Below are 125339 nucleotides of genomic sequence, written 5' to 3' on the forward strand. Positions count from 1 at the left end.
CAGAGGGGGATTTACCTAAGATGAGGACTTCTGTTTTGTCTGAATTCAGTTTCAGACGGCTTTGTTTCATCCATTCGGCGACTTCTTTCATTCCTTCGTGTAGGTTAGTTTTGGCGGTGCTGGGGTCCCTGGTGAGAGATAGGATCAGTTGAGTGTCATCCGCGTAAGAGATGATGTTGAGGTTGTGTTGGCGGGCGATGGCCGCGAGGGGGCTCATGTATACGTTGAAGAGGGTGGGACTGAGTGAGGATCCTTGTGGTACGCCGCAGATGATTTCAGAGGCCTCGGACTTGAATGGTGGGAGGCGGACTCTCTGGGTTCTTCCGGTGAGGAACGAGGTGATCCATTCCAGTGCCTTTCCTTGGATTCCGATGTTTCTGAGGCGTTGTAAAAGGGTGCTGTGGCAGACTGTGTCGAAAGCAGCCGAGAGGTCGAGGAGGATGAGGGCGACTGTGTCTCCATTGTCCAGTAGAGTTCGAATGTCGTCAGTTGCTGCGATGAGGGCGGTCTCAGTGCTGTGTTTGGCTCGGAAGCCAGATTGTGAGGGGTCGAGTGATTTGTTGGCTTCGAGGAAGGCGGCGAGCTGGTTGTTGACAGCTTTCTCGATGACTTTGGCCAGGAATGGAAGAAGCGAGATGGGGCGGTAATTTTTGAGTTCGGTGGGGTCTGCTGTTGGTTTCTTCAGAAGGGCGGTGAGTTCAGCGTGTTTCCAGTCTTCTGGGAAGGTAGCGGAGTTGAAGGAGCAGTTGATGACGTCTCGGAGGTGCGGTGCTATGATGGAGTCTGCTTTGTTGAAGATGTGGTGAGGGCATGGGTCTGTGGGGGATCCAGAGTGGATGGAATTCATCAGGCGGATGGTGTCCTCAGTGGAGATTGGGTTCCAGGCGTTAAGGGTGTTAACGAGGGGAAGATGGTCAGCTGATGGTAGGGTGGGTTGGCTTCCGGGTTGGTTGTCAAAGCTGTTGTGGATGTCAGCAATCTTGTTGTGGAAAAAAGAGGCTAGGGAATCGCAGAGGGTTTGAGAGGGGGTGATGTCGTTGGAGTTGGCCGAGGGGTTGGAAAATTCCTTGACGATGTTGAAAAGTTCCTTGCTGTTGTGGGCGTTGTTGTCAAGTCGATCCTTGAATGCTGTTTTCTTGGCTTTTCGGATCAGTTGGTGGTGAGTGCGGGTGGCACTTTTGAAGGCGTCCTTGTTGCTGGTGGATTGGTCTTTTTTCCAGGCCTTTTCAAGGGAGCGGCATAGTTTCTTGGACTTCTTGAGATCATCGTTGAACCATGAGGCCTTCTTGTTGTCAAGTTTGTGTTGACGTTTTTTCAGTGGAGCTAAGGAGTCGGCGGTGTTGGATAACCAAAGGGTGAGGTTGGAGGCGGCTTCGTTGGCGTTAGAAGAGAGGGCTGGGGAGGTTCGACGGAGCGATGCGGAGATCTGATCCGTGGTGATTTTGTTCCAGTTTCTTTGTAGAGTTGGTTGGAGGTGGATGATGGGTTTCGGCTTGTTGTAGGTGAAGTGAACGCAGCTGTGGTCAGTCCAGAGGAGATTCGTAGTGTGGCTGAAGGAGACATGGTTGCTGGAGGTGAAGATGGGGTCGAGTGTGTGACCTGCGATGTGGGTGGGGGAAGTGACCAGTTGTTTAAGTCCGAGGTTGGCGAGGTTGTCCAAGAGGGTGGCAGTGTTGCGGTCGTTGATCTTTTCAAGGTGGAAGTTGAGGTCTCCCAGAAGGATGTAGTCTTTGGAGGGGAGCGCGTGAGGGGTGATGAAGTCCGTGATGTCTTCACTGAATTTTGCGCGGGGTCCTGGTGGTCTGTAGAGGAGAGTGCCTCGGAGTGTGGTTTTGGGGTCGATGTGGATCTGGAAGTGAAGGTGTTCGGAGTTAGCGAGGTTGGCGTCAGAGCTGGTTGAGATGCGGATTGATTTCTTATGGACGATAGCGATTCCTCCTCCTGTATGGTCTGTGCGGTCCTTGCGTGTGATCTTATAGTCATCAGGGATAGCGATGGCGATGTCATACTGACTGTGAGTGCGTGTATAAGCGTCTACGTGTCTACATGAGATGCGAGGGGGCATGGGCCTACCATGGTAACAGGAGCTATGAATTACTTGCACGGAGACAGTGAGGCCGGGCCCTTTGCTCTGCAGCTGGAAGGATGTTTACTTGAACTACTAGACAGGAATGTATTTCTCGAGGAGCGGAGCAGATAACTTGAAGGCTGAATACAGTCTTGGCAGGCAACAGGCTGAACCAAGCACCGTTAGCCACGCAGGGAGTAAGGCAGAGGTCACGGGTACAGATGCAGGCCCAGGCTGAGGCATTCAGAGTCAGAAGGCAGGAAAAGGCTCGATGGCAGAATTCAGGGCCTACTTCGCCAGAGCTGAAAAACGTGTAAAGTACACCACATAAAGACGTTGGCAAGGCATACTTAGGAACGGAATATTCGACCCATTCATGGTGGATCTGAAAGAGGACATGTTAACGTTGGACGCAAATGTATTTGCGTCTTCATAGCTGGAAGTGGAGGGAACATACATGTACTTGTTGCGCGTACACGGAGTCGTTGGGGTCTAAGATAGGGGACACAATTGGTCATAAAAATTCATATTTCCTCATTCCCTCCTTGTCCCCTACGGACCCTTCATGATATATCGATCCTCATGAATCGATCAATCTGTTCACGTAAAATCATTTGCTCTTCTTTCTTCTTATGGCGTTTTGACTGAGAACTTGAATGTGGAATACATGATGTGGCACACAGGCCGCAAATCGCTGGCCCACATTGCAGACATAGGCAGCAACTGAATACTATGAGAAGGGCAATGCCTAGGAAGGATAGGATCTTCCATCCCCAGGCGGTCAACGTTGTCCAGAACCAACCGGACCAAGTCCAGGTGCCTGGATTCTGATGTATCAAACTTGCAATCTTATGAAGACGTGTTATAGCTTTATATACTGTTGGCGCGTTTTCTGGAATGAAAACACAGCAGCTCGACCCGATGACCTTACAGGCTCCACCCCTATCTGCTAGGATGACGTCAATGACAAGACGATTTTGAAGAACAACAACCCGCATAGCAGACTGCTCCTCTGTTAAGTTGCCTAGGGCGGAAGTAGTTTCATTCACTACTGCTTCGAGGGTTCTAGTTAATTTGCGTATCAGTTTACTATTAAAGACAGCACCTAAGTAGGGAAAGAAACCTTTATTGAAGTCTGTGTATTGCTCCCATGCCGTTTCAGTGTAATCGACAATCGGGAGATCTCTTCGGAGTCTATTGTTTACTAGATTGGTATTTCTGTGATAATCAGGAGGGGCTAGGAAAACAGGTGGCAGAAGGAATGCAATGTAACAGGTACCATCCCAATCTAAAGGTAAGCGTATGTATGCGGTATGACCACAAACGAAGTAGGAATGACGAGTAGCTCGGAATGTAGACTTGCCTTGATCACTGAATTCGACCACAGTAGTACATTTACTATGACCTAAGTGTACTGAACCATTCTTTCCGACACATAATTCACCTGTGACTGGTAATACTGACATAGCAGGCAAGACTGGTGCAGCTTCGGATTCAACTGTCAAAATCATGAGGTTAATTGTATAATTACCTAATCCATATACTTCATTTTCTAGATCAGTTCCTGTCCTAGTGGGAAGTCCCTTCTTGTCAGGGTAACAGGCTTTAAGCAGAACTAAGTTCAGGTTTCCCCAAACCCAATTTCCTTCGTAAACAACAGTGTCAGAATCTAAAGAATTAATCAATCTAAACCATGCACCACATGAGTCATTGTGAGTGAACGGGTACGGAAAGAGGGGCAGAACTCCCTTGTATTTCTGGTAGGGAGGGAGTCGGCCACATATCCAACAATTTGTAGCGTTGTTAGTCTGATGGGAGTGATGTAACATACTAATGAATGTGTTGTTGCGCAGCGCAAGTCTGTAAGACAATTCATGCGGAGGTAATTCGCTAAAAGAATGTTCGGCAGTGACGTTGTAAGCAGAATGTGCACGCTTGAAAATAGGGTAATAGATATGCAGTAATATACTGGCAGCAATAATCAGAAGACTTAGAAAAAACATAATCAATAATGTCACTATACAGTGACTACGAAGTGATTTACAATATGCACGTTTCTTGAGTTGTCTCTGTCTATCTCTCTCTCTATCTCGGTCTAGGGGATACATGTCAGAAACTAATTTAACCGATTCACCTAGGGGAGGACTTAAACAATTAAACTGTCTGACTTGCTAGACCGTAGTTTCAGTCTATATTCCTCGGAGGCGGTTTTCTCAACCAGGGGGAGTTTTGAATCAGTCTGTGGAGGAGGGCAGGGCTTAGAGTCCAAGTCCGAAGGGAGTCCGTGAAACTTCTTAACGTGGCTCGAGTGCAGCCACCCTTTCCTGCCCTCAACCTTCACAGCGGTCCTCGTCGTCAGAAGAACCAATTTCGGGGTTTGCCAGCGGGGTTCCAGCGGACTTCTCCGATCAAAATTGCGAACAAAAACAAAATCCCCGGGAACCACTTCGTGGGGCTTCACCTCGGTGTTGTCGGGAAAGGCTGCAGCTACCTGTGAACGACAAGATTGTAGTGCAGACATCAAGGAGGCAAGGTAATCTGTCAGCATAATACAGTCAACATCTGTGATTTTACGAGGTATAGGCGTCCCCCACATATTTGGTGGCCTACCAAAGACCACCTCATACGGAGATAGCCCGGTTCAAGAATGCGCTACCATCCTCATATAGAAAAGGGCAACTGGCAAAGCTACTATCCAGTCAACGCCTTTCTCTCTGCAGATTTTCGAAAGTCGGATTTTCAGAGTCTGATTATGGCGCTCCACGAGACCTGCTGCCTCGGGATGCCGGACACAGTGGAATTTCCACTGATAGCCTAACAGGAGTGTAATGTGTTTCACAAGCTCGGATGAGAATGGCTGACCGTTATCTGAGTACACGATACGGGGCAAACCATACCGCGGGAAGAATTCACGAACCAGCTGCTTGGCAGTGGTCGGAGCAGTGTAATCTGGGACTGGATATGCTTCTGTCCATCGGGAAAGTGCACATACGACTACGAGGACATATTTGAAACCTCGACAACGTTCCATCTGGATATAATCCATCTGGAGGACTTCAAAAGGGTGATCGGGAGGCTGAAATCCACCTTGCTCTACGGGAATGCTTTTACCTGGATTGAACTGACAACAAATCATGCAAGTACGCACTTTTTGTTTGGCTGCTGCTCGTAAGTTTTTATTGAACCATATGTGTTGAATACTGTCTAGCATGGCTTTTTCTCCTAGGTGTGCTGGACTATGTATCGTGTTAATGATGACTTGAACCATAGAGTCGGGGAGAAACCATGTAGATTTTCCCTTCGTCATCCATCCCTGATCTGTTTGGATCCCTCCTAGTTCAGTCCACTTCTTGATTTCATCTGGTGTAGCATGTGTCTGTATGTCAATTACATCATGTGCGGGATCCCTGACTGTCATGCAGTGTGTCGGTGTCGGAACTATTGTCTTTGTCAAGTCAGTTACATGAGTTTGGTTCTGGGCAGTTTGCTTAGCTGTTCGGTCTGCCAGGTCGTTACCCTGGGAGATAGTATCGGTGACTTTTGTATGTGCCTTACACTTCATGATAGATATTGCAGTAGGTAGATGTATTGCATCTAACAGAGCTTGAATGAGGGGACCTTGTTGAATGTTGGCACCGTGAGAAGTTAAGTAACCCCTCTCTCGCCAGAGGACTCCGAAGTCGTGAACAACTCCGAATGCATAACGTGAATCTGTGTATATGTTAACTTTCTTATTTTTGGCTTGAATGCAGGCTTGTGTCAGAGCGATGAGCTCTGCTGCTTGAGCTGACAATGTATTGATACAATTTGTTTCAATAACTTCGGTGTCTGTCGTGACTGCGTAAGCGGCCACTAATTCTCCTGTACTTGTTCTCATGCATGAACCATCCACATAAAGTGTCAGGTCTGGATCTGGTAATGGAACGTCTGTCAAGTCTTGTCTGGGTTTCGTCGTAATAGTAATGACTTCAATACAATCATGTGCCAATGGGTCTACTCCATTTAATGGCAAAAGTGTGGCAGGATTCAATGTACTACAACGTCTGATTTCTATGTGTGGCTGGAACAATGTCAATTCATAACCTGTCAATCTTGCTATAGTCAAGTGTTGGGTCTGTGTACGATTTAAAAGAACTTCCACGGAATGTGGAACTTGCACTGTCAATTGATGTCCTAATACTATGGAATAACTTTGTCTGATTGCTAAAGCTGTCGCTGCAACTGATTTCAAGCACGCAGGCAGAGCCTGGGCTACTGGATCTAATGTGCTAGAAAAGTAAGCACACGGTTTGTGTGAACCTGCTTGTTTCTGAGTGAGTACTGACAAGGCAGTACCTGCACGTTCTGTGACAAAAAGTGTAAAAGGCTTACTGTAACATGGTGTTGCTAAAACAGGTGCTTGGCATAAGGCTTTCTTTAAGTCTTCAAAAGCTTGTGTATGTTCCTGAGTCCAAGGGAGGACAGTCGATGTCGCTGCCTCCTGAGTTGTCAACTGAATGAGTGGTTTTGCTAGAAATGCATATTGGGGAATCCATTGTCTGCAGTACGAAGTGAGGCCTATAAAAGCCTGCACCTCCTTTTGTGTCTTGGGTGGTGACATGTTTACAATCAACTGGATGCGATCAGGAGTGAGCTGTCTCCCCACTTTGGACAGCAAGTGACCCAGGTACACAACTTGCTGAACACAGAATTGCAGCTTCGAAGGGGATACCTTGTGCCCCTTGTCAGCCAGAAAATTTAAAACCGTCAGTGATGCTTTTTCACATTCGGGTTCGCTTCGGGCGGTGATCAGCAGATCATCGACATACTGAAGTAGGGTGGTGTTAACTGGCATGTGGATACTGTCAAGTTGTCTTTTCAATGCTTGGCTATAGATGCTGGGGCTTTCTGTGAATCCTTGAGGTGCGCGTGCAAATTTGAAACTTTGTCCATTTAAACAGAATCCGAACAAGTATTGGCTTTCCGGATCGATTGGGACGCTAAAGAAGGCGTTCTTGAGGTCAATTACAGTAAAGAACGTCGCTTCTGAATCAATAGCTGTCAGTAATGAAGAGATATCTGGAACCACGGGATACTGTGGTACAATGCATTTGTTCAATTCGCGCAGATCAATAACTAATCGATAAACAGGTGGTGCTTTTGGATCAGTACGTTTAAGAACTGGAATGATAGGAGAATTACATACATTGGAGTCGGTTTCCACGACCTCTCCTTGTGCAATCAGCTCGTCAATGATTTTCAGTAAAGCCACTACAGCATCTGGGGGTAACTTGTATTGTCGAATTCGTGGTAATACCACTCCTGCTTTGAGTGTGACTCGATATGGTGTAATGTGCATACAACCTACATCAGTGGGGCCTTGTGCCCACAAATGTGCAGGGACATTCTGTAATCGGTGATCCATGTCTCTCAATACATAGTGACCTTTAAAATCTCGCAAGAATAATCGTACTCCTTCCGCAGAACAGCATATTATAGCTCCTAGAGCTTTCAGTGTCTTTATACCTAGCAAGTTTTCTGGGCATGATTTTGTAAGCAATAAATCTGTAGTCCGTGTCAAAGGACCGACTGCAAGAGGAAGAGGTTGCGATACTTCGTTTATAATAGGCTTTCCTGAAAATCCAAGGGAAACATTCTGTGAGCCTGAGAGGGGTGCCCCTGGAACCTCATCGTGACTAATCGTTGTTCTGCTTGCCCCTGTATCAATTAAAAACTTTCTGTCTTTCCCTAATACTTGACTGTGTACATAAGGACCCTCTTGATCTACAGGAACCTCAATAAGAGGCAAGCCAACCTCCCTCTCTAGGCTGTTTCATGTGTATCGCTGGTAATCTGGGTAGTCATTTTGTGCATACTGGTACATCTGTTGTGTCGTGTTTTGTGTTGCGGTAATAGGCTGTGACTGTGGTACTGCTACGGTCTGTGGTGAAGCTGGCATAGGCGGAATATGTTGTATATTCTGGGGTACTTGTTGTTGGGCCTGATCTTGTCTAGGTGGACGCGGTCTCTCCTTGGTTTTACCCGTGGAGATATTGTGTTTCAGAACTGCACAATCGTTTATATAATGACCTGGCTGTTTACAATAGTTACATACTCCTTTAACAGGAGCCGTCGAATTACTGGGCTGGGTCGCACCCTTTTTATGACCGTCAGCAGGAACTGACTGAGCAACTAACATTTTCATTTTCGTGTCTTTCATACGTCTTTGTTCGTGTTCTTGTTCTTCTCTAATTCTATTCTGGTGGTACTGTAACATTTGCAACATTTGTGACGGAGTATTAGCTTGCCAAGTGCTTTCGACTTTCAGTACTCTGTTCTTAACCTGGGGCAGTGAATTCTCGACTAATTTTGTTACAAAAAGGTGTGGATATGAGTCACTACTTGCTTTCAGGCCGCTATTAATACCAAAACATTTTTCAAATCGGGAATAAAAATCACTAGTGTCTTCATCGGGTTTCTGTTTGCAGGCTGAGATTGCACCCCAATCTTCCTTTTTCGTACTTAATAAACGTGGCAATACTTGTACTAACAGTCCTGGTAACGCTTTAACTTTGTCTCCAAGCCCTAGGCCTGGGACTCGAGTATTTTCTTCGTTTTCTAATGCAGTCCAATCAATCTTTGCTTTTCCCACCTCCCATTCTTTTTCTTTGAGTTTCTCGTAAATACCAGCAGGCAGTAATACTTTCAATATTTTCATAAGGTCTGGATAGGTGTAATCGCCCATGAGTAGCATATCTTTTATTTCACGGTGAAAACCTGCGGGATCTTTGTCATGGCTGGGTACTAATTTTTTCATTTCCAATAATTCTATTTTAGTTATGGGCGTGTACACAAACACGCGTCTAAGCGTACTATCTGCATTCTGAACTGGGTGCACTTCTCGTAACGGATTCTGTCTGTCTATGTAATACATTTTTCTTTCCATGGAGTGTGCTGAATCAGATTGTGGACACAGGAAGGCACTATATCTGTGCCGATGTTCTAGAATTACTTTAATTAGATCGGTACCTAGACCTCTCCATTTATTCATGAGCAGTTCTGCCAATATATCAGGCAGGGGACCTGGATCGGAATGTTGGCTTCTATACAATAGGAGTAAGTGTTGTATCATGTATGTACCAGCTAAACGCTGTTCGCTTGGTGTCATATTCAAAAATGTGTGTGCTAACGCATCATCACTATATTTCTCAGGATTGTCAGCCCATTGTACTGCTGACCTAGCTAATTCTTGTTCGTCCATAGAATCGAGTACATGGTACCCCATTCGTTCTCGAAGTCTGTTGTCAGTGGCTTGGAATAAGTGTTCAGGAGTTCTCGGATTACACATGGCTTCCTGAAAAATTCTTTTACTTTCTGGACGTACTGGACGCATTGAATTATTATAGGGTCTTCCTTTACCTACATAAGCTATCATTTCTCTAACTGGTAACTGCGATTGTCCTGCTGCTTCTTCTGGTTCGTCCTCCTCCCCTGAAGATTCAAGTTTGTCCGAATCTATTTCTGGTAGTGGCTGTCTTCTTTCATGCATCTTTATTACTGCATTTCTGATCCTTCGGTACATATTTTCTATACAAGCCTGTTTATCATGATTCCCATCTGCTATATTCTGACCCCATCTATGAAGTGCTTTTATGTCGTCCGGGTTTACACCCGGCCTATCTACTTCTCTTATTAGACAGTTTATAAGAAACCGTAATATCTTGCCTTGAGTATCAACCTTTTGGTAGGCCAATGCCTCGCTAATACTTTCAGGGCCTACCCCTGTTTGAACAAAATGATATATTTTATCTAGATGATCTACCATTCCAGGTAGTGTCAATAAAAAGTTTGTGACTCGTCGCAATCGTACTGATGCGAGCATCATTCTGTCGTCATTCTTTTTACCAGGTACTGGATCATATCTACAATCTGCAAGACGTTCTTTATATATGTCAAAATCGGCTGCTTGAGGTGTACGTTGTTGTGCTAGATCCCTATAAGTCCACCGCTGCGTTGGTGGTGGGGTCTGGAAACCTGTCTGGATACCTGGGGTTTGGAAACCTGTCGCCCCTCCGGACACGCCTCCTGAGGCGCCGGATCCGAAGGGATTGTTTGGGTGCAAAGCAGGAGGAATAGGTGCAGGAAGAGGTGGAAGAACGGCTGGAAGACCAGGAGGAACAGTCGGAAGGGTTGGAACGGGAGGAACAGGAGGAACAGGAGGAGGAGTAGCTTGTCGCGGAGGTGGGGGCTGACTATCTCGGGGTCGATCGCCGCCAGTAGGAGGTGTGCGTGGCGGTGCGGCATTAACATATTCGGGGGCTACATCGTCTAGATAGGAAGAAAGGAAAATGTCCTTTGCGGTTTTCTGATGCATTTTAGTCGGGAGCAATGGAGGTGGCAGATCTTTTGGTACTTCCGGGGTGGCCTTAGGTAAACCCTCGGTCAGGAGAGGATACATACCATTCATAAGGGTGTTTCGTTGTCTATCTACTTGTTCTATTTTTACTCGGATACCTTCCTCAACTAATACGTTTTCTCGGGCCTTTTCTGAATCCTCTCTACTTTTCTCTTCTTTTCTGTGTGCTTTTTCTGTACGCCTATGCGATTCTTTGCGCCATAATTCAATGGCATCTTTCTGTGACTGTCTGGCTTTCTTTTTCCATAATGCTTCTTCTACTCTCATGATGCAATCTGCATCCCATGTCCCAGCAGCGGGCCATCTCTGATTCTCTGCTAGATCCTTCGTGTAGTCCACCCATAAATCGAGATATAAAACGGCATCTAGGCCATGTTTGTGGTACATAAAGTACCCTGGAGTGTCCCTAGGTGGAATGGGAACAGCTTCCTCGAGTATCCCTTTTCTAGTTTTTATCTGTCTTAATTTGGAGAATAACGGCATCTTAAAAATCAGGCTACTTGGTCCTTACTTAGATATGAACACAATGAACACAATAATCACAATAATGAAAATCGAACAATCACTCATACCACGACATTAAAACATTTTAAAACGAACAACAATGATTAGAATAAAACTAGCTAACTTCATGATACTGGATGTACTGCTAAACAGTACAGATACACCGCTAAACAGTGCAGACAGGATATACTGCTAAACAGTACAGATACACTGCTAAACAGTGCAGACCAGGCCTGTGTACCCAAACCCGTCTTGACCGGCACAAATTAATGCGCACGTCTAGATGCGTCCCCAGCAATGGTACTCACCGGGAAGCACGGAAACGGAAGGCCTCGGAAACTCTGGACTGGACTGGACCGGACTGGATTCGACTCGACTCAAGACGCAGATACTTCGGAACTTCGGAACCTGGTGGGCCTCCGTATACCTCGGATCTTGCTCTCTCAGCTAGGCTCTGGTCGGTATCCTCCGCACTCCTCACCGCCTCGTCTGGGTGTTGATCGCAGCCTCAGTCACCTCCGTTGGCCTGAGGGAGATACAGGAAATCCTGCGGGTACGCGTAGTTGTCCGTCCGGCTGTGGCAGGGGGCCAGGCCTGCAACGCACCTCCGGCGCGTGAGGTGGGGGAGGGGTCCCTATTCGGGCGCCAAATTCTGTGGTAAATTTTAATTACCCATGCTTAATTTATGCGGTAAAGTTCAATAAGAATAACTCAGAAAAAATAAGAGGCAAAATCCGTGATATTTGAGGTTTTCAAAAGGGGTTTTATTCCTTAAAAAGGAATGGGTATTTGGCTCGAGCCAAAGGTGGCATACCATTCCGTCACCACGTAGGTTCGGGAAGGGACTGACAGACAGTACTTTATTGACAATCATTCATATATATAGTCAATGCATTACAGTAAAGGCAGATGCAGAAGGCGTAACAGCTGAGAGGAGAGATAAGAATACACATTCGTAATGAAAAGGCGTTACAATAGGCGTGCATGAAGGCGTGTACTAGAAACGTCATTAACATGATGTCACAAGTAGGTGGATCCATAAGTGAATCCTGCAGTGTCAGCAGAAATACATGGCAGAGATGCGCGCGCAGGCAGCATGACGTTTGATTGACGTGTAACTGGAGGGTGAAGGGGACTTGACATTTAGCCCTACATGTGGAGACAGAAGTCTGGGATGTCAGATCAACCTAATCCCAAATCGTATCTAATATCTCGTGTTTAAGGAACTGTATTATCTGGAAGGAAAGGTCTCTCGGACAGAGGCTATTCTATACTGACTGTGAGTGCGTGTATAAGCGTCTACGTGTCTACATGAGATGCGAGGGGGCATGGGCCTACCATGGTAACAGGAGCTATGAATTACTTGCACGGAGACAGTGAGGCCGGGCCCTTTGCTCTGCAGCTGGAAGGATGTTTACTTGAACTACTAGACAGGAATGTATTTCTCGAGGAGCGGAGCAGATAGCTTGAAGGCTGAATACAGTCTTGGCAGGCAACAGGCTGAACCAAGCACCGTTAGCCGCGCAGGGAGTAAGGCAGAGGTCACGGGTACAGATGCAGGCCCAGGCTGAGGCATTCAGAGTCAGAAGGCAGGAAAAGGCTCGATGGCAGAATTCAGGGCCTACTTCGCCAGAGCTGAAAAACGTGTAAAGTACACCACATAAAGACGTTGGCAAGGCATACTTAAGAACGGAATATTCGACCCATTCATGGTGGATCTGAAAGAGGACATGTTAACGTTGGACGCAAATGTATTTGCGTCTTCATAGCTGGAAGTGGAGGGAACATACATGTACTTGTAGCGCGTACACGGAGTCGTTGGGGTCTAAGATAGGGGACACAATTGGTCATAAAAATTCATATTTCCTCATCTCGATAACTTCTATTTACTCGAATTCACCCATTCCGGTTTATTTTGCCTTTCTATAATGGCGCCCGTTTTGGTGAGTGAAGTCCTGCACACTCTGTAGCCCGCATCACGTGACGGGGGGATCCGCTGATCACGTGACTGTGGTGCGCGACGCGGGATTACCTGGCTGGGACGTTTAAATGGTGTACTCCGGCTCCCGTTAGGTGTTCCTGGGATGATACAACGCCCATGTTCCTCGTTTGTACGGTAAGGAGAGGGCTCTGGGTCACTGGCGCCACTGCCAGCCCGAGGCATGCGTATCGTTTTCATGCATCAAGGAGGTAACTTAAGATTGGCATGACGATCTTGGCTTATCTCACACAACTGTTTTCCGTTTGGCAAGGATGCCATTGACACGCTGTGAGCTAGTCTTTTAGGCGGGTTGCTAGTTTATCACATCCCCCCCACAGGTTATGAATGTATACACTTTGATCTGTATGACCGCCCTAGTAATAGCAATGTGGTTGCCATGCATGTATTGATACTGGGCCATAAAAAATAAGAAATATGTATGATGTGCAAACGCTCAACGTTTTTACCCTATGCAAACACAATAACATTTTTCAATAAAGCACAGGTAGTCGGTCATCTCTTGCATAGACACCAATGAATGCCATCATTTAGCCAGACAGCATTGACATGGCAGAATAGAGAGGTTTTCCGTCATTCTCTGTGGATGCTCTTGTTGGGGTGTGTATATATATGTATGCATCGGGGTGACATGATTGCTCTAATGGGGTGGCAGCCCATGCATAGAATGGCAATTTTAAGAGCTGGCCATTATATACTCATGATACTGATTACATACAAATACCTTACAGGTTGATGTGACAACCGACTGTTCGGCGGAGTACCCCTTTTTTCAGCTGGTACGAGGGAGCATAGCTGAATAAGGGTAAATGATTTTGGAAATGTAAACTAACACTGAATATTCTTTGCTATGAAAAGCACAAACATTAGGTTGGTCTAGATTATGAACTGGTCGTGATTTTAGTTTTTTCTTTTTTCTTTTGTTTATTTTTTCCACTCGGCAGCTTCCTGTCTAAAAGATGTTGGAAGGGGGTGCAGTAACAGAGTATTGACCCTGATGAATCTGCCATAAAGGTTTCTGGGCAGTGAAACATGTTGGTCACAGGTAGTGGTATGCAACTTTAAGCTACCCTACTTTTTATTTCAACTTCGCACACCCGATTCATAAATAAAAGTAGTACGAGTGGTGTGGTTGTTGATTTTATTCTTCACTCTGTTTTGTTTGTCCAAGGAGTCACGCTCTAAATCTCCTTGATATGCCCCTTCTCTCTTTTCTTTTCTATCACTTATTCACCAAAATTCTGGAATAGGAACGGCCGCCTATGATGAGAAAGGGGCCAAGTCTCTGGTAAATATCTGACCAGATTGCCCCGAGGGTGTTCGCCCGTGAGGTGCCTTCCTCTCCGCCAAACATTTTCTCACTTATTATTTTGGTACATGTGTGGTTCTGTGTATGGTCCTTGTAGGAGAGTAGGGTCTGCTATCCTATGGTCACCCCAATTTTTGCTTTTTGCTTCACTGGTTCTCGACTTACTGAGGCTGTGGGCCTGCTAATCAGACCCCCAGCCTGCTGTTCTCTCTCTAAATTCATAATACATGTGCTATAGGTACATACCACAATTGGAAATGGACTCCTTGTCAGCCCCTGTACCATGCACTATAGGTGCCCAGGGCATAGGTGCCACCAAGGCCTACCAGGGGCTGAAGCATAGCTTTTGCCACCCCTGGGTGGTTCTTAAATTGACACAACTGGCTGATCACTCAGCTGGGGCAAGTGGGTGTAATCACCCCTTGCTTAGATATAGTATACCTATATCTAAACCTATATCTGGACACATATATAGCCTGTAAGCCACTCCTATGGAAGGCCTCATCAATCCTGGAGGCAGAGTGCGTGGTTTTATGTGAGATGGTGCTCTGGCATGAGCTGAGCCTGTCTGCAGCTGTCGGGAACAACTCCCTAAGCTGATCCGGGATAATGCCATACCATATACTCTTAAGCGCATTATAATCCTCGCGGTTATATGGCAACTTTGGTTTGGCTTTATCAAAACATGTCGTGTAAGGTGTCATACGAATTGGAATACTATCCCCTCGCCAGTTCTGGCGACGGGGATAGCATTCCACCCTTCTAGAGGGAGAAGACATGTTACTTTACTGAAACGCGGTTGATTTAAAATGAGCCTCAGATCCACAAAATGGATGCCCCTGCCACAGACACGGGTCTGACCTCCTGCTGCTGACCGAAACCCGGCAGAGGAGGCCTGGACAAAGAGTTTCCTGTCACAGGGCGGTGTCAAACCGCCCCAGACAGGAGATAGTGGATTGGAGTAGGGAGGTTTCAATGAAACCAGACACTGCCTGGGGAGCACAAGGCTGCCCCTTGCAGGATCCGGCCAAACCGGTTCTGGGGCCTCCCAGCCCCTGTCCCAGCGCGGCCAGGATCAAAGGAGAGGGGTGTAACCACCCCCTTCCTGGGTCCCACCCATAGGAGGGGACCTAGCAGGATGTCCAACCCCCTAGATTCGAATAAGAGGGGGAGCAGTCCCAACGGACCTCAGATCATCCTGAAGAAACATAAGAAACGAAATCTGGACCCTTCGACTTTCTACACGACGTGAGAAGACTGAAGAATCTCCCTTGTGGTCAAGGAGTGACCACCCTGTGCAAACAGGCACCATCCAGCCCTCGACCCTTGCTTTGTTGCAGTTCCCGCCGGAACTCGAGCGACAGAGATCGACGAGATCAAGCTTGCCTGCCTTCTACCTGCCCGATCCACAGTCCCTGCAGAGCTGAGACCCGTGGAGGCGACCGGAAGCGTGGGGCACGCCATCTTGAAAAGGCCACGAGACGCTGACCGTGCGGCCCACGAGTGACCCTCGAAGCTGTACACCGGGGTTTGAGAAGCCCCAGCCCCGAGCTCCACTTGCACCAAAGCTCACCCCTCCACACTCGCTGAGTGCTGCGTGGGGCCCTTCTGCTTGTGTGCGCTCGACGCGTTGGCCCGGTCACTTGCCAGCTGGCTTGTGGCCCCTGTGCCGACGAACTTTGAAATCCGACTTGCTTTTCTGGTTGCTCCAGATCTGCACCAGCTCCTGTGAAAAGGAGCACCCACTCTGACCCTCCTGGTTCGAGTGATAAGCAATCTCCCGGTTCCGCGTGGATTGCTTTTGCCAAGTGCTGTTTGCTACAATCTTCAAGCCGACGGTGCTGACGGCGAGAGCCTACGTGGGACAGATCGTGACCTGCTCCTGGACGTCGCAGATGCCCCAGAGCCCACGTGACAGCGGAGAGAAGCCTATCGACAACCGCCTGATTGTGCCCGACATTGCCTGGTTCCGTCCTGGTTCCACCCTGGTCACTGCTGAGTGACCCAGACTCTGTCCCCTCTGCTTTCAGGTACTTTTCTACATCGATCCACCCTTGGATCGCACCGGACACTTCTGCTTCACAGCGCCTGCAGCTGCAACAGCTCCAAGCACCCAGAACCTGCGTGACAGAACCCGACGCCACTTCGACCCTGTGCACCCACGGCCTGTGGGTGAGGTAACTTTGCAACGCCGGTGTCTTTACACTGGTACACACCTCTAGGGTCTGTGTCTAAAGTTTTGTGTTCCTAGGTTCAGCGGAAGTATCTTTTTATTCACTTTAACTGACTTTTACGCACCATTGACAGTGCATTGGTGCGCGCCGCACTTTCCGTGCTGCACCCGTCTCCTGTGGGCTACTCCCGACTTCTTCATTGCTTGTCCTGACTGCTCCCAGCGAATCTCTAGGCCCTAGGCCTAACCATTGTTCGATAAGTGTTACTTATACCACTTTTTTAGTATATGGTCTGAGTGGCCACCCGCCCTCATCCATAATTGTGCAACTTTATATGTGTAACAGTGCTTTTGATTTAACGCTTGTGCCCCTTTCCTCATAAAGAGTACTGGGGAGTAATTTAGAAATAAATACATATATTTTTATAATATATACTTGTGTGGTGTCCTTTCATTTGATTACAGGATTGTATGTGGTAAAACAGCTCGCTTAACACGACCTCTTAAGTTAAGCCTTTAAGGCTGCTTAGTCCATGCTACCACTAGGATAGCTTGTCTACAAGGTTGACTTACAACCTGACATCTTTGGGGTTTGTTTGGACTGATAACCAGTGGTTCCAGAATTGGAAACACTACCTATCAGGCCAACTTCTCACATTGGTGTGCAGCGGTGCGGATTTGAGCTTGCTGTTTGTTTTACCATTGCAATCTTTATCAAATTGAAAGATCACATCAAGTACCTCTAGGTACATATAAATCAAAAGCTTAGCATATTAAGTTCTACTGAACTTAGTAGTTGTAGATTAAAGGGATTAGCACACCCTGACTACAACTCACTAGCAAGGTACAGTAGGAAACCACTTAGTGTAGGTAAGTGCACCACTTACACCTCACTAGCAGTCATGTCTGATACAGGTAGAGCCTCAGGCTCTGCTCCTGTAGAAGTTGATCCTATAGGGACAACATCCAGATATGACAACCTTAGCCACAAAGACCTGAGTGCCTTGTGCACAGCCAGGGGGCTAAAAAAGGGCAGAGGCCCTACCATTCCTTCCCTAATAGCTCTCCTAGAAAAGGATGATCTAGATAAGGTGAGTCAGGCTCCCTTAGATACAGGTGAAGGGATAAACTCCCCTGGGAATGAGAATCTTCCAGAAGAAGAAGAGGAGGAAGAGGAAGAGGAAGAGGAAGGCTCTGATGTAGATGAGCCTGAAGATCAGGATCAGCAGGGAAACCAGGTACAGGTTGCCAGGCTTAACCAGGCCAACTTGGACCTACATGGGAATGGAGAGGGCCAGCACCACTCCAGATCTCATAACCAAATTCTCCCAGGTAATAGAAGGGAGAGATCTCTGTCAAGGGACTCTCACCTTTCTAGTGCCTCAAGAGAATCTCAAAGAGGAATGACTTCCTCCCAGAGAAAAGAGCATAGGGCCAGGATGAGGGCTGTCCAACTCCAGATAGAGAGGGAGGAGGTAGCTCTGGCTCAAGCTAAACTGACCTTAGCTCAAGCTAAACTTACCTTGGCTAGGGAACAGAAAATAAGTGGCTTAGATGCCACTGGTGGCAGCAAAGTTCCTAAAGAAAAAGACAGGGCCTATGACAATAGAAACCTGACAAAAATTGTGCCCCCCTACAAGGAAGGGGATGATATCCACAAATGGATGACTGCTCTTGAGAGGGCCTGCATGGTACAGCAGGTCCCTGAGGATCAGTGGGCAGCAATTTTATGGTACTCCTTTTCTGAGAAAGGGAGGGACAGGCTCCTCACTGTTAGACCTGAGGATGCCAAAAACTACTCTGTTCTGAAGAGTGCTCTTATTGAAGGGTTTGGCCTAACCACTGAGCAATACAGGTTGTTGTTCAGAGACACCCAAAAAGCACAGACTCAGGACTGGACTGATTTTGTAGATTGTGCCACTAAGGCTCTGGAGGGTTGGCTGCAGGGAAGTAAAGTTTCAGACTATACAGGATTGTACAATCTTATGATGAGAGAACAGATCCTTAATAACTGTCAGAACCAGCTGTTGCATCAATACCTTGTTGACTCTGATTTGACCTCTCCCCAAGAATTGGGAAAGAAGGCAGACAAATGGGTCAGAACAAGGATTAAGCAGAAAAACCAGAACCAAGGTGACCAGAAGAAAACAGACCAGAAGGGTGGGAATCAGAAAGATAAAGAAAAGGACCAGAAGTCTTCAGGCCCCCAAACTAGCAATAAGGAGGGGGGTTCCCAAAATGGAAACAAGAAAAAGAAGAATGATGGCCCAAAGAAACCTTGGTGTAATACCTGCAAATCAGTTTCACACTGGGGCAGTGAATGCACTAAGAAAAATCCAGTCCCCACCACTGCAGCTCCTAAAGCAACTGCACCCCCTAGTACAGTCAGCAGTGGTGGTACACAGCCAAAGGGTTTAGTAGGGTTGACCCTGGGTACTGTGGTGGAATCTGGCCTAGTCAGAATCCCCACACAGGCAGTTCTCCTATATGATGTGGACATATCTTTGCCCACTGCAGTAAGCCCCAGTAACCTGGGCAAATATAGGCAGACTCCCTTAATTAATGAGAAACTGGCTCAGGCCTACAGGGACACTTGTGCCAGTGTCACAATGGTGGCACCTGGCTTTGTGGACCCTGGACAAATTGTACTAGGTGAAAGTTACCTAGTGACCAATGCAAGCAACTCCACTACTTCCCATAGTGTGGCTGTTGTGAACTTCTCCTGGGGAGGGGTAGATGGCCTAAAGAAAGTTGTTGTGAGTGCAGACCTCCCAGTAGACTGTCTGTTAGGCAATGATCTTGAAAGCTCAGTTTGGTCAGAAGTGGAGTACAGGACTCATGCAGAAATGCTAGGGATTTCAGCTCATGTCCTTGCAGTGACAAGGTCTCAGGCTAAGAAGTGCCTTCCTGAACCAGTGGTGGATCTTGAAACAATAGACCAACCACAACCCAAGAGAAGGAGCAAGAGGGTTAAGGCTGTGCCTTCCCACTTGCCCCAGGTTGAGGATCAGGTTTCACAGGAAACTGATTCTGCAGTCCAAGAGGAGACTGTCTCTGAGGAGCTTGAACCTGATCAGGTTGAGTTTCTGGGGACAGGGGGACCCTCAAGGGCAGACCTGGGGCAGGCCCAATTAGATTGCCCTTCACTTGAACCCCTCAGACAGCAAGCTGCTGCTGAGGCTGCAGGGAATGCTCAAGGTACCCATAAAGTGTATTGGGATGAAGGGCTCCTTTACTCAGAGGCTAGAGACCCCAAGCCTGGCACAACCAGGAGGTTGGTTATACCTTTGAAGTTTAGGGGCTTCCTTCTTACCTTGGCCCATGATATTCCCCTTGCAGGACACTTAGGCCAGAATAAGACTTGGGACAGGCTTGTTCCACACTTTCACTGGCCTCACATGTCAGAAAATGTCAAGGAGTTTTGTCGCTCCTGTGTCACTTGCCAAGCCAGTGGTAAGTCAGGTGGCACAACAAAGGCCCCCCTGATACCACTACCTGTGGTGGGGGTACCCTTTGAAAGAGTTGGAATAGACATTGTGGGTCCCATGGATCCTCAAACAGCATCTGGGCACAGATTTATACTGGTGGTAGTGGATCATGCCACCAGGTACCCAGAAGCAATTCCCCTGAGGACCACCACAGCTCCTGTGGTGGCAAAAGCCCTCATTGCAGTTTTCTCAAGAGTGGGCTTTCCAAAGGAGGTTCTTTCAGACAGAGGTACCAACTTTATGTCTGGATACTTAAAAGCAATGTGGAAAGAGTGTGGAGTAAACTATAAGTTTACCACACCCTACCATCCACAGTGCAATGGGCTTGTGGAAAGGTTCAACAAGACCCTAAAGGGAATGATAAAAGGTTTACCAGAGAAGCTTAGGCGGAAATGGGACATCCTTTTACCCTGCTTGCTCTTTGCTTACAGAGAGGTCCCACAGAAGGGGGTTGGCTACAGCCCTTTTGAACTTTTGTTTGGCCACCCTGTAAGGGGTCCATTGAGTTTGGTGAAGGAAGGATGGGAGTTACCTCTCAAAAAGCCTAAACTAGACATTGTGGACTATGTACTTGGTCTCCGCTCCAGGATGGCTGAATACATGGAGAGAGCATCCAAAAACCTGGAGGCCAGTCAGGAATTACAGAAAGCCTGGCATGACCAAAAGGCTGTTCTGGTTGAGTACCAGCCAGGGCAGAAGGTGTGGGTGTTGGACCCAGTGGGGCCAGCAGCTCTCCAGGACCAATGGACTGGACCCTACCCTATCATTGAAAAGAAGGGAGAAGTCACCTACTTGGTTGACTTTGGCACCCCTAGGAGCCCCCACAGGGTGCTCCATGTCAATCGTTTGAAAGCATTTGTTGACAGGGAGGACATGAGTCTCCTCATGGCCACAGATGGGGAACAGGAGGAAGAGAGTGACCCTCTCCCAGACCTGCTTTCCCAGAACCCTGATGATGGTTCAGTTGATGGAGTAGCCTTGGCAGGCAGCCTCACTGAGCAGCAACAGGTGGACTGCAGACAGGTGTTGCAGGCCCACAGACACTTGTTTTCACTCACACCCAGTCAGACTAACTGGTGCACCCATGAGGTGGATACTGGTGACAATCTGCCTGTGAAGAATAAAATCTACAGGCAACCTGACCATGTCAGGGATTGTATAAAGGCTGAGGTGCAAAAGATGTTGGAGCTTGGAGTGATTGAGCCATCAGAGAGCCCATGGGCTAGCCCAGTGGTCCTTGTGCCAAAACCTCATACCAAAGATGGGAAGAGAGAAATGAGGTTTTGTGTGGACTACAGAGGTCTCAATGCTGTCACTAGGACAGATGCTCATCCCATTCCAAGAGCAGATGAGCTCATTGATAAATTGGCTTCTGCCAAGTTTCTGAGCACATTTGATTTGACAGCTGGCTACTGGCAAATCAGACTAGCTGAAGAGTCAAAAGCCAAAACAGCATTCTCTACCCCTAGTGGACATTATCAGTTTGTGGTAATGCCCTTTGGTTTGAAGAATGCACCTGCCACTTTCCAAAGGTTGGTGAACCAAGTCCTTGCTGGGTTGGATGACTTTTGTGCAGCATATCTAGATGATATTGCTGTCTTTAGCTCCACCTGGGAGGATCACCTGATCCACCTGAAGAAGGTTCTGGAGGCCCTGCAAAAGGCAGGCCTGACTATCAAGGCTACTAAGTGCCAGATAGGGCAGAGCAAGGTTGTGTACTTGGGCCACCTAGTAGGTGGGGGTCAAGTTCAACCACTGGAGAGCAAGATCCAGACCATACAGGACTGGACTCCTCCAACTACCCAGACACAAGTCAGAGCCTTCTTGGGCCTGACTGGGTATTACAGAAAATTTGTAAAGAACTATGGGTCCATTGTGACACCATTGAATGACTTGACATCCAAGAAGATGCCCAAAAAGGTTCAGTGGACAGTTAGCTGTCAAAAGGCATTTGATGACCTGAAGAAGGCCATGTGCTCTGCACCTATCCTGAAGAGTCCTGACTACTCCAAACAGTTCATTGTACAGACAGATGCTTCTGAGTTGGGGGTGGGAGCTGTGCTTTCACAACTTAATCAAGATGGTCAAGACCAGCCCATTGCTTTTATTAGCAGAAGGCTGACCCCCAGGGAGAAACGTTGGTCAGCTATTGAGAGGGAGGCCTTTGCTGTGGTTTGGGCCCTGAAGAAGTTGAGGCCATACTTGTTTGGTACTCACTTCCTAATTCAGACAGACCATAAGCCCCTCTTGTGGCTAAATCAGATGAAGGGTGAAAATCCCAAACTGCTCAGGTGGTCCATTTCCCTACAGGGGATGGACTTTACAGTGGAGCACCGCCCAGGGACTGACCATGGTAATGCAGATGGTCTCTCCCGGTACTTCCACTTAGAACATGAAGACTTATCTGGTCAAGGTTAAGTTTAATGTCCCTGCGTTTGGGGGGGGGTTATGTAGGAGAGTAGGGTCTGCTATCCTATGGTCACCCCAATTTTTGCTTTTTGCTTCACTGGTTCTCGACTTACTGAGGCTGTGGGCCTGCTAATCAGACCCCCAGCCTGCTGTTCTCTCTCTAAATTCATAATACATGTGCTATAGGTACATACCACAATTGGAAATGGACTCCTTGTCAGCCCCTGTACCATGCACTATAGGTGCCCAGGGCATAGGTGCCACCAAGGCCTACCAGGGGCTGAAGCATAGCTTTTGCCACCCCTGGGTGGTTCTTAAATTGACACAACTGGCTGATCACTCAGCTGGGGCAAGTGGGTGTAATCACCCCTTGCTTAGATATAGTATACCTATATCTAAACCTATATCTGGACACATATATAGCCTGTAAGCCACTCCTATGGAAGGCCTCATCAATCCTGGAGGCAGAGTGCGTGGTTTTATGTGAGATGGTGCTCTGGCATGAGCTGAGCCTGTCTGCAGCTGTCGGGAACAACTCCCTAAGCTGATCCGGGATAATGCCATACCATATACTCTTAAGCGCATTATAATCCTCGCGGTTATATGGCAACTTTGGTTTGGCTTTATCAAAACATGTCGTGTAAGGTGTCATACGAATTGGAATACTATCCCCTCGCCAGTTCTGGCGACGGGGATAGCATTCCACCCTTCTAGAGGGAGAAGACATGTTACTTTACTGAAACGCGGTTGATTTAAAATGAGCCTCAGATCCACAAAATGGATGCCCCTGCCACAGACACGGGTCTGACCTCCTGCTGCTGACCGAAACCCGGCAGAGGAGGCCTGGACAAAGAGTTTCCTGTCACAGGGCGGTGTCAAACCGCCCCAGACAGGAGATAGTGGATTGGAGTAGGGAGGTTTCAATGAAACCAGACACTGCCTGGGGAGCACAAGGCTGCCCCTTGCAGGATCCGGCCAAACCGGTTCTGGGGCCTCCCAGCCCCTGTCCCAGCGCGGCCAGGATCAAAGGAGAGGGGTGTAACCACCCCCTTCCTGGGTCCCACCCATAGGAGGGGACCTAGCAGGATGTCCAACCCCCTAGATTCGAATAAGAGGGGGAGCAGTCCCAACGGACCTCAGATCATCCTGAAGAAACATAAGAAACGAAATCTGGACCCTTCGACTTTCTACACGACGTGAGAAGACTGAAGAATCTCCCTTGTGGTCAAGGAGTGACCACCCTGTGCAAACAGGCACCATCCAGCCCTCGACCCTTGCTTTGTTGCAGTTCCCGCCGGAACTCGAGCGACAGAGATCGACGAGATCAAGCTTGCCTGCCTTCTACCTGCCCGATCCACAGTCCCTGCAGAGCTGAGACCCGTGGAGGCGACCGGAAGCGTGGGGCACGCCATCTTGAAAAGGCCACGAGACGCTGACCGTGCGGCCCACGAGTGACCCTCGAAGCTGTACACCGGGGTTTGAGAAGCCCCAGCCCCGAGCTCCACTTGCACCAAAGCTCACCCCTCCACACTCGCTGAGTGCTGCGTGGGGCCCTTCTGCTTGTGTGCGCTCGACGCGTTGGCCCGGTCACTTGCCAGCTGGCTTGTGGCCCCTGTGCCGACGAACTTTGAAATCCGACTTGCTTTTCTGGTTGCTCCAGATCTGCACCAGCTCCTGTGAAAAGGAGCACCCACTCTGACCCTCCTGGTTCGAGTGATAAGCAATCTCCCGGTTCCGCGTGGATTGCTTTTGCCAAGTGCTGTTTGCTACAATCTTCAAGCCGACGGTGCTGACGGCGAGAGCCTACGTGGGACAGATCGTGACCTGCTCCTGGACGTCGCAGATGCCCCAGAGCCCACGTGACAGCGGAGAGAAGCCTATCGACAACCGCCTGATTGCGCCCGACATTGCCTGGTTCCGTCCTGGTTCCACCCTGGTCACTGCTGAGTGACCCAGACTCTGTCCCCTCTGCTTTCAGGTACTTTTCTACATCGATCCACCCTTGGATCGCACCGGACACTTCTGCTTCACAGCGCCTGCAGCTGCAACAGCTCCAAGCACCCAGAACCTGCGTGACAGAACCCGACGCCACTTCGACCCTGTGCACCCACGGCCTGTGGGTGAGGTAACTTTGCAACGCCGGTGTCTTTACACTGGTACACACCTCTAGGGTCTGTGTCTAAAGTTTTGTGTTCCTAGGTTCAGCGGAAGTATCTTTTTATTCACTTTAACTGACTTTTACGCACCATTGACAGTGCATTGGTGCGCGCCGCACTTTCCGTGCTGCACCCGTCTCCTGTGGGCTACTCCCGACTTCTTCATTGCTTGTCCTGACTGCTCCCAGCGAATCTCTAGGCCCTAGGCCTAACCATTGTTCGATAAGTGTTACTTATACCACTTTTTTAGTATATGGTCTGAGTGGCCACCCGCCCTCATCCATAATTGTGCAACTTTATATGTGTAACAGTGCTTTTGATTTAACGCTTGTGCCCCTTTCCTCATAAAGAGTACTGGGGAGTAATTTAGAAATAAATACATATATTTTTATAATATATACTTGTGTGGTGTCCTTTCATTTGATTACAGGATTGTATGTGGTAAAACAGCTCGCTTAACACGACCTCTTAAGTTAAGCCTTTAAGGCTGCTTAGTCCATGCTACCACTAGGATAGCTTGTCTACAAGGTTGACTTACAACCTGACATCTTTGGGGTTTGTTTGGACTGATAACCAGTGGTTCCAGAATTGGAAACACTACCTATCAGGCCAACTTCTCACAGTCCTAAACAGGGCTGACATTTTTCGGGTTGCGCCGAGTTGAAAATTTATGAACCCCCCACAATTAGCGATAACGACAGACTAGAATGTCTGTTTCAGGACGGTAAGGCATTAGAGACAACAAACACCTTAATGTAGAAATAATACCGTGTGTTTTTCCCAAATTCTACTTCCTGAGAATTTAGGCGGATCAAAGTCGCATGCCTGCTAGATCATTTCTAACACCAGTCCCGGGTTTTGGGAATCTTTTGGATTGCATTTGATGAGTGGAGGGCTTTTCCCATTAATACCCGTAATATTCCCTCTAAGCTCCTTTTGTTATTGGACATTCTGTGCTGACCAGAGAAGAAGACCTAGAAAAACAACCCAGCACGAGCAGCACCTTGCACGAAGAACCCACCTAACTGCGGCCTGGTACAAGAGGAAAACAACTATAAACCTTTGAAACGCAAACAAATAAGAAGAAACCCTGCCGCAAGTAAAAAAAAAAAAGCAACATGCCAATGTGTCATCCAATTGCAGCAAGAACCAAGTTGTAAAGAAACGGTTAACCTTAATATCAGATGAAAGGAGACTGTCAACCTCAGCTGCTGCCAGAAACTAATGTAACGAGAGTAAAATGAAGACAACCAAACCAATTGACAGGAAATTTGTCACAGCTTTTCCAACGTCGATCTACTGTGACTCAAGACAATTTGCCAAGTATGAAACGCAGCTGCTGTTGAAGTCACACCAGGGCTTTAAGTGGGCCGGGTCTCAAGGGGTCTAAGCACCGGCAGTTTTTTTAAGGGGGGCTCGAAACGGGTCTCTATCGGGCTCTGTTTTGTGCCCTGGCACAAGCGGTCAGTTTTTTTCGGACTGCAGTGACAGCAGTCTGCTGTCACTGTAGTCCGGAAAAAAGTGCCAGGGCAAAAAACAGAGCCCGATAGAGACCCGTTTCGAGACAGCAAGCACATTGATGTGCGCTGCTCACTTCTCACTAGTAGAGAGGTTACGGCATGACGTCATGCCAGGTGAGCGCTGTAGTGGAAAGGAAATCCTTTAAAGAGTCATTTTCTTTCTGGATTTCCCTTCTCTTTCTAAAACGCAAGAGCAGCAACATTGTGGTAGGGTCACCAGGGCTTTAATTGGAAGCTTTTTCAATATTATATGTAACAAGCCATAGTTGCAGCTTATTTATCTTATGCAACTAATAACCATTGACAAAGCCAATAGTCTTTACTTGTTGTAGGTATGATTTTACTTATATCACATATCTGGATGCAAAGACAGAAACAGCAAAATAAAAGTCCGGCAGCACACCATCACCATGCTAAACACAGAGTTTTAGCATGTTTTAAAGCCACGCCCCTAATTAAACTGGCCACGCCCCTTTGAGAGACCCCCCAGTTTTTTTATCCCACTTAAAGCCCGGAGTCACACCCTAAGGTGACAGGTCAGAGAAGTGGTTAGCATGAATGAGATGTGCATAAACATTGATAGTGACTCAATTTATAACAAGTGTATATTTCATGTGCCAGACAGCTCTGTTGAAGAGTGAAGTTAAGCGCTTGCATCATTTTAAATTTTCACTACTAAATGCTGTTATCTGCAATATAATATTGCCAAGCGAGAGCAAAGTGACACGTGGAGTGTGTGGCACAAACGTATGAGGCATTAGTTATACTGTCAAATGCTTATTTCCCTTGAACTTGTTCACTCTGCCTTCCTTACAGTTAGTCAGCCGAGTGATCCTTCTGCGGCGCTGCCATCTGTACTCTGATGACGTAGTGGAATTTCCTTGTCTCCTAGGGAAAAATCAAAAATTAGCTAGCATTCGTGCCAAGAATTTTCAATTCTATTACAGGACCGGAGGCTTCAGATTATGCTTCTCTTTCTTTACTGTATAAAACACAGCAGCCAATAAACATACAGTTTAGTGCAAATAAAACTTCAAAGTCCATGATGTTTGGCGTAGCCACGCCCCCTTCAGCACCCATAAGAGCCTAGGTCACACCTCCAGCTTCCTCTTTCTTTGCGCGAACTGCACAAGTCCATGAACCATAAACAGTCTATAAAACTTCTCCAACATGGAATAACCGGAACCTTGTTCCAACATCATTCTTCAACGGAAGACTTCTTACTCTTTGTTCTTATCATTGCCTGGAAAAAACGAAATAAATAACCCGTAACTGCTGTAAATAACAGAGTAGTCATAATACAACGGGTGGGCAAGCATGATCATACATTGAACATAGCTGGGTGGGATAATCCTCGCCTCCGTGTCCTTAATAAAATTGAAAATTCTTGGCGCGAATGCTAGCTAATTTTTGATTCTATTACAGGACCGAAGGCTTCAGATTATGCTAGTTCAAAGCTGTATTAAATACCACAGAAGTAATGTCTCCCACCAGCTTATAATAAAACTGTTTGAATGTCGATTCAGACGACCAATCTGCACAATGAATTATATCTTGAATATTAGCCCCAACAAATACGATTTTGAAGCCATGGCACCTCGCACCGAGTGCGCCCCGAACAATTGAACATCAATGCTAGACTCCTTCATGATAAATTTTAGCCATCTCGCTATAGTAGCCGAGGACACAGGTTTAAATGGCTTTTGCACAGCTATCAAAAGCTGCGTGACCCCCGAGGGCCTTAAGGTACGAGTACACTCCTCATATGATTTCAAGCATTGGACCACACATAATTTTGGATTACTAGGAAAAGCATTATACTCAATGTGTCTAGAAAGTGTTTTCATGCGACCTGTAATTGTAAAAGAAACTCCCTCCGGAGTAAATACTCTACCTGCAATATCCAAGGCACGAACTTCCGATTATCTCCTGCATGCTGACAAACATAACAGCATTGCTAACTTTGCTGACAACTGCTTCCTAGAAAGCAAGTTGTTAGATGGCCAGTTGTCCAGAAATTTAATAACCGAAGAGACATCCCAAAGCCCAGAGTATTTTGGCTTGGGAGGATTTGCTACCCGTATGCCCTTAAGGAGCTTACAAACCAAGGGGTGCATGCCCACCGGTTTCCCTTTAATGTGGGCGTGTCCCGCCGAAATGGCCGACCGGAAATTGTTCACGGATCTGTAGGCCAAACCGCTAGTCGCTTTGTCCGACAAGAAATTTACTACGTGAGAAAGTCCTGCCCCCACGGGATCCAGATCCCGTTCCACGCACCAACATAACCAACTCTTCCAGGCTGAAGAGTACCTTTTTCTCGTGGAGGGAGCCCAGGCTTGCTTAATGAAATCGCTAGCCATTCCCGAAACTCCAGGCACGTTCCACTGTTGCCTGAAAGCCTCCATGCCATCAGCGTGAGGCTCTGAGACAGAATTCGCGGGTGCTGTTCCCGCGCTGGTCCCAGCAATAGCAACTCCGACCATGGAATTCTCCTGGGAAGGTCGCAACATATCCCTAACAACATCGGGAACCATGGTTGCGACTGCCACAGAGGCGTCACTAGAACTATCTCGGCCTTCTGCTTGAGAATGTGAGAGGCCACTCGTGGAATCAACAGAAAGGGGGGGAATGCATCGTTCACCGCCCCCAACCAGTCCTGCAAGAATGCATCCGTTGCCTCCGCTGCTGGATCCGGCCTCCAGCTGAAAAACCTGGGAAGTTGACGGTTCAGCCTGGACGCAAATAGGTCCCTCTGCCACGGACCCCACAGGTCCTGCAACCAAGTGAATATCTTGGGAAGCAGCTGCCAATCGCTGTAATCCGGAAGAAGTCTCGAGTTCCAGTCCGCTATTACATTGGACTGCCCCGGAATGTACTCCGCAATCACCGAGATCTGATGACTGAGACAATAATGCCAAAAATCCTTGGCTATCTCTACCAGCATGGATGATCTCGTCCCCCCCAGCTTGTTTATATATCGAACCGCAGACACGTTGTCCATCAGAAGGAAGATGCAACACAAGCTCTTCTGGGGTGAGAGTGTCTTGATCGCGAAGGAGCCCGCTAGAAGCTCCAGACAATTTATGTGCAATTTTAGTTCTTCTTGCGACCATCTTCCTCCTGTGGAAACCTCGCCACAACGCGCGCCCCAGCCCCAATGGCTGGCGTCTGATTCTATGACTACTTCCGGCACGGTGCCGAAGATGGCCCTGCCGTTCCACGCCTCCACGTGGTTTAGCCACCATTGCATTTCGTCCCGTACTTCCTGAGTCAGCGGGATCAAATCCGAGTAGGCCATCCCTCTCTGAAGGTGCTGGATTTTGAGTCTCTGCAGAGCCCTGTAGTGCAGAGGACCTGGAAAAATCGCTTGCACTGACGAGGCCAACAAACCTACTACTCTGGCAACTGACCTGAGTGAGGTCACCTGTTTGCTCAAAAGAGATATGATCTCTTTCTTCAAGTCCTTCAACTTCGATTTCGGCATACTCAACTGCGCTATCCGCGAGTTGATCACAAAACCCAGAAAGTCCATCTCCTGCGACGGAATTAGGGCTGATTTGTCTTTGTTTATTACAAATCCTAGATTCTGGAGTAGGGATATGGTCATCTGAAGATGCCTCGACACCAGCTCCGGGCTGTGAGCCAAAATTAGGATGTCGTCTAGGTAAATAATAATACGCACCCCCTGTTCTCTCAGGTGTGCCACCACCGGCTTCATCACTTTGGTGAAGCACCAAGGAGCCGAGGAAAGCCCGAAAGGAAGGGCCGAATATTCTAACCAACGTCCTCTCCACTGAAACTGAAGGAACTGACGGTGAGGATGATAGATGGGAATGGAAAGATAAGCATCTTTCAGGTCCAAACGCACCATCCAATCCCCTGACTGTAAAAGATCTGTTAACAGATGGATCCCCTCCATCTTGAAATGGTTGTAGACTAGGAAGTAATTGAAATCCTTCAAGTTCAACACAAGCCTGTGACCTCCGCCCCTTTTCTGTACAAGGAAGATATTGCTGCAAAACCCGTGCGGGTTGTACTCGCACCTTGCTATGGCGTGTTTGTGAAGCAATTCTTCTATCTCGCTGTCTATAGAACTTGCCTCTAGTCGGGAAAAATGGAGAACCCTCGGGGCCACCCTCTGTGTGGGAGTCTGATAGAAAACTAGGTGAAACCCCTGAGTGGTCTGAAGGACCCATGCATCTTGAGTCAGGAGACTCCAATTGTGTAAGAAAAACATCGTGCGACCCCCCAAAGGCATGTAAAAGCAATCCAGAGCGCTCACCTGAATTGTTCTGGGCGTGGAAACCTGCCCTGTTGCCGCCTCCATGATATTTGTTTCTGGAGTATCTGCGACGTTGCGGATAGAAGGTACCTCCTCTTGTCGAGTCCTAATCACCTCGTCCTCTTCCGAAATCACCTCTGTGGGGACCTTGATTGCCGAAACGGCCTGGTGAGCGTCCCCTGCCTCGTCCGGCCCTCTTAAAAAGGTTATTCTGTAGGGCCCGCTTAATGCCTGATTGGGCCTTGTCCAGGGAAGTGAAGGTTCCCATGTATTTTGAAACGTCCTTCACAAAGCGATCTCCAAAGAGATTGCCCTCTGCTAGGGGACCCGGCTCAGCCGTTGCCAACTCAGTCAAATTCGAGTCCATTCTCATTAACAGCGACTTGCGCCGCTCCGAAGACACTGCGCAGTTAGCATTTCCGAGGAGACAGATTGCGTGCTGGGTCCAACCCGCCAGAATATCCGGATCTATAATGACGTTGGTCTCTTTGGCATGCAAAGCCATTTCTAAGATCTTGGCTAGGGGTCCCACCACATCTAGCATCTTATCCTGGCATCCCCTCCAGGCACGATCCAAACGCTTCTTGGGGTCTTTGGCGAACTTCTTTAGGAACGTCAGCATGCTGGCGTCGATCTCCGGGGTCTCGGCAACCCTGTGGGGAAGATCATCACGGGGACACTCAGACCGTAGTCTGTTGCGGACCTCCTTATCGAACCCTTTCCTTAGATTCTCTTCTAGATACTGTGTCACAGCCGGGGCCGGGACCCAATCTTTGGACCGGGGATGCATAATTTCCGAAGGGTTGAAAGTAAACGGAGTGTCAGGAGGAGGAGGCTCTGAAGCCGAAGAGGCAGATTTCTTTGCCCTCTTCTTCGGGGGCCGCTCCTCATCTGTGTCGGTAGAATCGGTGTCAGTGGTGGCGGTGGTATCAGTGTCCACGTAATGCTGTTTGCTCTTCGCCTTACCACTGCTTGCATAAGCGTGATCTGAATTGGACGGGTTCGGAAGAGAGCCCAAAGCGCCGGAGTGTGGCCACTGTTCTGCGGAACCTGCCTGCGGAGTTGGTGTCAGTTTTTTACCCGACTTGTCTTTGGCAAAGCCATGGTGCTTAGCAAAGCTCTCGAGCTGTTTGGTGATCAGCTTTAATGCTGCTGCCAATGCTTGTTGTACAGTAGCTGGCACTGCACTTTCCACTGCCTTACTAACCGAGGCCTGGACTGATGCATCCAGGGCCTCCACAATTTTATCCTCCACTGCAGCAGAATGCTGCCCTTCATAGGATCCTTCCTCCGCCTCCTCATCGTAATATTGCCAATCATCCATAATGAATTGCGATAAAGCTGAGATTACACACCCTAATCCAAAGAGGTAGGCACTAGAGGAGTCAGGGGGGGTCAGCCCCATGCACACTGTAACTTAATGTTAGAGTCAGTCTAAGACCCCCTCAGCAGATGCTGTATTCAATTATTGCAGCCCAGCAGGGCGTCCGAGCCAAAAAATAAATACAAGGAGCGTGTGCCACTCCAATTTAGGGCAAAGACTACTGTTACAGCCAGTCAGGCGTGATATCAAACAACTCCGATAAATAGATCGTGTGTGAATGGTGAAAAAACGGCATTCGGCGTGTGTAGCTCAACGCGCACCCAAACCCTACTAAAAACAAGCCCAATGGGTGCGCGTTGTGCTACACGCTCCTGCCGTGTGGTTTGCGGCTCACTTGTGCGTCCGGGCGACTAGGGGAGCCCTCGCGCAGCCTGCCATGGGACGAGGGCACTGATGGAAGCCCCAGGTAGGCGCGACCGTCAATCGGTCATTTCCTGACTCTCGCGCTACTAAGCGCTTACTTTCTGGAGGTCGGAGCAGAGCTCCGATCAAGCGCGAGGCGCGCCTGTCAAACCGCCCGCCTCCGGCGGGGAATACACAACGAGAAAGACCGCGCTAAAGTCGATAAGCCCCAAATAAACCGAAAATAAGCAATACTCAATAACATACATAAGCGCTAAGCACTAGGGGCGAATTTGCAATCTTTAACTATGAAAACACATTCAAATCGTCCCCAATTAACCATATAAATCATTCAAAACTGCACACAGGCATATAGGTAAGGGGCTGGGCACTTAACTCTTGCTGTGTGAGCAGCAAAGAAAGAGGAAGCTGGAGGTGTGACCTAGGCTCTTATAGGTGCTGAAGGGGGCGTGGCTACGCCAAGCATCATGGACTTTGAAGTTTTATTTGCACTAAACTGTATGTTTATTGGCTGCTGTGTTTTATACAGTAAAGAAAGAGAAGCATAATCTGAAGCCTCCGGTCCTGTAATAGAATCAGCTTGTGTATTGTCCTACGTATTCAGCATCTAGTGTCTCTATGTTGTCCTGGCTACCGGTCTCTCACCATTGAAGTCCTTACGGTGCGTCATTCCGCAACGTGCACACGCATCTCACAGCCTTCAACACGAATATCCGGTGCTGTTAAGCTGGCATTTATCCGAAGTTAAGGTGAGCGAGAGCATTTATTTATTAGATTGGTACCTTATCCTGAGAGAACCTAAACCCATCTACGCTTTGTGGAATAAAAAAAAAAAGTTATTTGTGCACAGAGACCAGTGAGTGGACAAAGCGTACATATTCATTACGGCTAAACATACATCGGTTAAAGAGGTGTAAGATTGTGAATTATCTGACTAGGGCGACATCTAGTGTTTTGTGGAAACATTTTATCTGGCAGTATGAGTCATCTGTGAAACACAACAAAGTGAAGCTTCACCAGACATGTTGGGATCACAGCAACTAGGAGATTTGTACTATGAGACATTTGATGTTAGAAAAAACACACAGCGTGTGATGGTTTTGGAGGCGATTTTATAAAGCACTAAGTCAAGTCTCAGAAGAAATGTGAAGGTGATAGTCCGGTTGTGGGCGAAATGTAAAATAATTTTGAAAGCCTTGGAGAGAGTAATTTATTGGATTCCAGTGTTTTACCAGGAACAGTTTAAAAGTTAGTGAAGTTAAAAAAAAACGAGATGCCATCATTCAGAGAGACTATGAGTCTCATTAAAAAAAATGCAATTGGATATTTTGGAAAGTGGCAATTAGTATTGAAATATTGACCTGGTGGAAATTATAACAAGTGCAACGTGAATCTAATTTGTACCAGGACAGAGAACATTGAGTTGGACTCAAATTGAAATTCAGGTAAAACTGAGAAACGTCCCAGGACCGGAAGGGGACAAAGGCCCCATAATTAATACTGGGAGACGACAAGGGCAAGTTCTAGGACCTGGAGAGAACAAAAGATGTCCCATGACTAGAAGGGGACAAAGGCCCCCAGAATTACGACCGGTAGAGGACAAAACTAGTCCCAGGGCCGGCAGTACCAGGAATCGGGAGAGGACAATGGATGTCCCAGGACCGGCAGAACTGCAAGAGGACAATGGATGTCCCAGAATCAGTACCGGGAGTGGACAAAGGATGTCCCAGGACCGGGAGAGTTCACGACCGAGATTCGTGACGGACAAGAGTTCCAGTACCACGACAGAAAGTTGCGACAAGGTGGTTCTCTGAAACGGGATAGATGTTCGGGATTAGTTACTTTGAGGCCCGAACCACAACAAGAGGCCCATATCCTGAGAAAAAGAACCAGAACTGAGAAGACTAGTCCAGAACTTCATCTTGGACTCTAAGAGAACTGGCTTCAAATTTTTGGGAACATCCTTCCAGAACTTTATGAGCATTGGAGACACTTGTTGAACTATTCTATCTTCAGCAATGAGGGGGAAGCCGCGGCGGACAAAAACGTATAGGAGAAAGTAAACTGTCTCTTCCCGTTTTTGCTGGCCACAATGACGGATTGCAGAGAATAGACTGTCTCTTCTTGGTTTTTTTTGTCAATCGAAGGGGAGAAGGTGGTCATCATGATCCTTGTCTTGATCCTGTCCCTTTGCCTTTGTGATCTGGAAGTCCAAGAGGTCGCTGACCTCCTACGTGTTATATGTTTTCTTTCTTCTTGTTTTCCATGCCTTAACCTCTTACTATGTGTTTGAGTTTTCATTTTTGTTTTATCTGTAAAGGAAGAAGATATGTTGTATATTTGTGCTTATTTCAATATGGCTACTTGGTGTCAGTAGCCTTTTCTTTGTGTTTCCACCTTCTCAACCTCCCATAGTACTTATGAGTGTTCTATCTTGTATGTGGAAGTTCCAGCCTTGGCAGTTGATGGTCTGGTGAGCTGTGAGGTGTACTGCTCTGCTGTACTATCTTAATAAATCTATCTTAAAAAACCTGAAGACGTGTCCTGCTGCCTACCTAATCTACTTACAACATATTCCTCTTCGGAACCGTTGGGACCAAACCTATGTGCACTGAGTCGACTTTCCATTGCCAAGGCTTGTTTGCTCTGCACTCCAGAGATCTTTGGGTTCAATGAAGCTCCAGCCTCCAGCATCCCTTCGTGCCAAGTACAGCATCTTCACTGCATCCTCTGTACCGTGGGCCTTCCTTCTTGGTGAGCTGCTCGAGGTCCTCTTGTGACTCCTGTACCTTCGGCTTGTGGGTCCTCTTAAGTGTCTACTCCTGCTTCAGCGGGCTCCCCTGCTTTCTTGGGCCTGCTCTGATTCTTCTGCTTGTGGTGAGTCCCTTGGAATTTGCTGGTCCCAACATTGCTTTTTTTCCCGCTTTCCACCCCTTTCACTCCTGCATCTTCCATCATGGGTGGTCATGGCTCTTCCGTGCCTCCTGTTCACTTCCGAGTGGCATAGACACTGTCCTCTCTGCTTACAGGTTCTTCACTTCCAAAATCCACCCTTCAATTCCATTAGACTATTTCCCCTCTGCTTGCAGGTATCTCTCTTTCTAAGTCCAACCTTGGATTCCACTGGACTCTTTCACCTTCTACGTCAGTGGCATCTTTACTGAAGTCCTCCATTGTGGTCTACGGCGGTTTTCGATGTCACTTAACACCTATGCACCCAGCTTTCCTGGTGTAGGTATCCTGGTTCCTGGGGTAACCATGGGTGGTGTGACTCTCCAACTACTGTCTTCCTCAGGGTTTCTTCAGGGTCCACTGGGAATGGTTCTTCTTATCCAAAACTGCAACCTCGACTTCCCTGTTGACTTCTATTGGACGCACAGCAGTGTTTCCACTCTGCACACAGCCTCTGTAGGGTACCTGGGTACTTACCTTGGTGTTTTCCTTGTGTCTCCAGCTCCTCTGAGTCTCCTGGTCCAAGTATCGACTTTGGTGGCCGTTTGCATCCCATTATTTTAGATTATGGTTTGGTCTCCCCCTGGAGAGCACTGTATTTTGTGCTTACTTACTTATTGCAATTGAAGTATTGTTGTGTATTTGTGTTTATATCTCTGGGTAGGAGATAGACCAATGTGTTTGTGACTGTTGTGTAATAAATATAACAGTTTTTATATATTGACTGTGTGGTTCTTTTTCGTTTAACTTACACTACATAATTAGATCTGGCAAAACAAGTTGCTTAACACTCCTTCAAGATAAGCTTGAAGGCTGCTCTCGACGAATGTCTGACTAAATATCGAAATCAAAAATATCGACATACAAAAATATCGGGACAAAAATATCGAAGTCAAAAATATCGGAATCCTATCCCTAACAAGGTAAGTACAAAAATATCGAAAAAATAATATCGTAGTACAAAAATATCGGAATTAAAAATATCGTTTTTTAAAATGTATTAATAATAATGTTAAAATAATTATAAAATACATATAATGTTACAAATATTAAATAAAAATATTAAAACATAATAAAAAAATTAAAACTAATACATATACATTTAAAATAAATTAAAAACGTAATAATTTAATGTAATTTTATATTTTATAATTTCATTTAATTGATTTAATTTAAATTTATTTAATTTTTACCCTGTACGACTGTACCCCAAAAACCCAAAACTGACCCAGAACCCTAAAAATACCCCTTTACCCATGAACTGAAAACTGACCCAGAACCCTAAAAATACCCCTTTACCCATGAACTGAAAACTGACCCTGAACCCTAAAAATACCCCTTTACCCACAAACTGAAAACTGACCCTGAACCCTAAAAATACTCCTTTACCCACGAACTGAAAACTGACCCTGAACCCTAAAAATACCCCTTTACCCATGAACTGAAAACTGACCCTGAACCCTAAAAATACTCCTTTACCCATGAACTGAAAACTGACCCTGAACCCTAAAAATACCCCTTTACCCATGAACTGAAAACTGACCCTGAACCCTAAAAATACCCCTTTACCCATGAACTGAAAACTGACCCTGAACCCTAAAAATACCCCTTTACCCATGAACTGAAAACTGACCCTGAACCCTAAAAATACCCCTTTACCCATGAACTGAAAACTGACCCTGAACCCTAAAAATACTCCTTTACCCATGAACTGAAAACTGACCCTGAACCCTAAAAATACCCCTTTACCCATGAACTGAAAACTGACCCTGAACCCTAAAAATACTCCTTTACCCATGAACTGAAAACTGACCCTGAACCCTAAAAATACCCCTTTACCCATGAACTGAAAACTGACCCTGAACCCTAAAAATACCCCTTTACCCATGAACTGAAAACTGACCCTGAACCCTAAAAATACCCCTTTACCCATGAACTAAAAACTGACCCTGAACCCTAAAAATACCCCTGTACCCATGAACTGAAAACTGACTCTGAACCCTAAAAATACCCCTGTACCCACAATTAATTAATATTATTTAATTACCAATTAATTATTAATTAACAATAACAATAAAATAAATATATTAGCACATTTGCTGTAATTAATTTAATTTAATAATTAATATTATTTTGCACAATTAATTAATTAATAACAATAAATAATATATATAAAAATTACTTTAATTAATTTAATAAAATAATTAATAATAATTAATTAACAACTAATTAATAATTATAAATATGATAAAAAATTATAATAATTAATTAACTAATTAATAGAAATTAATTACCAATTAATTATTTAATATATGTACAAACATATATCAATTAATTAATTATTATTAAATTACTTCCCACCCTATTCCCCTATAAACCCATAACCCGCTACAGAACATATTTATCAATTAATAAATTAATTAAAATAATTTAAAATTAATTCTCAATTAATTAATTAATAATTCCTAATAATTAATAATTAATTTAACATAATTAAATTACTTCCCACCCTATTCCCCTATAAACCCACAACCCGCTACAGTAGTAAAACACAATATTTAATAAAATAACATTAAAAAAAATTATAAAACATAATTAATACAATATAATATACACTAAATGTATTTAATAATAGATATTAGTAACATCAAAGTTATTAATTTCGATATTATTAACATCGATATTTACAACTTCGATATTACTGATATCATACCAATATCGATATTTAGACTGTCGATATTACTTACCTTCGATATTTTTGTATATCGATATTTAAACTTCGATATTTTTGCTTATCGATATTAAAAAATCGATATTTTGTCTGTGTACCGCTCTCGACAGCTACCCCATAGAGAGCTTTCTATGTCTAACACCACTAAAATCAACACAAGGGTTGCCTGGATTAGTGCAAGGTGCTTCACTTAAACAAGTGTGCACAATATACTAAGCCAGCCTATTATAGTGGAGGAAACTTGTGAGGGAATGATGAGCTAGAATACATTTGGCATGCTTAACATAAGAAGCACTCAGGGTGGGACAACTGGAAAACACAGGTATTCTCATGGAATGCTTAACCACGTAGTGCTAGAAAAGTGAGCTGTGGGAGGATTCAGGTCATCAAAACCAAAGGATGGTAAAGATGCAAGGTAGGGAAAAACACAAGATGGGCATGGAAAGCATTCAAATAAGTAGCAAACAAGTGAGAGTGACAATGAAATTAGTCAGTTGCAAGCAATGGAAGGGATCTAAGCTCACTGTAAGTCCTTGGTAATTTCACAATAATTGTTTCACAACTGAAAAAAGTATGCTGTCTGGTAGGCAAGACCTAAAAAGAGATGTGGAGATGCTACTCAGATTGCCACACAAGGAATGAACAAGCCTGGAAATATTACACACACACGTTGAAAACTTGGACTCTGTGTGTCATATTCCCATAGCTGCCAAGATTTCTGATTCCTTAGGTGTGATATTTCTGTGCTTTTATTGTGTCTATGTCTGACATTTGATTGCCTTATGTGTGGCACAAAGCGATATTTTATGGGGAGTGTAGGAAATTAGTTTTGTCAGTGTAATGAGTGCATGTCCCTAGCGTGACCCTGTACACACACTGAACATAAACGCAGCTCAGGTAAGTTGCGTAGATATGCCTATGATGGGCCAAATCTATTGACTTAGTGTGCTCCTGTACATAAATACAATTCACTACCACAAAAAAAGGCAGGTGATCTCATGCAGTGACTACGTTCTAGACAAGCATTAAATGTAGGCAACTCGAAGGGCTTTTGCCTGATACGGTCAATAGGTAATCAATCAGAGTGCAAGTCAGAACTGGCAGAAAGAGTAAATCATTTTTTTTCTTCCGTTTCTTTATTCATACATATCCATAAAAGCACAATTCGTATTTCAGCACATAAAGAAAGAGTATATTATAACAAAAAGTGCATAAAATTAGGTAGATTAAAAACAGTGTTCATAAAGTGCACATAGTTTTGCAAGCTCGCACAGCAGTTTTCAATAAGGGGCCTACTCGGAAGGCAAGTAAGTAAGTAAGTAAGTAAAATTTTATTGTGAATGGTTAGTTAAAACCTTTACAGAAGAGTAAATTTCAAAAGAGCTTATTCCATAAAATAAATAAATAAAATGCATCTACAGACTGATAACCATTTCGGAGTAATAAAGTCTATCTTTCATTATCTAACTTCAAAGTCATTTATTTCACTAAGACTTTGGGTTTTGTCCCATTGATCACCTCTTTTTCATTTTTCAGCAGTAGGAGGCTCGCTTTCTGAAAAAATCTGGTGGCCCTGCAGGCTATCTGCAGCTGTTGGCTGTTCAGTACTAACATGACTGCCGACCGACAAGTTCTGATTTGGAAAAGGCGGAATATTTGAAGGAGATAATACCGTCTCAAGTTGCTCAGAGAGGGGCAGATGCACAGGACGTGAATCAATGTTTCTTCAGAGAGACCACAAAGTCTGCACAGTGCTGTTGGCCATGTTTGCCGCCATGCCGGGACCTGATCTTTTGAGATATAGGTTCCCAGCCGCAGTCGTAGTAGCATTTGTTGCGTAGATGGTGTTATGTAGTTAACTAGATATGGTTGCGGGACGCATCTCTCATACGTGGCCAGTACCATCCAGCCGTGTTTTTTCTTAGCCAATGCTGCTTTGTCAGCAATCCAGGATTTATGTTTTGCAGCACCATTTGCTACTTTTTTAAAGGCCGCGAAGGTATGTTTGGTGTTCCACGTCTCTTGCATGTCTAAGTTTTTCAATGCTTCTTCCAGTGTTGTTTTCCATGCCTTTTTTCCTTTTGCTTGATTGTTAATTTCAGAACAACAGTGACCCATCAGTGTGTCCCCTTGAGCTGGTCTTAGTTTCCAGCACGTTTTTATTATGGCGGCTTGTCTGGCTTGGTGCGGATTTTGTAACCCGAATTCGAGGCGTACCTGCGCCTGTGATGCAAACTGCGGGATTTGGTAAAGGTGTTTAAACAACACTGACTGTTGGATGTTCAGGAAATTTGCGTCTCTGCCTCTATATAGGTCGGAGCCGTACGTAAGGGAAGGTAAAAATTTGGCAGCAATCACTTTCAGCAGGTATTCATTAGATGGACATTTTATTTTTGTTTTTAGTATGTTTAAGGCGAACCGCAATTTATTTGCCTGGGCTTTTCTGTACAGGGTGTGCTCTCTTAATGACCATCTTGAATCAACCAGTACTCCCAGATACTTATAGGTGGCACTTTGCTCTATGTTGTTTCCAGCGATGTTGTAAATACAAATGTGCGGAGGGTCAAAAAAGGGGGAATAATTTTACGACCTGTCTACTCATGCCCCTAATAGCAACATGAAACAAAAGAGAGAAGACCAGGTCAAGGTGGTGTACTGATTTGGAAGGTGCGTGGGAGTCAAATGGACACAATGTGAAAAAGAGTATTGAGTCCTGCTGGGCTGAAAAATCCCATCAGACCACCCATTTGGCGGCATATCATCATATGGGCATAAGTGGTCGCTCCCAACAACGCCTAAACCTTCAGGTGGCGTAGCATACATGTAGAGCGGCAATTTCAGCCACAGTAGTGCTCAAAAAAAGGATGGAAAAATTGCAGTGCTATGGAAAAAGTGCTTGTGCACAGCGCCATGATGTAGTTGTACTCACCCACTACTAGGCGTGTTTTTTAACCTTGACACCTAGATTTATTTCTGCAAGCTGTTCCCTAATCTAGGTAGCTAATTTTATCAAGCACTTTTTCCATAGCACTGCAATTTTTCCATCCTTTTTTTGAGCACTACTGTGGCTGAAATTGCCGCTCTACATGTATGCTACGCCACCTGAAGGTTTAGGCGTTGTTGGGAGCGACCACTTATGCCCATATGATGATATGCCGCCAAATGGGTGGTCTGATGGGATTTTTCAGCCCAGCAGGACTCAATACTCTTTTTCACATTGTGTCCATTTGACTCCCACGCACCTTCCAAATCAGTACACCACCTTGACCTGGTCTTCTCTCTTTTGTTTCATGTTTCCAGCGATGTGCCATCTGAATGTTTGCTGCCCTGGCTGAGACGCAAAGCAGACCACTTTCGTTTTTTTGTAGTTGAAATGCAGCCCATGCGTACAGGTGTATTTATGCAGCCTTGTTATAGCGCGTTGGAGACCCAGCGGGGTTTGGCTGCAAAGGACTATATCGTCAGCATACTGCATGCTCCTTATTTTGTATTGGGCTAAATTTGGCGGGTCACTTTGGATCTCTGAGATGCTCTTGTCGAGGTCCGCAGTGAAGATGTTGAAAAGGGTGGGGGCCAATACACATCCCTGCTTGAGGCCGATGTGGGTGGTGATTTTTGATGTTGTTCTTTCCCCATTGGCAAGTTTTATCTTAACCCAGGTGGATGAGTACAGATATATAATGGCCCGTAGCAACTTCGGAGGTATGCCCCGGCTGGCCATTTTTTCCCATAGGATTTCCCTTGGTACTGTGTCGAACACCGCTTTTAGATCGACAAAACAGGTGTACAGTTTTGTAGATTTGGCCATTACTTTGTCGACAAGAAGATTCAGCGCTGTCAAGTTACATGACGTGTTGGTTCCAGGCCTGAACCCTGTCTGGGTGATTGGGAGAATGTTGTTGCGGCTAACCCAATCTTCCAATGCTTTCAGGAGATTTGATGCATATGCCTTGGCCTCTACGTCAATAAGCGCAATCAGTCTGTAATTCGCTGGATCTGTGCGCGCGCCTGCTTTGAAGATTGGGTGCAGAATGCTCCCTCTCCATGAAGAGGGAATACTTCCTGATTGAAATGCGTGATTGTACAGTGGGGTGAGGTGTTCTGCCCAAAACGATTGATCATGCTTGAAAAGTCCATTAGGCAAGCCGTTCGGACCTGGCGCACCTTTTGACCTCAATTTTTTCAAGACCATTTGGACTTGGCATTGCGTAACCCAGTTTGCACCAAAGATTTGATCTTCTTCATGCTTTTCATATTCGGAAGGCAGTTCGTCATCTTCCAGGAGGAGAATGGATCTGTATGCTGTTTTGAGTTGAATAGGTGTGTAAATCATATAAGAGAAGGCCACTTGGCAATCACTGCCTCACTTACAAACACAAACCCTGAAAAATATAGTGTTTGTCATTCAGTGGCATTTCCCACCTGCAGGCAGAGGAATTTCAGATTTGCATGTTTTTTATTTAATTAAATTGGACAAGCAAAGGTCTATATTGGATTTATTTTGGCATCCACGAACTGCAGCACTGTTGTCAACATATGTTAAGCCGCCCCGTCTACCTGGTCCCAGTACTCTTACCAGCAGCTGCAACGTAATTCTGATACCCTCAGGCCTTGTCGGGGTAGAGTGTCTCTTGTCAGGTCATATCAGTTTGCTATGTGTCAGCAGCGCTCTTACAGCTCGTTTAATGTACAGAGTTGGGTTCCACTAGGTATCTTTATCTAATAGCTGATTAAAAAGAGTAAAGCCATTCACAACAAGGTAGGGAAAAAGGAGATACCCACATAGCTTTCTCTTCATCTTGTTTCGACAAGTAAGTAATCATGTGCTATGAACTTAAACTGCGTTACTGTAACGTGAGATGCGTGGCACTTGGCAGGCCTCTTTTCTGAAAAGGTTGTTGGTATCTCTTGCATAATAGCAGGAGGGAAAGAGGGATTGAAACTCATATTTCACATCTCAAACTTTTTTTTTCTTTCCTGATGCTTTATATAGCGCAAGCTTGACCTGAAGGTATTGGAGCGCTTTACATGCGCAGCAGTTACGTCACTCAGGGACACATTCATTTGTTTGGGGGGAGTCGGCCCGGCGATATGAAGTGATTTGCCCAGAATCACCGGATGTGGAGTCGACGTTGAGGCTCGAACCCTGGTTTCCCAGCTCCAAAGTCGGCAGCTCTGGCCGTCAGGCCACATCCTCTCCCCGTCGTGTCCTGATCATGCTTGTAGTTTTATCAAATGAACCGGTCATTGGAGGATTAAACCACAGCAAAGAAGAAAGACATGAAGATACACGAGCAGGATTTTGATACTGGAGCGGAGCCCGCGTTTGATCTCCAGCAGTCCCCGCCGTCAGAGGGGCCTCGGAGCCCTCGAGGGCTCTTGACCAGTCCCCCCCCCCCGTCAGAGGGGTCCCGGGGCCCTCGACCAGTCCCCCCCGTCAGAGAAGCCCTGGGGCCCTCAAGGGCCCTTGACCAGTCCCCCCCCCCCCGTCAGAGGGGCCCCGGGGCCCACGACCAGTCCCCCCCGTTCAGAAGGGCCCCGGGGCACTCAAGGGCCCTCGACCAGTCCCCCCCCTCCCCCCCCCGTCAGAGGGGCCCCTGAGCCCTCGAGGGCTCTTGACCAGTTTCCCCCCCACCCCCCGTCAGAGGGGCCCTGGGGCACTCAAGGGCCCTCGACCAGTCCCCCCGTCAGAGGGGCCCCGGAGCCCTCGAGGGGCCCCGGGTCACAGGGACAGACGGAGGCGGAGCCGGGAGCGGCCCGAGGCCTCTGGTGCTGGCTCCGGGGGCGGGGCTCCGTCTACGCACAGCAGCTGTCAATCACCCTGTCACTTCCGGGGCACGCGCCGCGTCGCCGCAGCAGACGCGGCTTCCACTTCCGGGTCAGCGGGGGCAGCGGCAGCACCGGCGGACCGCGGAGAGGCCTCGTGCGGGGACCCGATGGGCTGCAGCCCGGCTCCGAGCAGGTACGACCCCCGGGGGGGGGGGTAGGTAGCAGCAGCCGTCTGATTGGGGGCAGCAGTCGGATGGGTCGCCCTCAGGTCCCGCTTCGCAACAGCGCCCTCCATGAGTGCAACTAAAGCCCCCCCCCCCCTCGAGACTACATGTAAATGTATGTAAATACATTTACATACACCCACCACCTCACAATGACTTCCTTTCAACCCCTCAAACCACCCCCCCCCCCCCCCCCCCAAGATCGGTTCACCTGCAAGGCTGCCCATTGCACCCTCCACCAAACCCCCCCATGATGACATCTCATTCAGCTCCCACCTGTACCAGATCAAATTACACCAACGCCCCCCAGAGCTTCAATTGAACCCCACCCTTAAACGCGCCACTGTACTCCACCCTCAATACAACTCACTGTACCCCTCCCCCCAAGAGAGCCCATTGCACCCTCCACCAACCCCCCCCCCCAAGATGACATCCCATTCAACTCCCACCTTTACCAGATACACCCCCCAGAGCTTCAATTGAACCCCACCCTTAGCACGCGCCACTGTACTCCACCCTTCATACAACTTACTGTACCCCTCCCCCTAAGAGAGCCCATTGCACCCTCCACCGCGAGGAGGCTCCTTTTCCCACCCCACACACAGAGGCAGCATTGCACCCCCACTTTTAGGAAGTCTCGTCGCTCCTCCAACTTACACCTGTTTCACACCACCCACCCAAAGGAAGTCCTCACGAACACCGTAACCCACACATGACCCCGTGGTTCCATGCTATATTTCTGTCTCAGGGTGACATTTGCAATGCTTATTTGTGCGATTGTGAGTGACAGCGCAGACAGTGTGCAATGCAACACTTTCCATTCCTGTGTTTTATTGGCATTCATAAATGCACAATTGTATTAAAAATGAGAAATATCAGGGCCACAACCATCAAAATGGAATAGATAGAGATATGTCAGATTCGATATGTGTTTTTAATATACATCCAGTGAGATCATTACTGGCTTCTAACCTACTTCCTCCTACACTAAAAAAAAACCTCTCGTGCCATGCACCTGAGAGTACGGGGGAACCACACATTTCATAAGTGTTTGGGATAGATATATGTGTAATCAAATCAAATATACCTTTATTCGATTTTTGTGATGAAAACCCATAAAACCACAATAAAAAACTTAGTTATACATTTCTATAGCAAACACAGCTACATCTATTTCATCCTTATCCACATAGTGACATTAAAATCAAACAATAATATTAATAAATATTCGTAAAAAACATCATAGGTCTCAACATTAGATTGTCACTTATTCAGAGCCTATGAAATATATCCCGTTTGATTTATATAATCTCAGTAATTTTATCAGTGTCCACAGTTTTTATTTCACCTTAATTGATTCAAGTAATAATTTCCGTACATTGTTTAGTAGGTAAAAAAGTTCTCAAACCATCAGGCGGATTTCAAACAGTTCACGTGAAAACAAGCACGCGCATTTCCCCACATCAAAGCCATCAGCCTCCCTCCCACAGGCTTCCCCAGCGTGCGCAGTGCGCGCTGGCCTCAATTCTCCTCCCCCTAATTGCTTTGACTTTCACGGCCACTTCAAAGGGATCCTTTCCCGGCCGCTTTTTTTTTTTAATCTGCGCTTCGCTGCTCCCCGCCCCACGCCACGCAATGCCGAGAGCTTGTCCTTCTAAGTTTCTTGTTAATTAGCGTTTTAATTAGCGTGGCTGCACTTTTCTTCCAGGCAGCGCTGCGCTTGTTAATTACTGCCGAAGTTCTCATCCTAATCCGCGCTTCGCCGCTCCCCTGCACTCCACCCCCAGCCACAAGCTTGTCCGTCTAAGTTTCTTGTTAATTAGCGTGGCTGCGCTTTTCTCCCAGGCAGCGCCGCGCTTGTTAATTACTGCAGAAGTTCTCATCCTGTTAGTGTACCTGACTCATTACAACATTGCTTCTCGACACATCGTATAAACAGAACAAGTGTTTCGCAGAGGGAAAATGATTTATTTATTCTTCTTTTGTATGGATGACCATTACACTACAGTAGTAAACAATCACGTTGGCCAGAAGAATATTATTCATACTGTGAGTGCTTCTGGCAGAGAGACTGCCGGTGCTCGACTACAAGCATCCAGACAGGCAGGAGTGCCCACTGCCCTGGAGCAGAACTCAACCTCGGTGGCCCCGTGCACTCTCACAACCCGGCGACTCAAAAGCAAGAAGCGACTCCGCTCTCTTTCTCTATCCTGACTGTGCCTCATTAAACTGAACCACCATTTGGTTGTTTGGGCACGGGGAAAGGGGCACTGTCCTCATTTCCAGAGTTGTAGCTTGTAATATTTTTTCCCCAGTCCCTCCCGCACAGTGTGACCCTGGGGCAGCCATACTCTGAGTTAGGCACTGCCGCTTGTGCGCGTATTTGTAGGCACCGTTTCACAATTACTGAAAATCTGTGAGGCCGTGGTTAGACAAACAGTCCAGTTCGTTAGAACTGAGAGAGAGTTGCGTTTATCTGTTTGTCATTCCCATCCTCCACTGAGCGCCAAGACTGGCTGAGCCTATCAGTTGGCTCAGAGTGTCGTGAGCCCTTGTTTACTATAAAGTTTCTGCAGCTCCCCACCTTTCATCTGTCTAACTGCTGTTACATTTTAAAGGCTTTTCTTAAATTTAGCGTTTTGAATTTTCTCTGTTGGCTTTAGTGACAGAACTTCTTCTCTCCCGGATGCTTTGAAACAGCGCATATTTCACTCGAAGGGACTGCTTGCACTGGGGTCCCGGTGACTGGGGGTAAATTGATGCTCATCTATGACTTCAGTTGCCCTGTTAACTTCACGGATTCCCACAGCATGCACACCCAGAGCACCCCGCAGCCCTACCCAACCCACATCAAAATATTTATTGATTATGCAATTCCGACGCCACTTTAAGCCGATACCACGGACGGAACAACAAGGGGCTACCAGATTATAAATAAAGGCTCAAACATGCCCTGTTCCAAGGGAATAAGGAACTCTACAACGGAAAAAAATTGATTTTGCTTGGTACTTTGAAAAACCATGTATGGGACCTGCGTGGGCGCACAGGGGTATTTATAATGCAGGAAAAGCAAGGTTGTTACTGGCTGGTCCCACCCCATATTTCTCCTTCCGAGCAAACGTGGAGAACTGAATTCTTTTAGACTGTGATGTTCTACTAGGTAGAGTGTGAACCAATGCAAACGAAGCTTTTCAAAGTCCAAGGCAAAATAGTGTTGTCTCATGGAACTCTCTGCACACCTGCTACATATTGCATTAATTGAATGTAATGCTTCACTGTAAGAAGCATTTCTCGTCGCAACAATAACACCCCAAAAGGCAGTTGTCAAACCGTCTGTCGTAATTTTACACCAGTTGGGGCCTTAAGGCTACTGCTTCACCTTGATTTAGGCTTCCCCAGCATGCACAGTGCGCGCTAGCTTCAATTCTCCTCCCCCCTAGTTGCTTTGAGTTTCACGGCCACTTCAAAGGGATCCTTTCCCGGCCGCTTTTTGGGTCTCGCCTATCTCATTCCGCAAGGAATGGATAGGGGAGAATTTTAGTGTGCATAATAAGTTCTCAAACCATCGGGCGGATTTCAAACAGTTCACGTGAACACAAGCACGCGCTTTTCCCTCGCTCCCGAGCCGCCTGCATCCAAGAGCTTCACTTCAAAGGGCTCCGCTCCCCCGCCCACTGCTTCACACTTCAAGGCCGCCAGGCCGTGTCTCGCATTTCTCCCCCTCCCCACAACAATGCCAAGAGCTTGTTAACTATCCCTGTGCGTGGTGCTGCTGTGCACTTTGTCCCGTGCAGTAATTTCTGTCACTTGCTTCTCATGGCTCTGGCAGTAACCTTCAACTATCAGTGTGCCTTTATTTTTTGCACCAAAATCACCCCTAGTTGTTATGACCTTGCCTCACTGTGCCAAAATAAACTTCCTTTTAGGGAGCCTTAATTTGCTTGTCTTTAGCAAAGTGAGCACGGCACAGATTATGTGGCTTTACAGCCGAGAACGAGCGGTGTCGCGGGCCCATTCAACCCTGAATATCGCAGGCTTTTACAATTCAAACGGTGACTAGGGACGCTCAGCTCCTTCCTCGTAGTAGGCCTATGATACATTGCTAAACTTTAAACATGCTCAAATAATCCTTAAAGCCGCTGCAGCTACTATCAGGCCATACATGGCGGTGCACATGGTCACAATCGGGAGTATAGGACTGTGCACCCCTCCCCCACACCCCCATTTCATGCCTCTATTACATTCTAAATTAGATAGGGGCTGAATTAGAATCATTCCCCATCTCAACCAACCCCCAACTTCTCCTGTTCTTACTTGGACCATTCAATCCCCCACCCCTCCATCTCAACTCATTGCACCGGACTGCTCTCTGCTGGCAACATAGTGGGTGCAGTGCTCCCTAAGAAGAACCTTAAGATCTCCAGGTTTCCTTAAAGAGCAGCTTCGGTGTCGTATATCCTGAAGGGCTCGTGTTCCACTGACAGTAGCTCTACTTCAAGAGCACCGTCAAAGCCACATCGCCTCTCATCCTTCCAAGGCGGATAGTAGGAACACTGCTGTTTAAAAGAAACATCTTTAATGAATACCAAATAAATATGTATAGTTACTGCTGATTTGTCACACTTATTTTATTTTTGCAGTTCTATGTAATGCGAACTCTGCCTAAGAGCATTGACGCGCTTTATATGAGCACACGTTACACTACACAAAGTGAGATCTGTTTTTTAGCTTTTAGCCCATCAGAAGATAAGGTGTTTTGTCAGAATCACAGGCTATCGAGTTGAACCCAGGACTCAGATTCTTCAAAGTTCTAAAGTTGGCAGCTCAGGCAGTAGCGTCACAACCTCCCCAGGATACCTGGTGGCTAGTTATTCCTTTATGTACACGTGGAATGCCAGTGCATTCTGTCTGCATTTTTTTTTTTAATGACTTTTATTGTCCGGCAACATAAACAATGACTGCTGTAATGATAAAATGTAGGTGTTTAATGGTGATGAGCAAGTTGTTTACTATTAACCAGCATGCGTCATGAAGTAGGTCATGTGTGAACTCTACACAGCTGGGCTCCCCTTCATAGAATGTTGATTTCAACTTTGTTTAATTTTATTTGGGAGGCCGCGCCCTTTTCTTTGATCACAGGGTGCCTCCAAAACGACCTTGATGCTTTATGTTTCAGTATGGCAGACATGACTAACTTTACATTTACAAATGCTGTGCACGCTTCCAAATGTTTATTTAAACGCTAATTGCTTTCCCCGTCTACTAGTGTTTCATACCCCAACTGGCCCGCAATCATAGTCTCACAAGATCACAGCAAATGGATAAACGGGTAAATACATGCATTTCTCTGTCATTTAAATAGTTCAAAGGGCCTTCTTACACAAGAACTAGATAACGGTCATGGTTGGAATGCTTTAGAAAGTGTCTAATTATTAAAGAGTCCAGACTAATTGTTAAATGGAATAACATCTTTCTCCATTTGCACATCAAGCCCCAAAATTAGAGAACATTTAAACGGCGTGGTAACATGGAGAGAGGATGTGGCCTTACGGGCAGAACGGTCGACTTTGAAGTTGGGGAAGCAGGTTTGAGCGGTTCATCATCCTGTGATTCTGTGCAAATCACTTAATCTCCCTGTGTATAGCAACAAAGAATGCGTCCTTCTGTGTAACGTAACTGGTGCTCATTTAAAGCGCGCCAATACCTTCGAGTCGAGTTTGTGATATATACTTCTACAAGAAAACAAATTACTTTCAGGTTTTTAGTTCAATTTAAGGTTGTAATATGAGCGCTCTCTCTCTTGTTTTTGTCGTTTTCTTTCTCCATTGTGCATCCAAAAGCACTGCTATGAAGTTATTTTCCCAGGATCACACAGTTATGTTTAACACGTGGAAGCCAGGATCGTAACTTAGGTGTCCTGGTTTTGCAGCCAACAATTTAGCAACCAGGCCACATCCTCTGCAAGGAGGGGAGAAGCTGCATATCATATGCCTGTGACAGAGCATCTGTATGCGCCAGCCAGAGACTGAATTGCCTCTACGTACATCTGCTACCCAGCTCCCCACAGTGTGCCGTGTTACATGTCTCCTAGAAAGTTTTTTGAGACTTTTAGATGGGAGACCCTGTGCAGTATTTCTCTTAAACTACCATATAACAATCATTGGCATAGCCAATAGGTCTCACTCTATCTATCGCCCTCACTCTATCTATCTATCTATCTATCTATCTATCTATCTATCTATCTATCAATCGCCCTCACTCTATCTGTCTATCGCCCTCACTCTATCTGTCTATCGCCCTCACTCTATCTGTCTATCGCCCTCACTCTATCTGTCTATCGCCCTCACTCTATCTGTCTATAGCCCTCACTCTATTTATCGCCCTCACTCTATCTATTTATCGCCCTCACTCTATCTATTTATCGCCCTCACTCTATCTATTTATCGCCCTCACTCTATCTATTTATCGCCCTCACTCTATCTGTCTATCGCCCTCACTCTTTCTATCTGTCTATCGCCCTCTCTCTCTGTCTATCTATCTATCTATCTATCACCCTTGCTCTATCTATCGCCCTCACTCTATCTATCTGTGTATCGCCCTCACTCTATCTATCTGTGTATCGCCCTCACTCTATCTATCACCCTCACTCTATCTATCGCCCTCACTCTATCTAGCGCCCTCTCTCTATTTATCTATTGCCTCACTATATCTATCTATCGCCCTCTCTCTATTTATAGCCCTCTCTCTATTTATCTATTGCCTCACTCTATCTATCTATCGCCCTCATTATATCTATCTATCGCTCTCCTCTATCTATCTATCACCCTCACTCTATCTATCGCCTTCACTCTGTCTATCTATCTATCGCCCTCACTCTATCTATCGCACTCACTCTATCTATCGCTCTCACTCTATCTATCGCACTCACTCTAGCTATCGCATCACTCAGCACCACCACAGCATCACTCAGGGGCACCACAATATCACTATGCGCTACCACAGCATCATTGAACGCCACAGCATCACTTGTCGCCACCACAACATCACTCAGCGCCACCACAGCATCAATCTGTGCAACCATTCAACAACAACTGGTTCAAATATGTTCTCTCAATGTTTCAAGCTTTATTACAAATGTCACAAAAATATGTTAATATTTCACTTCTGTTCTTGGATTTTCGTCACAATAAAATACACTGAACATAATCTTCACAAAAGTTATTTACAAAAGTTTAAGCTATTGCCATTATAAATTACAGTAACTTTTATTTAAGTATTACTTATTAAAAAAAATTAAAAGCCATTGTTATTTGTAATATCAATACATCTAAGTCACGTAAATACAAAACATGTTGCATTACAAATGCTATAGGTGTCACATTTGCGAAAGTTAAAACTATTGGCATTGTAAATGACAAAGCTATTAATTTCTCTATTTTCAAAACCAACACATAAATACAAAATTTGTCATTTACAATACCAATAGCTCAAACTTTCCTAATGCGAGACCTATTGCATTGCAAATGCTTGTTTAAATATGACACCACCACGCTAATGCATATCTCACTATCCATGCATTGCAGGTACATAAGAGCATTATTGCACTGTCTTAATCCAATATGTTTTAAAAAAGGAATTAACAATCTTCTCCTCGAATTAGTATAAAATTTACAAAAGAAGGTAACATGAATAGGTGATTATTTAGAGGTGTCATCACAGGGACAGGGGATTAGATCACGCGACCAGTCATTAATCTCAGGGAAGCTAACTAGTCTGAATATTATACCCAGTCGAAATCGGGTAACCAGCATACGGTCAAAGTAGGGCTGAAAACCCAGACCTGTTTGCAGCAAATAGTTAGCCATAACAGTCTGCTTCCCTCTCTCTACAGACCATCTTTTATCATCCAGGTATATCATCTATTCCTTTTTAAGTTGTTTTCTGGAGATTAATTTCAGGGTTTCTGGGTCATCAAAATATTCGGGGTGCCCAAACTCACTAGCCACAGTCCTGATATGACTTAGCCAGGGGATACGTACAGCCCCGTCCATTTTCATACAATCCATAATGACTGTACGATTGAATACCGCCTCATCTGTCACCCAGAGCTTATGCCACAATAAAAGAGGATAAGTCCTTATAATATCCTCTATATAGGACAGGCCCAGCTCAAGATAGCAAGTATAGTTAGCTGTAGAGCTGGGTATCGCCAATAGATATTTTAGGAAGGCATTCTCACACTGCTGTATGCTCTTAGCGCCCGCACCATATACTGCTGTGGAGATGGATTTGGCTTTATAAATGGCTATCACCTCAGGGATTGGCTTGTTTCCCAGTTTGCCAGTAAAACTAGTTACCACCCCCAATTGCTCAAAACATCATTTGCTTTCTTGACTGTATTGCACTCCCCCATTTACCTGTGCTCGCAAAAACTATCCCCAGATACGAGAAGGTGTTAACACACTCTATTTTCTCTTTATTAATAAACACCCTGCATTTCTTTTTAAAAGACGCCTTCCCGCATGTCATACTAAAAGTTTTTTTAACTATTTACCCTAAGACCCCTATCCTGCATATATTCAACAAACTTTGTAAGTGTTCTTTGTAGGCCATTTTGTGTCCTAGACATCAAGACTGCGTCATCCGCATATAATAGGATAGGTATGGGGCAACCCTCAATTACTGGGTAATCATTTGGGTTCTCCACCAGATCATTTCCCACACTGTTAATGTAGAGGGTAAAGAGAAATGGGGCAAGTTCGCACCCTTGTCTCACCCCTTTAATTATGTTAAATCTTCTGGTGCACTCCCCCTCTTTCCCATACCTAACTCTTGCACAAGCATCCCTATATAACTCTTTTAAAAATATCAATATGCTCTCATCGACACCCATGTTCGCTAAAATGGCCCACATTTTGTCATGTATTACACAATCGAAAGCTGAGCTGAGGTCAACGAATGTTAAAAATATGTTGCCATTTTTTGCCACTGTATATTTATCGGCAATCAAACTCAAATTCAGGCCCTGTTCAACTCTTCCTAGGCCTGCTCGAAAACCATATTGTAATTTGGTTAACACTCCCTTCTCATCAGCCCAAATTTGTAACTTATTCAGGATTACGCTTCCAGCCACTTTTAGAAGGGAATCTAGCAGAGAGATGGGTCGGTAACATAACGGGTCATTTCGATCACCTTTTTTAAAAATTGGGGAAATTATAGAATCCGACCAAGTGACAATGAACCCATGATTCATACAATTCATTAGTACATTTGTTAAAAGCGGGGCCCATAGCTCAGTATTATATTTGTAGATATCTACTGGTACGCCGTCTGGGCCAGGAGCTTTACCTGCCGCACTATCTTCAATGGCTTTTCTCACTTCGTCTAAGGTCAAGGGAATTTTTAATGGGAAGATATTGGCTTGCATACTCCCTTCATTTATCACTGGCCATACGTCGCCTATTGCCTCACCCTCCATCTCCACCATATTTATCATATCCTCATTACATTGGCTATCATTATAAAGACCACTGAAATATTGCACCCACCTTTGCTCTTCTATTGCCACATCGATTTTATCGGTGTCGCGCATAGATAGGAAAGGTGCACTAACAATATGTCAGAACCCCGTATTATCTTTACTTTCACAGGCCATACGTAGGTTCTGCCATGCTTCTTCCCTTAATTCCAGCTTTCTCTTTTTTTGAGCCCGTGTATGTGCCTGTCTGGCCTGCTTAGTTTCTTACATGACTTTTGGCTTAGTTTTCAAAACTCTTTTCAAGTTCTTATGGGCATCACTGCATCCCTTATCAAACCATGCATTCTCTTTTGTGTTGTGTATTTACCTTTACTAACCACAAAAAGCAACTTTCTGATTTTCTTTTTTATATATTCACAAAGGCGTCTATTATATCTGCACTCTCCTTGTCCTGCGCTAGGCAAGTATTAAAATCCATGTCCTGTTCTCTGATAAGTTTAACTAAAAAGGGCTGGGGTTCAACCTTGCTCCATTTTAACGAATAACCATTTGTACTAGCAAGTGTCAAATCTAGGCCATATTTTTCCCCTTTTTTACATTCATCATGTGCCCCAGGTACAGTTTTTAGATGGATGCTTATGGGGTAGTGATCACTGTATAAAAAACAATGTGTTTGAAACATAGCAGCCTTACCACTGAGGTTCCTAGACATCTGTGCAAAATCAATAATTGAGTTACAGCCTCTCCCATTATAAGTGGGCTCAAATTCAATTCTGGGTATGCACATGTCATTAAAAAACCCTAGATCTTGGTTGACGCCGTCACCCAGTGGGAGGCGATGAAGTCGGTGCTCAGGGGGGTGGACATTGCTTGGTGTGCGGAGGCCCGCAGGACCCGTCTGCGAGAGGTGGATGAGGCTGCGAGGCGGGTTCGGGACCTGGAGAGGGACTGTGCCGTGGGTGACACGGATGAGGCTGTGGGACCGCTCCTGCAGGCACAGCAGTCGTATTCCTCCCTACTACTCAATGAGGCACGCCAGCTTTGGCTGGCCACCCAGAGCAGAATCTATCAGTGGGGGGATAAATCCAGCACCATGCTTTACAGACTCTGCCAGCACACTTTCCGGCCTCAGGCCCTACCGGGCATTCGAGATGGACAGGGTAACCAATTGGCGGCCCCTGAAGACATAACTGCCAGTTTTGCACGGTATTATGCGGATCTCTATGCCCCCCGAGAGGCCCTCCCTGCAGAGGAAGTAGATAAATTTTTGGCGGACATCCCGCCGCGCGCGCTTCCGGATGAGGCCAGAGATCAGCTGGACCTTCCCCTTTCATTGGAGGAACTAGGCACGGCACTTGGGGAATTGAACACTGGCAAAGCCCCGGGACCAAACGGGTTTCCGTGTGAATTTATGAAGACCTTTCACCTCAAGCTGGAGGGGCGCTATAGGTTGGCACTGGAGGCAGCCAGAGAGGGTGGTCGCCTTCCGGCGGACTGGCGACACGCAGAAATTGTTGTTTTCTGTAAGCCCGGAGGCCCCCGGAACAACATTCCTCGTACAGGCCGATTTCCCTTTTAAATTTTGAGGCGAAGATATTGGCCAAGGCTTGGCCAACCGTCTTCTCCCGTATATCACTGATTTGGTACACCCTGATCAGGTGGGGTTCATGCCCCATAGAGCAACACGACACAACATTCGCCGGGCACAGGTGGTGGTGGAGACGGCCCGGGCCGCCGGGATCCCTACGGCACTCCTCCTGGCCGATATCGATCGGGCATTTGACTCTCTCAGTTGGGTGTACCTTAGGGCACTGCTGTCCCGCCTCAATCTCGGGCCGGTTTTTCTCTCGTACTTGAGCCTGCTTTATACAGACCTGACCGCGTCGGTGAGGGTGGCGGGAGCGGCGTCCGAACCCTTCCCTATCGGACGGGGCACCAGGCAGGGATGCCCTCTCTCCCCCTATCTATTCGCCCTGGCCATGGAACCTCTGGCGGCGTGGGTGAGAATGGACGCACAACTCTGGGGGCTGGAATGGGAAATGGGCCCCTCCGACCGTATTGCGCTATACGCCGATGATGTCCTATTCTTCCTCACTGCCCTTAATAGGTCCGGACCCAGGGTCCTGGAGATAATGAGAATTTTCGGGGAGGTTACAGGATTGCATCTGAATGTGCGGAAATCCAAGCTGTGGGTCCTGGGCGGCGGCGAAGAGCTGGGCGCTTGGGCCTCGACGTTACAGAGCGCTGCGGGTGGCCTCAAGTACCTGGGCGTCTTTATTACGGATGCTCCGGACGTGGCATGGGAGCGCAATGTGGTGCCCGTGTGGGACAGAGTGCGTTCGGACATAAGAACCTGGTCCAGAATGCCACTGAATATATATGGCCGCTCGGCGATCTTTAAAATGGTGGCCCTGCCGCGCCTTCTATACCAGATGCAGAACCACCCATACCCTATAGCACCACAGTGGTTTCATCAGGTGAACGCCGCACTGAGTCAGTTCCTTTGGGCAGGGGGAGTGGCGAGAGTAGCTCTCCGCACTTGCTTCCTTTCTACGTACTGCGGGGGCCTGGCCACCTCGGACATTTTATCTTACTACCAGGCGGCGCACCTGCTGGTGCTTAACGACTGGTGGTATGGGGATCGGGGTGACCCGACCTATGCCCTGGAACGGTACTTGATGGACTCGGACGCAATCCACACCATTCTTTATTCGGCGCTATCAGGAAACGGCTCCCCATGGTCACTCAGGTGGTCTTCCGGGTGTGGCGCCCTGCCTTGCGCCGCATGGGGTGGTGGAACAAATTGACGAGGGAGACCCCGCTGTGGCAGAACGGACGTCTCCCGGCGCTGGCGTCCCTGCAGGGATTCAAGGGCTGGGACGATATTGGTATCTCCACGCTCGGCCACGTCATGAGGGGCACCCCCCTTAAGTCTTTCCAGATGTTGAGGGAGGAATATGCCATGCCCAAAACCCAATTCTTCAAATATCTGCAGCTGCGTCATGCACTATCTCCCTCTCTGGTGGGCTTGGAATCTCTGCCCGAGTTTAGCCCCCTGGAGGCCAAGGTGTTTATGGGGGAACTGGAGGAAAATAACATTTCCAATATATACCAGACCCTGGTCACACACTGCTCCTCCTCCCTGGATGGACTGCGTGCTGCATGGGAGAGAGATATTGGAGCTCTCGAAGAGGAGGACTGGAGGGAGGCCCTGGAGGCCCCTAGGGGGGCGGCCATTGCGATGCGCCTCCGCTTTATTCAGTTTAAATACTTACATAGGGCCTACTTTACCAGAGAGCGGCTGTGGAAAGCAGGTTTGATTGCCTCCCCTGAGTGCTTGAGGTGTGGACGGGAGGTTGGGACGTTTGTCCATACTGTGTGGTCGTGTGCGAACGTGGCCAGATACTGGATGGGTGTCTGGGACTGCTTGGCTGAGGTTCTGGGCTGGGACCTTGCCCGATCACCGCAACTCGGCTTGCTACATGTTATGGAACAGGTGGGAGGTAACATATACAAGCGTCACCTACTGGTCTTAGGCCTTACTGTGGCTAAGCGGGATATAGCCAGGGCCTGGAAGGACCCCAGGGCCCCCTTATTGGAAGTTTGGAGACGGGGGTTGGACTTTTGCATGGGACTGGAGCGCCCGATCCTTGAGGCCAGGGGATGCCCCCGGAAACATTTTAAGATATGGAAAAGATGGGCGGATTACAGGGGACTGTGGCTGGAACCACCGATGGCCCAGGACACTGGAGAGGATCTTTAACAGCTGTACCCTGGGCGACAGGGAGTGCACACACTTGGTATTATCATGCTTTGTGCCTTGAGATTAACAGACACTGTGTAGGGGACAGGGTGGGGCCCGGGGGGGGGGGGGGTAGGGGATTGGGGGTTGGGGGGGTCGGGTAATTAATACAATACTGCTTGTACTGAATGCATACCCTTTTCATGCTTAAGCTCATTGGTCCTGCGTTGTGATGCGGGACGATGTCCCTCCATTTTGTGTTTTGTCAGTACTTGAATAAAATTTCGTTCTGAAAAAAAAAAACCCTAGATCAAGTTGTAACCAAATTTCATTTAGTTTATCCCCTAGTGGTGTATGAGTGAAATGAGGTATTATTTCCCCTTTAGTTTCACCCATGCCACAAATACTACTTTGATGAAATTGGCATAGGGTACAGTTAAAATCCCCACCCAAAATAAAAGACACTTCCCCTTTTAGCATTTCCACTTTGGCACTTAATTCCCGCTGTAAACACCCTAGTACACACAGCACCTTATCCCGTGGAATATTGTTATAAAAATGTATCAACACCACGCAACAACCAGTGCTTAGGCGAAGTTCAATGACCTGATAATGTTCAGCCTTACACTCGAATTTTATTTTTTTCAAGCCTAGGACATTTGAAATATAAGTGAATATACCCCCCTTATTGCTCCCATGTGCACTAGAAACTGCAGGAGTGTGAAGAGTCCGATAGCCTCGCATGTGTGTTTCATCAACCATCCATGTTTCCTGAAAGCAAACTATGGGGTATTCTGTTATAAGTCTGCTATTTTATTGGATAATCCTGCAATATTCCAGAACATTATTCCCAGCTTCGGTGATTCTTGTAAAGAGTGTCTGGGCTCTTCCATCATTATAGTATTCTCCATTGTTGCAGAATTTCAGTCATCAATTGCAGCTTTATTTCTTACAGACTCCAAGCATGCTCCCTGACCTATAGTTCTATTTAGGTTCGTGCTACCGGGGGTTTACTAATTGACCCAGCAGCCCCTTCCTCATCTCATTGTTCCCATCAAGCCAATCAATATCCTCCAGATGTGTCAGGGATTCAAACCTGTTAGACAGTGGTATCAGATTCCTGTTTGTACCCATCCTTATCACACCCTTTCCCCAGGATATTGTCCACGATAAAAAAAGCCTAATGGGAGAATACTTGGTTCATTTATTCCCTGATAATTTGCCCCCGCTCTATTTAAGACAGCGTGTACCAGTTTTGGGTCGCCAAGGGTCAATACAACACAATCACCATTTAATACTTTGTGATCCCTCCCCACCCAAGCAACCCTCCTTACCATTTTAAAATTTTCAAAAAGGGCACCTGTTAAACCAGTTTTCTCCCCCACCCAGTGTATTGTCCTATTTCGAAGAGATTGCCAACTTTCATTTTCAACCTGGGGCACGTTCGCAATTACCACCACATAAGGTGCAGCGGCTGGTGGCAGATCCAAGTATGTACCTTTAACATTGGTTCGTGGAATTGACGTCCTTGTTTTATGGTCCTCTTTTTGAGCCTTCCCCTTATCATTCCCCCTATTCATAGATTGTTTATCCGCAGCAGATTCATGTCCCACCCTGTGTATTGAAGCGTTAGTCGTTTGCGTTCGTTCTGTAGTGCACACAGGTCCATTTATCTGTGTCACCCCACTGTCGCCCCTATCTGTATCAGCCACCCTACCATCACCACTATTTGATGTTGTCATGTTCCCCATGACACTTTCCATTCTTTCTTCTCAAGTATGCACATTACAGATTCTTTAAACACACCCATCTCTTTCCTTATTATTGCTAATTCACTTTTCTGATCTCCTATGTTGTTCGTGAATGATTTTTTCCCCATGCCTGGATTCACCTTACCATCAGTTTTTTTCACCCCCCTGCCTATGGCTTTTCTTCTTTTAACAGGGGCTGGACCATTTATCACTGTGCTATTTATGGGGTTTTTAGGTCGCTTAGGTGGTGGTTGGTTCTCCGGGTCTAAGTTATACACCTCAATTTCATCTGAAACCGATTGTACACATCCGTTTACATGGACTTAGGTAACATCATTTATTTTTGGGCTTACTGTTTTTGTGTGTTTATTAAGTCCCTCGGCATTAGCTGCAGAAATACTCAGCCGGCAATGTGAAATGCTTTCATCTACTGAGCTTATTTGTTCCTCACTCTCCCCCATAGCTCTATTGAGGTAAATTTTCAAGGATTGTTGCCCACCCAAGCCAGCACTCGATCCCACTTTGCTCATTGATTAGGCCTTCCTTTTACCCATATTTCCCTGCACTTAGACCTGCCCCTATATCTTAATCTCACACTTTATAGCAAAGGGAATAAAATAACATATATAATATAGATACAATACAGGCAATAATAGGAGTTTCGACTAGTCAATAGATGCAAGGATCACAGAACAGATCAAGTGCAATATGGCGTCCATAGATTCTTTTATCACCAGATGATGAAGAGTCAGGTAGGCTTAAAGTCAATTGAGTATTCTGCCTTTATATATTAATTATGAGATACCTTATCTGGCCTTATGTGCCCTGCTTGGTACACGAAAGGGATGTGGCCCAGCCCAGCCTCCTCCGGACGGTGGCGAGCCCGCCCGCGTCCCGCGGGAGCCCGCCGCAGAATTTATGGCCTGCCACCCTTCTCCTCACGCGAGACCGCGCCACGCTGCCTCCTGGGTGATGAAGTCCGGCAGCCGGCGATACGCGTCCGATACGTCTGATGCGGGGCAGGGTCTATGGGGCAGCAGCAGGCTTCACCCACGCTGGGCACAGCTACAGGCCGCAAGGGATTCCGGGCAAATAATCACAGGGCAGCAACAGGTAAGGGCGATATATGCGTATAAACCAGCATTAGCAAAATCACTAGGCCTCGTCTACGTGAGAGCTATTGTCTTTGGCAATGTTTTTAGCCATGTTGTACAGCAGCATGATTGCCTTTCATCATGGCTAAAAGTTAGCGGTGTGGCTTATAACAGAGAGAAATAAAGTGGTGTAGAGTTGGGTGGCGTAATGTACAGAGGAGTGGTGCAGAGTAGTGGCATAGATTAGAATCAAGTGTCATTGTGTGATGTAGTTTGGAGTAGCGCAGAGTAGATTGCATGCAGTGAGGTAGAGTGGAGTGGCATAGAGTAAAGTGGTGTTGACTGGCTTTATAAGGAGTGGTGTAGAATCGCATTGTGTGGAGGAGTGTAGAAAGACGTTGCGTGGAGTGGCATGGAGGGGTACAGTTATGGGTGTAAGTAATTAGAGTGTCAATCGAGACAGCAGCCAGTGTAAAAGCCGCATAAGAAAGAACCTGTATGCCTGTGTTAAAAGTAGGAAAGCACATTGCGCATCAAGGAGTAATGCGAAACACTTGTACAATTTGAAATATCGGGCATTACAAAAAGATAAGGAAGAACAAAGACGATTAAGAACACATGTACTTGGTCCGTGCTCCAGGGAGAAGCTAACACAAGAAAGGAAGGGAAGCATATGGGAGCTAAACATTCGAACGATTGGGAATGAGAGTGACACGGAAAACAACTAATGGTATGCTGTGGGCATGTTGTAAGCCCACTGAATTTTTAAGTACCTACAATGGGTAAAGAAGAAAGCCACAGTATGGAGACTGACTATGAAAACAGACACACTTTCGTACTTTCATGGCAGTGCACAGAGTGGGAAGGGAATGGGGGCCTCTGTCCCGTTCTGTCCTCAGCAACATAACATGTTGCATTCCTGAGTGGAAATTTAAGACTGCTCGACAAATTAAATGACCATATGTGTGAAAAGTGTAAAAACTCCTTATAACATAGCTGACGGTTACTAGAGAGCAGTGGCAGGAATTCTTGTGAGCAAGTCATTGTGAATACCGTGTATTGCTTCACCCACTGTTGCTCTATTGAATATGGTTTAAGATGGTAAGACAACTGTTCTACCTTCACATGCATGCAGACATAGTTTACTCTTGCACACCACTCCCACAAACTCTAGCAGCTTAGTCACCCCTAACAAACATACACTGTTCAGCAGTCACACTTTACTAAATAAGCAACATGCACAGTTGTACATATACACACACAACTCCACACACACATACACCCCCATATGCCTGGTCACAGACAAACACAATTAGTCAACCCTTCCTACACATGAAAGTTTAAATACATATATACATCCCCACAGTAGATACCGCTGCACACACATCTGTCCAAAACCCACATCAGGCCACTACCACACCCACACATTCTATAAACTGCACCGATTTTTTACGATTAGAATAACTTAGAGAAGCAGTATCATCTAATTTAAATAACATATTAACCCAGAGAACATTCTAACATAACATTGATATCACTTGAAGCACATATATAGTTTTGTAGTTAGTATAGAAGTCGCGGGGAGGGGGTGGATGGAGAAGTGTGAGGTAACGATTGAAGGTTTGAGGGTATTGAAGGTTAAACTCCTAGGCAAGATTACTTCTTGATCTTATTTTCTGTGACCTGAATGGAAAACCCAGCAAGGTGAGCTCAGGCATCGGTCCTTCCAAGCTTAGTAAATAAGTATGTTTTATCTGGGAAATACTGGCAATTTTGGTGCAAGAAGCATTATATCAAATCAGTCGGTTATAAGGGATATTAACACTTCGGTACGACCCAATGAAGCGCACGAGTCCTTGTGCTGCAGCCAATGATCCAGTCTTTGTATTTCAGTATTAAAAGAATCCTGTGGTATTGGAGCCAGGGTGCATAAGTTAGTGGCGCGTTTACTCTCATGGCACCAAAGAGGGTGCACAAGTTAGTAGCCCCCTATACTCTCATGGCACCAAAGAGGGTGCATAAGTTAGTGGCACGTATACTCTCATGGCACCAAGGGGTCTTTTGTTTGTAGTCCCTTTCTTCCGTGGGTTTAAGTCTCTAAGAGATCAGTGCCAGGGTTAGACGTTTTGCAGCCTCCTTAATAGGGAGAACACCCCCAGTTCATCCATTCAGCCTCCCAAGGTCATATCAGTGTACATGCCGACCTTGGGAAGCTGAATGGGTGTAGGGCTGGCTCTCATCACGTCCACATCAAGGGTCTCCGGCTGTAGCCTTGCTGCATAACATTTTAACACTGGAAAACATACGGCCAGATTCATCAATGGAAAATCGGCTCGCAAAGGGCCAGATTCTGAGAATCCGGCCCTTTGCGAGCGCTATTTTTGCATTTGGGATTCATCCTCCCAAATGCAAAAATCGCAATTACAGAAATCGCTTAATTGCGAAGAATCGCATTTAAGGAATCTCAATTAGAGATTCCTTAAATGCTATTCATGAACCTTTTTAAAATTGCGAATTCGCAATATGGGGCCACTATTTACCGCGAAGTGTAACTTCGTGGTAAATAGCTGTCCCGAGGGTGCTGGGACGTTGGGGTTTGCACTCTGGGTTATCGGTTCCACCGATGGGGTTGAGGAAAAGAGGAACACAGGCGCCTTCAATAATGGTTTTAACGAAGGCTTTATTGGGACGTAAGTCTTTTTCATTAAACTCAGTCTTTGAAATAGAAACAAGGAAAGGAATCCTCCGGTTTTCAACTCTTCGTCTTCGGGGCGTCAGGTGGTCTAGTTCCTCACCGAGGGTTCGTCGGTTGGTTCCGCTCCGGTACCGGTAAAGGAAAGGAAACAAGGATCAGGACCATATAATAATTCAATACGTTCTCAAGGGACAGGGAGTGAGGGAGTAACCGTCGTGAATTCGTGCACTAGTTCGTTACCCCTAACTGCGGAGGACAGAGAGAAGTGCTCGTGCAAAGGTAGGGGAGTTGCAGAGGCAGAGGATAGAGGGCTTCGTTACAGAAACGTTCACTACTGTTTCTTGCGCCCGACCCAACCCGCTACCCGACCCCGTACCTCTTGGAGCCACGCTCCTCCCGTGGGAACGTGGCGGGGCGAAGCGTGAAACCGTTGGCCTCCTGGCTTGTCGTTCTCCGTTGGCTCCGCGTTTTGGGATCTCCTGTCGTCCTCCACGTGGGTTTCCGCTCCTTGGGAAACGCCGTCCGACGAGGTTTCTGCTTCTCCGTCTTTTGACCCCGCTACGCCCACATGGGGTGGAGTCTCGTTACCTGGCTCAAAAGTTTTAAAGGGGCCTTCCGAAGCATTAATCGGCATCCAGCCTGAGTCATCCTCTTCACTCCATGAGGCCGCGGTATTCTGTGGGAACAAGGGGCAGGGTAAAAGAGGTGTGGCTGTCCACCATTCTGCAGTAGTCTGAGGTTCCGGCTCCCGTGCCCCGTCACAATAGCGAAAACTTAGAAAAATGCACTAAAGTGCATTTTTCTAAGTTGTATGTTGCGCACACACATGTCCAAAGGACATGTGTGTGTGTAACACTTGTGTACATTTGCATTTCAGGGGTGCTACAGGGTGTCCTTTGGACACCCTGGCACCCTTGAAATCGCTTCCTTATTTGCGATTCGATAATTGCTAATCGCAAAGTCATTCCTTATTTGCGATTAGCAATTAGAGAATCGCAAATAAGGAAGCAGTAGAAATCGCATTTAATTGTACGATTTCTACATGAATCGCGTTTTGCGAGTCTTTAATAGCGATTCCTTAATAATCGCTATTAGGGACTCGCAAATCGGGACATTGATGAATCTGGGGGATAGTTAGGGGAAGATGGTGATTACCCCCAAACGAATGTGCTGTTTGTTTTTGGCTTCCGTAGTGTGGTTTCTACTTGTGGCTGGGGCTGAGCCCGAAATCCCTGTAGACATCCAGAGCGCAGTGTCTACATTTCTCATTCTTTTCGAGCCTGTTATGTCTCGGGAGGGTACTTCTCATTAATCTGGTGACTGAAAGGAAAGGCGGACCAGGGAGGAGGGTGCCCGCTAGAAAAGGTGCATCAACGCGGCCAAGCATCAGGCGGCTGAGCTTGAGGCAGCAGTGGCCCCCGTTCAGACACTCCTCTCCAAAACAGCACCTCTGGGGATGGCGCCCATGGTGCCCAAGGTTGAGAGGGAGTTCAACAGCTTAGAGGATCCCCAGCAGCTGTGGCAGCAGATGGGTTAACAGAGAAACTCACAGTAGCCCCAGCCACTGGAAGAAACTTAACTCGAGCTGGTGCAGGACAGGACAGAGATAAGCCCTGATTAACCTGTTTGACATGGGACATAAGGAGAACTTTTGGTAAACTGACTCTAATTTGCTGTCAGCAAAAACCTTGGCAGATTTCTTTGGTCAAAAAAGTGCTAGGCCACAAGAAATAACGGTTCCACTGAGATATACCACGCTGGCTAGTCCAAGCACTGGCCAATGTGCCGCTCGTGCTATTCCAGCATCAAGTACGGCTGCAATAAATGCTAGCATCTCTGACACCCCTTTTGATCATCTTGCTGCTTGTACTGCTGATATTTTAGTAATCCGATTATTACAAATATGTTTGTAGACACACGCTCCTTTGGGGAACATTGGGAGAATATGCTGCCTTTCACTGGTTTGGGTCCTGAATTTCAACTGAGAATCCAAGCAACAATATTTTGGTACTTAAAATTGCACAATCATCAAGAGGCTCATCATGCGGTACTGCATATGGTACGTTCTCGCCTAGCCGCAGGTAGGGCTAGAGTGGTGACGGCGTCTTCCAATTAAAGCCAGGGCATGCGTGGTAAGTGGGTGCCGTCTGGCTGCCCAACGGGATCATGGGGATTGTGGTCCCTTAATCTAATTTTAAAACCGACGCATGCACGGTAGGAGGGCAGCACCTACCTGCCCCATGGGACCACGAGGATTGGGGCCCCTTAATCTATTGTTGAGACCTAGTCACGCAGCCTGCTCATATACTTCATTGTGGAAATGGTCTGCGGCGAAAAGGCTGCTTATTCCATCAAAAAATTGTCAAATTCTAAGGCCATGAGCTGTCCTATGTGTTAGAGAGCGGGCCTGACCCTCAATTATCTTGCGCACAAACATGTGTTTAAGACCCATGGTATTAGAAACTCAGTATCCACAGATGACATATCGTACTTTCCTCATCTTTGCAACAGCACCCCCATGGTGCATCTTATGTCAACATAAGGGCCATACGCTAAGGGAAGAGGTCTGTGGTTGGTGTATTCCTTTACTTAATAACGAATATGTGTATCGTATGGCTCAAGCCTGGAGAGAATTACTGCATCATGCGTGCTATTTCAGGCTCGTGGGGGATCACTTTATTGGCACCTGAAGGAAAGACCCTTTGGCGTATTAAGACAGTGTGTACCTATTCCTCCGTGTCAGGGTTTTCTCTGGGTTGCAGGTACACCCATGGTGTGTCCTCGTACTACCATATGCCCATTCATCAAAGGGTGGATCCTTCCTCACTCGCATTGTCTTTGGGAATTCAGGCAGCCTAAAGATATCCCATCATTTAACCCATGGATGTTGGTGCGAAATCTGCACACCCTTATCAATCTAGCCATAAAGGCCCTCAAGGTTGCAAGTGGAATGAGTGGGCCTGCCGGGATGATCCTTTTGATGCCGAAAAGGCATTTGACAGGGTCTCCTGGAGATCCCTGTGCGCTATACTGACAGTCAAGGGCTTTGGCTCTCTTTATTAATTTGTACCAAAGCTCTATAAACCTCTCTTTCTCGGTTCAAGTTGTTTGCAAGGGGGGGGGGGGGGGGGGGTCATCAGATGCTATTCATATTAATCAGGGCACCAGATTGGATTGCCCGTTGTCCCCGCAGCTTTTTGCCCTTTACCTGGAGCCTTGCATTCAGGTTTTAGGATTCTCAGTATCCATTCCTCCCTCCTGACTGCATAAGTTTGACATTAAACTACTGAGGTATGCAGACAATACAGCCAAAATTAAATCATCTCTTGCTCTCCCAGCAATATGCCCTATGGTATGGGCAGGTTTGGGGTATACGCTAAATATCGAAAAGACTGAGATATTAATAAGCATGCTTGCAGATAATTCTGACGCCTGATTGCTCACATCTGTCAATTTTTGAGTGTGCAAATCTTTATTAATATGGATAATATTGTAAGTCTTAATTATGAGGTCCTCTACTAGAACTCACTTGCAATACTTAGAAAGTGGGATAGCTTACATCTGGCCCTAATGGGTAGATGTAATATTATTCAAATGGTCAGTATGCATCGCTATCTATACTTGTTTAGGTCCATCGCATCTTTTCTCCCAAAAAGTTATTTCAAAATATGGCAGTATTAAAAAAATACGATGTGCCATGCTCCATTTGCAACTTCACTATAGTCAGGGAGGTATGGCATGCCCGTCACTCGGTCTATACTATATTTTTTCTTTTATTTTGAGAGTTTCCGCTGTCATTTGCCCACACAACTGGCATTTGGCAGGTGTGTTTCCAGATTGTCAGATCTTTAGTCATGTTAACCTGCCTGAGAGAGGTTTGATAGACACGGCTTACATCAAACACAAGATTTAGCAGAATTCAGGTTTATCAAAACATTTGGCAGGTAATTTTGGACACCTGGCATATTTCAAGATTGCATCAGTACATTTTACTGCTCTATAACCCAGATTTCCTAATGTTTGTGCACTCCGTCTACCGGGATTGGTGGTGCGATCTATAATTTCAGATTCTAGGCCAATTGTATAAAGATTGAACTATACAATCAATCGAGGAGTTACAAAATGATTGAGATTCTTAATCAGAGATTTTTTAGATACTTGTAGTAGAGGGATTTTGACTTGTACCTTCCAAGTATTGAGATAGACTTGACACATAAAGAACCCTTAGAAGTTCTTATTAAGGTGCCTAGTTGTGGTTTTATTTGTATGTTTTATCACATTTTGATGAATAACAAGAACCAGGAGTACAATTCTGACCATCTGGGTAATGAATGGCAAAGTAATCTCGGAGAAGAAGTTTCTCCTGAGAATATTACACAGAGCAATCAGCTTGCACAAACTGTTCTTATTGTTTCAGGGCTTAAGTTCCACTCGTGTAAAATTCCATACTGTTTATACTATGCACCTTAGAGTTTGTCTAAATGGGGCCTGCGTTGTTTTGCTGTCCGAGCTTAGAACAAGACACCACTCATGTATTTGCTTTTTGTCCTAGTATTGGGTCTTACTGGATCACAGTGTTTTACCTACTTAACAGCTTGTTGAAGGTGAATATTTGTTAACCTAAGTCTGTTATGCTGGGCTCTTCGCCCGACATACCCCACCATTTGACAGCAGTATCTTTTTCTTGCTGTTACTCTGGTGAAGCTGGGAAAAGCAAGTGCCTGGCTACCGAGGGAAACTCCAGAATAAATGCAAGTAAGGGCAGGAATTTGTTTCCCTCTGTGGTCTAGAATTTGCTCTACTTTGTAAGGAACCTCAATGGTGGAGGCTAAAACTCCCCTCTCCCTCCTGCCCTCCAGAATGTTTGATCATGCTAATTCCTTGTTACAAGAAGTGGATACTTCCGAATGTTTTTTGAATTGCGGTTGTCTATTAATAACTTTGGGTGTTTTCTAATGTTAATATCACAAGCATTGCCTTTTGACAAAGTGTCTTGCTGTTGTTTTTTTAATCTTTATTTCGTTTATGATGTGAAAGTTATGTATTTTTTTTATACTTTTCTCATAAAAAGAAAAAAAGATATCAATATACATACCACTATTAGTATTTATGTAAGTGGCACTGGAAGTATTTTCCAGAATGAATAATGTAGTTGTAGAATCTACAAGAAAAGGAACCAGGAGCTTAGTTAGGTCCAGCACACTTGGTCCCTGCTTGGATAGTCTGTTAATAAACAAAGGTGTGCAGTTCCAGATGTTTTGACAAGAAGAAAGGGGATAGTAGTGTGCCAGACTAGGGGAGTATGCTCCGATAGGAGCAAGTGCTCTCATACACCTGAAAGGTGACATGCTCCATCACTGGGCTAGCTCCTCGTTGGGCGGGTGCTGCAAAGCCCGACGGGCACCCATTAGGGGGCTCTTTGCCGGAGATCTTTTTTAAGGTGTGTGAAGAAGTGGGGGGGGGTGACATATTCTAGTGTGTGTAGAGTGCTGTTCATAAAGTGGGTTAAAATAGGACTTGTGATGTACCTTGTCAAAGATCCCACCTAGGAAGCAGAGCCGGGGTAGGTCTCGGGGCAGACTCCGCAACGCAGCTGAGGCACTGATAGGCACTTCGTTCTGCTATCACCTCCTGGAGTATGATCTAGCTCCACTGAGGGTTACAACCCTGGCTAAGGTAACGTTTTCACTTTGTGACCTGATATATGACTGATTACTTTAACACATGGCACCTATTACTGAAACTAGTCATTAAGTAGCGTAGGTTACTATTAGTTGTGTTAGGTCCTGAAGAATTAACATTTGATCCGTTTAGACAGGCATAGCAAGAAACATGTTGACCATATTTTAATAAATCACTTACTTTGCTCATTAGCACCATTGCATCCTACATAAGCACCAAATTTTTAGGTCTCGGCTAGCGTAGACTGTGCACATGCGCAGTCTCGCTGGCGAGATTTAATGACTGAGTAGCGAGGGTAAACCCCGCCCCTCTTCTCCATTGGCTGGCCTCCTAAACGGCAGCCAGCCATTGGAGAAGAGGTCTCAGTTACGTCATTCTCTCCATCTAAGCTCCATCCTTTTCAGATTGGGGGGCGTGTTTTTTTAGGTTTGTTCTACCCTCTTCTCCATTGGCTGTAATGGTAAACAACAGTCAAAAACACACCCATTGTTTACATTCCAGCCAATGGAGAAGAGGCGAGAAAGAAAAACACGCCACCCTGTCTGAAAAGGACGGGGCTTAGTTCCTTCGTGTTTACCTCATACTCGTCGCCTCCTCTCCCCCACACCTCTTCTCACCTCTCTCCTCCTCTCCTTTCTCCTGGGCTCCGCCTCTCCCGTCCCGGCTGGTGTGCTCCCTGGCTGCCGCTGCTGCTGGGCTCTGTGTGTGCCCGCCTTCTGCCGGCTCCTCCTCCCCCGTCCCTGGCCGGGGGAGAAGGCTTCCCCCGCTGCCCTCCGTTGTATCCCCTGCTTCTTGCACCGCGCAGAGGCTGCGGCAGGCAGACTGCTCCCGGAGCCCCACGCTCAGGCCATACACCCCGGCCCTCGAAGCAAGCAACCGGCCTCCAGCAGCAGCAGCAACCTGCTGAGGACGCGCTGCTGAGACCCCCGGAGCACCGTCCTTTGTTCTCCCGCACTCCCCAACTGGACGCGCCCCGGGGGCAGGAGATGCTGGAACACGCCCCCTCCTCACCACCGCATCTGGATGTGGGACACGGCGGAGCCCCCTGGAGCTTTCAATGGCCCGAGCGCCTGTGCTGCAAGAACTTTCCTCGGTAGAGCAGATCTGCGTGGGGCAGAACCACAGCGAGGACGGCAGAGGGCCCCTGCCGGGCCGAGGAGGTGGCAGCCCGGGTCTTCTCACCACCCTGCAGCCACACCACCGCGAAGAAAGGCCTAGCCCGCATCTCCCACGCTAAGCAACCCATCGACTGCCCGCGGGTGCTCAAGGTGCCCCCGTACCTTAACTACTGCTTTCTGGGCGAGAAGGACTGCGCCACTCCCTGCGAACCTGACAGGCCCGACGGCTCCCTCTTCTTCACAGCCGAAGAGACGCGGTTCGCCCACCTCTGAATCCTGGTGTGGTCTGTGCTCTGTTGTGCCTCCACCTTTTTTACCGTGGCCACTTACCTGGTGGACATGCAACGCTTCCGCTACCCAGAGCGCCCCATAATCTTCCTGTCAGGCTGCTGCACCATGGTCTCCGTGGTCTACATCGCGGGCTACGTTCTGGGTGACCGAGTGGCCTGCAACGACCGCTTCACGGACGACGCATACTGCAAGCTATTTTTTCAATTAAATCTTTTAATTTCAATTAGGGTGCATGAGGAAAAGGATAACCTTTATCAAAAACAATGATTACTTCTCATATTGTCAATGCCTCACTGTCCTGCCCTCAGCTGGCTCCGGAGATTGTGCCTTTCTGTAGTTGCCACCCACCCCTTCTGTAAGGTGAGAGGAGAATAGGGCTACTCACTCATCTTCACCTATCATCTCCCGTTTCTTTATGTTCCGCAGTTAGGAGGGCTCATTCTACCCTGGCACTTCCTGTTCACTCCTAAGGCATCATCCGCTCTCATGGTCCAGCTTTGATCAGCCCATCGGGGGTAAGAGCGCAGTGCATTGACTCTACCCTGATTCCCAACTCCAGCCACGACATCCCACACTTCTGATATATGCCCACAGGGATGCGGAGTCCGGCTATTGAACAAAAGCTACGATTGTTCCACATGCTTTGTAGTGCGGACTTTGGCACTTTCTCCCCGGGGGCCCCTGTTCTCTCTGTTGCTGCAGCCTTGGATCGCTCCCATGCCTTATTTTGCCTACTGAGAGCTGTGCAGGGAGGGGGCTTTCCTTAACGGTGTTTTGCCTTGGTATGCCGTCATGTGCTTGTGGTGAATGCCCCCCCCACATACTCCTTACCATTTGCTGCCTCATCGCCCCTGGCTTCTCCACTCTGCACGCATCTCATCCATCTACTTATTTCATGCTTCCTAAAGCACGACGACCCCCCTGCTTGAGCCACCCTTCTGAACTCACGGCCCCAGCAAGCCCCCGGCTGCCCCGCGAATCCCCCCACCCGCTCTCTCCTTTATCGACCGCACTCCAACCCAATCCACCCCCACCTCACCTCACACTTTGTCGCCGCAGCACCTCTTCTGACAAAATTCTCTGGTGTGTGTGGGTCTGTTGTGTGTGTGTGTGTGTGGGTCTGTTCTGTGTCTGTGGTTCTGTGTGTGTGTGGGGGGTCTGTGTGTGTGGGGGTGTCTGTGTGTGTGGGGGTCTGTGTGTGTGAGGGGGGTCTGTGTGTGGGGGGTCTGTGTGTGTGGGGGGGTCTTTGTGTGTGGGGGGGTCTGTGTGTGTGGGGGTCTGTGTGTGGGGGGGGTTGTGTGTGTGTGTTTGAAGAAATAAAATGAAGGTACACTTCTGTGTAAAGGTTTTTGAAAAGAACAATTGAACTAGAACAGACAGGATTACATAACTTTGGCCCCTGGGGGAAGATCCATAGCAGATTCTCAAGATAACTACTGACTGTGCGCTCCTATCTGAGAACTGTGTGTGTGTGTGTGTGTGGCTCTGTGTGTGTGTGGCTCTGTGTGTGTGTGGCTGTGTGTGTGTGTGGCTCTGTGTGTGTGTGGCTCTGTGTTTGTGTGTGTGGCTCTGTGTGTGTGTGTGGCTGTGTGTGTGTGTGTGGCTGTGTGTGTGTGTGTGGCTGTGTGTGTGTGTGTGGCTCTGTGTGTGTGGGTGGCTCTCTGTGTGTGTGGGTGGCTCTCTGTGTTTGTGTGTGTGTGGATCTGTGTGTGTGTGTCTCTCTGTGTGTGTGGCTCTCTGTGTGTGTGTGGCTGTGTGTGTGTGTGTGTGTGGCTCTCTGTGAGTGGGTATGGTGCAAATGCAATAGGTCTCGTATTTGCGAGAGATTAAGCTATTGGGATTGTAAAGGACAATGCCATTTATGTATATGTTTTCAAAACCAACACATAAATTAAAAGTTTGTCATTTACAATGCCAATAGCTCTAACTTTTCCGAAGGCGAGACCGTTGCATTGTAACTGCTTGTTAACTAGGGTAGTGAGTCCAATCAATAAAAAATTGGACACGGTACATCACTAGACCTATTTGAACCTGCTTTTTAAACACCATTGTACAAGCACTATAATAGCCCACTGTTGAAAAACGAGGCAGCGTCTGTGAGGCCGGCTCAAATAACATGACTACATTTGTCCTTCACTGGGAACCAAACACCCAATTGTAGCGCCTGACTCTCAGAGGGTAGCGTTGCAGAGCAGTCTGAGGCTTACTCAAGGGAGGTGGTGTGGGCTAATAATCGCCCTTTGCAGGTGCGCAGAAATAACACTCAATATTTGATTGTCCAGTCTGCACTTTGCTTTATAAAAGAGTACATTTATTAAAGACACACACTACTCAATACTAAGCACCAATTTACAAATATACATAAGCTGTTGGAATTACTTTGTGACATTGCGTAACATCTTCACCCCTCTTGTAGGGGGGTGGGGTCTAGTACCACCACTCCCATGTATGCACATCACCTTGCCCCGAATGCAGTTAGTTGAACATAACCTGGAGCGAGGGCCCCCTCGCACTGGCACCCTCCCAGTGGCGACCCCCCCATTATCTCAACAAGCATTTAAAATAGGTAACCCTGCCTTGGTAACACACAACCCCGACTGAGCATTTCCTACTGACCATGAAGTATACACCTCTACATCTTAAGTGCTAGCAGTCTGGGTTCTTCACCTAAGCGCAGCAGCAAGAATACATGTTCAGGCATCACTTTAGAATGCAGTACTCATCACATTTGTGGATCATTAGAATGTATTGCAATTTTAGCCCCTAAAGGCATCACAGATGAAATCACAGGATTATGCATATACAGCCAGACACCCTAGCAGGAATGGCTGGCAACATAACCCCACTTTGCTTATGACATCACCTTACACAGGTACTTCACCTTACAAATGTGACCTTCAGTCCCTCTAAAAGAAATAACCATAGTAAATGCATTTATGGTGCAATAAGACCTCTTCACCTCCAGGGGATGCTCTTCTCCAGACATCCCCAACTCAGCCCTTCAGTCCTTGATGCACTTCTCCATACACCTTCAGCTGTAGAAGAAAATTTGCAGCCTTGAAGGTGTTAAATGCTGGCTGAGCGTTGAGGGGCTATTCTTTTCAAGTCCCCATGTGACTTAGGGAGGGACTTCTCTTAGGTAGGGAGAGGTGTGGCGCCGCGGCTAGGGCGACTGACTCCGGAATCTGGGGATCACGGTTCGATCCCCGGCACCGGCGGCAGATTAGCCCAGCACCATGTGACTCTGGGCAATAGCTTGCATAATCTTCCTGACGGCCCCCAGCGCCTAGAGACCCTTGCGGGTGATTGTGCGCTTTACAAATGTGGATTTATTTATAGTGCTGGGGCGGGGGGCAGTGGGGGACTGTGTTTCTCCAGCTGCTCCCCCTGCAACTTTGCACTCACTTGGTGGTGACGCCATTCTCCTGGGGCTACCACAAACAGATAAAACGCTGCTTTCCCTTGCAGGCCAGTCGGGGCCTGCAAGTCATTATGGGGAGCTGCTGCCATTGTCTTGAATATTGGATGAGCGGCTCTTCCACTGTGCAGGGGAGAGCCGCGCTTGTGGTGCTGGCGGTCCTCCTCTGCGTTCTTGCCTCGGTAGTGGGCCCGGGCCCCCGCAGTGCCACCACTTCTCTTCCTTGTGGGGGTCCCGGTCCCACCTGGGCAACCCCTGCATCCCCAAACGTTGGAGGGCAGACTGGGGAGCCCACACCGGCTGCCCCCGCTGACTCCCCGCTCGGCCAGCATCCTCCTATACTGCCACGGGAGCCGGCAGCGTAATTCTAGCCTGCCCGCTCCGGGAGGCAGATGAGCTGGACTGCTCCGGTCCTCAGGGGAGTGCGGCTGAACTCCCCCGGCCTCCTCCTTTCCCATGGGGCCCGGAGAATGGGTCCCAGGCCCCTGGATATCTTTGTGGGGGGCACAACAGCGCTTTCCTCCCTCCGGAGTCTTCGGGGGCCAGGGTGGGGTCCTGGCGCCCTGATCGACCATCTTCACGGAAAGCGCGACGGCGCTACCCGACTGGTCTCCTCCCTCTTCGATGCCTGGGAATGGGGTCCCGAGCCCATTTGGCATATTTTCGCCGGGTGCGCAACAGTGTACCCCGACTTTGGCGGGGCCGGGAGTTGGGATCCCAGGCCCCTCCCCCATCTTCACGGGGAGCGCAACGGCGCTCCACGGCTTCACATTGTTGCGTGTTTATCTAGGTTCCTGATCGATACTGTGACCTTATGCCCCTATTCGGCTATAAATCCCTTTATTCCCTATATTGGCATAACCGTTCAAGTGTGATTTTCTGAAAAGTCATCTCTGGCCTCACACGAACAGAGCCACATTCCAGCATGACTCTCTGCTACTTCCTTTGCGACCAATTAGTGCAATGACAGTGCAGCAGTCCCTATCTGATATTCCTAGATAACACTCCGAGTTCTTCAACAAGATAAAAACTCAGCAAACTTGGAAATCCCCGCTTGCTATGTTTTGATTAGTAATGGAACTCTAATGAGCAACTGATAACTATCACTTCCTAGTGACATCTTTAATTGACGTCTTATGTCCAGCAAACTTGCGTCAAACCCGGCACCTGTCAGGTATAAATATTACCAACGTTGCCTTAAGCAATGTTCGTTGCCTGTTGCTGATGCCAGCTGCCTGCATGACCCTGTGTTGGTAAATCTAGCACTCTGTCGCTGCAGCCTGCTATCCTGTGGTGGTGAAGCTGCTGATTACCATTATCGCCGCTACAGCGCGAACTATGGTGCAGTACGCTTAAGGAGCTGAACAGACGTCCCTCTGCGAAGACATCCAGCAGATTCCAGCTGCCCGCGGACGCTGTCCCCCCTCTTTCCTCGACGCGCTGAAGAGACCCGCTGCCTTTCTCGTGCAGAGAAATCCAGCCACGGCGTTTCCGGTTTACCCTCGCGGGTGACTGGGATATCGAGAGAGACCCCTGAAGGAGATACCAATCCTCCATCATTCTATTCAGAGGTATGGTGTTGACTAAACCCTTAGACGAGAATTCTTGAAACAAACCTTGACAAAACCAACTTAACTTAAAGCTACTTACTTACTCCCCTTTTCATGTGTTAGGCTTAGGTCAGGCACACTGGGGTAGGCTTAGTTAGAAGCACCAGTTGAGTATGTTAGCCTATGTATATATGACTGTATATATGTTTTATTACTTTTAAACCATTGTATGGCTAAGAAACCATATCAATGCTTTTACAGTTCTATTTCGCAATACTTATCTTACTGTACGTACTTTTTATAATAACAGTTATTGCAATTGTGGCAATACATTTCTCTTGTACGAGAAGAAAGACTGTTCAATAAATGTTAACCTTTATTGATACACGCCCGTCTCTCTATTCTCTACATCTCGTGAAAGTAAACTGCACTAGACTGACTGAGTGAAATCTATGTCTATTGTTTCACACGACCCTAGAGATTGACTCTTGATCTGAGGAGCAAAGTTGTCATGTTGCACGGTTGTTGGAAAACTGAATCCCTTCTTGTCTGTGCCAAGGAAGCTGATCACTTCCTATGCAGAGAAGAAAGTTTCCAGTGACCTCTGAGCTAGTTGGTAACACAACCCAATTAAGTTTAGCATAGTCAGTGGAGGCCTGGAATATAAGCAGTTCCACATCGATACTACTGTTTATTTTATTCCAATGCGCAGGGCCTAGTGGGAAACTAGGAACTACACTACAACATTCGGCGGGGGCCAGGGTGGGCTCCAGGCACCCCGCGGTGGTATACTCACAGGGTGAGCGGCGGTGCACCCCGACTTCACTTCGGGGCATAGAGTTAGGATCTCGGGCCCCCAGAGACCTCTCCCCTCCTTTTACTTCTCGTTGGGAGCAGCCCCGGGATCGGACCCACCCCGGGGGCACATCATGGATCAGCGGCGGAGCCCCCCACTCCTCGTCGCTGGTCCCTCCAGAGGTCAAAGGTCTCCTACCTTCTGGGGGGCTTATCTTAGCCACCAGGAGTTCAATTTTGATGATCTTGGCCTCTTCTTGCTCCTGGTGGCGGCCCTGGTAATTCCGAATGAGGTCGCACACTGCTCGTCCCATCAGCGTGTGACCCCGGAGCATGATGGGCGATGTGGTCGGTATCAGCAGGTGCGCTTTTACCCGAGTTTAGAGTCTTGAGGGTGTTCACTGGTGTACTTGCCATCCCTGGACACATGTTTCACGTTCATTAACGCTCATCAGCAGGGATTAGGCGTGTGCACGGGGTTGCTGCGTGGGCTGCCGAAAATATTCATAGGTCCAGATACCTCTTAAGGTGCGCAGGTGCGTTGTCTCGAGGTCGTCACCTCCACCGGCTCAAGGGAGCCTGTATAAATAGTAAGTCCGAATGAGGTCGCACACTGCTCGTCCCATTAGCGTGTGACCCCGGAGCATGATGGTCGATGTGGTCGGTATCAGCGGGTGCGCTTCTACCCGAGTTTAGAGTCTTGAGGGTGTTCACTGGTGTGCTTACCATCCCTGGACACGTGTTTCGCGTTCATTAACGCTCATCAGCAGGGATTAGGCGTGTGCACAGGGTTGCTGCGTGGGCTGCCGAAAATATTCATAGGTCCAAATACCTCTTAAGGCGCGCAGGGCGGCCCTGGTAATGGCTGACTTGAAGAAATATGGCATTTCTGGATGACCCAAAAGCAGTACAAATATGACTTTGGACCCTGCAGAATACTCCTTCACACATCTGTTACAATGGACATTAGTGCGTGTCTGAAATCTGTAAGCCTTATGAGATTTACTCCTGCCCATGGGCTCCACACCCCCATAGGGGAATAGTGAAGGGAAAAACAGTAAAACACTCTGACTTTCCCTGGCATGTTCCTTCCCAGTGTATAAAGCCTATTCCATGTCACCACCCAATTATGCATAAGTCCTGCCACACCATTCACTTTGTAGCTGCTCCCGGACTGCGCACGCTAGGAATCTTCCCTGTGCAGCCCTTACACGTGTGCACATGCATGTACACCTGTGTCTGCATGTAAACTGCCCAGTGTCCCTTACTCCAGCTGCTGCGCAGTGGTTTGGTCAAGCCAGGGTGATACCAGTAAAATCCCCATGCAGTCTCCTTCATCCTGAGTTTACTGTGGGTGAGTCCCAACTTATGAGGCTCCCCCACAGGAAAAGCTCAACAATTAGGTGCTCAAAAAGCAAAACATCCGGGCGGCCCATAGTGTGAGAACCACCTTCTAACAGCCACACACCCCTACTACATCAAACGGCTTTTTAAAGCTCTCCAGCAAAGAGCCCCCTAGTGGCTGGTCGTCTGGCATTGCAGTGCTGGCCCTACGAGCAGCTAGTCCAGTGATGAAGCATGACACTTTTGGGGGGGTGTGAAGACACTTGCTCCTATTGGAGCATACTCCCCTAATCTGGAACACTACTATCCCCTTTCTTCTTTTTAAAACCTGAGGAACTGCACTCCGTTGTTTATTAATAGACTAATGCCGTTGTATGCATTTACACCAGAGGAAAGACATTGCTGTCAAAGTCTACAATGCTTTCTGACCTTTTTATTTTATTTTATTATTATAGTTTTCCTGAAACATTTCCGGTTCTACATCTGCCTAGTTTGTTACTGTGGTGTGGTGCAACGCAGGCTGCAAAGGCCTACAGTTCACACTCGCTCTCATGGGGTATTTATAGCATATGGCCCTGGTGTTTTCTGAGGCCACTCTACTTCAATCAATCAGTCATTTGTAAAGCGCACTACATACCTGGGAGGGTCTCCAGGCCCTGGGGGGAAGGGAATGGGGGGGGCGCTACTGATCGAACAGCCAGGTCTTGAGCATCCGCCTGAAGGTCAGCAGGTCAGCAGGTCTGTCGTAGGCTCAGTGGGAGGGTGTTCCATGTCTTGGCGGCGAGGTGTGAGAAGGAACTCCCGCCGGTGGTTGTTCTTCGGATGCGCGGACGGTGGCTAGTGAGAGGTCGGCGGAGAGTAGATGGCAGTTGGGGATGTAGAAGGAGAGCCATCTGTTGAGGTAGGCTGGTCTGGTCTTGTGGAGTGCCTTGTGTGCGTGGATGAGGAGCTTGAAGGATATCCTCTTGCTGACGGGGAGCCAGTGTAGGTCCCTCAGGTGGGGGCTGATGTGGCCGTGGCGTGGTATGTCGAGGATCAGTCGTGCCGAGGTGTTTTGGATGCATTGTAGTCATTTGATGAGCTTGGTCAGGGCTCCCGCTTAGAGAGCGTTTCCGTAGTTGAGTCTGCTGCTGACGAGGGACTGGTTGACTGTCTTCCTTTCTGTCGGGATCCATCTGTAGATCTTGCGGAGCATGCGGAGGGTGTTGAAGCAGGAGGAGGAGACGGCGTTGACCTGCTTGGTCATTGAGAGCGTTGAGTCGAGGATGATTCCCAGGTTGTGTGCGTGGTTGGTGGGTGTTGGGGCTGCTCCCAGTGCCGTCGGCCACCAGGAGTCATCCCAGGCTGAAGGGTTGGTACCAAGGATGAGGACCTCCATCTTGTCCGAGTTCAGCTTCAGACAGCTGGTCTTCATCCAGTCAACGACGGCCTTCATTCCTTCGTGGAGGTTGGCTTTGGCGGTGATTGGGTCCTTGGTGAGGGAGAGGATCAGATGAGTGTCATCGACGTAGGAGATTATGTTGTGGTCGTGCTGTCAGGCGACGTGCGCGAGCGGGGCCATGTAAATGTTAAACAGTGTCTTGGGCTGAGGGAGGATACTTCGGGTACGCCGCAGATGATCTCGAAGGCTTCGGACCGTAATGGAGGGAGGACGGTCGCTCTGGGTTCTGCCAGAGAGGAAGGAGGTGGTCCATTCCAGAGCCTTGTCTTGGATCCTTGTGGCGTGGAGGCATGCACGTAGTGTGCGGTGGCAGACTGTTTCGAAGGCGGCGGAGAGGTCTAGAAGGATGAGTGCTGCTGTCTCGCCTTTGTCAAGCAAGGTCCTGATGTCTTCGGTGGCCGTGATGAGGGCAGTCTCGGTGCTGTAGTTGCTGCGGAACCCTGACTGGGAAGGGTCCAGGATTCTGTTTTCTTCGTGGTATCGGGTTAGCTGTCTATTGACGATTTTCTCGATGACCTTGCCCGGGTAGGGGTGTAGAGAGATGGGCCGGAAGTTCTTGAGGTCTCTTGGGTCTGCCTTGGGTTTTTTCAGTAGGGCGTTAATCTCGTTGTGTTTTCAGCTCTCTGGGAAGGTCGCGGTCTCGAGTGAGAGATTGATGACGTTGCGCAGGTGGGGTGCGATGGAGCTGCCTGCTTTGTTGAAGACGTGGTGCGGGAAGGGATCTGACAGAGAGCCGGAGTGGATTGTGCTCATGGGCAACTAATCTATGAGCCACCTGACCTCTTAGATCAGTCAATTTATAAAAAACAGAAAATGGAGCGCACGCATGTGTGTTGACACATGCACGCGCCCACAGACTGGCTGGCAACAGCATCCATGTCATTGCTCTTTTTTGGTTTCTTTTTAATTTTAGCGCTTTGTCCAATGATGCACAGTATCACAGATATCATTGACTTAGCCAAGGCGTGACCTATTGGTTTGGTCAGTATTTGATTCACTTTTAGTTGAGTGCTTGAAAAGAGTAACATTCCAACGGATTTGGCAGAGGAGCAGCTACTGAATTTGGTGTGATACATTTTCTACCCAATTCCATATGTTAACTTCTGTACCTTTTAAAAGTTTGTTTTATTACCCACCACAAGAGTGGTCTACTGTACGCACATTAGAGAAAAAAATATATTATTGCGCAGTGAACAATGGCCCTTATGTATCAATGTACTCCTCCTTCAACAAGGTCTGGGTAAAACCTTTTTATGCATCAGGCCCACAACGTAGTGACGTATTACTCAGCCTAGCAGGTAAAGGCACCCCAAATTCTCTTTCACTGGAGGCATTGATGATTTATTGGCATGATCATAGGCTGGGTGGTGTTCTGCACCACAGGGTTTTCCTAGGTCCAAATAGCCCATTAACTCTGTGATGGCTCAGTGGTTGTCAGGTGACCGTGCTGCAACTGTGGCCAGCAATCACAGGCTGATGACCTAGAACGTAAGAAGCAACCATGACCTCAGCAGCTGCTTCAGGGAATGCAGCGAGGTTGAATACAGGGGTGGGATACCTTCAAAGCACTGTCTGAAGGAGACTGGCTCTTAGCTCCTTTTTTAATATGTATCATTATTTTGTGTTCTTTTATGTGTTTTGGGTACGAGACAGCTGAAGGTCCGACTGGGCATGCCTAGCCCATGCCTCTGGGGCAGGATCTTTACTCTGCATCATTTACAAAGTCACCCTGACTAGCGCCACTGTACTTCTACTATCAGAATGCACTAACTTAAGCTCTAGATTTAGCTACAACAAGAAACATTTGTCGCTCTTCCAACCCAGAGCCAACCAACCATACACAATAGGAACATGTTAGTTAGCAGGAGCCCGGGTTAGGCAGAACGGAACAAAAAAAGTTCCTAGTGATACCGTAGGAATCTTTCCCGCCTCTCTGTATTCAAGGGGAACTTTGTCATTTCTGAAACTGGAAGACGTCATATCAGGACAGTTTGGCACATCTCACTCCCTTCCCGGATCAAGGGAAGCTACTTTCTGTGTGTGAGAGCACATTTCCTAGTTCAAATGTAAAAGCAACTTGTTCTTCTAAACTTGTAATGTAAGAAGCATGCCTCAGAGTTGAGCTTAAAGAAGTTGGTTCTCCTCCATTTTGAGACTTCATTTATGCAGTTTGTCTGGATGTTGGAGTTGCCTTCGGAGAGGGAGTGCATGAGGTGGGTGTCGTATGCATAAGAGATGATGCTGAGTCCGTGGGTTTGGGTGATGCGGACTAGCGCGCCAATTAGAATTTGAAAAGCGCAGGGCTGAGTAAGAGCCCTGGGGCATACTGCAGATCAGGTTGATGGCAGAGGAAGGGTACAGGGCAAGGCTAACTGATTGGGTGCGTCCTATGGGAAGGGAGTTGATCCTGTGTGGCTCCGTGAATTCCAGTCTCAAGGAGGTGTTGCATGAGAATGGGGTGGAAGACTGTTGAAGGCGGCGGAGAGGTCCTGTAGGAGGAGTGCTGCTGTGTTCCCTTTCTGTATGATTAGATGAATGTTGTTGGTGGTGGCGATGATGGCAATCTCTGTGCTGAGTTGAGGTCTGAAACCAAACTGGGAAGGGGTCCAAGAGGGGCTTTGTGTTGAGGTGGTCCACCAGTTTCTTATAGATATGTTTTTTTTAATGTTTGCCTGATAGGGGAGGATGGAGATTGAGCTGTAGCTTGCCAGAGACTTCGGGTGTGCTGTTGATGGTGTTGTCAGGAGTGGTATGGTGGCATGTTTCCAAGCGTCTGGAAAGGTGGCTGTAGTGCGTGAGTCATTGAGGATCGGAGTGAGGGCCTTTCAAATTGGTCAAGTTCTTTGGTAAAGATTAAGTGGGGGCAAGGGTCAGAGGGGCGCAGAGTGGATGGCTCACATCGTGGTTCAGGTTTCCATAGGGACATGGTGAGCCAGCAGGCCAGGGTGGTATCCGGTGTGTTCTTCTCATCCAATTGGACGATAATGAGGGTGTGGCAGTCTAGTCGGGGTGCAATGAGGATGAGGATGTGGAGGCCTAGTTGGGGTGCAAAGTTGTTGGTTTTATTGCAGAACTAGTGGAGGACTTGGTGCAGAGTACTTGTGAGATGGTGACGGTTGTGGAGCTGGTGGTTGGGAACGTGAATTCCTAAATAAATGGCAAATATTTTGTTGTGGTTTTTGGCGCTGTTTTGAATCCGCTTGGTGAGAGCAGAACTCTAGTAATACATCCAGAGGACTAATTTGAAGGTGTTCCTCGTGCTGCTGTCTGGGGATGTCATCATTGAGGCTCTAGCGCTTTGCAGTGGTGCATGGAGAGCTGCAGGTCGTCCTTGTTCCATTTTGCCCGCGGTGTAGTCTACGCTCTGGAGAGAGTTTTAAGCGGGTCCTGGGTGTCCGCATACAAAGTGATCCGAATGTTGAAATTGGGACAGAGCATGTGAGGTTGTTTCAGTGCTGCAGGCCTCAAGTTCGAAGTTGAGTCATCCAGGTTTCGTCAGGGATCGTGTTCCTGCTGTGTCAGACATTTTCTTTTAATTCAGGAGGTGCAGCCCAAATCAGACAGGAGTGGTTGGTCTAGGTGATGGGGTGGGCTTGTCCACTGTGATGCCGCAGAAGTTGTTCAAGATACGGTTGAGAAGGTGTCCAGCTGCTTGGATAGGGGCGTACACTTGTTGGGTGACTAAGATTATGTTGAGATTTTCCAGGAGATTTTTGGTGTTGGAATCAGTGTGAAGTTGAGGTCATCAAGGAGGTGAACACAAGTGGGGAGGTAAAGTCTGTGATGGAGGTTCAGTATTTGGATCTAGGTTGGGGGAGGGTTGGTAGAGTAGGACCCCAGCTAGGGTGAGGTTCCTTGACACACTAAGCTTGAAAGCTAAGTGCTCGAGGTGATCCCTGGAGTTTGCAGATGTAATGGAGCTGTTGATATATTCTTTGTAAATGATGAGGAGTACTCTTCCAGGTTTGCCGGTTCGGTCTTCTCTTGCATTCGGGGGCAAGATGGCCTCTGTGATGTCTGGAGTGGATGTCAGAAAACTCATGCAGGAGGTCTTAGACTTCGATGGTGAGTTTTTCAAGAGAGCGTGCATTGAGTAGAAGGCATGTGTGGGTGTAGTGCCTGTTGGGATAATGTGCACGGTAGGGGAATTCTTGGGGTTGCAGGCTTGGCAAAATGCAGGAAAACCAAGAGACCACGCAGGAGAACGCACCTTCAGTGCTGGTCTGGGAGCCCTGGTGCAGTCTCTTGATGTGCGCCCCCGGTGTTCTAGGTGTGGAGGTTCTTGGCCGAGTAGCATCTTTGGCTGCTGTGGGAAAGTGGCTGACCAGGGGTCCTGGCATTGGGGGTGGGAAGGGGCACAGTTGAGCATGCAGTCTAGCATGAAGGAGGTCCAGGAAGGAGGAGAGCAGGGCTGGGCACAAGAGAGTGGCAGGAAATAGAGGTGCAGCAGGTAAGCGTGTGGCACAAGAAAAGGGAGAAAAGGCAGTTGAGGCAAAAGGGGTACAAATGAGGCAAAAAGAGAAGGCTACAGAGAAGAGTGAAACGCCAGAGAAACGAAGGAGCGAGAGAGTTAAATTGGTGCCAAAAGTTTAAAAGAATGTCAAAGCAGGAGCGAAAGGGCAAAAAGAGGCGAAAGGTAAAAAGAATGGAAAGATATTGAAGCAAAAGCGATAGTGATAGAACTGTCCAGTGAAAGGTGTCACGCCGCTGATGTTGGCGTTAGTCCGCTTCTTTAACATTGCATAGTGTTATCCTCGCTCCTACCAGAGATAGCCGGGTGAGTTTATGTCGCTACAGCAATGCAATTTTAATGCTACACATGAAATCAACTGTTGTGCTTTCTTGACATGCTGCCTGGGTTATCTTGTCCTGTATAATCTGCGCCCGTTAGTAGTTTATATTTAAATCTGTAGTAACTGTTTAACAATCACCGTAACAGAGTGGGAGCACAGTATTTGCAGGGCCCACAAACCTATCTGGTGTCACTTGGTGGCTACGGAACTTCACAGCTCATTGCTGTAACTCCAGAAATTAACAAGGCTACACTTAACTTGAAAACCATCCGCCTTTTCAATATTTGGTCTTCGATTTGTACATTGTAAAGGTGTTCTTCGCGATTTGTTCGCAGACACTGTGAAATGTTTCCTATGTAATAAACCCCGAGCTTTGCCTGAGCCTCCTGTTGTTTAGGTCGAGCTAGAGTACGCATGCAAAGCATGCGTCTAGCTCGACAACTATTGTCGCCCGTCTCCTGGGAATCTGAGACAGGGGATGGGCACGAATGCGAATTCTCCTCGTGGGCGCGCACGGCGCCGTGCACATCTCCTGTCTCACATTCACAGCCTCTCTCAATCACACACAGCCACACTCACGCATGCGCGCAAACACACACATGCAGGCACAATGCATCATGACGCACTTAGACACAGCCCCACATATACACACGCACAGCTAACAGACATACAGTCACAAATATACATACACACGCACAGCTACACACGCGCACACACCCAGCTACAACCACACACGCGCACACACACAGCTACACCCACACACGCGCACACACCCCTATCCCCCCTCCCCTGCCGCCACCCCTTGCTGCTACCCCCACTACAACCAAGCCCCACTTACTGCATGGGCGCAACTCCGGACTTCAGCCGCCACCGCGGGGCTCTCCCTCTGGCATGGGAGTCCCGCCCGCGTCACCACTGCTCCTCTCCTAGCCAGCCACTCCGTGGGCGCGAGCTTCCAGCAGGAAACGGAAGTCCCGCCCCACGGCAGTGTTCGTCACGCGCACGTCTTGTTCTAACAGGCGCCCATCTCCAAGCTGCAGCATGAAGTAGTAAAGCAACTACAGCTGGGTCACGCCGTCGTGGGTGTAAATACTGGGTCCAACTTTATCTCATTAGATGATATCCATAGTTTTCTTTATTAAATCCCAGTTCCTGATGTAAAAAAAAAAAGACTTTATTAATTCCATTGGCAAGAAGCCGAGCGTTTGTTTGCATGTATTTTTGATAGAACAGTGTCTCCCCTCCATTGGGAAACCGCTGTCTGCGTCAAGCAGGTAAGTTTCTGGGAGTAGGGCGGCAGCGCCTGCTGCTCTGCGGTGAATGTAAAGCAAACCGTTCCCTCCCTGGCCCTCAGCGCGTCGGTACCCTGGACTGGCAGCGAGAGCGCCGTGCAGGGCGCTGGGTTTGCAGCGGTGGAGAACTTAGCCGTGGATTTCTGTAGGGAACAGGATGGGATTATTATTACTGGACTGCTGTGCACCGGAGACATGTCATGTATTGTGCAGAAGCGGGCAAGGCTGCGTTTCTAGCGGCGGGCAGCCACACAAAGTGGTACAGTGACTGAGAGGAGAGCATTTGAAGATTTGTGGATCCGGAAATCTACGGGTCTCACTCGTCAAGTTCCTCCTCCAGTGGACCGTTTCCGATGCATGCTGGTATTTGTAGTCCTGCAATTCAGAGACATGCCATGCATGTAGCAGAAGTGGGCGAGTTGCTGGCAGAGCTCGCAGGCCGGTGTTTGGCTGTTGTGCCCTCCTAATGGTAGTTTTGTTTTACGAATTTTAAATTCAGGACTGTATAAAAAACCACTGCCAGAATGCGCAGAAAGCAAAAAAAGACTGGCTGAGCAACGCATGACATACAGGGGCCCATGTGAGCTCCCGGGCAATGCATAGCCCAGGGGGGGCACTCTGTGGGACACCTCATTCATCCTATGACCTGTGTATATCTTTGAATTGCACCGCGTGGGCTTGTGTTACGCCTCTGGTCTCAAGGACCCTTTACCACACTCTGGAAGCAAGGGGAGCATAGTTTTGTATTCCGCTGCTGCGATGGGGCGGGTTGGGGCCTCTCGGGATGTGATGCTTTTCTCATTGGCTCACGTTTTCCCCCTTATGCCCTTTTTGCTTTACCCTGGCAGACATTGCTTAGTGTTTGGTGATGAATTATCTTCCCACTCCCAAAACCACTCGCCCTGTAACTGCGTAAGTATCTCCTCTGTCAGGGCTTACTTCTGAGGGCATTGTCCGTGGTAACAAAGGTGAGCCCAGCAGAGGGTGTCTTATCAGGCATAACATTTCAGCATGTGACTCTTGTCAAGCAGGGCCCTGTGAGGCAATCCCATACACTTCCCTGCAGCCCTATTGACTTTCACATGCATGAGATATTATGTTTGTGGCATCAAGATGGCATCTAACTCTAGAGGGGCTTTTCTCGCTGAACTTCCAGGGCTGTCAACGCCTACCCCCTGTGGCATCCATAGTCTTGGGGCTCAAACACTAGCTAGGGGGGTGTTAACAGCCTGCAGACAGGCAGAGAGGGAGCTCTCCTTCTGGGCTCGTACCCTAGATGTCTGAGCAGAGGTGATCCAGGCTTGCAGCTTGTACCCGAAAAGAGATGCCAATACCCAGGACAAAGTGGGCCGACCCAGTGCCAGTCCTGCTCACAGTGGGTTTGGATGGTCCATTTGCTCATTCAGAGTTCTCTTTGCCCTGCTCCTTGGCGTGGTGTCCATGGTGAGGCCTGGTGTCATTCTGTCCTGCTGTATGGGCTGGGGGAGCAGTCCGTCCCGAGGAATGACGTGCAAGAGGAGGGGATAAGTTTATGGCCCACTAGTCGTAATCTTGGGACTGTCCTCTGGGCCTGTCTTGGTGGCCCTTCCCAGGCCGGGGCATTCAACAGGAGCGCACCTGCCTCCCTGGAGGTGACTGCACACCCTTGCAGCTACCTCACATCTGACTCCCAGGAAGTTGGGGCCCACCCAAGGTGACCATCAGGAGAGGGCACTCAGCTCACATTCACCCTCCTCATAGTGCCAGGCGTAGCTATCACTGGCCCTTCCCTTACAGGGCGAGGCCCCGGAGCTGGCGTGCCTTTCATGTGGCATTTCTAAACACTATGCACAGGGTTGGTTTCCAAACTTTGGGGAATAAGCGAGGATTTAAGGGGTACATGTTTCTTAAAGAGGTATGAAAGCAGTGGAGCGTGGGGGAAGCTGTGGTAGTACTGGTAGTAGTGGTGGTGGTTGTGGTACTGCTAGTACTGGTAGTGGTAGTACTGGTAGTGGTAGTACTGGTGGTGGTGGTACTGGTAGTACTGGTGGTGGTGGTAGTACTGGTGGCTGTAGTAGTGGTAGCACTGGTGGCTGTAGTAGTGGTAGTACTGGTGGTGGTAGTACTGGTAGTATTGATGGTGGTAGTACTGGTATTACTGCTGGTAGTGGTAGTGGTAGTACTGGTGGTGGTGGTAGGGGTAGTACTGGTGGCTGTAGTAGTGGTAGTACTGGTGGCTGTAGTAGTGGTAGTACTGGTGGTGGTAGAAATGGTAGTACTGATGCTGGTAGTACTGGAAGTACTGGTGGTGGTGGTGGTACTGGAAGTACTGGTGGTGGTGGTGGTACTGGTAGTGGTAGTACTGGTGGTGGTGTTACTGGTAGTACTGGTGGTGGTGGTGGTACTGGTAGTGGTAGTAGTGGTAGTACTGGAGGTGGTGGTACTGGTAGTGGTAGTACTGTTGGTGGTAGTACTGCTGGTGGTAGTACTGGTAGTGGTGGTACTGGTGGTGGTACTGGTGGTGGTGGTACTTGTAGTGGTAGTACTGGTGGTGGTACCGGTAGTGGTAGTGCTAGTTGTGGTGGTACTGCTGCCCGTAGTACTGGTAGTGGTGGTACTGGTGGTGGTGGTACTGGTGGTGGTAGTACTGGTGGTGGTAGTGGTACTGGTATTGGTAGTACTGGTAGTGGTAGTACTGGTGGTCGTTGTAGTGGTAGTACTGGTGGTGGTGGTAGTGGTAGTACTGGTGGCTGTAGTAGTGGTAGTACTGGTGGCTGTAGTAGTGGTAGTACTGGTGGTGGTAGAAATGGTAGTACTGATGGTGGTAGTACTGGGAGTACTGGTGGTGGTGGTGGTACTGGTAGTACTGGTGGTGGTGTTACTGGTAGTACTGGTGGTGGTACTGGTAGTAGTGGTAGTACTGGAGGTGGTCGTACTGGTAGTGGTAGTACTGTTGGTGGTAGTACTGCTGGTGGTAGTACTGCTGGTGGTAGTACTGGTAGTGGTGGTACTGGTGGTGGTGGTAGTGGTAGTACTGGTGGTGGTACGGGTAGTGGTAGTGCTAGTGGTGGTGGTACTGCTGCCCGTAGTACTGGTAGTGGTAGTACTGGTGGTGGTGGTACTAGTACTGGTGGTGGTAGTGGTACTGGTATTGGTAGTACTGGTAGTGGTAGTACTGGTGGTCGTGGTACTGTTAGTACTGGTGGTGGTGGTAGTTGTAGTACTGGTGGCTGTAGTACTGGTAGTACTGGGGGTGTTGGTGGTACTGGTAGTGGTAGTACTGGTGGTGGTGGTACTGGTGCTGGTGGTGGTACTAGTAGTGGTAGTACTGGTGGTGGTACCGGTAGTGGTAGTGCTAGTGGTGGTAGTGCTAGTGGTGGTGGTACTGGTGGTGGTGCTCCTGGTGGTGGTAGTACTGGTGGTGGTAGTGGTACTGGTATTGGTAGTACTGGTAGTGGTAGTACTGGTGGTCGTGGTACTGTTAGTACTGGTGGTGGTGGTAGTTGTAGTACTGGTGGCTGTAGTACTGGTAGAACTGGGGGTGGTGGTAGTACTGGTGGTGGTGGTACTGGTGGTGGTGGTAGTGGTAATGGTAATGGTAGTACTGGTAGTGGTAGTACTGGTGGTGGTGGTAGTGGTAGTACTGGTGGTGGTGGTACTGGTAGTACTGGTGGTGGTGTTAGTGGTAGTACTGGTGGTCGTGGTACTGTTAGTACTGGTGGTGGTGGTAGTGGTAGTACTGGTGGCTGTAGTACTGGTAGTACTGCTGGTGGTGGTGCATGTATCAATGAGTCTAATTTTTCCTAATGAAATAGCCATTGGCATTACGTGAGACACACAACACATTTGTGAATTCCCATTGTAACCACGGGAAGGCTGTTTTCCATGATTATTGCATATTCACGTTTTTTCCACAAACTTTACAATAATGATGACTGCATGTTAACTCTGCGAGTCAGGCTCGACAGCACGTGTCACGAAGGTCACTTTTAACCCTCATCATTTATTCAACTAGTAGTCTGCATGTCAGCACTTATTAAAATTCGGAAAACAAAGCTTACAGAACCAGAATCCAAATGTTTTATAATAAAGCGCCTTTAAACCCCGTTTTTTAAACCACAGACAAAAATAGTGCTGCGCAGCGTGCGAGGAAAAGAAGGATATGGCGCCCTTTGGAAATTAGAGTATTCAGGAAACACAAGAACTACAGTGTGGACGAGCATGTAGGAGTCATGTTCTGTGAGCCTCGCCTGCTGCCTCTCGTCATTTTACATTGAACGTGCTCACCGCTCAGACCATCTGGATTGCATTACACGGGCACTACAGTGTGGACGAGCATTTATGAGTCATCTTCTGTGAGCCTCGCCTGCTGCCTCTCGTCATTTTACATTGAACGCGCTCACCGCTCAGACCATCTGGATTGCATTACACGGGCACTCTCACAGCTCGTAATTAAGATTAATAGTCTGCTGTGCGCGTAACCACACAGAAAATGCCATGAAAATGAAAAAAATGGCGGACGAAAAGTAAATATAGCCTATCACGTCAAGGCTACTAAATAGCACAGCGAAGACGAATCACTAGGCAGATGCCATAAAAAACGCGGCGCGCACTAAGGAATGTGGCAGCCCGGACCCCTTTCAGAATTCTTTTTTTTTCTAATACATAAGAGCTCGGAAGCTCCGCCCCCACTTCGTGGTCACGGAGGCCCGAGCCCTAAAAGGGATCTGCGAGCATTTTTGTCGGATATTATCAGCGATTCATAGCCCAATTTGCAGACTTGGCAGGGCCTCTCACAGATCTGCTGCGTAAGTCACACACTTCTCCCAGACTGCCGGCCCCCACGGAACGAGAAACCACAGCGTTCCAAGCATTAAAAACAGCCCTCACCTCCTCACCTGTACTCATCTCCCCTGACTTCCAAAAGCCATTCATCCTTCAGACAGATGCCTCATGGGTGGGAATAGGGGCAGTGCTCTCACAACATGACGGGGAGGGCCTTGAGAGACCGTTGCTATTCATCAGTAGGAAGTTATTCCCCCGTGAGCAAGCCTACTCCACTATCGAAAAGGAATGCCTTGCGGTCAAATGGGGGATGGAGAAGTTACGTTACTACCTGGACGGGAGACCCTTCATTCTCTATACTGACCACGCCCCTCTAACTTGGCTGCAGCGTAACCGTGGTCATAATGAGCGTATCCTCCAATGGTTTTTGGCCTTACAACCCTATCAGATCGACATCCGCCATCGTAAGGGTGCGGATCAGGGGAATGTGGACTTCCTGTAACGCTTTCCGATTTCCCCCGATCGGGAAAATCCCGGGGGTGGGATGTGTCACGGGGTCACCGCTGAGCTGGGACGGGGTGAGGACTTTAACATTTATTCCTTTCCACCCCGTCCACAGGATGACTGCGGGCCCTTTAATTCAGCCTGGGTTTCCCCTGAGGCGGTGCCCTTCATCATGACGTCACCCCATGTCGACCAATCAAGCAGTTGGAGGGCGGATAAGGAAACCTTCCCGGAACCTGTCGGGGCGAAAGCCGGTGTTGGAGAGGAGGAGACACTTCAGGAGAGCAGAGGACGGAAGGTGGAGTCGAAGGAGAGCAGAGCACGGGAGGCAAGGACGGAGGAGAGCGGAGGATGGGAGGCGGAGTCGAAGGAGAGCAGTGGACGGGAGGCGAGGACGGAGGAGAGCGGAGGAAGGACGGTGCGAGTCGGAATCGGAGGGGACGAAGGTACCAAGGAGCCAGGAGGCCAACAAGACCGCGAACCGCCCGGCCACGCTTCAAGGGAAGTGTGGCTAGAAAAGGTACGGGCTCGTATACGGAACGCTTTGTCACGGGGAGGGACGGGGTAAAAGCTAAGGGGAGGTCACGGGATTGTGCTAGTGGTGCTTTCTTTCGTTATGCTTTCTTTTTTTGGCATGACACCATTCACCTTTCCGATCTGTACACCCCCCCCGGGGTTTTAGCACCCAAGGTCCAGCACCGGTTTGAGTGACTCCTCACCCCCGCTCCCTGAGTAGATATTTGGTCCGTGAACCATACCCTAAAGCCTCTTTTTCTTTTTTTCTTTTATTTTATTGTTGATGCCGATTCCTGTCCGGTTGGAGGAAAGAGGAGAGGAACACCCGAGAAAAACATCGGGATCAGGAGGCCAAGACTGCTGTCTTCATGCTTGTAATGGAGTGTCTTCTTATCCAGCAGCAATATCAATAAATAGTTGGAACAAATCAGTGTCTCCAGTCGATACCTTAGTAGCCCCGTGGTGCGACCTCACAGTGGAGTTATCGCTGGGTCGCGCACTCCGGGTTAACCACTGGTTCCAGAGGAGTTGGTATTCTGGTTCGGTCTTCTCTCCCTCTAGAGATTGATAACATACTTCTTGACGACAGAGGGCGCTATGCTGCCCTCACTGGTAGGTGGGAGGGTACGACTTTCGTTGGTTACTGTATACGTTCCTCCGGGTCTCCAGACCTCTACCTTCTCGGATGTTGGCCGGGTGATGTTGGAGCTACCTAATAGTCTTCTCCTCATGGGTGGGGATTTCAATTCTGTGCTTTCTGGCGGTTTGGATCGCCACACCCCCAGGGATCTTCCTAATTCCCAATCTTGGCTCAGTGGGTTCTTGGACACCTTTGGTTTGGTAGATTGCTGGAGGCTAATGCATCCGACACAATGTCAGTACACCTTTCACTCCGGGGCTCATGGGAGTCTCTCCAGGCTTGACTACAGCCTTATGCCGGCTGCCCAGTCTTCCTCCGTCAGGGAGATCAGGCACTTGGCCCGGGGTATCTCGGATCATTCTCCTTTGTGGCTTAAATTCGATATAGGGATACACGCCGCGGGCGGATTGCCCCTATTAATCCCTGGTACCTGCGTAATCCCAAGACCCGTAACAGTCTGATAAAGTCCCGAGATCATTATTTCCTGGAGAACATGGGGTCCGTTTTGTCCTCTGTGTCCCTGTGGGAGGCCTTTCAGACTGTTATTCATGGACAGGCCCTATCTCTAATAGCTGAGACCAAGAAAGCTAGGAATGGGGAGGTTGTGAGTCTCGAGGCAGAAATACTAGAGTTGGAGGCTGACCTAGACTTAGGCGTTACCCAGGATAGACTCCACGCCCTTGGTTTGAAGCAGTTTGACTACAAATCCCTTGTCACCGATGCTGCCAAGACAATGTACAGGGAAAAGCAAGGTAGGCTGTATGATGTTGGGGATAAGGCGGGTAAATTGATTGCCTGGCTTGATAGGAAGGAAAGAGCGAATCGTGTGGTCCCTGTGATTCAGACTTCGGATGGTGTGAATGTGACTGACCCTGGCGAGATTGTGGAGTGTTTTGCTGACTATTTTCGTGTGGTCTACTCCCCGGTGTCCGATAGAGATGAGGATGACTCCCGTTTATTGCTGAGGGATATTGCATTGCCCTGCCTTTCTGAGGAGGATCGAGAGTGCATGGAGGCCTCGTTGTCAGTGGACGAGATTGCGACCGCAATTCGTTCCCTCCGTTCGGGCAAGGCTATGGACCCAAACGGCTTGCCCATCGAACTGTACAAACTGCGCCCGGACAAAGTCGCACCATATCTCCGCGATATGTTTATGGAGTCACGTGATCTTGACATCCTCCCTTGTGACCAGCGCCTAGCAATGATCGTAGTAATTCCCAAGGAGGGCAAGCCTCGTGATTGTTGTGCGTCATACAGGCCTATCTCCCTACTGAATGCTGAGCTGACGATTCTCGCCAAGGTCCTTGCTAATCGTCTACTCACTGTTATTTGTGACCTGATCCATCCGGATCAGTCCGGTTTTATTCCGCACAGGAATACTGCTCTCAATTTGCGGCGTTTACATGGCGTTCTCGCTAGGGCGGGGTCTCTTCTGGAGCTGGCCATCTTGGCTTCTTTGGACGCCACAATGGCCTTTGATACAATAGAATGGCCATATCTCTGGGCAGCCCTGGCGAAGTTCGGTTTCGGTACGCAATTTATCAGTTGGGTTAGACTTTTATATACAGAACCGCTGACTCAGGTGGTCGTTAATGGTAGAGTGTCCCAGTCCTTCGCTCTTGGGAGGGGTACTAGGCAGGGGTGCCCGCTGTCCCCCCTGCTCTTTGCTCTTGCTTTAGAACCGCTTGCAGCCTGGCTCCGATGCGAGCCGTCGATAAAGGGCATTCAGTGGGCCCCTGATTTTGAAGATCGGGTCTCGCTCTATGCCGATGATATCCTTTTACACCTCACCTCCCCTCGTAAGTCCCTTAACGTCCTGTTTGACGTTCTCACTTCTTTCGGCAAGAACTCTGGTTTGATCATTAATTGGTCTAAATCGTGTGTGTACGTCATCTCGGGCGGCCTTCCCCCCCTGCCGAGTAGGTTTCCCATTCAAATTTCACAATCTGGCTTCAAGTATTTGGGGTTCTTTATATCGTTAGACCCAGCGGCCCGCTACGAGCACAATCTCCTTCCTCCTCTCCGACGATTGAAATTGGACGTGGATCGGTGGCATAGATTGCCGTTGTCGCCTCTTGGTCGCGCGGCACTCTTTAAAATGATGTCCCTCCCTCGATTTCTCTACGCACTCCAGAACTCTTTCGATATTATTCCGGCAGGCTACTTTCGGGAGGTGGAAGGTTTACAGAGGAGGCTTGTTTGGGACGGTCGTGCACACATCGCCCTTACAAAATTAACTCTCCCCTGGTATGACGGGGGCATCGCGCTCCCGGATATCAAGAGGTATTATTGGGCCTCCCAGCTGTCCGCAATCAACCACGCAACGTATGCATCTGGTCCTAATCCGGCTTTCGAAATGGATAAATATCAGTTGCCCGGCGGTAACTTCAATAGAGCGCTCTACTCTCGGGCGGCGGGGAGGCACCGAACGGGACCCACCAGGATTGCGGTGCGTGTGTGGAAAGATGCGAATGCGGCGATGGGATGGAATGATCAATTGACACGAGCGACCCCTTTGTATGCTTCTGAAAGACTGGGATGCCTCTGGACAACGAAAGGTTTTGAGAACTGGGATATGATTGGCATAAGCAGAGTGGGTGATCTTTGGGTGAAGGGCGCGGTGAAGTCCTTTGCGGTGCTTCAAAGAGAGTATAAGTTGAGTGATAGGGAGTTCTTCAGGTATGCGCAAGTTCGCCACGCTTTGATGTCGGTTTTCACAGCCGGTTTTAATGTTCCTGAGTCTTCCCCACTCGAGGACCGTATACTTGATGGTCATCTGCCCGATGGTACGATCTCCTTTATTTATAAGAAATTAATTAACAATCGGGCGGATCTCCTTTTGCGTCTCAGGGAGGCCTGGACCGGAGACGGCTTGGAGTTGGATGACGAGGATTGGCAGTCCGCCCTGTCCTCCCCGAAGGAGGTCGCCATTCCTGCCCGTCTCCGTCTCGTCCAGCTCAAAATTCTTTATCGGGTGTATGTTACGGGCCCTCGTTTGGTTGCTATGGGTTTTTCCTCGGATGGGTTGTGTAAGCGCGGATGTGGAATGAGTGCCACCTTTCTTCATATCATTTGGGAATGTCGTGAGGTGGCGGCGTATTGGCAGCGTGTGCATGCAGTAATGGAGTGTGTCACCGGGGTCGTTCTGCTACCTGAGGCCCGGAGATGTTTGTTGAACGTGTGGGAGCCAAATGATTATAACGTTGTTCAGGCCCGGTGGGCGGCACTTGGGAACATGATCGCAAAGAGAGATGTCGCGCAGTTGTGGGGTTCCCAACGGGCCCCCACCATGTCAGTATGGAAGGAGAATATGGACTGGTGCATGTTTAGAGAAAAGACGGTATATTTGGCTAGGGGCAAGCCTAGAGCGTGGAATAAAATTTGGGGACAATGGAACTCCTACTGTGGTACCATCTGTACGCCCACGTTTGAGGATTCTCCAGACATTCCTCTGTCCCCCTGATCCTGGGGTTCCTGAAAGAATTTACTCTTTTTCCTGATTGTCTGACTTCCTCACTGCCTCCCCACCCTGGTCATCTCTATTGTCTTTTTGATTCTCTACCCGATGCTGCAGGTCCCCCCCGTTGGAGCTCGATCTTGTTAAGAACGCTTTTCGCCTTGAGTTTTGTTTTAACTGTTTCTTTGTTCCGTTTTAAAAACTCAAAATATTTATCTACTACATCCTGTGTTGCAGAGAAATCTATCTTGTTTCTGCTGGACCTATAGGGGATCAGTCGCTGCTTTGTGAGGTCATACAATTGCTCTACTTGTTTTAGCGGCCGGCCCCTGTGGTTGTAGGCCCATACTTGTAGTACTATTGGTTATACACAATAAAGTTTAAAAAAAAAAAAAAAAGTAATAGGTGACTAAGTATTCTGCCTCTTCCAATGTTAGAGCAAAGTTAGATAGTGGTTCCATGAAGTCAGTTACTCTTCCTTCAATCTCTCCAGTGACATCATCGATATAAAGTTTACGATAAAATTCGCGAAAACCCCCCAAGATCTCGGCTGTGTTATCATATAACTTCCCTGATTCATCCATATTCTATCTATATTAGCTGCGACTGCCTTTTGTCTCAATCTTTTAGCCAGGTGCTTTCCAGAATTTTCCCCAACTTCATAGACTTCAGATCTGTAAGCAGCAAGCTGCTGAGTGAGTTTTGTAGCAAAGCCTTGATAAATCTTCGCTTTCTGAACTGCTATGTCCCTTAACACTATGGCTGCTAAGGCAATTCCCCTCCTGTGCTGGAAATTGCCATTTTGCTGGTGTCATGACGAGCTCAGCTCGTCATGAGCACAGCTCCAGGCTACCTCATGACGAGCTGAGCTCGTCATGAGCATGGAAGGGGTTAAAATTCCCTCCGTGCCAGTACCTGTGCTACACGCCTGCATTAAGTTAATCTCTAAATCTCTCAGCTTACTCATCTCTCCTTCTTCCGTCTTCCTTTTCTCCCTCTGTATTCTTATTGAGTAACTTAAAGTTTCGCCCCGGACCCCAGACTTGAATGCATCCCATATAATCCCTGTTGATGCAGACCCTTTATTATTTTCAAAAAACTCCGGTATCCACTCATGGTCAATATAGCAGGGATCAAATAGAAGTTTTCGTTCAAAAGACCATGGTTTATGAAATTGTGGAGAACTAATATCTAAACTAAGAATAATGGGATTATGGTCCGAGAGCAATTTAGGAATAATATTAAAGCCTAAATTTGCCGAAGTATTAATAAGTACGGCGGAAACAAAAAAATAGTCCAGCCTACAATGCTTCTGGTGTGGGGCAGAGAAAAAAGTGCTCCCAGAAGTACTGCCAGATCTAAGAAACCCTTTTAAGGACACAAGGGAACCCAGTAGGGGGCCTTCGGACCGTGGGTTACTTAACTTATTTCAAAGAACAATGGTCCTGAGGGATCAAGATAAAACAAAAAATGGCAATACAGACTACAATGAGTACTATATTTTTGAAACACGTCCAGCCGGACGCAAGTTTATTCAAAAGATAACATGAAGTTGTTGGCCCAAGAGGAGGCCAAAAAATATAATGGCAAGATAGGGTACAGTCCTGTACCTATCCCAAGAGGTTTAAGAGAAGATAAACCAGGAAGAGAGGGATAGAAAAAGGAAAACTTTTCAGGCAAAACAAGAAGTTTTTGAGCCAATCGGTGACTTGTAGTTAAAGTAAATACAAATCCAACAAATTCACCGTGCAGTGCCAACCATTTCATATGACCATATTAGATAATATGCTACACTGCTTATTGCGTCGACGTTTCGATCCCTAGGGGCTCATAGTACAATGGGATCATCATCAGGACTATTTTTATAGTTATTGCCTGCAATATATAAAGCCTGTAGAAAGGAAGGGGGAGATAAAAGACAATTTTAAGGCCTAGGCCTACAGCAACGAAAAATCAGACAATACATGACAGGGCACAATTAAAAGTTTAAAAGCGGTCATTATTTGGGCTCGCCGGTTTTTTGCTAATCTGTTTGTGATTTTAAGGAAATCAAGACTTGTGCTGTATCGACGGTGACATTAGGGTCGCTTTTGTTACAATGTCGTGGTTTGTGAATTGTGACATCGTGAGTGAAACAGTGCTTCACTCACGATGTCACAATTCACAAACCACGACATTGTAACAAAAGCGACCCTAATGTCACCGTCGATACAGCACAAGTCTTGATGAATGACACCGCTGTCACTGCGCCGTTTTTCCGCACGTTTTCACCGGCACAAAATGTTTTTCCTTAAAATCACAAACAGATTAGCAAAAAACCGGCGAGCCCAAATAATGACCGCTTTTAAACTTTTAATTGTGCCCTGTCATGTATTGTCTGATTTTTCGTTGCTGTAGGCCTAGGCCTTAAAATTGTCTTTTATCTCCCCCTTCCTTTCTACAGGCTTTATATATTGCAGGCAATAACTATAAAAATAGTCCTGATGATGATCCCATTGTACTATGAGCCCCTAGGGATCGAAACGTCGACGCAATAAGCAGTGTAGCATATTATCTAATATGGTCATATGAAATGGTTGGCACTGCACGGTGAATTTGTTGGATTTGTATTTACTTTAACTACAAGTCACCGATTGGCTCAAAAACTTCTTGTTTTGCCTGAAAAGTTTTCCTTTTTCTATCCCTCTCTTCCTGGTTTATCTTCTCTTAAACCTCTTGGGATAGGTACAGGACTGTACCCTATCTTGCCATTATATTTTTTGGCCTCCTCTTGGGCCAACAACTTCATGTTATCTTTTGAATAAACTTGCGTCCGGCTGGACGTGTTTCAAAAATATAGTACTCATTGTAGTCTGTATTGCCATTTTTTGTTTTATCTTGATCCCTCAGGACCATTGTTCTTTGAAATAAGATCTAAGAAACCCAGCATCCACTAATCCATATTCCTGAGAAATAGCTCTAATGGCCTTAAACACATTTTCTTCCTGCCTACATAGGGAGTGTTACTAGATATATCAAAAGTCCCATCCAAATGCAGGTTAAGATCCCCACACAAAATTAACGTTGAGGGCCATAATGCTAACTCAATACTTAATTGGTTCAGGACTACAGGGTCATCGGCGTTGGATCCCTAGACAGAGCATATGGTCATAGTTAACATATCTCGTCGTAATTCAACAATGACCCATCGACCCAACAGGTCCTCCTTGATTCTTCTAATGTGCCCCAGCCCGAACCGTTTTAGAATAGCTACTCCTCTTATAGTAGATCCCTGACGAGAACATCCTACTACTTCTAAACCAAGATCACTAAGCCAGCCTCTGTTTTTCCAGGGCATGTGAGGAGTTTCTTGAATACATAGTATATCAGTTCTCATAGTTCTCAATATTTGGGCCATTATGCCCCTTTTTCTTTTATCATTAAGTGGAGACAAATAAGAATTGCTCTGCATTTTGTCTCTGCATGAACGGGAACCAGTGAGCCCTTAAAATCTCCTTCTCCCAGTCCCACTCCTTCAGGTCTGGAAACGCCGATGCAAAAAGTTCCACAACAAAGCGTCGAGCATCCTTTTGAGGTGCCGGGTTTTTAGGAACTCGGTGGTGCCAGGGGATAACACCCGAAGACCTCTGAGTTCTCCCTGTTCCGGACCACAGAAACACAGAGTCTTCTAGTTGAAGTCAGAGATCGAGTTTTATTGGCTGCAACCAAGTAACATGTGTCCTAGAATTACGACAACACGGGCCGTAAGTTCTCAGGAGACTGTTCGTTTTTACAGAACCAGCCTTCTCTCTTTATACAGAAATAACAGCTGCAGGCAAGAATTCTTGAGTTTATGATACGGTTATACACATATTTCTATAACAAGGCAAAGAGCGAAGTCATGCTGGCCAACCCATATTTTAGATGTCCAGTTTGTGATAGATGGCCCAGCCCGACCCAGAACTCCCATCAGATATCGATGAAAGACCAATAAAATCGGGCACCTCCTCATCGTAAAACTGGCCATAAACAAGAAACAGGGACAGGTGTATGTGTGTGGATAACATGGTTTGCACGTAGTGAATGGTTTATGGCATGTTGCACCTTGATGCTATCTTACTTGGCCACTGGGCGAGGGACTGCCTGAACAGGTTTGGCTGGAGGCAGTGGAGTCAGCTCGGCCAGGTCATGGGGAAGTCAGCTAAGGTGGACGTGTCTTTTTAGATCAAGCTCGGCCTTAATCAATTTACTTATATGAGGGCAAGCCTCAAAATGGATGCTGTTCACAAGATGGAGTCCGAGGGTTTGGATCGGAAACCACGATCTAAGGGTGTTAGCATCACTTAATCATGACGCAAATGCACAGGGATGATGTCTTAATCATTACCGGTCTGTCGATACTAAACTCGTCATGGTACGATGATATTTTGTGACACGAGTGTTGGGCCTCGGTACCATATTATAGTAGGGTCCGGAATTTCAGAACCACATACCCTCCTTTTGCCCTCATATTAGGCAATAACTCATGCTAATCTGAGTCCAAATCTGTATTCATGAAGTCATGGAGATGCTGCTGTAGCATCATCCTGTTACTCAATTTGTCCCTTGACACAGGCTTCCTAACACATGATGTAGCACAGAGGCCGCATATTGCAGGAGCGCACTGCACAAACAGGCAGAGCAGGAACAGAATGGCTAAGATCATCCTAACGAATGTCAGTGTTTTCCATACCCAGGCAGATAACAGTTCCCAGAACCACCCTAGCAAGGACCAATCCCCTTTCTCCGCGTGAAGAGAATCGGATATTTTGTGTAATTTGGAGATGGCCTGGTACACTGTCGGGGCATTATCAGGGATGAAAATGCAGCAACTGGATTGGATCACTCTGCATACACCACCACAGTCTGCAAGTATGATGTCTAGGGCAACCCGGTTCTGAAGGGTCATGAGTCGGTCCGACTTGAGCTCAGCTGTCAAGTTACTAAGGGCACCGGCCGTTTTGGTCACGGCGGATTCAACTACCCTCGTTAGCTGGCGAATGTTCCTGCGGTTCACCATAGGCCCCCAAAATGGCAGAAAACCCTTTGCGAAGTCTCCAAACTCTTGACCCGCAGTGTCGTCTTGACTCACGACACCCCTAACTGTCCTTGTCCGATGGTAATCTGCCCTGGCCGTGTAGGTGGGTGGCAGCAGAAATGAGATAAAACATGTGCCCGAGAAGTCAGGGGGCAACCATGTGTATGCTCTGTCATGGCAGACAAAGTATGTACCCTTAGCCGCTAAGAATGGAGGGGAAGTTCGGGATGCAAACACGTACGTTTCCGTGCATACGCTCTTCCCCAACTGTGCTTTGGGATCCCTGCCAATACCTTGCAGACATAGGTGACCTCGGTGGGGTACTATCCAAACTGGGGAGGATTTCTTTGTTGTCTGGCTCTTACTCAAGGGAATCCCATACTTGGTGATGTTCCATCTACTGTACAGGGTAAACTCATCCTTGGGAATCGTCCGAGATGTGTCGATATCCCTGCTCATATTTCTTATTCCTGCCACTAGTGCCTTGTTGCTGGAATTGCTCCCTGTGGGACGCGGGGGATATGGTTCTATGGCAAACAGGAACATTGTCTGGAAAGCCCACAGAGAACCATAGTAACTGGATGGCAGGACAAAGTAAGGGATGCCCTTATCTGTTGCGTGTGGCATGAGTCCACATATCCAACAATTCGATGTGTTCATTATAGATTGGTGCTGGTGTAGGAGTTGGATGAATGAGTTATTTACAAATTCTAGTCTTCTGGCAGACTCGTGTTCCGGTAGGGGGTGAAAGGAGTGCGGGGAAACAGTAGGAGGAGGTGTGGGCTGAGTGTTATGTACAAAGGTAACTTGAGAACATCATTATGCTACACAACATTAAAATACATGTCATCAAGAATCTTTTTCTGGTTATCACAGTGCATATTTTCCTCTCAAAGTCCGTGGGTCTAGCAGGTCTCTCTACCCTCGGAAACTCCATCCTCTAGTTGCTGCCCGCGGTGGGAGATTGATTCTGCCAAGGAGTGCGCTCCGTTCAGTCCGGGGTAACTCCCTCAGACAGACCAGAACCGTTGACCTAAACGTCCCCAGCTGCACTCCCCAGACTTCAACCGCGACCCTAGCAGCAGAACCGGATGGCGGTTCAAAAATCAAAAATGAGCAAGTTCCCTGGGCGAGAGAGCTGTAAAATCAAAAATAGTTCATGGGAAAAAGGGAAAATCGTGTCAATCTGTTTTTATTAGTTCTTTTCTCCTGACCTCAGGTTATATCGGTGCTTCCCAGGTACGGTGTGGTCTCCAAACAATGTTTCAGGTTCTGTAGTGTCCAACTGCATTGACGGTGGCACAGATCCTTGCAAAATACGATCACTCTCCTTATCGGTACCAGTTCCTTCTAATCGTGCATCGCTGAAGGGGACAAAGCGGGGTACGGATTCTGTTTCAGAGTCAGCAATTCCCTCCTGGACCCACCGGTCATATGGAAGGGGCAGAGGGACCCGTTTACAATGGATCCCGTGGATCCAATTCTTCTTCCCCTCCACCCGAACAGCTGATCTTGTGGAAAGAAGGATGAGGTACGGGCCGGTCCACCTGGGCTGTCCTTTGTTCGTGCGCTGAAAATTCCGCACCAGCACCCAGGTGCCGGGTTCGATGGAGTGACCTGGATCATCAGAGGCTGGCGGAGAGGAACTGTGAACCTGTTGGTGTAAAACACGCAATTTAGTTGTCAATTCGCACAAATAGTCAAGCAGTACAGGGTGCTCTATTTCGCTTAGTTTCTTTGGCCTCGGCACTCCCCATATGTTTGCTGGTCGCCCGAACACGATTTTGTGGGGGCTAAGTCCCAGTCGAGAATGGACAGTCGTCCTGGTAGATAGGAGTGTTAAAGGCAAGGCGTCAGGCCATTTGAGACCTGTACTGGCTTGGATTTTGGCCAACTTTAATTTTAGCGTGCCGTTGTAGCACTCAACTAATCCTGCCGATTGGGGGTGATTTGCAGCGTGAAACTTCTGGTGTATGTCTAGACATTGGCACACTCTCCTCATCACTCGTCCCACGAATTCACTTCCATTATCGCTCCAGACCACTCGAGGCATTCCAAATCTAGGGAAGAATTCCTTAACAAGGGCTTTGGCAGTTGACAAGGCAGTGTTGTCCTTAAGGGGATACGCTTCCACCCACCTGGAGAAGGCGCAAACAACAACAAGCACATATTTCAGATTGTTGCACCTCTCCATGTGGATGAAATCGAGCTGCAAGACCTCGAACGGATACGTTGGAGGTGCAAAATGACCAGCTGGAGTTGGGGTTCCCCTACCTGGATTGTACTTCAAACACACCATACAGTTCCTGACCAAATTCTCTGCACATTTTGGGATACCACTATTCTGCCATACTGGGGCCAATAGTTTGCAGATTCCCTTTGCACTAATGTGAGCCATTCCATGGGCCATTGTCACCACTGCAAGCACATATGCATCGGGTAACAGTCATCGCTGATGTTCTGACAATTCGACCCAACAACCATTCGCGTCCAACCTACCCTTGCTTTCTCTCCATTCATTCACCTCTTTTTCAGTGGCATCAGTTTGTATAGACTTCACACTTTCAATAGTGTCCTCACACATACCCACATCGGCAATCCATCTCGCAGGACCTACAACATACATTCGACTCATTGTGTTCCTTGCAGTCTCTTTCGCAACTTCGTCCGCAAATGCATTCCCGCGACCAACATCATCTTGAATCTTTCTGTGTGCACTGCATTTCACAATCGCAACTTGTAGGGGCAAGGTCAGTGACTCGAGAAGCTCGTTCACTAGCTGACCATGTTGGATTCTCGCACCGTGTGACGTCAGGAACCCACGTTCACGCCACAATCTTCCAAAACTGTGAGCTACGCGAAGGCGTATTGGCTATCAGTATACACATTCACTCGCTTTCCTTTTGCCAACACACACGCTCTTGTAAGTGCAACTAACTCTGCTGCTTGTGCAGAATTATGGGGGATGCGAGCTGTCTCTACAATCGTGTGCAATGTTGTCACAGCATATGCTGCAGTTGTATCACCATTTGGCAACTTGAAGCATGAACCATCCACCCATAAAGCATCATTGCATTCAGGAAGGGGAGTGTCCACTAAGTCTACTCTCCCTTTTGTCTCTTCTTCTGTGCTAAAACAGCAATCATGCATTTCGACCTTATCTGTCTCTGTTGGAATGGGCAATAACGTGGCGGGGTTGAGTGTATCGCACCTTTTTATGTGAATGTGACTCGCTAATAGTGTCAGTTCATAGCTTGACAGTCGAGCACTAGTTAAGTGCTGCGTCTTCGTTCTGTTTAGTAAAATGTCTACTGCATGTGGGACCATAACAGTCAGAGTGTTATTCATTACTAACCCCGCAGACTGTCGAATACAGACAGCTGCTGCAGCAGTGGCCCTCAAGCAACTTGGTAATGCCCTAGCTACAGGATCTAGAGTCGCTGAGAAATACGCACATGGGCGCTGTTTGTCCCCAAAGTATTGTGTCAGGACTGATAACACGCAACCTTCCTTCTCTTGGACATATAATGTAAAAGGCTTACTGTAGTCGGGGTTGCCCAACAAAGGAGCCGAACACAATGCATCACGCAACTCGTGGAAACTTGTCTGACAATCTTCAGACCAAGGCATAGGAATGAGTGTGTCTTTACGGATTAGTGCCAGCAAAGGTTTGGCCAATAGTGAGAAGTTCGGTATCCATTGTCTACAGTACGATGTAATGCCCAAGAAAGCACGCACTTCTCTTTGTGTCCTTGGGACACTCAACTTTGCAATTGCCTGTATTCTCTCTGGGGTCAGTCTCCTTCCCTCCTTCGATAAGATGTGACCTAAGTAGGTCACTTCTTGTCGACAAAATTGTAGTTTTGAAAGAGAGACTTTGTACTTCATGTCAAATAAATGACGCAACAACGACAATGTGGCTTCCTTGCAAATCTCTTCAGTATCTGCAGCGATCAGCAGGTCGTCTACATACTGAATCAGAGTCGCACCATCATGCAGAACAATCGTGTCAAGTTGTGATTTCAGTGCTTGACTGAATATAGACGGACTTTCACAGTAGCCCTGAGGAGCGCGTTTGAAGCGGAAGCTTCGTCCTCCTAAATTGAAGCCGAAAATATCTCTGCTCTCCTCGGCAATCGGGATGCTGAAGAAAGCGTTCTTCAAATCAATCACAGAAAACCAAGTGGCTGAAGCTGGAACCATGGTCAATAAGGCAGTAATGTCAGGGACAACTGGAAACTGTGGTACAACCATCTTATTCACCTCTCTGAGGTCAATCACAAATCTGTACACAGGTGGCTGCGAAGGATCAGTACGTTTTAAGACTGGCAAAATAGGACTGTTACAAATGTTGCCTGTTGTCTCTTCAATGACATCTTTCTCAATCAGATCGTAAATGATCGCTAACAACGCCTTTTCACATTCGCTAGAGATCTTGTATTGGGGAATACGTGGCAACCTGACATTTGCTCGCAACGTTATGATATATGGTGCTATCTCCAAAAGACCCACATCATTTGATCCACTAGCCCAAAGTACATCGGGGAGAGATGACAATTCAGTTGAAATATCCTCCTTGGCCAAATACATTGGAGAAATAACTTTCCTACCTAGGGTAAGATGTACTCCCGAAGGGGAACAGTACAACGTCGCATATAATCTCTTTAACAAATCCAGACCTAACAAGTTCTCACCACAACCTGTTGTAAGAATGAGGGGTGCTTCTAATTCACACGGGCCAACAGAAAGGGGCATCGGACTAGAAATCGGGTTTTTAACAGGGGCGCCAGAAAAACCCACTGAAACATTAATTTCGCCAGACAAAGGTGCGCCAGGAAGTTTTGAGTGCATAATCGAACTTTTTGTAGCACCAGTATCCAGCAGAAATGGCTCCGACACTCCTGATGTAATCACCTCGACATAAGGTCCATTCTGATCTACTGGAACTGAAACAACTCCCTCTCTTTGTCCATGGCTGTCCTAGCAATTATAACCCTCATTCTCGTTTTCGGCGTAATAGTCATCAGCATAGTACTGGGCTGACCTGGAAGACGCATTATTCTGTTGATCAAAGCTATTCATGGAATTCTGAGGCGGAAAAGAACTAGCATTCTGGGGGAAATTTCCACGGCCCCTACCCCTAGGAGCCTGTTGAACACCTCTACCTCTTGAACCAGAGACACCATTTAGACGTCGCGCCAGAGCTGGACAATTATTTTTTAAATGACCCTCTTCTTTGCAATAGGCACACTGATTCGGGCCATATGGCAAACGCTGATGGGAAAACTCGTTCACTTGCGCGTTTCTCGAATACTGCTGTGGTTGCTGATAATTGGGCTGACTAGGAGTGCGAGGCGGATAGGCTTGCTGGAGAAGAACTTTAGTTTTTAAATCTTTATTCTTCTTGTCTGCCTTATCTAACTCGTCTTTACGCCTATTTTCGTAGTACTGGGCTGTGGCTAAAATCTGCGCTGACGTGGAAACAGCCCAAGCACTTTCTGAATCTTTTAATTTATTACACAGTTCAGGGAGCAGATTATGTACACATTTGTCTACAAACAATCTTTGGCCACCCTCGGTAGCCATATCTTGACCACTATGATCGGCGAAAGTCTCTTCGAATCTTGTGAAAAAGTCAGACACGTTCTCATCTTTTTTCTGCTTGCACGCAGACAACTTGTCCCAATTCACACGCAATTCGGGCATTAAGGTCTTCATATACGCGATTATTCTACCAGGCAGTTCTGCTACTAAAGGCTCAGGTTTAGCACCACCAACTTGTCTAGCGTCAGCAGTGGCAATATTAGCCCACGTGTCACCTAACTCCTGATCATGATTTGTATGACGAATCTTACTCCATAAAGGCTGTGGAACAACATTCCCAAACAACATGTCTACATCAGCTAAATTCATTATACATGAGCTTGCAGTCTGTGATAACTCCTTATAGTACCCTGCAGGATTTTTACGGGGATCAGGCAATGTCTGTTTGAGTGCTAAGACTTCAGATCTTTTCCATGGGACATGTACCCAGACACGCTGGAAATGTGGCAAAATTGGTGGATTTACATTCGCATCACCTTCCCTCCAAACTGGAGGAACCTCTCTCATGGTGTACTGTCGTGGCTTCTTCCTACCTAATGTTTCGTCCTCATACAGTGACCTAGAAACGTTTCCCTTACTCCTATAAGACAACAATAGGTCTATTGCTCTTTCAACATCGGCACCTACAATCATGCCTTCATAGAATTTAAAACGCATACGGAATAATTCCTGCATCTTGCGTTTGGGATCATTCGTCTCCAAATCTTCGCAAAGATATACACACATCTCTTCGAATACGTATCTCTGAGTGGGTGCATCCCATTGACGGAAAACTTCCATAACAGACTGAACATCATATTTTACAGTATCAGTAATCCATTTGCGAGCTAACTCATTAAGCACTTCTCGTTCCTCGTAATCAGGCAGTTGACTACGCAACTGTCTACGTCCTGTTTTAGGGGTCGTTTTAGGCGACCCAAAGAAAGGTGAAAACAGACCAGTGACGGTACTTGCCACTCTCTGTCGAACAGAAGGAGAAGCTTGCGGAGAGGCAGATGTGCCGGACAAGACAGGATGATGAGAAGAGGAAGTCGAGGCCATAGCGGAGGAAGTTGAGGCAGTGGCAGAAGTAGTATCAGGATAAATAGTTGGAGCAGTAGGCAAAGTTGTAGAAGAAGTAGATGGAGTATGTAGCAAAGGTGGCGGCCCTTGAGAAGGCTGCGCCGGAGAAGTAGGGACCAGCTGAAGAGTAGCTGGTGCTTGTGCAAGAGCTGCATTTCGTGCGCCAGGGCGCGGTATAACAAAACGCTTTGGGGGTGCAGTAGCACTTGATGTATATGGGGGTGGTGAATTCAATACATGGGACATTAATGGATCTTTCTCGGATGTTCCCTTTGAATCTTGTCCTTCATGGGGCAACATCGGGTAGCATTTATCTATCGCTAATTTCTTGCTTCTGAGCATTTGTTCACTTTCCGGGTCTTCCTCATTATCCCTGTATGCAACGGCGGCTTGCACCATTGACATACCTCTTTTATTTTTCTTTGCTAATTTCATTTCTTTCTGTTTGGCTTCTTTGCGCCATAAGCGAAAAGAGTCAAACATCGCCGGCCGGGCTTTTTTCTTGAACAATTTTACCTCGAGGTTATCTAAAATTTCTGAATCAAAGCTACCATATTGGGGCCATTTTAAAACACCATCTTTGCGGGTGTACTTAATCCATACTTCATTATATGTGATAGGGCCTACTCCGTGCTTTATATATAACTCATATGTTGGAGTTCCAATCGGAGGAACCGGACACGAATCCTCTAATCGGGAGTCCCTATTATAACCAAGACAAAACAAGTTTCCAAGTCTGCTAAGACCAGGCATCTTTGCTCACTAGTCTAGCTTCAAACTTCAAGGGATTATCGAATACGATATTTTCGTGAATACACGAATCCCTCGGTTTTGGCGCTTGCAAGCTCCAATACAAAACCGTATCTCGAGGATACCAAAAACTAAGAACCAAACTAAGGACTGGGAGACACTCCACTTATACTTAACTGAAGTTATTGAAGATCGATGACGTCACTAGAAGACTCGTCTATCGTTTCGCTCTACCAAGGATCACTGGGACCAAAACAGGGTGATAGTCAGGGCAGCAGTCCTTCGTAGCCGTCGGGACGCGGGGAACCTCGCAGCAAAGACCTTCGGAACCACGTCGACATACAGGGGTCGCTGAAGTGGCTGGCCGTCCTCCGGAATTTTCACATGAAGCTCCTCACGAACATCTGGCTTGGACCGATACCACTTGATACCGCCCCAAGTTGGGCGCCAACTGAGGTGCCGGGTTTTTAGGAACCCGATGGTGCCAGGGGATAACACCTGAAGACCTCTGAGTTCTCCCTGTTCCGGACCACAGAAACACAGAGTCTTCTAGTTGAAGTAAGAGATCGAGTTTTATTGGCTGCAACCAAGTAACATGTGTCCTAGAATTACAACAACACGGGCCGTAAGTTCTCAGGAGACTGTTCGTTTTTACAGAACCAGCCTTCTCTCTTTATACAGAAATAACAGCTGCAGGCAAGAATTCTTGAGTTTATGATACGGTTATACACATATTTCTATAACAAGGCAAAGAGCGAAGTCATGCTGGCCAACCCATATTTTAGATGTCCAGTTTGTGATAGATGGCCCAGCCCGACCCAGAACTCCCATCAGATATCGATGAACGACCAATAAAATCGGGCACCTCCTCATCATAAAACTGGCCATAAACAAGAAACAGGGACAGGTGTATGTGTGTGGATAACATGGTTTGCACGTAGTGAATGGTTTATGGCATGTTGCACCTTGATGCTATCTTACTTGGCCACTGGGCGAGGGACTGCCTGAACAGGTTTGGCTGGAGGCAGTGGAGTCAGCTCGGCCAGGTCATGGGGAAGTCAGCTAAGGTGGACGTGTCTTTTTAGATCAAGCTCGGCCTTAATCAATTGACTTATGAGGGCAAGCCTCAAAATGGATGCCGTTCACAAGATGGAGTCCGAGGGTTTGGATCGGAAACCACGATCTAAGGGTGTTAGCATCACTTAATCATGACGCAAATGCACAGGGATGATGTCCTAATCATTACTGGTCTGTCGATACTAAATTCGTCATGGTACGATGATATTTTGTGACACGAGTGTTGGGCCTCGGTACCATATTATAGTAGGGTCCGGATTTTCAGAACCACACTTTCCCTCGACACCTTCTGGTATACCCAAAACACGTAAGTTGTTGCGTCGTGCACGATTTTCTAAATCAGTGAGTTTCCAGTCAATGTCCTGACCAGTCTTCTGTAATACAGTAATAGAGGATTTTTGAGTAGAGAGTTCATCCTCAACTGAAGAGATCCGCTCTTCTGCTTCCTGTACTCTGGTGATAGCTTCTGTACAAGACTTAGCGATGCGGCGGACCGAATTCTGCAGCTTACGAACAGCTTCCTGGGTCCGGAGCCCTTCCTCTTTGGTCTCCTCTCTATGAGCCATAATGATTTTGTACATTGAAGACTGTAAATTGTAGATAGACTTGAGGGTAATTTCACCTTCACATTCTGATTCAGGATATTCAGAAGTTTCTCCTTGAATGACCTGCAGGCCAGTCGCGGCATCTCACTGAGGCTATTCCATCATGCTTGGACTGGCATTGGGATGTGCATTCGACAGGTCAGGCACCTTACGGACTGTACCGAGGGTCTCAGCATTTGCCGCAGAATCTAAACTCAGAATGTCATCTTCCAAAGATAAATTGGCATCCTCCGCCCAATCACCTGAGAAGGATAGCCTGTCATTATCATTCTCTCCTTCTGACATAGTAGATACATCCGACATAGAGTAGAATTGACCCCCGAAGCCAACAGATTCTCCATCATTCACGGATACCTTTCCTGTATCCATATCTTTATCTTTATCTTTGCCTTTGTCCAGCGTATTAGTTGGCTGATTTTTAGTCGCTTGAGGAGCCTCTCCAGAGGGTACAGAGGCACCGAGAGTGCCCGGAATCTCAGAAGCTAGGCAGAGAGACATATCGGTAGATAATTGAGTAGGATTAACATTTGCCTTAGGTGAGACTCTGACCTCTCCCACCGCCTGACACAGCTCTGGCAACTCTTCGTCCGTGTCAGTCTCAAGAGATAGTCCGGACACTCCGGTTTGACCAGGTTTTAGCATCACCGCTGTTGCTGGGACCAGCACTGAAGAAGGGCCTTGAACCGTACTCTCCCCCATACTTGGACCCATAGCCATTCTATTTCCGTCCCCTTGACCTATAGCTGTCAGGGCAGCTTGAGTAACATTTTTAGCGCCAGGCAAGTCCCTTTTTTTTAAAAAATCGGTTACCGTGCGCTCCTTTGTACCCTTATCTGGCTGAAGTATCGAATGTTCATTAGAGGCCATACATGAACTATTACTAACCACCTCTGGAGTACAAGCTGCACTGGCGTCGCCAGTTAGAGCGGCGGGAGCCGTTGTGGTCGAAGTCGGAGTCCCAACTAGAGCTGCTGCTGCTGCAGCAGCGGTCTTTGCTCTGACCCCCCTTCCCTTTGGAGCCATAGAATTCTTTTTATTAGAGCTTAAGATTGTCACTAGATATATCTCTTGGAGTGATTTGACAATATATTGTAATGAATACAGATTCAATTATTCATGCAACTGTGACAAAGCCCAATTTCATGAGGACCAGAATATTAATGTGTTTCAGCCTCAATGTCTCCAAATCAGAAAAGAACCGGGGTGCCTCGAGACAGCTTCACCACTACTTCAGTTTTGACAGCCCAAAGCAGACCCAAAGCGAGAAAAAAAAGAATAAAAAAGCTTCACCCCTCAGCTGCCTTAACAAGGTCTGCCCCCCAATTGCCACACAGCCACGCTGGGAAGGATAAAAAAAGAGTCCGTTCCGCTATTGCCTTCACAAATCACCACCAAAACAGTCTCAAAAGATAAATGAGTCCTACCGCGTTTAAGGGTGCAGTCTCTGGAACGCTATCCGAGACCCCCCCCAACCACCTCAGTCAGCTCAGTCAGATCGGAGCACTCCCGCTCCAGTGAACCGTAGCTCCAGATGCTCCAGCTCAGCAGAGAACGAAATTGGCTTTTACTTGTAATCAAGGAGCTCCGTGCTCCGAGCTCTTCTTCCAGAAAAAGTCTCTCCCTCTGAGTAGGGGAAACTGACACCAGAAGCTGTCCACGAAAGCACCAAATGCAGCAACCACCAGGCGGAACAGCGAGAGAGGGCTCGGACGCCCGCCCGCCAGACACAGAGCAGCTCCCGGCGGTAATTGAGCACTGCGGCGGGTAGGAACCGAAGGCAGCCGCGTTTAAATGCCACAGCCTGACTGCAGCTTTTCTCACCCGCTGCTCCTCCAAGGACGAAAAGTTCAGCTTTCAGGCTTCAAGCTCCATCGGGGGGCAAGGCAGCAGGTAAATTACGAATACATCAGCAAATATTTCGATATCAGGTAGGGACTGCTCACACACCACCTCTCACTCGTCACGGGAGCGGCCGCCATCTTGCCTCAAGGCTTTTATAAGCTGCGATAATAAGTCTTTGTGCCTTACTGGTGACCCATCAGATTTGAGAAATCCCCTCCTTAACCATCTGTGAATACCAGAGTGTATTTTAATAGTAACATATTCTGAGTCTGAATAGATAGTCACCTCTAATCCCTTATCCTGGTGTAGTGCTTCAATGATGCCCACTAATTCTGCTGCTTGTTGCAAAAAGTGAGTTGGCAGTGACATCTGGCTTACAATGTGTAACATATCAGAATAATGCTGCTGTTCAGCCTTGACAACTGCTGCTCTGGAATGTCTGATCCCTGTTTCCTGATCTATGAAGGAATTTAGGAACCATCGGCAAAGAGCAGGGTGCTCCCTGGGATAGGGTTTTCTCTTACCACCCTGACCTAATCAGGTATATATGTGCCACAGTCATGTACCTGTTCATTGTCCATATCTGGGTGTGCAAACAATGTTACCAGATTGACCGTGTTACAGCGCACCGCTAGCAGCAATGGTAGTGAAAGTATCACTTCATAGCCGGAGGCCCTCTGGGTAGGGAGGGTGCCCTTGGCTTACTGTAGGATGGCAAATACTGCATGCTCTACATATAGTTTGAGTAGCAATCCCATCACTATGGTAGTGACTGCTCTACATATAGTGTGAGTGGCGATCCCATCACTATGGTAGTGCATGCTCTACATATAGTGTGAGTGGCGATCCCATCACTATGGTAGTGACTGCTCTACATATAGTGTGAGTGGCGATCCCATCACTATGGTAGTGACTGCTCTACATATAGTGTGAGTGGCGATCCCATCACTATGGTAGTGACTGCTCTACATATAGTGTGAGTGGCGATCCCATCACTATGGTAGTGCATGCTCTACATATAGTGTGAGTGGCGATCCCATCACTATGGTAGTGCATGCTCTACATATAGTGTGAGTGGCGATCCCATCATTATGGTAGTGCATTTCTGGACTGCAAATGCTGTTGTGGCCAGTGCTTGCTCAAAAGGACAGTGACCCTTTATTATGGGGTCTAACAGACCACTGCAATATGCAATTGGCGTAAATTCCATGGATTTCTTTTGAGTCAGTAGTGCAGTCATTGTTAATCCGTTACAGTGACAAAAGAGCTCAAATCTTTTACCGTAGTCTGGTGTACCTAACATTGGAGCATTTGTAATTGCCTTATTAATTCCTGAAATACCGTCTCCCTTTCATCGGTCGGTTTTATCCTGTTCAACACTCCGTCCATCATCCCCTCTGGTATTGCTTTGTTCGCCTTAAGTTGGCAGGGTATGCCCTGACGTTGGTCCCTTGCTCACTTTGCCACTGGATTCAAGCTAGCCTCGCTGATTAGCCAGAAACCAGTCCCGGGATGCTTGTTTCTGGTCCAGGGAAGACATGGCTTGGCAGTTCGGGCTGGCCTGTTCCCATGAGGCACAGGGTCAGACTGATTTGCATATGGCCATGTCTGAACTGAGGTGGCGGAGTGAGCTAAAGAATAATGGTGGATTAAACCAAGATCAGTTGACTGGGGGTGAGTGCTTGCCTTGTTCAACTCTCCGTCCATCATCCCCTTTGGTATTGCTTTGTTCGCCTTAAGTTGGCAGGGTATGCCCAGACTGGGTCCTTTGCTCAGTTTACCACTGGATTCAAGCTAGCCTGGCTGATGACGGCTGATTAGTCAGAAACCGGTCCTCTGAAGCTTGTTTCCGGTCCAGGGAAAACATGGCAGTTCGGCCTGGACTGTTCCCATGAGGCACAGGGTCAGACTGATTTGCATATAGCTGGGTCTGAACTGGGGTGGCGGAGTGAGCTAAAGAATGATGATGGATTAAACCCAGATCAGTTGACTGGGGGCGAGTGCTTGCATTGTTCAACTCTCCGTCCATCATCCTCTTTGGTATTGCATTATTAGTTTGGGACCCTTTTAATGCGCTCAACAATGGTGTAGTTAAAGAAGAGGCATAACCAAACAGCCATTGTCTCACATAATTTCACAGTCCTAAAAACTGCTGCATTTCCTTAGCTGTATTAGGGATGGGCATGTTCCTGATTCTTTCTGCCCTATCAGGTGTCACTCTCCTCCCAAAATGGATTATTAGTTGTTCCAAATAATGCACTTTTGTTTGTACGTATTGCAATTTGTCTTTGTCTACTTTGTATCCCTTCTCTACCCGCTAACAAAGGAGACTGATGGTGTCTTGTCTACATATATGATCTGTGGGACTGCATATTAAATGTCATGCACATATTTCAAAAGTGTACTTTACATTGGATGTTTGTTAAATCTTGTATCAGTGTCCTGTTGAAGATGCTGTGGGACTCACAATACCCTCGGGGCAGTCTCAAATGTTGGTACTGTGTCCCTTTGTATGCAAATGAGGTCCAGTATTGGAGTTTGGTTGCAGTGGGATGCTGAAAAACACATTTTTCAAATCAATCTCTGAAAAGTGGGTGTAGTCTGCAGGAATGTTTGTCAAAATCACTGAGGGGTCAGGTGCCACTGGAAATTCAGACACCACTATGCCATTCAAGGGCCAGAAATCCTGTATTGTCCTTCAAGTTCCTCCCTTGCCCTCCTTACCTGGGAAAATCGGGGTGTTCCCAGGTGAAGTCCCCCTGTATGTTACTCCATGCTCTAATACAGCTTGTACTTTTAGAAAAAAGCCCTCCTCTGCTAAGGGATATTGGAGCACCCTGGGCAGTATTGCCCCTTGTTTCAGAGCTATCCATACTGCATCATGTGCCCTGGGTCTTCATATCAAGCCATTTTCTCGTGTTGAACTGTACTTCATATGTCTTGATACTGTACTTTAATTGTATTCTAAGATTGATGCCCATTTCAAACACCACTTTTTTGGTCAATGGGTTGTCCTCAAATAATTCTTCATCTGATAAGTCTCCTAACTTAACTCCTGGGCCCATAAATACAATAGATTCCCACAGTTCTGTCAAAGGCTATTAGTATTGTCTATCTTGATCTAATCTCAAGGGCTTGTATGTCAAATATCATATGTTCTTCTTTCACAGAGTCCAGGGGCATCATACACCTGAAAAATAGTTTCATTGGTATTTGCACTTTTTTCCCTAGTAGTGCTGGTGTCTGTGCTATTAGCAGTTCAGGCTGGACTGTTCCCATGAGGAATAGGCTCAAGACTGATATACATAAAGAGATAATCTACTTCCATTGATCGAGAGGTTCGGGCCAGATGTGCCACACTGGAGGGGCAGCCCAATATCCCTAATGGGTAGAGCGGCCCTCGTTAAAATGATGGCCCTGCCCGCTTTCTTCATGTCCCACCAAATACCCATGTAGGGTTCCTTCTGACTACTTTCAGAAGATAGGGAACTATGTGGTCTCCGCTGGAATGGGGGCAGCTCTAGAATTTTCCTTTCAAAGCTACAGAGGAGGGTTTATGAGGGGGAGCTGCAGTCCCAGATATTAAGAAGTACTACTGGGCAGCACAGTTGAGTACAGTCAATGCATGGTTGTATGCGGATAGGGAGGAACCGGTATGCAGGGTTGACCGTCAAGCGATGGGCGGCAGAGGCTATCTGGCATTACTATACCGAAAAAAGGGATTGAGACAGTAGAAGTGTCTCCTCTGATTATGTTAGGAAACAAAAGGCTATATATAGAAAATGGCACCCTTGCCTCAGTCGAGATTGTAATCGGGCTACCATTGTTTGTATTCTACAGATAGCTATGTCGCCATATGGATGTAATAATAAACACATTTGTACTCCGCTCGTGAGAGGGCTTGCACTATGCCAAGGCTGTGTGATAGGATTCTAACAAAGTGTTTTCTGTCAACAAGGTCGGTGTTTCTGCGAATATAAATTCAAGCGTCAAAAAAGCAAAATGTGTGTCAAACGTTAATGTGGCAAAGAGAAGGCAACTTTAAGAAAAATATTTGTGTGTATACAAGAATGGTATTATTTCCTACTGGGCCTAACTAGGCACATGACTATGTGTGCCTCAGAATGTAGTACTCAAGCAAAGTGGAAGTACAGACCAGAAATAAAAAAAGAATTCTCCTCTTTCTGCCAGCCTTGGGTAGGGGCACCATTTTGGCTCAAACCTATGTTTATCTGCATTAATAGAAATGGGTTTGCATCAAAAGAGTGGATGGATGATTGGGAATGCCCATGCGCCATCCAGGTAACGCCTCCCCAATGTAAGGTACCTCAAAGTAATTTTTTTTTTTTTTTTAAGAAAGCCATGCAGTCAAATAAATTAGGCTTTGCATGACCTTGTTAATCTCAAAATAGATTTTGCATTGCGGCTGCTCCAAAAAAACGATGCAACCACAATCAAAATCTTTGTAACTCTGGGGCTGATTCTCTTGTATTTTTGTTTCAGTCTAAATGTGTAGCGTAGTCATTGGCCAGTGATGTCTAGATTTCTGTTTTCCATGCTGTTGGTTTAGTCACGGTATTACAAATATGCTGTTTTCTATGTTAATTCTTACCGTGATGACTAGTTTTACCATATTGAAGTTGTTTATTGGCTTTATTATCCTAAATCCTTTTTTTCTGTTTTTACTCTGGAAGGTAAAAGAAAAACATTATGAAAGGAATCTGAAGAGTGGGAATCACAGTGTATTGGAAAAACAAATGTCATCATAGTTAAAGTTCCATTAAAATGTTCTCAAGCAACAACCAATCGAACCTGACTTGGAAGCACGAACATTAGAAAAATGTTATGCAGAGTGGAGGGAAGTTAACTTACTGAAGGAATTCTGCAAATGTTTTTGATGTGAGAAGATATTTTAATGCACACAGTTGTTTCCGAAGCAGCGCACATACCTGATGCTCTTTCCCACTGTAACAAACTCTAACAAGTCCGATCTCATGCTCACTAGAGAGCACATGTTCTGCATGTGACATCTTCGATGTAAGGATCACCGACTAACTGTGCAATATGAAATCAACTTGAGGCCAATCCTTGAAGAGGCAATATGAATGAATAACTCTAATTAGACACCAGAAAACTTGCAGGAAAGAGACTCCTTTCATATCTGCAGATCGTATAAAAGATATGTGTCTGATTCCCGTAAGATGAGGATGTTGCCATTCTAGATCAATGTAAAAAGGTGTCCGCCACTAGCTATGATGGTGGATTGGTTAGGGTGGTTTCACTGTTGCTGAACATACAAAACATAATACATTTATACACAATGTACCCAACCTGGCGAGAGAATCCAAGTGAGCCACCATCTCAAGCAAAGTCCATATGAACATACGGAATGAGGGAAGGATAATCATTAAAACATAACACACAACAATGGAGATCTTTATCAATATTCTGAATGAAATGAGCAGTTGATAAAATATCAAAGGACTCTGGTGAAAAACCATATGGATATTCTGTATGTGACCCGGCTTTCAGTCAAAAGCATGCACCATCTATACATCAGAATTCGCACTGAGAGAGACCATATGGATGTCCTGAATGTGGCAACATTTTCGAGATATCATCTGAGCTATTGGAATATCAGATAAGACACACCAGAGGAAAAACATATGAATATTCTGAATGTAACTATGCACACACTTGTATGAATAATCCAGCATCCGAGAACTCACACTGGGTAGAAACCATGCAAAGGTTCTAAATGTGTTCAGGCTTTCATTCAAAAGAATTCTCTAACTGTGCATCAAGAGTTTACTGGGAAGAACCCCTATGAATGTTCTAAATGTGACAAGACTTTCATAAGAAAGTTGACACTATCCATTTATCGGAGAACTCATACTGGGAGCAACCCCCATAATTGTCCTGAATGTCAGAAGCCTTTCATGAGAAAGATGGCACTCCCAGTATATCATAAAGCTCATACTTGGGAGAAACCATATGGATTTTCTGAATGTGAAAAGGTTTTACATTCATCACAAGGGGTATGGCAAGATGAAATAAATCACAGCAGTGAGAAATCTCATGAATGTTGTGAGAGAAATCTATTTTTACACCAGGGACCTCACATGAGGAAGAAACCCTATACATGTTTTAAATGTGACAAGGCTTTCACGCAAAAACGTACACTATTCTTACATCAAATAATTCACACTGGCAAGAAACCATATAAATGTTCTGAATGTGATAAAGCTTATAAGATAAGAAGAGAGCTATCAGTGCATCAGAGAATTCACACGGGGGAGAAACCATATAAATGTTCTGAATGCGATATGGCTTTTAAAGTTAAGAGTCATCGGGCATCACATCACATAACACATACTGGGGAAAGGCCTTTTAAGTGTTCTGAATGTGATAAGGCTTTCACAAGAAAATGTTCTTTATCAATACATCAAAGAATTCACACTGGGGAGAAACCATATAAATGTTCTGAATGTGACAAGGCTTTCACACGAACAGGTTCACTAGCCACACATCAAAGAATTCACACTGGGGAGAAACCATATAAATGTTCTGAATGTGACAAGGCTTTCACACGAACAGGTTCACTAGCCACACATCAAAGAATTCACACTGGGGAGAAACCATATAAATGCTCTGAATGTGTTAAGGCTTTCAAGACAAAAATAGAGTTATCAGTACACCAGAGAACTCACACTGGAGAGAAGCCTTATGAGTGCTCTGATTGTCACGAGGCTTTCGCAAAAAAAGGTACACTAACTGATCACCAAAGGTGCCACACTGGGGAGAAACCATATAAATATTCTAAATGTGACAAGGATTTTAATAAAAATGGTTACCCTATCCAGTATCAGATAACTTATACTATGAATACACCTTATAAATGTTCTGAATTGGAAAAGGCTTTCAAAGGTAAGCTTTCACTAAGGCAACATCAGGGAGCTCATATTGGGAAGAAACCATATAAATGTTCTGAATGTGATAAGGCTTTCAGACACCAATTTACACTATTCATACATCAAAGGATTCACACTGGGGAGAAGCCATATACATGTTCTCAATGGGATGTGGCTTCTAAAGTTAAGACTCATCAGGCATCACATCACAAAACACATAGTGGGGAAAGGCCTTTTAAGTGTTCTGAATGTGATAAGGCTTTCACAAGAAAATGTGTTTTATCAATACATCAAATGATTCACACTGGGGAGAAACCATATAAATGTTCTGAATGTGACAAGGCTTTCACACGATCAGGTTCACTAGCCACGCATCAAAGAATTCACACAGGGGAGAAACCATATAAATGTTCTGAATGTGATAAGGCTTATAAGATGAGAAGAGAGCTATCATTACATCAGAGAATTCACACAGGGGAGAAACCATATAAATGTTCTGAATGCGATATGGCTTTTAAAGTTAGGGGTCATCAGGCATCACATCACAACACACATACTGGGGAAAGACCATTTAAATGTTCTGAATGTGGCATGGCTTTCACACGAAAATGTGTTTTATCAATACATCAAAGAATTCACACAGGGGAAAAACCATATAAGTGTTCTGAATGTGACAAGACTTTCAGACAGAAAGGTACACTCGCCATACATCAGAGAACTCACAGTGACGAGAAACCATATTCATGTTCTGAATGTGATAAGGCTTTCAGATCAAAAAGAGAGCTATCAGTGCATCATAGAACTCACACTGGGGAGAAACCATATAAATGCTCTGAATGTGACATGGCTTTCGCAACAAATGGTACACTGTCTGATCACCAGAAGTGTCATACGGGGGAGAAACCATATACATGTTCTGTATGTGACAAGGCTTTCAAACGTAAGTTTGCACTATCCCTTCACCTGAGAGCTCACACTCAGAGTAAAAACACGTAAATGTTATAATTAGGCCGTCCAGTTTTCAGTGTTTATGCTTTGTGGATTGCAGTGGTGTTTTCTTATTGGGTTCCAAACCTTTTTATATCAGTGCTTAATCAGTGTTTGTTCAGCTTTGTCTATCACGGAATAGACAAAATATATGTTTTTTCCACTGATTATGAAATGTTGTTATAAAGAGCGTATTTAATATAAAGGCGACTAATGCATACTAGATAGTGACTTACCATTGACAGTGTGTCCAGTGGACTTACGTTAGACTGTTTTAAGCATAGAAAATTTGTATTACACTCTCACTCACCTTCACGCCTTATTACCCTCTCTCACATCTCATTATCTCTCACACTTTGTTAGGACTCTCTGGGTTACATTCTTGTTAATGGATTAAGTAAGAGTGCTATATTCAAATGTTTTTGAAAATTCTATAACTCAGGTGGGAGTCATTCACTTACTACTTACTTAATATTATGACATTTTAGGGGTGGACAACCCTGCCAGCAGCATAACACCTCGTCAACTGGTTAACATTTTTATTACAATAGATTAATTTGCAGGCCTGCATTCTAAGGCAACTGAAACTTGATGATTTAAGCTGGCTCACCAATGCTTTTCTGCACTCTTTGCCTAACTACATTAGGGTGGTGCCGCTGTTGTGTTTACATTTGTAGCTGCCATAGAAATATCTAACTATAAGTCAGTCCTTACATTTTACTAGGCATTACATTGTATTCTGAGACTTGAAAGTTTGCTTTTAACATTGTAATTATATGTGCGATCAGTAAAAAGAGTTTTTTTTAAAAAAAACTTTGTAATTATATGCTTGCAAATCCCAGCAGTAAATTGCAGTTGCGTATGAAGTCATGATTAGCTGAAGGTATCACACTTAACAATGGGACACCTTGCCGCCATGAATTTCTTTGGCATAAATGTCTTGTTTTGTACAGGTTCAGGAAGTGGGAGAGGCTATTAAGTCCCTGACCAGGGAAAAAGTACAGGGAAAGGATGGACTTCCTATTGAGTTTTTTCAACCTTTGTGGATACTTTGGCTCCTTCATTAACCAATATTTATAACTTTGAGAAGGGGAGTGATGCCTCCCCACCCACTATGTGAGAGGCTTTGTTTGTCCCTCTCCTTAAACAGGGCAAGGAGGTGGATCAACTCTCCTCCAACAAGCCACTAAGGATAATAAATGTGGATTACAAAATATTTAGTAAGATCCAAGTCACTCCATTGCGTCCTTGACTCTCGATCCTGATGCACCCCAGCCAGTCTGGGTTTATCCCGAATCGTAGTACCATCACTAATATTAGACAACTTGTTCATGCACGGCACTCCCCACTTAGAGACTACTCCAAGGCCACCATACTGGCAGTTGACAGCAAGAAAGCTGTCAGTTCCTTGAGTTTGAATATTCTCTACACTACTATGGCCGGTATGAGCATTTGTAGCAGATTCCTCTCCTGGACAAAACTACTGTATACTTTCCCACTGCCCGTGTTAGGGTGGATAGATTCATATCCAACTTTTCCGGCACACACCACAGCTGTTTACCATGGAGAAGGGGACAGAAAGGAGAGAACGATTGTCAAATGTTTTTTCCGCGGGCATGTAGCCCTCAGGTAGTCACATCTCTGGAGGGCCTACCAAGCTCCACATGACGAGAGAAGGGTTCCGCTACCCTTGAAGTGTGTACAATAGTGCACTCTGGAATAGCTGGTTGCCACGTATTGTAGGAAGTCATCATCAGATGGTGAGGAAACTGGTATCCTATTGGCTAGTAAGCACTCCATTCTCTGAGGGCACACCTGGCACCGAGACCTCGGATCACATCTGGACTCAATCAATCAATCAGGGAGATTATAAGTGTTAGACGCAAAACCTGAGGGTCGGCCGAGCAAGGAGGAGAGGCCTCCTGGCGAGGGTCCTCTCCTTAGTTTGTACGGACGAGCAACCACCCCCCCACAGATGGACACCACACAAAGATAGGTTCTTAACTCTTTTATCAGTATTCTTTGGCAGGTTATCGTAACAATACAGTATAAACGGGATTCTAGGATCCCCTTGAACTTAGTCTCTGTGGGAAGGGGGTAGCGGGACAGTCTTCGTACCGGTCTGGTACAGGGATATCTTGCGGACAGCTCTCAATCCTCGAGCTGGAGGGTTTCTTTGGTAGGGGCCGCGGCAGCGCCAGCAGGACCCCAAGATGGTTCACGAAGATGAGCCGCGGCAGCGCCAGCAGGACTCCAAGGATGGTTCACGAAGATGAGCCGCGGCAGCGCCAGCAGGACTCCAAGGATGGTTCACGGAGATGAGCCGAGGCAGCGCCAGCAGGACTCCAAGGATGGTTCACGGAGATGAGCCGAGGCAGCGCCAGCAGGACTCCAAGGATGGTTCACGAAGATGAGCCGCGGCAGCGCCAGCAGGACTCCAAGGATGGTTCACGGAGATGAGCCACGGCAGCGCCAGCAGGACTCCAAGGATGGTTCACGGAGATGAGCCACGGCAGCGCCAGCAGGACTCCAAGGATGGTTCACGAAGATGAGCCGCGGCAGCGCCAGCAGGATTCCAAGGATGGTCCACGAAGATGAGCCGCGGCAGCGCCAGCAGGACTCCAAGGATTGTTCACGAAGATGAGCCGCTGCAGCGCCAGCAGGACTCCAAGGATGAGTTTGTCTCGGTGTCTCTCGACTCCAGGATACAACTGCCTTCCTGCACCGGAGCTGCCCCAGTTATAGGTCTGGTGCCCTTTGATGTCCGGACCCTCGCACTTGGAGGTTGGGGGGGTCCGGGATGTGCGAGTCCAGACACCCAGCAGGGGGGTGGAGCCAGCGCCCAGGGAGGCTGTGGGCGATCGAAACTAGGCGGATGGGGGACCATCGAAACTCCTTCCCCCATTGACTCGCCAAGTGGTCTTTTTACCCCCTGGTCGGATCGTGGTGCCTCGATGTCGGGGCTTTGCTGGGCCTGCGGCTGGGGTCGGGCCGAGGCCACGAGGCCTGATCATGGAGGGTTCAAGATGGTGGCTGGGCCGGGGTAAATGGTCCGGGCCAGCCGGGAGAGTTGAGGAGTGGAGGTCGAGTTCTGTCGGGGGAGAGCTGGGGGCGGCCCGGAGGGGCGGCACTCGTGGAAGGTGGAAGTTGCCGCTCTTGGTCGTAGTACAGGGGTCGCGGTAGTCCGGGACCCGCCATGCGGGAGGAGTGGGGCCACGCCACGAGGCCCTGTCCAACAATAAGCATGCTACTCACCCTTGAGGGTCTTATGGTGCAGGGAGTGGGAGGGGGTGCTCCAGTCAACCGAAGAGCCAGGTCTTGAGGGTCTTCCATAAGATGTGCATGGTGGGGGCGCGCATGATGTTGATCAGTGGCTCGTTCCAGGTCTTGGTCGTGATGTAGGAGAAGGTTCTTCCACCCGTTCTTGCTCTGTGGATGCACGGGGGTTCGCCGAGGACGGCGGATCTTGGGTTCCTCATGGATACGTGGAAGGAGATTCTGTCGTTGAGATATTGAGGGCCGGTGTTGTGGTCGCATTGGAGGCTGGAGAGAGGACCAAAGAAGGACTGCCCTGCTGTTTCCTAGACCTGGCAATAGAGACTGGACCAACCGCTGGGCTGCACCTGCTGACCCTTGGGCTAGCAAAGAGTGGACTAGATCTGTGTTGCCGGGCTCGAGGAAGTCGTTCCCGAGCCATAGACAAAAGAGGTGAACTCCAAGAGTCACTGGACTGACTTCCTGCGACAGGACCAGGACCAGGGCCACAAAAGCCGAATAAGGCCTGTTCTGGCAAGTCAGTAGCCAAAATCGCTTTATTGCCACTGACCACTATCATGCAGCCAGGTAGGTTGGAAGTCAATGCTCAAAAATTGCACCCGAATCTGCTGAATCTGAAAGACTTGTTGAAGTGCAGTTTGGTCACCCAAGGCGGACACTAGCTTTCACCAAAGGGAACCACTGGTTTTGCTGTGACCTGAGGCCAGTAGTTCTGGACCAAAGAGGACTTTGAGGGACTTCAACCCCTATGGCCAAAGTCACCATGGACCATAGACCGAGGGGGATCCCAGGAAGACCCACTTACCACCCTACAGCCTCTTCAGCATCCTGTATCCCTTTGCAGTAGGGCCACTCCAATGAAGTCTACAACAGCCCGACAATAGAGCTTGAAATGTACTTGAGACTGCTTTGGTGAGAAGGTAACTGTCCAATACCTCCTTACTGGCTGCCTTGATTGACTCCCTGCTGGAGTTACTCGTCAAAATGGTTTGGAATAGCCAAACATAACTTCACAATAGTTTTACAAAGTTTCCAAACTTTACAGTTACCAGTGCTTGTTAGATTTTTACAGTGATTTTCATTTTACTTAAAAATCTATATCTCCAGAACCCTTTGACAGATTGGTTTCATTTTGGTGTCTAAACATTCATTAAAATCTATTATTATAAGTTGCCACCTGATTTCTTTTGTGTTGTATGATTTTCTTATTTTGTTGTTTTGGTATTTCAAAATCTAAATGTTTTACACTTGTTCCTTAGTCTGAGCATGACAGCACGAGGCCACAGCTGGCCAGGGTTGAGAAACAGGTTTTACAAACTAGCTTGATTCGACCCTAGACGGTATTGTGAGTGTATCAGTCGGTAAGGTCTCAGAACCGCACCATATAATGCACCACTTTCCTCACACATATACAAATGGTACTCATGACCTGCACAAAGAAGACAATATATTATTTTATTGTAACCTTTATATAGTGCTTGATATGCCACACATTATGGTTCTAGTAATCGCTGTTGCCTGTTCCTATAAAATGCAATCTTTTCATTACTGTTTGGCACTCACATTTTTCCGATATTTATTATGAACTGGAAACAACAGGTGCATGCCTTCTAAGAAAACAGGCACTGGGAAATCCAATGGGTCTCACCTTGTTGACTATTGGCTTTCCCCGTGCTTTTTCCTGATGTTTTACAGCAGTGGGAAAAAAAGTACTTTTAGGCGATGTACAGCATTGGAAAAAACAGAAAGATGAGATGGTGTGATGGTGTGATGGCATATGTGTGCCAGCGGAATGAAGTGGTCACCATTTTCTTTTTTATGTTTTTTTAATTTTACTATCCAAGATGGTGGATGCCACTTGGATCAGTAAATAAAACAAATGTTTTTCCTGGGTTGGGGAGGAGGGCAAAAGAAGCAGGTGAGGGGAGAGAAACAAGGAGCACTAAAGGAGAAGAAGCACATGAGAGACAGAAGATCCTGGTAGAAGTAGCACAATGGAGGGTGGGTGCAGGAAGGTAGGATTCTTCTAGAATGAATGAATGAATGAAAATAAATTTGTAGAGCGTACCTAAACCCGAAGGCATCAAGGCGCTTAGGATGGTAAAACTGTTTGGTCAGAGGAGGAGTGGGAGCGGGTTATTGATAAGCTTCCTAAAAGAGCCAGGTCTTAAGTGCTTTGCGAAAAAGGGTATGGGAGGCGAGTCCCTTAAGGTCATCAGGGAGGGTGTTCCAGAGTCTGGGGGCGAGAGCTCGGAAGGCCCTTCCGCCCCATCTGGCCTTGGAGACTTGAGGAACAACGAGCAGATTTTTATTGGAGGAGCGAACTGCTCTGCCCGGGACATAGGGGGACACAAGTGACCGAATGTCTTCGGGCCCAGTGCCATTCAAGGCACAGTGCGTAAGGCAGAGGGCCTTGAAGTTTATCCTAGCCTGCATGGGGAGCCAATGCAGGTTCTTCCTGATGGCCAAAACAGAAGAGTGTTTCGGGGCATCCATGACAAACCGGGCCGCTGCATTTTGCACAATTTGTAGGCGATGGACCAAGCCGATGTTAATGCCTAGGTGAAGTGCATTGCAGTAGTCCAGCCTGGAGGCTATAAGGGCCACTGCAATTTGTTTGCGGGCTTCAAGGGAGAGGTAGTGAGTGATTTTTCTTAAAATCCTCAGAGCACCACGCAGGTGGAGACTGTCCTGCTGACCTGTTTCTCGAGGGAAAGAGTGGTGTCCAGGATAACCCCCAAATTACGGGCGGAGGAAGAGGGCGTGGGACAGATGCCAAGGGCAGGGGGCCACCAGTCCATAGACCAGGTCTCATGTTTGGCACCGAAGATGAGGACCTCGTTTTTTTCCCCATTCAAGTTAAGGAAGTTCTTAACCATCCAGTCAGCGACCGGCTCCATACAATTTTTAAAGTTAAGAGCTGTAATATCCACAGATTGTGTTATGGAGAACATGATCTGCGTGTCATCGGCATAGGAAAGAACTTCTGGGCCAAAGGTCCTTACAAGCCTGGCGAGTGGGGCCACATAAATGTTGAAAAGAGTAGGGCTCAAAGAGGAGCACTGGGGGACCCCACACTTCACAGGCTTGATTGGTGAGATGAAGTCGCCAAGCTTTACCCTTTGCTGCCGTTGGTCAAGGAAGGATGTGAGAAGGCTGAGTGTGGGGCCATCTACACCCATCCTGCTAAGGCGACTAGCAAGAATAGAAGGGGAGAGGGTATCAAAAGCCGCCGTTAAGTCAAGCAGCACCAGTAAAGTCGTTTGGCCACTATCAACCTTGGCCCGAATGCTGTCGACAACAACAGTGAGTGCCGACTCGGTGCTGTGTGCCCTTCGGAAGCCGTGCTGAGAGGGGTCCAAAGAACTGGAACTGTTGAGGAAGGCACTCAAATGGTGGTTAAGGTGTGCCTCCAGGAGTTTAGTGGGGGCAGGGAGAAGAGAAATGGGACGAAAGTTTTTTAAAGTCCCCGGGTCCAATGTGGGCTTTTTCAGAAGGGGTTTGATAATGGCCGTTTTCCACATCGAGGGATAAACCCCTTCAGACATAGCTAGATTCATGACCTCCACGAGAGGGGGCATAAGTACCTGCCTGCATTCTTTCAAGATTCTTACAGGAAAGGGATCAAGCGAGGATCCAGACTTAAGCCTGTCCAAGAGCACACTAAGATGGTCGGGGGTGAGAGGGGGAAAATGGGTGAGCCGAGTGGAGAGCTCGGTAGCTTGATTTTCCAGGGTTACGGCGGATGATGGGGGGATCACGGGGTTAAGATTGAGGTTGAGGGTTTCCAACTCAGTGTAAATATACAAGATTTTAGTGTGGAAATAGGTGGAGATCCGATCGCATAGATCTTGGGAGGCTATTATAGGGTCGGGAGCCTGAAGGAGGGATAAAGTGTTGACTATATTAAAGAGGTCTCTGGGGGAAGTAAGAGAACCAGTTAATTGAGTAAAGTGTGCCTTCTTTTCAGCCAACACTGCCGCTTTATAGCCCTTGAGGAGGGTTTTATGTTTGTCCTTCTCTATGGGGTCCAAGTGTGATCTCCATAGTCTTTCTTGCCTCCTACAGCCCTGTCTAA

The 125339-nt window shown here is 47.1% G+C and overlaps 1 protein-coding gene across 1 annotated transcript; it reads left to right on the forward strand.

Moving 5' to 3' along the window:
• The first annotated feature begins 43613 nt into the window (after positions 1-43613).
• LOC147725728 (uncharacterized) lies at positions 43614-118784 on the forward strand. Its single transcript, XM_086964414.1, has 2 exons — positions 43614-43695; positions 114782-118784. Exon 2 carries the CDS (start codon positions 116027-116029, stop codon positions 117992-117994), a length of 1968 nt encoding a protein of 655 aa, XP_086820540.1. The 5' UTR covers positions 43614-43695; positions 114782-116026; the 3' UTR covers positions 117995-118784.
• Positions 118785-125339: the final 6555 nt, after the last annotated feature.

This window comes from Lissotriton vulgaris, chromosome 3_2, assembly GCF_964263255.1.
Source record: "Lissotriton vulgaris chromosome 3_2, aLisVul1.2, whole genome shotgun sequence".
In the NCBI taxonomy this organism is placed as follows: Eukaryota; Metazoa; Chordata; class Amphibia; order Caudata; family Salamandridae; genus Lissotriton; species Lissotriton vulgaris.

Excerpts from the sequence above, each read along its gene's own strand:
- LOC147725728 (XM_086964414.1), top strand. The coding sequence starts at position 116,027 with ATGAGAAAGATGGCACTCCCAGTATATCATAAAGCTCATACTTGGGAG.